This window comes from Nothobranchius furzeri, chromosome 1 (assembly GCF_043380555.1).
Source record: "Nothobranchius furzeri strain GRZ-AD chromosome 1, NfurGRZ-RIMD1, whole genome shotgun sequence".
Taxonomy (NCBI): domain Eukaryota; kingdom Metazoa; phylum Chordata; class Actinopteri; order Cyprinodontiformes; family Nothobranchiidae; genus Nothobranchius; species Nothobranchius furzeri.
Window position 1 is genome coordinate 56,292,583 of NC_091741.1, and position 144,179 is coordinate 56,436,761.

Consider the following 144,179-nt stretch of genomic DNA (forward strand, 5'->3'; position numbering starts at 1 on the left):
ACTGCTCTCAGATCTGTCACATTAAGGCCGTCGCTCAAACACCCGGGTAGCTTTTGTTCCTGTTTGATGAGTTTAATCACAGAAACTGAGCTTCAGATGATGTTTAAACCTCACAGCCTCGTCGGCAACGTCGGAGAAATGTTGACTCGGATCCTTTCCTGCGAGAGAAGCAGAGGAAATTTTTCATCCAAAGTCTGAAACTCGCTTTTAATGCAAAGTAAATAAAGTCACTTGTGGCCATTTGTCAGAACGATTAAAAATGTTTACAAAATCTATACGTGACTTTGCACGTCATCTTATGCTTTGAATACAGGATTATTTTATGAACTCTTAATACAGAAACCCCATATTATTATTAATGGACACACACACACACACACACACACACACACACACACACACACACAGCAGCTGGTTTTAGCTAACCCTAACCAAAATAAATAACTGATAACATTTTAGAAACAGAAATAAATCTGCGGTACTTGCTCACATCTTTTTTCTGATACTCTGGTGATTTCCTCTTTCGGTTTTAGTGATGCTGCAGTTTGTGTATACATCAGTGTGTTAGACTGAGGATTAGCGCAGCTGCCAGAATCGAAAAGATGAAAGAAAAGAGAAACGGTGCTCGCAGATAAACACACATTTGTACTAATATCTGGGTTTGAGGCTAGAATAAATTTATTTGAAATGTTTTCGCAACTCTTGTTTGCGGCGGCTGTATGCTGGAGAATTCTCCTAAAGTCTGTTTAAAATCAAGAATCTGGAAAAGTGATTTTATTTAAGAAAGAAATAGTTGATTTGATATTTGTTCTGCAGACCTTCACTTTAATTTATTAAGCATTTATTATGCATTATGTCTGCAGATGCAGCTCCTTGCGGTTTCTAAAAGAACGCTTTATCAACAAGAAATAATAGATTATATATTTTTTACTGCAAATTCACCTACTTCTGCTGTCATGGCTCCTCTGTGAGTTTAATTCCGTAGCACAACCAAACCAGTAAATGTAGTTTATATATTTTTATATAATATCTAGCAGGCCTCTTGGCCCTGACTGCTGTGCTGCACTCAGCTCTCTAGCTGCTCTTGTCTCTGTATAATCCTCCTCCTCATGAATACATTAACGCCAAAGCCTTAAACTCAGTTTAGCTGCCGGCTCAGCATCACAGCACATCCTATTACCGACTTTAAATCATTAATGTGACATCGTTTTCACTCAATTTCCAAACACCCACGGTGGAAAAACTGCACGTTCCACCGAGCCACAAGCCGGGAGAGGGCCACACTCCGGAGAGTTCAGAACTTCGCTGTTGGGTTTGCACAAGCAGGAAAAGTTAGGGGTATTTAAATCACATTTAGAGCACGCTCATTCAGATGGAAATGTGTACCCATTGTGATAGTGGGTGTAAAGTAGTGTGATGCAAGCAGCCACTGGATAAACGTGATTTAAGCTGAGCCGACTCCTACAGCCCACCTGAGGGTGTGTGTACATGTTGCTGACAATAAAAAGAAAAATCTGAACCCATTTTTATTCCCGTTCTTCAGTTATTCACACATAAACCTTTTCTCAGGTTTTTATCCCCAGGCTGCTTCTGAAAAATTCACAATGCCCGGAGAAGTCCTTCACTTACCGCCAGAGTTTGAATTTGCCCCATCTCCCTTTTTTATTGCATCAAAAGGTTTTTGTGTGTGTGTGTGTGTGTGTGTGTGTGTGTGTGTGTGACAGAGAGGGAGAGAGAGAGAGGGAGAGAGGTTATGGTAATTAACAAAGCACATAAAATCATCTCCTCTGAGTGCATTTAGCTGGTTTTTAAGCACGGAGAGCCAGAGTGAGCTGTGGGGACCGATTGGGGAGCATATGGACACAGATGGGGACGGTGCTTTAATGGCCACGCTGAGTGGGATTTTGTGTTTTTAACCTCGTGAAAGTGGAGGCATCCTCAACTTCCACAAGCAAGCATCAATTAAAGATCAAGTTTTTGAACTGGGGAGATAAAAAAAAAACGTTTTTGTAGTCCACAGCCCCGTCTCTGTCCTCTTGTCCCTTGTTGTGCTTAGGCTATCGGGTTGCTAACGGGCAGGGATTCTTCCTGGCGCCTTGCAGCTGGCCGTCTGATTGGAGGTGGGCTCGGTATAATGAACACGTTACGAACATGACTGAATCACTTTACCTCTGCTGTTGTTTTTGTCTCAGAAGGAAAAAAATGAAACATTTAAAACCAAAAATTCAAAGACAGGTGGGAGATATCGTGCTGGCAGCCCTGGACTAAAACTAGAAGGTTTATTAGCATGGTTGTGCAAACGCGCTGGAGCTGTAGCGTGTGTGTGTGTGTGTGTAAGAAGAAAAGAGACCAGGACCTGCAGGAGTTTTACTGAACACATTGCTGTCTTTATTAGAGCCTTGTCTGGCAGTAATACTGAAAAAAAGTGAACTTAGAACAGATGGTGGTGGCAGCCCACAGAATATTTTTCTGGTTTTTCTTTATTTCATTGATATTTTTTTCTTCATTTTTTTGTGTGAGTGCTGCGACTCTTTGCTTTTCTGTGGCATGGATAAACATCAATAAAAGAGACAGTAGGGAGAGCAGGAAAAAAAGGAAATATACAACTTATATTACATTGTGTTATGAACAAAATATAAATCTATAACTCTATGTTATATTTACATAATTATCTTTCTTGATTTTTCAAGTTGAGATGGTAAGATACTTTTACTTGTAATAATTCTGACTTTGCTTTGAGCTCCACTCGTGACTTTGATTGTCTCAAATAAAATCATTTTCATTGTCTTGATATGGGGACAGACCTTGCCAGCAGGAATGATTGATGCCTAAATGCCCCACATCTCCCTCCAGCATCAGTCGGGGTAACGGGGGCGACAGCACAGTTAAGACCCACAAGCTCATTTTTAGCCAACATTTCCAGAGAGAAAGACTGATATCACACCTGAAAGAGAAGTTGTGGCTCACGTAGGATCGTGTGGAGCTAAAACAAAGCGTGGGGGCCACACACACACACACACACACACACACACACACACACACACACACACACACACACACACACACACACACACACACACACACACACACACAGTGGAACAGCTCTGGTAGAAATCGGTACACACAGCGTTCTCATGATTAGGAAAAAAGTCACTGATGTTACAAAAACATATGTGCATGGTTTTAAACAGAACAGCACAGGATTTGTTTGGTTGCCACAATAATCTCTCTTCATGCTTTTAGTGATTGTGTGGATATGTACGACGGTTCATCTGGACTACTGAAAAGAAGAATGAAGACGTGTTGAGACTACCGTTAGGCTGTCTGAGGAGTAGCAGGAAGTGATGCTATAGTGCTCCTGAAACCAGCTGTAACCCTTCTGCTTCATTATTATTATAACCTAGGGTTGTGGGTGTGTTTGGAGACAGATGATTGGCTGTGGCGAACCCTGAAGGGAAGAGCCGAAAAAGAAAGGCATCGTCGTCTTTTGGCTACTTCCATAGAAACGCCTAGAGACCTTCCTTCAATCCTTCACAATAAGAGTCTCAAACACAAACCTCTTTAGATCTAAAGCTTATGCATATTATTTGAAAATATCCCCGGAGAACGATAAAAACAAAAATAAAATTATAAGCTTTTGAGGTTTGTTTATTTCAAACTCTTATTTTGACAGGTTGAAAGAAGTTCTTTGAACTCCACTATGGATGTAGCAAAAAGTTAGCCCAAAAGACAGCACCTCATTTGATATAAAGACCTCTTTTAAATAGTTTACTCAATAAAAAAAAAAAAAAAAACACACACGCAGAACCTCGGTCATGAAAATAACAGCTAGGGGTAGACCGATATATCGGTCGGCCGATATCTACGGTTTTTTATACATCGGCATCAGCCGATATTTGTCCTTATAAAGCCGATTTAAAGAGAGGCATATCCTCGTTGCTGACTTAAATTTAAACGTATTTTTACGTTCACTAATAACATCTGCATAAAAATGCTCTAAATAAACCTTATTTAGGTGTTAGACTTTAACACTGAGCGGTGCATAAAGTCAAGATTTAACAGTTGGTTAAATTCAGAGTTCAGAAACTGATTCAGCTTCAGAAATGTTGTGCATCAACTGATGTCATAAGTGATATTTTAAAATGAAAATAAGGTCGACTTTGTCTAGAAATCAGCCATGAAAATGGGCCCATAAAAATCGGCAGTACATGTCGACCACCAGCTGACCGTGTCTCCTGCTTGCCGACCTCTAATAACAACAGAACAAATACAGTCAAGGTCAGGAGTTCAACAGGGTCACTTCCTCGTCTTCCTCGGACTAGCCTCCCTTTAACATGTTTTTAATCTCAATATTTCCTCCTTGCTTTGTTCTTCTCAGTGGTCCCAACACTCTATGGAAATGCGAGTTTCCGGGTCAAAGATGTTCCACTGTGTGACCTGTGTGAGGTCGCAAAACGGGGTCTCTGTTCACAGAAAAAAAAAAAAAAAAAAAACAGCTTCTCAAAGAAATGAAAGAATTAAAAACAGGAGAACTTTCACATTATATATGGTGATAATACAAATAAATTTATAATAACAACAAAAACATCATGTTCTTCTTTTTCTTTGACTGCAAAGAGTCTGAGTGCTTCGTAGAAATGGGCTTGGATGTTAAAAACAAAGGGCGTTATCAGCTCAGAAGAAGGCTGGCATCGTCAGGCCAGAACACCATCCAGAGGATTAATACAAAACATAAAAAAAGACAAAACAAATAAGTAAAATAACTTCTGTTTAAATCTAAATACCTACCAGCTAAATAGAATAATGTTTCTGTCTCACATAAAACCTGATAAAGAGGAGAAAAAATAAATTATAATGTACATAACTTACTAAACTTAGGAAATGCTGACCATCCTTTTAATCATTGTTAATAATATTATTAGACTAGAGGCAGATTTTGAAGAGGAAATAGTAAAATACAGTATTTAAACAAAAACACTGACTGGCTGACTTCAATCCAGCTCCACCACAGCAGGACGACGTTGATTGGAGGGAGCAGGAAACACTTCAAGACATAGCTCTTTGTGTGTGTGTGTGTGTGTGTGTGTGTGTGTGTGTGTGTGCGTGCGTGTGTGCGTCTTGGTCAGCAGCATCAGAACAAGTTGCTTTCAGAATCTTGTTTTTAGCTTCATGTTTACAAAAAAGAGAAGTGCAAGCCTCTGGTAAATGTGAACACACACCGACACACACACGGGTGAACCTGTATGATAGAGAGACAGGAGGGTCGGAGTGAGAAGAAAACTCGTGGATTGTCTAGTTGCTCCCCGTTTCCTCCTCCCTGAAAAACCCCTCAAAGTGGGACAGTCCGAGCATTTTCCTGCCAGCTCTGCCCGGACCATCCCATCAAACTTCAAACAGGGGGGCGAAACGAAAAGAGAAGAGAGCGATTCAAAGGGGAGGTGTGCTAACAAAAGCACTGCGAGGCCGAAGAAAGGAATTTTGTTTCTTAAAAATAAATGTCTGATCAGGAGCTTTACAACAAAAACGGGGAAAGTCTCTTTTTTCTATTATTATTCAAACTCGTAGCACAAAAACAACAAATCACATTCACAAGCCACTTATTGGCACCGTGTACCTGAGTGAGAATATTATAGAACCAAAGAACAAAAAAAGCTGTTTCTTAAAAGTGTCTCTTGATAATAAACAGGTCCGCCACCCTAAAGTGTCATCTTTTAGCCTTTAACAGGTCCGCTGTTTAGTTTCTCATTTAAAACCTCTTCCTTTGTCTGCAAACAGGACTAGAAGTAAGTTTTTCTGCAGTTCTTCTCACTTTACACTCAGCCTCTTGCAGTAGTACTTGAATATTCCTCAGTTAGCTTTCGACTCCAGTATGTAACAGTCAGTGTGAGTGACAGGTCCTGTGCTTCATTGGTTGATCACTTGCTGGTATCAGGACTTCAGGGGCAGGGGGTTGTCTCAGTAAAACGAGTCCATGTTAGTCAGGAAGGGTTGGGGTTTTCTGATTGGCAAAAAGTCTTCTTCCTGATTGGACGGTTTGGGATCATTTTAGAGTTATACCAGCAATGATTGGCTTAAAAAGTGAGTTCTTGCAATGGCGTCTTATTGGGTGATGTGGTTCTCGTTGTCGCTGGCGTAATCAGCCTCTTCGTCCTCGTAGTCAAAGTCATCGTAAACATCGCCATTGCTATCGTCCAGCCGCAGCTCCTCCTCCTTGATCCTTGGCTCGTCGCCCTTCAGGCCAGACATGTTGGGGATCTGGTGGTGGTTGGCGTTGGGCTCGGGGCTGCTGGACATGCTGGAGTGCTCTGAGGGCATCTGGGGGGAGGGCATTCCCGCCATGGACAGGGCGCTGGGGTAGACCATGCCTGCAGAGTTGAGGGGCAGCTGGCCCTGCTGCCTGGAAACACACACGCAAAAGTGTGTCAGTGGCATATATTGAAGTTGTTATCAACATTTAATAATAACATTAATAATTTACTGCTTTGTTATATTTGAATGATCTCAAAACTTCTAATGTTGTTGCTGTAACCCCCTAAGGCCTGATTCACACGGCAATACAATTATGTTGATTTCTGCTCCGATTCTCCCCGTTAGACAGTCTTAAGAATACCTCCGATCGTTGTAATGACTCTAAAGATAATCTCATCAGTTATTCTTGCCGTGTGTGGTGTGTTACGATTGCTCTGATCTGCTTAGGACTTTTAATTGGGGGTAATAAACATGTTGGATTGTCTTTATCCAATATCATATTTGTTGAATGTCCCAAGAACAAACGAGTGGGCTGTCTGTTTAATGTGACTTATAGACCATCAGAAAGCCTGCTGCGCAGAGCAAGTTTATTTACTATGACGTCACGTTTGATCCCAGAGGTTTTGTCCTGGCAATGTTGGTGAATGGATTTGGATTTTTTTCTTCCCACAATGGGTCTCTCATGTTTTGTTGAGTGAACCAGGCCTCAGAAGGCTCCAGACTGGCAGTTTGGAGCGTCAAATCAACCTGCCTCACCCTACACTGAAGTACTGTCTCATCTCCTGCCTGCGGGATCTCATGATAGCCTTGTACTCGCCGATGCGCAGCTTCTTTCCGTCCACCAGGCAGGTGCGTTTGGGCCGCGGCTTGTACTTGTAGTCGGGGTATTTCTCCAGGTGCTGCTTGCTGAGGCGAGCCTGCTCCTCGTAGTATGGCTGCTTCTCCAGGTTGGTCATGGCTTTCCACCTTGATCCTGCACATAAAGGAGGTTATCATGACTAGTTAGAAGAGCAACAAGCACACTCATCAGTTTCATGGAAGATAAGACGTCTCTTTGAAGCCTCGCATTAAAACTGACATGCTTAACCAACGCTTTCACACACACACACATGCAAGCACGCACGCACACACACATGCACACAGTGTAATGCTGGAAGTGGCGCCTGGTAAGAGAATGCAAAAAAGAGCAAAAGAGGGTTAATGAGGAGCACCGCTGGGACGACAGGTACTCATCTCAACTAATGAGGACTTCACTTAACCTGCTGTCATATCTCAGCTCAGTCGCTGCTCACAGATCTGCTCTATCAGTCCCCTGCATGTGTGTTTGGGGGTGTAATTTTACTCATGTCTTCCCTCCATGCCTGTGTGTGTGTGTGTGTGTGTGTGTGTGTGCGCGTGCGTAATATCTGGTCTGAATTTGCACTTGACTACTGTATGTTTAATGTGTAAAAGCTGTCAGCGCTTGGCTGCTCTCTGCCTCCGTCTCTCCCCCTCGCTCTCTGTGTTCTGCGATCTGTTAGCAATCGAGAGAGAGGCGGCTTATTAAAACCAGATTTCCCTGTGTTATAAAACGCTTAGGAGCTCTTTAAAATGTCAGGGCCGATCCCGGCGGTCTGGGGGAAATGTCAGGGAGCCTTGAGCTGCTTGTTTAATGCATAATGAATTATATCATCATTTGTCGGAGCTGTACTCTCCCCAGCCTTTCATTAACACTCGCTTACACGATGCACCGTTGTAAGGAAATCCCTTAGTCTGTGTGTGTGTGTGTGTGTGTGTGTGTGTGTGTGTGTGCCTTACCGAGGATCTTGCTGATGTTGGAGTTGTGCATGTCTGGGAAGGCCTGGAGAATCTTCCGCCTTTCGTCTTTGGCCCAAACCATGAAGGCGTTCATCGGCCGTTTTATGTGCGGCTCATTGCTGCTTCGACCTCGAGCTTCTCGGAATATTCTGGAGTCTGAAACGCTGGGTGATCCTGAGGAAGAAGACGCATGTTAGAACTGTGCTTCATTTGTCGCCCAGGCACTGAAACAAGGGATTTCCCTGATCTGATTTCAAGTGTCGCATCATTTCCCCTAACTTTCTAAAAATCGCTGTGACAGTCAGTAAGAGAGCTTCAGCGGTTTGCTCCACTGGAAGAAAGAACGACTTAGTCAGGGGCAGGAGGTGTGTGTGTGTGTGTGTGTGTGGGGGGGGGGGGGCGGGGGGGGGGGGACCAACAGCTACCAATAAACCAATGATAGGATCAAGAAATCTCTGAGTTTGTTTCACTTTTACTTTGCATAGAGCTACCTTCACAAGTGTGTGCTCCATTTAATTCATTCACCATTTAAAATGCAGTTCACAAGCATCATCAGCTCTTTTAGAACACCAGCTGCTGAATGTCTAAGTGTTGTTCCCAAATGAATGAAGAGACAAATGCTGGGATCTTTGGGTGTAAACTGTCTCCTCGCTGAGTGATCCTTTACATGAACAGATGAGCACTGACTTTAATACCTTTAATACAGTTATGGTGTTTAGTCTGCAAGTCTGTGCAAAAACAAACAAAAGCACCAACTCTGGCAAGTTTCAGACTGAGATTTGGCATTGGCAGGTACATAAGTGACTCATTTGTATCAAAGACAAAACATCTTGATCTGGACATCCCTGATGTGATTCCGTGTGTCTCCTACCGTCAGAGTCTCCACTCATGGTGAAGTCCAGCATGGCGTGGCTGAACTTGTCCTCGGCCTGCTGTTTCAGCTGCTGACTCAAACTCTCCAAGGCGGCTTTGTCCTAAACAACACAAACAGTTCACAGTCGCAGGCGGTCACTGACCGAGTCACACGCTGGGAATACGTGAATGAACGAAACCACGAAGCTGCAGTGATGAAGAACATCTTCCGTTCATCTCTAGAAAAACATTTCCTTCACCGTTTGTCTTTCTGATTTCAGAGGAAATACAAATGATATTAAAGTTATGATATCAAAGCTAATACGTGTGAAGGAATCTGTTTTAATTTGAGCTGAAATAGATTTTTAATGAACGTGTGAGATTGCATGACTCAAGAAAATGTCAAGTGTGTCTGTCTGCACCCTTGAGCACACATCTGTGAGTGTTAACATGAAATGTTGATTTTATTCTGTTTTGGAGGTTTACTGTGATGTGAGTGTAATGCAAATGAAATGTGAAACGTGTGAGTGTGTGTGTGTGTGTGTGTGTGTGTGTGTGTGTGTGTGTGTGTGTGTGTGTGTGTGCGATCAGCGACTCCTGGCAGCCACCTGCAAGAGCGTAGAGCGGTGGCTTGCCTCTCTCTCTCGCAGAGGCCCTCGAGGGTCGACGCATTAAAGAGAGGGAGCGCGCTAGAGAGCGCAGTGCGGACGAGAGCGAGGCCACGCCGCACGGCCCCCTGGGTATTTATTACAACCAATAAAAAGCTGATTTACTGAGCATTTACATGCCTAATGCAAGCAGCCGGCACACTCTACGCTGGAGCTTGACTGTGGGGACACACACACACACACACACACACACACACACACACACACACACACACACACACACACACACACACACACACACACACACACACACACACACACACACTGCGCTGCACCGGCGCCAACATTTTACAGTTTAATTACACGATTAGGAGCTCAAAACATTGTCGTCTTCTAAAACGAGCTTCCAAAAGTGTCCTCCTCCATTTTCATGTGACCCCAGCGAGCAGGGCGGCTGGATGGAAGGAGGGCAGAATGATAATGAAGAGCACTTTGTCTGTTTTTAGCCCAATAGAGTTAAATTGTTAGAGATAATTTCCCCCATCAGATAGAAATAAATAAACACAGCTGGAAGAGGAAGAATAAAAGCAGCTCTAGATCTCCTTTGCAAACCATTTCAAAAGTATTTTATTTAGTCATTTATGATGCTTTTTGTAAATGCATAATAATGTTCAGTGAGTTATTGAGTGATTTTGAATGTAAATCTGAATGCATTATATCTCGTATTTGCTCCAATCACAGCCTTGTTTAGGCTGCGTTACAGAAAAGGAGCACAAAATGTCCCGCCGACTTTCAGATTTCAAGATTAAATATGTTCTTTCACATGGCTTGGTGTGTGTGTGTGTGTGTGTGTGTGTGAGAGAGAGAGGTACAGATGAACAGGGAGACTGAGTGGATGACAGCCTAGTCTGACATTAAGCCCCGGTACAGTACATGAGAAAAGTGGATTGAATGGCTGACACTGGAGCCAAGACACAAAGTAGTGACAAAATTAATCCTGCGAGTGTGTCAGAGACGACACTGTTGTATTCCAACGCAGCGAGCACACCGGCTTCACACTCGCTCACCACAAAGCCCACCCAAAAAAAGAGTTGGCGTAAGTACGGCTTCAGAAGAGGAAAAAAAAGAGTAAAAAAAAAATTTTTGTTTGATCAAGTTTAAAAGTTAAATCATATCAGTGCAACATGACAAGCATAAATAAACATATTTTGATTTTATTAAAATAAATGTGTTTTCTGATTTAAAAATCACTCTAACCGCAATAAAAAAACTACTTATTCATAAAATTATAAAAATAGATCGTAAAAATGGTTTTTGTTGTTTGTTTTCATTCAGGGCATAAACCATTTTAATATGATGTGAGACAACAACAAAAACAACAAAAATAATAATAATAATAGTAATAATAATAATAATAATAATAATAAAAGTGAGGAAGAATTTAAATGTTGTAATTGTGTGATTTTATTTTATGGGATTACTTAACTTGTTTTAACTTGGTCTAGAAAAAAAAGACTTATAATTTCTTTCTATTTATTTTCACAAAATTTAAAATTATTTATTTTTTAAATTTAAAACATCTTCTTCACTTTTTCTAAAAGGTAAAGGGTAACGCCTTGTGGTTTGAATTGTGTTAAATAATGTGTGTGTGTGTGTGTGTGTGTGTTTTGTGCGCGTGTCGCACCATCCGACTCTAAATGTGTTTAACAAATAACCACAGTTTAGCGATGCTGCTGAGGAGCTGGCGCCGTCATTTCAAATTAGCATCTCCTTGATGCTCCGCTCTGCCACACACACACACACACACACACACACACACACACACACACACACACACACACACACACACACACACACACACACACACACACACACACACACACACACACACACACACACACACACAGAGCCCCACAGTGTGCCTTACAGACACACTCATTACCTCGGAGATGCCTCTGGTTTTACCTTATCTGGCCCTGTTTAGCTCTAACACATTTCAGCGAGTGCATTGTGCACCGATTTACCTCCTACATGGTGCGGCAGCGATGGCATATGGCAAGACAAATTATTACATGCTGACAATGAGACGGTACAGCTTGAGAGGACTTTGGAGACTTGGGAGGATTTGTGCGTTTAGCTCTCAGAAATCACAGGCTGAGATAAAAGACGCTAATTTGTATTCATTCACAGGGAGCTCCATGTAACTGGTGAGTGCAAATCGTTTGAAAAAAAATAAGATAAATGTAAGACAATTACTATTATACCAGGAGGAGGATTTTAAATGATCTCAAAAATGTATTTATAAACACAGCGTGAATACGTTTAGGCAGGTGTAGGCTCAAAGACATTTTAATCTAAAGAAATGACTTGGAGGATCTAACGGTGGCGCTTTCGGGGCAGGGGTTGCCTAAGCATGAAATGATAAAACAAAGGTTACCTTGTCTGAGCGGCCATTGTTGAGGCTGAGGTTGCTAACGGAGGCCAACTTGGCATCCAGGGCCTGCTGTTCCCCCTTCAGCTGCTCCTTCATCTGCCGGGCCTCAGCAAAGGCCTTGCTCACCGCCTCGTGGTCGTTCAGGTAGGCTGTTGATGATAGCGAGGACAACAAGTCTGCTGAAACGCAGACAAAAGGAGACAAAGTCAGCCACTTCGGCATTATTTCCTGCAAGCAAAACACTCATTTATGAACAAGTTAGGATGATGCATGTGTTTATTTTAGAGAAGCAGGAAGGAGGTTTTCACCCAGAATAAATCCTCTTCTGAACCGTGAGCTAAAGATATTAGCATACAGTCGATGAGGGGACGTCGCAGGGGCATTTGTGTGTTTTTGTCTCTCAGACTCACACACTGACCACTTAGCTGGCGATGTTGGAAGGTGAGTCAGAGTATGCCGGTGGCTAGCCTCCCTGCTAGGTCATCCTTCAACCCTCTACCTTCCGTCAGCCATTTACACAGCTCACACACAACCCTTCCCTTCTGAAGACCCACAAAACACTCATGCCTCTGACTGTGTGTGAGTCTGAGTGCAGCGCTATCTCCTCTCTCCATCACTTAGTTCTTCACAAAGAGTCACTGCTGCTTTATGAGGCCTCCATCTGCGCTAATCCGTGCCGCTAATGCCATCTCAGGCCAGATTACCAGCCTTAGAGTGATAATGACAGAGCCGTGAACTCTTTCAGAAGTCATAACCAGAAAATCTGGATGTTGGTTCAAATGAAAAAGAAAAAAAAATGGTGTGGAGAGTTGAGAGTGAGAGGGTGACAGAATCGGGTGGGAGTCAGTTCTAATCTGCAGTCAGAGGCGGAAGAGTGGGTGGGGGGTGGAGGTGATAGGAATTGCAGCACATGCATGATTGTGATTGCTTAAACTGACAGCATCGACAACCATCCAGATGAGTGGATGTGACCTAGATAGGTGGAGGGGGAGGTTTTGGGCGTTTTGCTCGCTTTCTTCCTCAGACTAATACATTTTTATCAGGGCAGAGAGCTTGGAGGACAAAGACAAGCGTGTGATTGTGGTAGAAGTTACATGCGGTGACAGCCCTTCACTTTGCTCTGAGACGAGTAGATGGATGGATGGAAAATGTGTGTGAGAGAGGACAGTGCCTCTAGGTGGAGAGGAGTCCTCAAAGACCAGAAGGTGGACACGTACCTCCAACATCTGGGTGGATATTTGGATTTAGAGTTAGGGAGATACCATTAGCATTAGCGGCGCTTCATTTAGGACAAAATAATCATGATGGTGATTTTTTTTTGTCAGTGCAGAAGTCATAAATGGTGAATGGCCTGTATTTGTGTAGCACATTGTTAGGGTTCCACAACACCCCAAGGCTCTTCACAATACAATCAGTCATTCACCCATTCACACGCTGGTGGTGATGAGCTACGATGTAGCCACAGCTGCCCTGGGGCGCACTAAAGTGAGACTGCCAAGCACTGCTGCCACTGGTCTTTCTGACCACCACCAGCAGGCAAGGCGGGTCTTGCTCAAGGACACTGCAGCAGCATTCTCTGGTGGGAGCCAAGATTGAACCAACAACCTGACAATTACTGGACAACCCACTCTACCTCCTGAGCTACTGCTGCCCATGATGATTTAGAAGATTTAAGGAAACGATTTATGTCGGCAGGTGGCAGAGTTTTGGTGTTTAGTGGAGATTAAAACTACGTATCTAGCTAAAGCCAGTGATGCTGGTTTAAACCAACACATTCTCACACCCAAAGCATCCAAAACCGACGATGGGTGGCAAAGCGTCGGGAGGCGACACACTGTGCCAGAGTGTCGTTTTTCGACTGCCGCGGGCAAACAAAGATTTCACCGAATTCTGACATTTACTCTTTTGCAAATGCAAAACTTGTTGTTGTAACGTCCCTCTCCAACACGGTTAACGGGAAGTTTAGAATGAGAAACTGGGTTAAGGTTAGGATGTGGGTGAGGGGAAGGTTAAATAGCAAGACGTTACAGGTCGGTGAAATGTGCGTTTTACTGCAGGCATTGGACACCAATGCTCTGGCACTGGCCCTCGCCTCCCGACGCATTAGGTCTCCCAGTGGAAACAAATGCTTGGTCAACCATCATCAATTTTCGATGCTTTTGGTGTGAGAATGTGTTGGTTTAAAACAAGTGAACGCTAACTTACCAACTAGATTATTACATCACGGAGAAGACAGCATTGCTATAAAGCCAGAGAAGTGCTGCTATGCTAACCTGGAAGTCCAAACGGTGAGAATAAAATTTGCGTTTCAGGTAGGGGTGTTGCTTAAAAATAAAGTTGTATGAAAAAATGTTGTTGGACACTGCAACACAGAGTGTGTGGTGGTCCTAACTGATGAAGAAAATGAAAATTTGTTGACATGTGCTGACTGTGTTTTGCCTTCGTTCTGCCATTTACATGCTAATGCCACAAAACTCACAAGTTAAGCCTTGAAAACATAAAACATGACAATATAAGTTAAATGATCATGTTTGTCAGTCGCATTAAAGCTTAATTTAAAATACAATTGCGAGTAATTGCACAGCTCTACATAGGACTTACGAAATGGAAAACTGGTTTGACATAGACGTTAACAGTATTTTCCCAAAACATCTGAAACTAAAATTAACAAGAGGTAAGTACTCAAGTTTGTCTCATAAAAAAAAGCAGAAGAAAATGTGTATCTAAAAAAAACCCATTCATATTCTGCATCATAACACCTCCCCCCCACCCCCACCCCCGACGCACAGATTCCAAATCAAAACAACCACCTTTGGACCTGATTTCCAATTTGTCTGGCCCCACAATCCACTCTGAACTTGTAACATGAACCCTAATACGATGGGATTCTGTAATACCGAGTGACCGGCTAAAACTCCGTGGCAACAGATGGGCCTGTTAGCTTCCAGAGTATCAGAGATACACACACACACACACATTGGTCTCCACACACAAATAATTCAGTGAGGATCACACACAAACTTAAAACACTGTAATCCATTTTTCTGAACAAAAAACATCTGGGACTGAAAATCCACTAATCTGATATTAAATCCGCCGATTTGTTGAAAAACAGTGAGATTAGCCAGGAAGTCAGGGAAAAAATGACTAACTGCCTATTGCATAGGAGGAGGAGGAGGAGGTGGGATTGTGTGTGTGTGTGCTTTTGTGTGCGTTTTGAGTGAGTGTTTGAGTGTGTGTGCTGTCATTGTGTCATTAATGCTGAGTGTTTGCGCTGTCCTGGCTCATGTAAGAGGCTTGTCTAATCTCATTGGTGATACCTCCTGTCTGTCATGCACCCCTCTCTTTATTATTCCCCTGCTTCGTTGCTCTTGGAAGAAAAAAAAAATTAAAAAAGGTGCTAATCCTCATCCCTCTCTCCTCTTCCCTTCTATCCTCAGTCCTATGTCTCTCTCTGTCTCTTTCAGTCACTAATAAACACATAACAATGAAGCAGCCCGCAGGCAAATAGCTGCACGGAGGAAAAAAGACACAAACACACTAATTATAGCCTGTTACATATGTGTAATATTTGAACTATCAGCGATGCATGAAAAATGGATTAAGGAGTACAAAATAGTGATTCATTTATGTCATGTTTTCTGTATGTGTGCATATGGCTGGGTACGATTATGGATCTGGCACACGCAACAGCAGCACCAACGTGAGCAAAACACTATTCTTGTCAAAGCTACTACCAGCAGGACTGTTAATGTTTCCTTGAAGACGCTAATTGTCTTTATGAGAACAATATGCAAACTCTTGTTAGGAAAAGTACATTAGGCTGTAGAAGTAATAAACAATATTATTTAGTTTTACTTTTGCAGTTCTCAACTTGGCCAAAAACTGAATGTATTTAATAAATTAAATGAGTGGGAATGTTATAATTAGAAATGCACGACTTTTACGTTTTTTGCCAACATCTGATATGTAAATATTTAAACTTTTCAGACCAATTGCCAGTGCCAAAAAAGATCGTGTGTACTTTAGAGGAGCTGCTATATTATAAATTCGACACTTATTAAAATGAACAAAACTTCTTCATTTGCATAAAAAAATGTTTATCTGGGAGTAACTTTTTAACACTGAGACTGTGGAGCTCATCCAACGGTCACCGTCTTCTCTCTGAAGGCGGGTTTTGAACTGGATGCCTTTTGAGATTTTCGAAGACATTTCATTTTGAAGCGGGTATCAGTCGATAGCAATGAGATGACGACATCTTCATGAGTCTCTGACATATTAAGGATGTAATCTCAGCTAAATGAGCGCTTAGCTTTCAACAATAATCTAAGTTAATAGTTAAATCTGTCTTTTTTTCTGAAGAGTGTGTGTATTATTTTTGCCTTAAAAAGTTTAGGTAAGTGCTCTCAGCCGGATCTGTGAGAAACCTAACCCAAAGAGCAGACGCCAGGTTTCCTGGAGCACATGTGCAACCTAAACTCGCTTACCTATTGAGCTGACTCTGGCTGGTGGTCCTCCAACGCTTGAGGGCACGGCGCTGTGCTTCATGGAGCCAGTGGGGCCCAGCTTGGTGGCAGCAGCAGCAGCGGGAACCTGTGGGGAAGTTGGGGGGGAGTTGGGTGACTTGCTCTCGGATGCCTTAGGCTTGGCCGATAGGTTCAGTGGCTGTGCACCCTCACTGTCCTGCAAAAACCAAAACAGCACAGTTTCGCCCGCTGTGACCACCGTAGGAATTTGGAGGCGGGAGGCAGGGGGGACACCCTTGCCACTCCCTGACCAAGTACTAATTAAACGGAAGTCCATGCACAGCAATCTGAGGCAAGCCTGGCAGGATGACAAAGTGACAGGGTGCATGCCACTGCCTGTCTGAAAACAGCTCAGAAAGCATCAGGTAACAAACTTCAACACGTTTCGGTGCAAATCTCTGACAATCACATGCAGAATAATGGCCCTCCTGCAACAGTCATGCACATGCATGTGCACGTGCACACTCCACATGCAGGCTCCAGTAAACATGCAAGCAAAACACTTTCGTCCTCAAAACTACAGAGAACGCCCCGTTCAAGTCATGTCTCAGTGTATCAAAGAGTGAGCGCAACAGAGGACAGTCTGTCACTTCAAACTGCTCTGAGTCCATCAGAAACAAGGGAACTACGTGAACATCCGAGTGTGTGTGGAGAACAGCAGGGAACAAATCCACACACACTCCCAACATCTGTAAACAATCAATACAACTCCTGCTGAAGCACTCTTCTCCAGTTGAGTTAGCAGCACTTATACCTATTGGTCTTCATGTGGCCCACCACGCACATTATTTTGTAAACTGTCATGGCAACGTCACCCCTGCTGATGACCTAATCCAATCAGGGGCAACCTTGGACGATCACATGGCAGGAAGGGAGGAATTAGATCAGAGTGGGAGCAGATGTACAGAAACTACTCTGTGTAATTAAAACTCAACAATTAAAAGGAATGCAGGATTGGGAAAGGGGTAATGTTAGAGGAAGTTAAAGACGCACAACAATAGTGTTGAAATTGTGATTTAGAAATACACTTTGTTGCTTCAGATGCATTTGTCATTCAGCATAACGAAGGAGAACTTTGAGCATTGCTGGCAAAATTGAAAACCTAATAAGATGATAGAATAGAGACGTTATTTGGCTTTATTTTCTGGTCATTAGCCTAATTGCTGCTTAGGCGGTATAGTAACCGCCATATAGTAGGATTCAAAAGGAGCTAAAGTATTGTCTCTGTGTGTGTGTGTGTGTGTGTGTGTGTGTGTGTGTGTGGTATATTCACTCATTAAGGCCGACTTTCCCTGAGTCTCGCTAAGCCTTACGAGCCCCTCACAACTCAATTAAGCCCTTCCAATTAAGTCCTTTTGTGTGTGTATGCCCTTGCATGTTTGTGCGCGTGAGCCATCTTCGGTTAGTGCGTGCGCACATGCATGTGCAGGGAGGCCTAAATGGATTGTCCTTCATTAAGGGGGTCTTTCTTAATAGACGAGGACCCCCAAAGATGCCTTCGGCTAGACAATGCGCCGAAAAAGAAGAGAAGAGAAAAGGAGCAAAAACCGAGCGAGATCTTCTCAATCCTGACCCATATTATGGTGGGCTTTGGCTGTAAAGGCGTTTGAATATTTATTACAAATAGATAATGCCTCTGCCTCTTGTACAGTGGATGGGGGGGAGTTTCCTCTTTGCGCCGAGCCAAATCCTGCAGTGGGAAGGTGGCCAACCTGCATTATGCCAGTGTAGAGGAATTAGTTTAGAGAGTAGAGCTGAGATGCTTGGACAGACTTGCTTATGTGTGTGTGTGTGTGATTGTTCAACGAGCTCTAAATCTTATGAAAATGTCTGTGTGTGAGAAAGAGAGAGAGAGAGAGAGAGAGAGAGAGAGAGAGAGAGAGAGAGAGAGAGAGAGAGAGAGAGAGAGAGAGAGAGAGAGAGAGAGAGAGAGAGACAGAAAGGGAACTCTAAAGCCTCTCAAAGGCTTGGAATCTTGAATTAATACAATTGCTTTTGTGTCTCTCTTGGCTGATGAAACAGTCTCCAGCTTTGAGACAGAAAACACGCAGAGTGACAGCGAGAGCCAAAGGGATATGGAGAGATGGAGAGGAAGCAGAAGGGGGAGAGATAATGCCTGTGTGGGCTGCGTTTCACTTCTGCCGTCGCCGACATGTGCGAGTGACATCAGCGCTCTGCATCTTATCACGGGAGCTGACGGTTCAATTAAAACGACGGGCGAGCTTTGGCGGTTCGTCCCCGTCAGGTCCACGCAAGCCTGTGTGGAGGTGTAGTCATGTCAGGACCCTGAGATGGACAGTTTCTTCCTTTAGTGCCTCCTCCACTTATCCTTTCCTCCCAGCTTAAAGGGACAATTAGCTATGATATCATATCAGACTTTCTATTAGATAAGCAGACACTCAGCTGGCAGATATGACACCAGTATTTGAGTCAGATTCAACACACATTCATCTATTTTGTGCTGAGATAGAAGTAATTATTGATCGTTTCCCTCAGGAATAAAACCCCTTTTATGTAAAAAAATAAAAGTGTCCAGAATATTGATGTTATTGATGAACCACTCTGATCCACTAGGGCTACTTATGGAGTTCCTCATGGTGTGGTGCTCGGACCAATTCTCTTTACTTTACATATGCTTCCACTGGGGAATTTTTCTTGACAGTCCTTTTACATTTTTGTGGTGGAAATTTCTTATAAAACCTTAAATGCCCAAAATTACGTGCAGTAATATGACATCACCATCAGTCTAGGCATATAGTAATACCTTAAACCCCATATATTTAGAAGAAAGCTTCAACGGTCAAAAAAAAAAGAATAACTCTTCTACGTTCCAACTCAGTGGGACTCCAGCTGATATTTTACATTTTCTTTTTTAATTTACTGTCAAACTAGTCACCAATAGTGAGAAACTGAGGTACATATGACTGCAAAAGCCACTTTTAAGCCACTGTTATAGTTAATTCTTGATCAAAAGAATAAACGATTTGATGTGTGTGTGTGTGTGTATGGTGTTTGTGAACTTTCTTGTTTTGAGAAGTTTAAGGCTACATAACTGAAACTCATCAGCACCTTCTATAAATGCCTGGCCCTATTTAAACAGTCATAACAGCCTGTTACAAAAGTCTAGGCTGAAAATTAAAAAAGAGAAAAAAATCTGCTGGCAGAAGCGTGTGTGTGTGTGTGTGTGTGTGTGTGTGTGTGTGTGTGTGTGTGTGTGTGTGTGTGTGTGTGTGTGTGACAGCATATTGCCATTATCTTCCAGATGTTGGGATTGATGCTGCTCGGCAGTTTGACTGAATACTAATCTATAAAGACAAATTCAGATTCCTAACTAATTATAAAATGTGAAATAACTTTCAGCTGCCGTGTGGCCGTGATGCGTGTGCTGCAGAATTCTGGTTTGCATGCATGCCTGCTTACATCTGATGATCCACTCTTGCATACAAGAAATCTGCAGTGATTTGAGTGTGTCTGTGTGTGCTGGTGTTTTAACCTGTGTATGTGTGTGCATTTTCGAGTGTGCGTATGCGTCCGTGTCTCACCCGAGGGTAAAGCACTTAAGCTGTGTGTGCCTGAGTCCAAACAGCTGTGAGCGGAGCCGGGTGCTGTGTTTCTAAATGACTGGAGACCTGAGATAGAGCCCACATGGGGAGCACACCACTGAAATATACATGTGTCTCCACCAGAGAGAGAGAGGGATAGTTTGGTCGGAATGAGCGAGAGCGCTTCAGTGGTCAGTCTGAGCATCAAGGATGTCTTCAAAAGTTTTATGGACGTCAATGGCTCTCCAGTTGAGCTGCCATTTGGGCCCCATGGGGACGGTCAGGGTCCACGTTGGTCCACTCCCGAGTCAGCCACTTCCTGCTGGACGGAGGAGGCCATTATGACTCCCCTCTGTCCTTCCACCACAGGCCGTGGCACTTGCCTGTCAGCAGAACTCCATATATATGGAAATAGGATGTGTGTGACAGCAGGGCATGATGGTACGGTGTGTGTGATGGAGATGTTGGGAGGAGCTGACAGAAAAGGTTGCAAAGGTACAAACTCAGGGGTCATGTCCGACCTTTCACTGGTAGAGTAGAACGGGGAGGAATGGAAATAAGAGCAAAATAAAAGAAACTGGAAAGTCTCTTTTTTTAGGGTCAAGAGTGAAAAATGTTCTTGTGTGCGTTTAGTTCTGATTGGCCACATCTTGTGTGAATACCGTCACCGCATGGCAGGAATCATGGGTGTGTTTGTAGTTTAGAGCGTGAGGCGGTCGGGGTGGACAAAAGCCAACGAAGTATTCATAGAATTCCACCTGGATGGACACAAGGCTTCTTCCCATCTCCCCCATCGAGCAGAAAAACGACAAAACCGCCAACAGATCTGCAAATCGGCCACGAGCAGACACCAGCTGGAGTTCTGAGATAAAGTTGGACTTGTTCGATTTAAGGCAGGAAGTAACTTCTGCAAGGTAACACGTTTTATCCAGGTGAGCGTTTGTGTGAGGAGCGGTTTGCTGCTCGGAGCACTTGTTTGTTCGAGACGGAAAAAAAACACACACACAAAAAAACACACTGAGGTATGGTGCCAAACTCAATTAAGCACATTCTGCTCAGAAACACAGGCGGTCATTCTCGTACTGTACGTCTGTGATATTTAAAATGTTCAGTCGGACACTGAGACAGAATTAGGCAGCAAAAGTAAATTTTGCCTTTAGCAGAGTCCAAAGACTTGTTTTTTTTCCTTAGAAACAGGAAGAATTTCAAACTGCTATGTGGACATTATCAAAAATGTTTTCAGAGATGAACTTTCATCAAGAATTCTAAAAAAAAAAGATGTGTTGCCACAAAAAAAGGAAACATAAATCTACTGTAGCAGCCTTTTCTGAACGTAGAAGCATGCAGAGGCACAAACACAGACACGGGCCCTGCATGCTTTATTTCTCTTTACCTTGGTTTTGTTTGTGGGTGGGGGGCTGCGGCCCTTGTCGCTCTGTGGGTGTGTGTTGGTGGGTGGGGAGTGTGTGCCCAGGTTAGCTTGGGGTGGAAGGCTGCCTCCATGCTGCTTGGCTCCTGGGGAAACCTGCATGGCCGCCAGCTGAGCTGCGTACAACTGCTGCTGGGTCAGAGAGACAGGGAGGGGGGAGAGAAAGTGAGGGTAAAAGAGAATAAAAGGAGAAGAAAAGGATGACATGAATGAATAAATGAATACTTGAGAGCATGAAAAAAAAAAGAGCTGAAAAGCCCTAGAGGAAGAGGCCATTAGTGGCCTGGGCTCTGTTTGTGTGACAGAGGGACATTTCTACTGTCACCCCCCCCACTCCCTCACCCCCTGGGAGACACGCTAACAGCTTCTCTGACAGGCCCAGAGACGGCCATGTCCCCTCCAGGTGCATCGTGGGAGAAAGGCAAACATTCCGGCTATCGAGGTCGCACTGGAGAGCCCGGCTTTGGCTGAAGGTGAAGAAAAGTGATGATGGAGGAGCAAAGAGGGGAGATTTGTGAAAATCCACCAACCAGGATTAGCCAGAGGTGTCTTTTGGCTTAGTGATGTTTTTTTTTCATTACAGTAATAATGGGCCAAAAATGCACAAAAACCCAGTAAAATAGTCCAAAATAAAGATAAATCAATTCAAAAACTGCTGTAGGGAAACAAAAAAGCTCCCTCTTTTTGTGTGTTATTTATGTATTTAATTAGTTTCCAATTAAATTAAAGCATTATGGTGCAAGCTGCTGTGCTGTGACTATACCCTGGTATATTTGTGCAACAGACACACAATAATGCCTACAACTTGGACAGAGCTGCAGTATTTCTAAACACTTCTTTCAGAATCATCCTGCAAAGCTCAATTACTTTCATGTCAGCTAATACAAATCTGCAAGATGCTGTTTTGTGTTTCTCTGAATTGTTATTCCCTCTTCTGAAGAGCAACAGAATGGCTGGTTCAGTGAGAAATAACTGATGTGTTTTCTTTTTTCTTTTTTGAATAGTTATAATTATTATTTATTTCTGGCAGAATAATTTTCTGGATGAGGACCATTTCTTTTTTCTTTTTTTGAGTTTAACTTCTGTCCTTCTGTTGGGAGTTTGGCTGCTGGCCACCGGCGTCAAACAAAGGCCGGTTTATGCAAATGGACAAGTAAGAGATGCTGTCACTGCTATTTCTCTCGTTCTCTCCATCTTGCTCTCTGTCTGTTTGGGCCTCGCTTTATCTCTGTCAACAGCCACATCACCTCCTGCTATCTTAACTAAAATAAAGACATTCATCTCTTTTTTTGTGCAAAATGACACAAAACTGGTGGCAGACAAACTTAAGCAACGACTTAGTTTTGGGAAGAATTTCCGCTTGAGCATCACTCACGTCTTCCTGTCCGCGCTTATATTAACTTCCCCAGTGACCCTGCTAGTTTTACGTCTTTAAGATTTTTTTGGCAAAAGTTCTGATTTAGATTAGGTCGTTCACTCCTCCCAGATTTGTCTCTTCTTTCTTTCGGAGTTAGAGAAACTAAAATGAAAAGAACTAAAGAAAATCTTTTGTACGTAGGACGGTTCCTGGGTTACTCTGGGTTTGGTCGCAACAAGAACAAGGCTCTGCAACTCGTGAGGAAACTCTTTTGAGACAGTTTGGAAACTCCCTCTCGAGTCATCTCCAACAGTCTCAGTCCTGTGAAAAGCTGCGGTTTGTCATGCAGCCGACAGCAGAGACTTATCAGCACCAGACTGCTGTTCTTTAAGCCAGCAGGAGATGGATCAAGACCAGATGAACAGCTATATCAGCTCAGATCAGCTGTTCCTTATTCATTTCTCTTCAATTAGCTGCTCTGTAGCTCCTGAAGAGGAGGTGGAGGAGAGATGGGCAGGGGGTGGGGGTGAGGGTGGGTGGTGGGATGCAGTCAAGCATGAACTCCCCTTTCCACTAGCCAACCCCCTCCAGCCAGTCCACCACAGGCGGTGTGTGTACACATTTTTGCATCCTCACTTGTGTGTGTGCGTGTGTGTGTGTGCTGCCATATTCTGACCAGTGGTTCAAAGGCCTCTTTATTTGCGGACTGAATTGAGTTCCATTACAAGGCCAGGCCGTGTCACTCAAATCCTGCTCAATAGGCCAGCGAGTATTCACGCACACACACGCACGCACGCACACACACACACACCGCACATGCATGCACATTCACTAACAGACACAGTAGAGAGGGCAGCGGCACTGTGGAGCAAGCCCAGAGCATCGCCACAACGACATGCATGTCAACAAACAGGAAATGACAGCAGAGAGCCCCCTGGTGCGGCTGGAGGAGCACGCACACACACACACACACACACACACACACACACACACACACACACACACACACACACACACACACACACACAAACACACACACACACACACACACACACACACACACACACACATGTATATATATACTTGTGAGGACACTGACCCTACCTATCTTTGTGAGGACATCCACTTCCTGCATAGCTGTAGTGTTGGGCCATGAAAATCTGACACTAGATGTGAGTGAAGAGTCAGAATCTCACTTCAAATTGTTGAAAAATCAAAGTTAAAAAAAAATTTATTTGGTGTACTTGTGAGGACCCACAACCGTTGCTAGGCAGATTAGGTGATGTCCTCACAATTCTGTATTTCCTCCCTAACCAATTTTTGATTAAATTTCCACATGAAAAATTTAAAATTCTTAAACTTTCAAAGCAATTTTAACTAATCAAACTGTTTTTACAAATATGTAACACTTGTTTATTATCAAATTGGCAATAGCAAAGTAAAATTTTAACATCTTGAATCACAGAGAAGCTTTTAATGTTTGCCTATAAAATACTCTATCAGTTTAAAATTTTTGTTTAGTTTTTCTTAAGAAAAAATAAAATATATTAGCTTAATTATTTTCTTGTTTGAGTGTGTAAGTTGCTAGATTTTCTTTATACTTTCAAAATGTTTTGCTTCTAATCCAAAGAGCTTTGTAATATTAAAGTGGAATGAGTGGAGCATCAAGCCCAAGTATTGTAGTGTGATTTTGGAGCTTATCCCTCTCCTTATTCTGGTCAGAATTGACAAAGCTCCTCAAATAAGAAGTGAAACATATTCAAATAACAAAAACAACTCAGTTGCCTCAACCCAAATCTACAAGGAATAACACAAACTGCATTTCGGAGAACCTTCACCAGGATTTAGCTTAAATAATATTAGATAAGGATTTTTTCTGTAATTCCCTATTCCAAGTTGTGCGGTGAAGTCTGAGCAGGTAACAGTTCATCGAGGCACCACACAAATGCTGCAAACTAAAAGGACAGACAATCACGAACATTAGGGATGCACAATCTGCATCAATAAGTTATTTTTAACATATTGGTATTGGTCCGATAAATAAAACTTGGTCAATATTAACAACAAATATTTTTTTTCCATTTTGTTTCCATTTGTTTATCTGTTTCAGATGGTTAGGGGGGTGGTGTGTATTTGTTTAGCCATGTGACAGTTATTTTAATATTCTCATAAGCGTAAATGTGTGTGGTGTGTGTACATAACAACGTAAATTCAGCTTTAATAATTTTCAATCAGTACAAAATTTGCTTATTTTAGAAGCATGTCAGTATATCTGTATCAGCAAATATCAGCTATCGGCCATAACAGTGATATCATCCATCCATCCATCCATTGTCGTCCGCTTATCCGGGGTTGGGTCGTGGGGGCAGTAGCCTAAACAAGGGAGCCCAGACTTCCCTCTCCCCAGCCACTTGGGCCGGCTCCTCCGGGGGAATCCCAAAGCGTTCCCTGGCCAGCCATGAGACATAGTATCTCCAGCGTGTCCTGGGTCTTCCTTTAGGCCTTCTCCCGGTTGGACGTGCCCGGAAAACCTCACCAGGGAGGCGTCCAGGAAGCATCCTAACCAGAAGCCCTAGCCACCTCAACTGGCTCCACTCGATGTGGAGGAGCAGCGGGTCTCTAAGGGAGAGCCCAGCCACCCTGCGGAGAAAACTATTTTTGGCCATTTGTATCTGCAATCTCGTTCTTTCAGTCACTACCCTAAACTCATGACCATAGGTGAGGGTAGGAACATAGATCGACCGGTAAATCGAGAGCTTTGCCTTCTGGCTCAGCTCTCTCTTCACCACGACAGATCGGTACAACGTCTGCAGTACTGCAGAAGCAGTGATATTAATATCAAATATTGGTATCGGCTCATCGACTAATAAACATAGAATGATTTTGGATGGTGAAAGGTATCAAATTATCCTGGAGGAACCCAGACATACATAGGAAAAATATGCAACCACCATAAAGACTAAGCTGGATTCAAACTGCATTCAGCCGTGCAGCTCCCTGTAAATCTTAGTTACAGAACATAAATAACAGGAAACATGACAGAAATTACTACAAAGTAGTTATTTTATTGAAGTAAAAAGGATTTCATTAAACTTTGCAATTGTGACTGCAACAGTTGAACTAAAATAAACTTTAGGCACCTTTAAACATTACATACATATATGAACTCAGCTCCTGTTTCTTTTAAAATTGAATATGTTTACTTTTTTCTTTTTTGAGCTAAAATGCAGTTATACATGCAGTTTTTAAAATCTTTCTAATTCATCTGCTGATAAAATATAAATTTTAGATACCAAATAAAGTAAACACGGTGCATAAAATTACATAAATGAACTCAGATCCTTCTGCTTTGAAAAATAAAATTTTCAAATATTGTTTTTATTTTCTTTTTGAGCTGTGATGCTGCTCTACTAGTAGTTCTGACATATTTCTAACTTTTAATAAATTAATACAACTTTAGGTACCATTAAATGCTCTGCATTTAACATTGCATGCATTAACTCAGCTTCTGCTGCTTTTAAAATAAAACATATCAACTACAGTTTTTTTTCTTTTTTGAGCTGTGATGTAGGCTTGCAGAGATTAACCAGTTTGACTATTAACCCCTGATAACCCCCCTTAAAGATGTCTACCACACCAACAATAAAAAAAAGGACTATGGCATGACCCTCATGGACAAAGACAAAAGTGAAACTGAACGTGCTCACGCAGCAGAAGCAGAACCAGTGACAACAACCTTCGGGACTCCTCCATTTCCACCTAAGAAGCGGTTGAAGTCTCCTGTGTGGGATGATATCTAATATATCTAAACTATTCCCACACAGGAGAATTCAACCTCTTCCGAGGTAGAAATGGAGGAGTCCCGATGGTTGTTTTCACTGATCATGCTTCTGCTGCGGGCGCGTGTTCAGTCTCAGTTTTGTTTTTGTACTTACGAGTTATGCTATTGTCTTTTTGTTTTAGTTTGATGGTGTTGAAGATCTATTTACTTGGGGTTAACCAGGGTTAATAGTCAAAACGATTAATCCCTGCAATGCTACTGTGATGCTGTTCTACTTATAGTTTTTAACATCTTTCCAACATGTAATAAAATTTAAATATCTTTAGGTACCATAAAATGCTCTGCTTGTAACATTTTTGATCTGCAATGCTGTTATAATTATAGTTTTTAACATATTTCCAATGTCTCATAAAATAAAAATAACTAGGTATCATTAAATGCTCTGCTTGTAACATTACATGCATTAACTCAGCTCCTGCTGCTTTTAACGCAAAAACTACAGCCTTTTTCTTTTTTGATCAGGGATGTGGTTATAGATGCAGTTTTTTACATCTTTCCAACTTCTGTTCTAAAGTGCTGTCTCTGTACTGAGTGCTTTCACACACAGCATTTTACCAGGAACTCTTTCAAGAGTGATGTACCGACCAAGCTGTTGCCAAACCGCTTCTTTCCCAGATTTGCTCCAAATCTTTCGGTTGAATTTCTTAGAGGTTAAATCCTGTTGATCCATGTCTGTAACAAAAAAAAAAAAAAAAAGAAACATGCTTTTATTAGTTAAAGTCATGACATCATGTTTAGGTTGTGTATTCAATTCTGACTGTTTGGATTAGGGATGAGCCGGATACTCGTTTCAGAAGAGTATCCGGTACGGATAAAGCATTTTTGACAAGTGAAACGAGTAAAAATCGTAAATATCTGTAATCGTGCTGAAGGAAAATCCTCATTGGGTAACTGACTGTCTTCACGCTCTGTGATTGGCCAGTCAAATAGAGCACCCGCCCCTCCCTACACACAAAACTCAGCAGCCGGGAGCTCACAGCTCAGTCCGTGTCCGGTCCATCCAGAAAACTCCAAATCTTGCAAAAATTCATCTTGCAGTGCAAGGTTACAGACTTGGATCAGTGGGAAAACCCCTTTTCTAACCAGCCCAGTCAATTTCCTAAGATGGCAATATTTGGTTAGCTTTAGCTAGCATTTCATATTAAAACGTGATGAAAAATACTCTGTAAGGATCCTATTTTTTGGTGACCTCAATAATCACAGCCTGCAAATGAAATAACAGGAAGGAATACAGGAGTTATTTTAGACCGGGGACTACATTACGACAACAAACTGCTGCATGGCGCTGCTGCAATGCACAAGAACATCACGCAGCAACCCCAAAAAGACACCTACATTTATAAACATAAATACATAGCTACTGGGCTTATATCTGGGCTTAGATTCCAGTTCCTGAAGGACCTTGGTTCAGCGTGGTTGGACCTACAGAAATATTTGAAATTAAATTACTTACTACAAGTTTTTCAAACGTCTGTAACCCCCAAATTCCACTACCTCCGCTCCGCTCCGCTGCGGTCCGCCCCCGCCTTCCGCAGCCGCTCGCTTCCGAACTCAATTTTTACCGGTATGCGCTCTACAACGGCTCCGCTCCGGTGCGGAGACCTGAGGTGGGCAAACAAGCATGCGCGGGATTTTCAAGATCTTGCGATACAGTCCGAGCAATAAACGCGGAAGTTAGATCCAAACACCCGTTGTGTTGGAGAAGCATCGGCATGAACTGTTTAATCTGCCCATCATTTGTGTAGAGATCAGCAGTGTTTGGATCAACAAAGTGTGACTACTTTGATAGTGAAAACTGTATTTATGGCTAACTTTTGTGCATTTAAACTTCAGCCGCCACTGATAGTTGTTAAAAGTTGTTAAACCTGTGCATATGAAACAAAAAACGCCTTTTGTTTATCGATTTATTGTGAAAAACGGAAGTTGTGCTTGCTCCTTTTCCTGTTGGGCGATGGTGATTTCTGTCCATTGACTGCGGAGGTGCTCCGGCGTCCGGCGAAAATAGGATCGATTCTATTTTTGCCGGACGCCGGAACAGAGGACGGCGCACGGCGCCGCACTGCCGGAGCACAGCCGCAGTAGTGGAATTGCTCTGATTGACTACAACGGGACCGATTTTGCTCCGGCGTTCGTGTCGGAGCGGAGGTAGTGGAATTTGGGGGTTAGACAATGTTTCCCATCCCAAGCGTGAAGCTGACAACGGAGCTGGAGAGTTCCTTCAGTAGCAGACTTACGCATTCTAGGTGTATGAAGGCATTTTGTCATTAATCCTTCCTTTCTGCAGCTGTTAAACTTTATAACTACCAAGATCACCACAAACCAAGTAAACAGCTTTTTTATCCCTGCTGACTTTTGTTATTTGCACAGTTTCTGTGTTTATTATATAATATTAAATGCACTATCTTGGGCAGGATAACACAGAGCAGTGCTACGCCCTGTTGTCCTGGCGGGGAACTGCTTTACAACACTCCCCAGGAGACTGAGAAGTCCAAAAGCAAAACATCTCTGTCCGTGTGTGTGAATGTGGAAACCACGCACCTGTTTTGTCCTTTCCATTTGACTCCTTAGACCACTCAGCTCCTGAAGGTTCTTGGCTCATCATATCTGGATGATCTACAAAAACATTTTAGATTATATGGCTTAATACAAGTTTTTTTTAGACTCTGAACTGTAGCTAGGAAATGTATCAACAGATCTATAATTGTTGTTGATAAACAGAAAAAGTTTAGCATCTAACTGAAGGAAAACTGAAGTCAAGTATCTTTGTGCCTAAAATGTTAATATGGTAATGATTTGATGAACTTCCATCTTTCTATAAAGGTTTATGTGAACTCAAACATCCCAAATACATTTCTGTATTTATAATAAGGACAACAATGTGAAATTAATGGGAATAAATGGCCTGTATAGGTATAGCGCCTTCTAAGGCCCCCAAGGCGCTTCACAACACAATCTGCTGCTGTTGTTTCCTTGGGCAAGGCACTTAACTCGCTTTGCCTGCTGGTGGTGGTCAGAGGGACCGGTGGCGCCAGTGTTCAGCAGGCCACGACAGCAGCACTCTCTGGTTGGAGCTGGGATCAAACCTGCAACCTTCCGGTTTCTGGACAATCCTCTCTACCTCCTGAGCTACTGCTGCCCCTAAGTAGTTAAGTTGTTCATACTTGTTGTAAAATGTCAAACCTCAGTTTCTTTTTTTAAGGTAATCTCTTTCAGTCTTTTATGGGGAGAATGAATTGCATGTTAGCCATTTTCAGTTACTTAAATATTTGAAAATCTGAACCAAACCTTGAGTAAAACCATGGACAGTGAGCAGGGAAGGGGAATGGGTGGGTGTTCCTTTGTTGGTCTGCTTCTTCTTTGATTTCCCTGTAGGCCTTTGGGTGCACAAGGTGGGTTCATCTAGAGTGATATGAAATTTATGAAAAAAAAATCCACTTAAAGCATTATAAAAAGAAACGGAGGCACGCCAATCTCAGTAAGCCATTGATCATTGACTGACCTTCAGAACTTTGGTCGAGCCCATTGCTTTTGTTTCTCAGCTTTTATCTTTTGAAAGATGCTGCAAAGAAAAGAAAAATAGATCTAATGTCAAGCTATAGACATAACAGTAATAATTTCCTTAAAGAGCAAGTCACCCCAGAGTATAACTTCACCCACACTTCCCATTTTAAAAATGCAACAAAAGGAGGAGTTGCAAGCTTCCCCATACTCTGATTTTTTCCATCATCTGTGTGTATTTTTAAATCCACTGAGTCATACTGTTTTCGCATTCTGATTCAGGTGTCTCAACCCACAATCATTACTAGGGGTGTAATGGTACGTTGAACTCGTATTCAGTTTAGTTCAATGTTTAATATTCCGTATATTATTATTATTATTATTATTATTATATTTATTTATTTAATATCTGAAGTGACTCGTTACAACCGAGGAATGCAGCAAAGCATTTGTGAAGCCACAACATGCACAACCTTGAGGTGGATGGGCTACAGCAGCAGAAGACCCCACGGGGCACCACTCATCTCCACTACAAATAGGAAAAAGAGGCTACAATTTGCACAAGATCACCAAAATATGATGGTTGAAGACTGGAAAAATGTTGCTGGTCTGATGAGTCTGGATTTCTGGTGGTGGTGTCATGGTGTGGGGGATGTTTTCTTGGTACACTTTAGGCCCCTTAGTGCCCATTGGGCATGGTTTAAATGCCACAGGCTACCTGAGCATTGTTTCTGACCATGTCCATACCTTCATGACCACCATGTACCCATCCTCTGATGGCTACTTCCAGCAGGATAATGCACCATGTCATAAAGCTCCAATCTTTTGAAATTGGTTTCTTGAACATGGCAATGAGTTCACTGTACTACAATGGCCCCCACAGTCAGCAGATCTAAACCCGATAGAGCATCTGTGGGATGTGGTGGAACGGGAGCTTCGTGCCCTGGATGTGCATCCCACACATCTCCATCAACTGCAAGATGCTATCCTATAAATATGAGCAAACATTTCTAAAGAATGCTTTCAGCAACTTGTTGACTCAGTAGCCATGTTTACATGCACCAAATTTCCTCAATCCAATTCAAATCTTGGTTGATCGGAATTTCTGAATCACTGTTCACATGGACACAAACTGAAATGATCTGATCATGCCGTGCTTATAAATGCATCAAGCATTTAATCCGATTAAATAGGTTGAGCATGCGCAGAAAGTTGCCTTTCCCGGAAGAAAAATTGTAAACAAACACCATGAAACGAAATGAAAAATGTAAAAACAGAAATAACAATTCTTCCTGCTTTCCCGATTCATTTATTCACTTCAATATTTTTATTTTGCTCATAGAAGTTACGTTTTCTTCAGTGAATAACTGCAGATCTATGCTTTGCTGCATTTTTATTGTTGATTAAAATAAGGGAGGGTTATGTTTCTGCCTCTTGATCAGCTGGTCCGTGGGTCTGAAGTGACAGATATGCCGTTGCGCTGCACTGTGGCGCAGAGTGGGGATGGGGGCGTTTAGACTCATGTTTTATTACTGAGCTCTGTTGTGGCTTATTATTCTTAACATGTGACAATCAGCTGAAACTGTTGAGAAAAATCTGTTTAAAATAAAACAACAGAAGACGTTCAGAAAGTTTAGAAGCCTGTGTTCATCATTAACGAACCGCATCTCAGGTCATCTACGTTAATGTGCTTTTAACACGGACTTTACTGTTGTCCAGAATATTTAACCGAGGATGTTTTCCTACCCAACATCAGCCTCCAATCAGGTCTGTAAAACTGATATTATCCTGTCTTCTTTACAAGCGTCTCTGGCGTCTCCATCACCTGCTGCAGAAGTTGCTGCGTTCAAAGCTGACAGAAACGGGGATCTGTGCGCTGCAACCTCCGCAATAAACTTGGGTATTTCCAGTACAGATTTGAAAATGTTTGTCGAGTGATTTGTGCAATAATCAGATTTTTATTTTACTTCTACAAAATGCAAGTTCTGAATTAAATATTACTGAAACGGGACGGCTTGTTATCAAATTTAAAAGCCTCTGCTCATTGATTACGCTGTCATTTTTGAAGTCAGGCAGTCCAAATGACAGCGGAGAGGCCCGCTCGCTGTTGCACACATGCGCAGTGGGCATTATTTTACCCCAACAATCCGAATAGCTGTGTACATGCACGTCAATCAGAATGATGATCGGACAAAACCACCTCCCTCAATCGAATTGAAATTTCAATCCGATCGGGCCAAATCGGATCAGAATATTTGATTGACATGTTTACATGCAGAATTTTTTATCTGATTGGGCGTTCAATCTGATGAAATATGCGCATGTAAATGTGGCTACTGCCACGTCGAATTAAGACGGTTCTGAAGGCAAAAGGGGGTCAAACACCGTATTAGTATGGTGTTCCTAATAATCCTTTAGGAAGAATAGAATAGAATACACTTTATTGATCCCACAGTGGGGAAATTCACTTGTTACAGCAGCACCAACACTTAAGGGGATAATCAGAAGAAAATTATGATATAGGTACATGTATATACACATAGGCAGTAATCTAGTAATGTAACCTTCGACCACTAAAAAAACACGAATAAAAATGAAAAAAACTTGGGTTCCAACACTATGCAGCATGCTGTGACAACCTGGGCCGCATTCCGCTTGGCCTGCCGGTACCCATCAGCTGCCTCTGGAGTCCCACAGGCCAAACAGACCCTATAGGACTCTTTATCTTCAGCTTGACGGCATCCCTAACCGTTGGTGTCCACCAGTGGGTTTGGGGGTTGCCACCACGACAGACACCAACAACCCTGCGGCCGTAGCTCCGGTCAGCCACCTCGACAATGAAAGCACGGAAAATGGCTCACTCGGACTCCATGTCCCCCGCCTCCCCCAGAACATTTTGGAAGTTCTGTCCGAGGTGAGAATTTAAACTTCTTCTGACAGGAGACTCTGCCAGACGTTCCCAGAAGACCCTCACAATACCTTTGGGCCTGCCAGGTCTGACCGGCATCTTCCCCCACCATCAAAGCCAACTCACCACCAGGTAGTGGTCAGTTGACAGCTCCGCCTCTCTCTTTACCCGAGTGTCCAAGACATGCGGTTGCAGATTAGATGAAATGTCAACAAAGTCGATCATCGAGCTGCGGCCTAAGGTATCCTGGTGCCAAGAGCACATATGGACACCTTTATGTCTGAAAATTGTGTTAGTTATAGACAAGCCATGACGAGCACAGATATCCAACAACAAACACCACTCAAATTCAGATCAGGGGGGCCGTTCCTCCCCACCACACCTCTCCAGGTCTCACTGTCGTTGCCCACGTGAGCGTTAAAGTCCCCCAGCGGAATGAGGGAGTCACCAGAAGGAGTGCTTTCCAGCACCTCCTCCAAGGACTCCAAAAAGGGTGGGTAGTCTGAACTGTAGTTTGGTGCATAAGCACAGACCACAGTCAGAACCCGTCCCCCCACACGTAGGCAGAGGGAGGCTACCCTCTCGTCCACCAAGGTAAACCCCAATGTACAGGCACCAAGATGGGGGGCAACTAGTATGCCCACCCCGCTCGGCGCCTCTCAGTGGGGGCAACTCCAGAGTGGTAGAGTGTCCAGCCCCTCTCAAGGAATCTGGTTCCAGAGCCAGACCCATGTATTGATGTGAGTCCGACTATATCTAGTCGAGGTGACATTCCACGTACCGAGAGCCAGCTTCTGTAGCCAAGGATCAGACAGCATCTGAGCCTTCGGCTTCCACCCATCACACATTGCACCTGACCCCTTTGGCTCTTCCCACAAGTGGTGAGCCCATTGGAAGGGGGACCCACCTTTTCTCTTTGGGCTGTGCCCGGCCAGGCTGGGTGAAAGCCCAGCCACCAGGCGCTCGCCGACGTGCCCCACCTCCAGACCTGGCTCCAGAGTGGGGCCCCGGTGACCCACATCCGGGTGAGTGAACACTGTGTCAATTTATATTATTCATCATAATGGGTCATTGGGCTGCTTTTTGTCTGATCCCTCACCTAGGACCTGTTTGCCATGAGTGACCCTACCAGAGGCATAAGCCTCAGACAATATAGCTCCTAGGATCATTGGGACACACAAACCCTCTCACCGCGGTAAGGTGGCAACCCAGGGAGGGGCGTCTGGCGCAATTACATGTGAAAACTCTCTCGGGATGTAATGGGCTGGAGACCAACAGCCAGTAACTCAATGTCATTTGTGCAGAGTTTATTTTTAATGGTCACATACGCTGGGTTGCACCATTTCTCATTATTAAACACAACCAGACCCCCACTCTTGCGCTTCACACTCCACGCTCCTGTCGGCCCACGTGAGTTTAAATTCTCCCAGTGAAACCTCAGTCAGCTATGAGCTCATCCGTCCACGTTTCCTTAAAAAATAACAGACTACACTGTCTGTAGTCTTGCTGCAACCTGGTCAGTGCTGTGAGCTTGTCCATCTTATTGAGAAGAGAACGGACATTTCCCATAATCACGGAGGGAAAGGGTGAGTGTAGGTTTCCGACAGAGAACCCAGCTTGCTGACTGGTGGACTGTCTTAGGCTGAATTTTTAAACTCTAAATAAGATGCACTAAAAAGCCATAATAAAGACCACACATTTCTACAGCACTATTAGACACTCATTGATACAGTTTATCAGCAAAAAATAAGTTGATTTGGGGGTGACTTGCTCTTTAAGTGATGTCTGCCAATATAGTTAGTGGATAGACCAGGAGTCACAACAACTCATACAATCACGTGAATGTGGAAGTCACTCACCTGTTTTCTCTTTCTCATTGAAATCCTCTGGAATCCCAGCTCCTGAGGGGCATTGGCTCTGCATGTCTGGAAAGATGTCAGATTAGATGATTTAACACAAGTTTATCAATAATTTGAACTATGGCTATGACTATTTAGCAGAGTTATTAATAAAGTTAGCAAAGTTTGAAATATGAAGGGCAGTCTAAGGCACTCCTTTACATTATTCAAGCTGTCTAATCAGCCCCTTGATTTGCCACACCTTTGAGGTGGGATGGATTATCTTGGTAAAGAAAAAGTGCTCGAGAACACACATGTAGACAGATTTCAGAATAATATTTGAGGGTCATGGGTGTTTGGTGTATGTAGAAAAAGTTTCAACTGTTTGAGTTCAGCCTATGAAAAATGGGAGCAAAGACAAAAGTGTTGCGTTTATATTTTTGTTCAGTGTAGATAACCAATCTAGCAAAAAAGCCATGTTTGGTGTGTTACAGCTGGCCGTAAGAACTGGTTCTCTTAAAAGATCCAGGGTTCCCATCACTAGTTAAAAGCGTCCGGCATCCGGCCCAAAATGGGTCAATCCAATTGTGTGTCAGCACTTTGCTGTAGGGTGGGAGTTCGTTTTGACGATCGTATCAAGAGCCCTATCCTGGCAGCAGCCAGCTAGTGCCAGCCGGGCACTACCTTGCGCGTCCTTCAGTCAGTTCAAAATATTCTACCACACAGCCCTCCCTCTTTCAGCCGGTTTCTGCTGCAGAGAGTCCAGATCTAAATGTGTAGACTCTACACGAGGCTACACATAGAGATCTGGCTGCTGCTAGGTTAGGGTCTTACAGCTCGGCTCACTAAAATGAACCGGCTCTTTCGGCTCTTAAACAGCTCCTCATATTTTTCGTTTCCTAAATGAATTTATCACCAGAAATTATATAAAACTGTATGTAAACTGAATTACTAATCTACAATATACATTTTATCAAGTGTTTATTGTTTAAATAACTTATTTTATTCAACATGAAGCAGAGAGCTACATAAACACATTTTAAATGACAAAAACAAACTCTGCAAGTAACATTTGTATTAGTTTTGAACTATTATAGCCTTTTGGATATATTTACCCTTTGCACAATCTACACTCTGTCTTTTAATTGTCACTGTAGTTAAAATTTGTCCAAACCTTGGTGCCTGTCCTGTTTTCACTCATGTCCTCACCTTTCTGAAGCTTTGTTTGATTTTCCTTTCTCCTCTTACAGATTTGTCCCCACCAATATTTACAGGTCTTATCAGTTAATGTAATTTGTCTCACAGGCATTTTGTGCATGCCACCCCTCTCCCTGCCTTCACAGCATCGGAGCTCAGTGAAGCTGATCTCCCCCACTTGAAAAGTAAAAGCAAATAGGTTTGTGCCACTGTCGCCCCAATTTTAACTGCACAAACGAAGAACTAAAATGTAGACTATTTTGGAATGTTTTGGAGCATCACACAACAATAAAACTTGTTATATCTCAGAAACCATAGCAACACAAATTATATTTCAACAGCACAAACCAGCACAAACATAGCACTAAAAAGTAGACTACTTTGAACTGTTTTGGTGCAGTCTGGGTTAGGGTTAAGAATAACCTATAAAATAAAGTGTAATATCTCAGAAACTAACCGCACAGCCTATTTGCTTTTACTGGAGGTCAGCTTCACTGAGGCCCGCTGCACATGTGCGCTCAAGTTTTGCTGTGTTCTAGTGGCTCCAGGGCCTGCGGGTACGGTCTATGTAACTCACTTTGACTTCTCCAAGAGGGAGCCAGTTCCTGCAGAAGGGACCTTTCTCCTAACGGTCACATAAACAAGTCGGCTCTGAGAGCCGTTTCGTTCGTGGCCAACACGTCACTAGTGGGTTTTTTTAAATGTCAAAAACTGATTATTGTATCCACATTGCCTATGAAAGATTAGATTTCCCAACAAAATAATATTTCTCTCTTTTTAGATTTCATTGTACACCTTCCATCACACTGAATCCTTTTTATAATGTTAATGAACCCTATCACAAAATAGAATAACACTGCTCTGGTTGAAATGTACAGCATTATTAATGTTACATAAGACAAAACCATGTCCCTGATACAAAATTACTGAAAACTACACTTTGAGTCCTCACAAATACAGCTCACTTCAGGCCCCGTAGCTTTACCATGCAGACAGCCACTTTGTTTTAATTTAAAAATAAGTTTTAAAAATGTAAGTAGGTAAAGCGTGTCTTTATTTCTTTAAACATACCTTAAAGTTGAAAGAAAACAATAGTCTCTGATAGAAAATTACCTAAAACTCACAAGCACAGCTCAATTCAGTTCAAATTGTTTTAGCATGATAAGAGCTGTAATTGTCTTATTAAAAAAAGTGTAAATGATTTCATGGAATATTTTAAATTATATGTTACCTTTTTGGGCTGTGGAGTTATTCCTCTTTTCCTCTGTAGAATTAGTCAAAGACTGACAAAGTTGGAGAGATCCAGGGCAGCTCCGGTACTTTCCATCTACAATGCACATGCTGCTTTCACGAACAATGAGACTGAAAACTTGATACATTAAAAATTTAGGGTTTTCCAGCTGATAATGTCTTAACAGACTTCAGGCATGAGCTAATTTCATGTGCAATATTTAAGCAATAATCATTTTACAGAAAACTCATAGCATTCACAAATAAACCTCTTTAGATGTTTTTATTTCAGTTAAGTTGGACACACCAATTTTCCCTGAATGCATCATGAACTTTTGCTCCCCTGTCCAGTGCAGGTGCAGAGCCACTCCCCACCCCCACTCCCAAAAAAGTCTGTTTCTGCTGAAAACTAAAATCACACTTGACCATGTGAGTCTCATATGTATATATTAGATATTAATAAATATATGAGCATATATTTCAACAGCTTACACACACATACATACATACACACACATTATATATATAATATTTATCCTGTTCATTTAATTTATTTTTTATGTATTGGGGCTCAACCAATGAATCAACTGTGATGGTGCAGAGAACAAGAACGTTCATACCTACAAACTCTGAAGGGGTAAAAACTGTGACAAATAAAATCAACCCCTGTAAATGGTCCTTGCATGCTGCAGATGTACATCAGTAAGTTTTATAGTGGCCTGGGGTGTCATTTATAAAGCTTGCTTACCCACAAAATGGGGTTGCAAAACTGCAAAAGTAACTTGCCATTCAAACTTTGGGATTTATAAAGGAAAAAGTAGTGGGAAAATGTGGGCAACTTTGAGTTGACCTAAGGAGCTGGCTTACGCACATTTTGGACATGGAGAGTTTTTGGATTTTGGACAATGTTAAACGTATAGGAGCTTTTTTGGGGACATTTGAGGGGGCTCTTTAGACTAAGAATGACATATCAGAATGCAGACACTACCGCCTTAAAGGGAGGGTTATGACGATGAAGTGACCTGATTTCTGACCATTTACATCACTCCTGTGACCCACACCGTGACCTCAAAATTAGTGGAAAAGGCCATGTTAAAGTATGGGATCTTTTTGAAGAACATTTGGGGGGGCTTTTTTGCGTATGAATGACATATCAGAATAAAGACATGACCGCCTCGAAGGGAGGGTTATGATGATGAAGTGACCTGATTTAAGACCCTTTACATCCCTCCTGTGACCCACACCTTGACCTCAAAATTAGTGGAAAAGGCAATGTTAAAGTATAGGAGCTTTTTGAAGTACGGGGGTGGGGGAATTTTTTGCGCATGAATGACATATCAGAATGTAGAAATGACCGCCTCAAAGGGAGGGTTATGATGATGAAGTGACCTGATTTAAGACCATTTACATCCCTCCTGTGACCCACACCGTGACCTCAAAATTTGTGGAAAAGGCAATGTTAAAGTATAGGAGCTTTTTGAAGTACGGGGGTGGGGGAATTTTTTGCGCATGAATGACGTATCAGAATGCAGACACTACCGCCTTAAAGGGAGGGTTATGACGATGAAGTGACCTGATTTCTGACCATTTACATCACTCCTGTGACTCACACACTGACCTCAAAATTAGTGGAAAAGGCAATGTTAAAGTATAGGATATTTTTGAAGAACGTTTGGGGGGGCTTTTTTGCGTATGAATGACATATCAGAATAAAGACATGACCGCCTCGAAGGGAGGGTTATGATGATGAAGTGACTTGATTTAAGACCCTTTACATCATTCCTGTGACCCACGCCGTGACCTCAAAACTTGTGGAAAAGGCAATGTTAAAGTATAGGAGCTTTTTGAAGTATAGGGTGGGGTCTTTTTTGCGCATGAATGACGTATCAGAATGCAGATATGACCGCCTCAAAGGGAGGGTTATGATGATGAAGTGACCTGATTTAAGACCCTTTACATTGCTCCTGTGACCCACACCGTGACCTCAAAATTAGTGGAAAAGGCAATGTTAAAGTATGGGATCTTTTTGATCTCATGACACATCTGCGTGACCATCACCCACAACTCTACAGTAAACGCAAGGCAAGTTAACGTTAGCGTTTTAACTAAAATGCGTGATCCGAGGATTTGGGTTGAGGGAGAATGCAACGAGTTGCTATATAAAGCAGCCGAAACACTGCAACCTGCATGTAAACCGTGTCGCAGACACCCCCATATTGAAATGACGCTATGCATTACGGGGCTCCCAGGGACAGTTAAGAGTTGGTCTCTCTCCGAGAATAATTATGAATTTAACAATGATTACTGCCTGATGACATTTTCCCAAATTTGCAAAGCTCACCGGAAGGACACAAACCGTGGACAATTTTTTCCTGATATTCAGGGTTTATGTAGTTGTCTGAAAATGTAACACGTTTAAAAAAATACCACGATAATACCGAAAACCGTGATAATTTTGGTCACAATAACCGTGAGGTTAAATTTTCACACCGTGACAATGCTAGACATGACCACCTCGAAGGGAGGGTTATGATGATGAAGTGACCTGATTTAAGACCCTTTACATCCCTCCTGTGACCCACACCGTGACCTCAAAATTGGTGGAAAAGGCAATGTTAAAGTATGGGATCTTTTTGAAGTACGGGGAAGGGGGAATTTTTTGCGCATGAATGACTATATAAAGCAGCTGCAGCACCGCTACCTGCATGTAAACCGTGTCGCGGACATCCCCATTTTGAAATGACGCTATGCATTACGGGGCTCCCAGGGACAGTTAAGAGTTGGTCTCTCTCCGAGAATAATTATGAATTTAACAATGATTACTGCCTGATGACATTTTCCCAAATTTGAAAAGCTCACCGGAAGGACACAAACCGAGGACAATTTTTTCCTGATATTCAGGGTTTATGTAGTTGTCTGAAAATGTAACACGTTTAAAAAAATACCACGATAATACCGAAAACCGTGATAATTTACGTCACAATAACCGTGAGGTTAAATTTTCACACCGTGACAATGCTAGACATGACCACCTCGAAGGGAGGGTTATGATGATGAAGTGACCTGATTTAAGACCCTTTACATCCCTCCTGTGACCCACACCGTGCCCTCAAAATTAGTGGAAAAGGCAATGTTAAAGTATGGGATCTTTTTGAAGTACGAGGAAGGGGGAATTTTTTGCGCATGAATGACTATATAAAGCAGCTGCAGCACCGCTACCTGCATGTAAACCGTGTCGCGGACATCCCCATTTTGAAATGACGCTATACATTACGGGGCTCCCAGGGACAGTTAAGAGTTGGTCTCTCTCCGAGAATAATTATGAATTTAACAATGATTACTGCATGATGACATTTTCCCAAATCTGCAAAGCTCACCGGAAGGACACAAACCGAGGACAATTTTTTCCTGATATAGGGTTTATGACTCAAGTAAGGGTAAAAAAAAGTATCTGATTAGAAGGCTACTTGAGTACCGAGTATCATCTGATCTAATATTTTTAAAATGATGACATCAAACAGACAAAAAATAAGAAGTTATGGGCAAATATGCTAGAAATGACCGCCTCGAAGGGAGGGTTATGAAGATGAAGTGACTTGATTTAAGACCCTTTACATCCCTCCTGTGACCCACACCGTGACCTCAAAATTAGTGGAAAAGGCAATGTTAAAATGTGGGATCTTTTTGAAGAACATTTCGGGGGCTTTTTTTGTGTATGAATGACTTATAAGAATAAAGACATGTCCGCCTCGAAGGGAGGGTTATGATGATGAAGTGACCTGATTTAAGACCATTTACATCCCTCCTGTGACCCACACCGTGCCCTCAAAATTAGTGGGAAAGGCAATGTTAAAGTATAGGAGCTTTTTGAAGTACGGGGGTGGGGGAATTTTTTGCGCATGAATGACATATCAGAATGTAGAAATGACCGCCTCAAATGGAGGGTTATGATGATGAAGTTACCTGATTTAAGACCATTTACATCCCTCCTGTGACCCACACCGTGCCCTCAAAATTAGTGGAAAAGGCAATGTTAAAGTATGGGATCTTTTTGAAGTACGAGGAAGGGGGAATTTTTTGCGCATGAATGACTATACAAAGCAGCTGCAGCACCGCTACCTGCATGTAAACCGTGTCGCGGACATCCCCATTTTAAAATGACGCTATACATTACGGGGCTCCCAGGGACAGTTAAGAGTTGGTCTCTCTCCGAGAATAATTATGAATTTAACAATGATTACTGCCTGATGACATTTTCCCAAATCTGCAAAGCTCACCGGAAGGACACAAACCGAGGACAATTTTTTCCTGATATAGGGTTTATGACTCAAGTAAGGGTAAAAAAAAGTATCTGATTAGAAGGCTACGTGAGTACCCAGTATCATCTGATCTATTATTTTTAAAATGATGACATCAAACAGACAAAAAATAAGAAGTTATGGGCAAATATGCTAGAAATGACCGCCTCGAAGGGAGGGTTATGATGATGAAGTGACCTGATTTAAGACCCTTTACATCCCTCCTGTGACCCACACTGTGACCTCAAAATTAGTGGAAAAGGCAATGTTAAAATATGGGATCTTTTTGAAGAACATTTCGGGTTTTTTTTTGTGTATGAATGACTTATAAGAATAAAGACATGACCGCCTCGAAGGGAGGGTTATGATGATGAAGTGACCTGATTTAAGACCCTCTACATCCCTCCTGTGACCCACACCGTGACCTCAAAATTAGTAGAAAAGGCAATGTTAAAGTATAGGAGCTTTTTTGAGTACATTTGAGGGGGCTCTTTAGACTAAGAATGACGTATCAGAATGCAGACAATACCGCCTTAAAGGGAGGGTTATGACGATGAAGTGACCTGATTTCTGACCATTTACATCACTCCTGTGACCCACACCGTGACCTCAAAATTAGTGGAAAAGGCAATGTTAAAGTATAGGAGCTTTTTGAAGTACGGGGGTGGGGGAATTTTTTGCGCATGAATGATGTATCAGAATGCAGACACTACCGCCTTAAAGGGAGGGTTATGACGATGAAGTGACCTGATTTCTGACCAGTTACATGACTCCTGTGACCCACACCGTAACCTCAAATTTAGTGGAAAAGGCCATGTTAAAGTATGGGATCTTTTTGAAGAACATTTGGGGGGGCTTTTTTTCCTTTTGAATGACATATCAGAATAAAGACATGTCCGCCTCGAAGGGAGGGTTATGATGATGAAGTGACCTGATTTAAGACCATTTACATCCCTCCTGTGACCCACACCGTGCCCTCAAAATTAGTGGGAAAGGCAATGTTAAAGTATAGGAGCTTTTTGAAGTACGGGGGTGGGGGAATTTTTTGCGCATGAATGACATATCAGAATGTAGAAATGACCGCCTCAAATGGAGGGTTATGATGATGAAGTTACCTGATTTAAGACCATTTACATCCCTCCTGTGACCCACACCGTGCCCTCAAAATTAGTGGAAAAGGCAATGTTAAAGTATGGGATCTTTTTGAAGTACGAGGAAGGGGGAATTTTTTGCGCATGAATGACTATACAAAGCAGCTGCAGCACCGCTACCTGCATGTAAACCGTGTCGCGGACATCCCCATTTTAAAATGACGCTATACATTACGGGGCTCCCAGGGACAGTTAAGAGTTGGTCTCTCTCCGAGAATAATTATGAATTTAACAATGATTACTGCCTGATGACATTTTCCCAAATCTGCAAAGCTCACCGGAAGGACACAAACCGAGGACAATTTTTTCCTGATATAGGGTTTATGACTCAAGTAAGGGTAAAAAAAAGTATCTGATTAGAAGGCTACTTGAGTACCCAGTATCATCTGATCTATTATTTTTAAAATGATGACATCAAACAGACAAAAAATAAGAAGTTATGGGCAAATATGCTAGAAATGACCGCCTCGAAGGGAGGGTTATGATGATGAAGTGACCTGATTTAAGACCCTTTACATCCCTCCTGTGACCCACACTGTGACCTCAAAATTAGTGGAAAAGGCAATGTTAAAATATGGGATCTTTTTGAAGAACATTTCGGGTTTTTTTTTTGTGTATGAATGACTTATAAGAATAAAGACATGACCGCCTCGAAGGGAGGGTTATGATGATGAAGTGACCTGATTTAAGACCCTCTACATCCCTCCTGTGACCCACACCGTGACCTCAAAATTAGTAGAAAAGGCAATGTTAAAGTATAGGAGCTTTTTTGAGTACATTTGAGGGGGCTCTTTAGACTAAGAATGACGTATCAGAATGCAGACAATACCGCCTTAAAGGGAGGGTTATGACGATGAAGTGACCTGATTTCTGACCATTTACATCACTCCTGTGACCCACACCGTGACCTCAAAATTAGTGGAAAAGGCAATGTTAAAGTATAGGAGCTTTTTGAAGTACGGGGGTGGGGGAATTTTTTGCGCATGAATGATGTATCAGAATGCAGACACTACCGCCTTAAAGGGAGGGTTATGACGATGAAGTGACCTGATTTCTGACCAGTTACATGACTCCTGTGACCCACACCGTAACCTCAAATTTAGTGGAAAAGGCCATGTTAAAGTATGGGATCTTTTTGAAGAACATTTGGGGGGGCTTTTTTTCCTTTTGAATGACATATCAGAATAAAGACATGACCGCCTCGAAGGGAGGGTTATGACGATGAAGTGACCTGATTTAAGACCCTTTACATCCCTCCTGTGACCCACACCGTGACCTCAAAAATAGTGGAAAAGGCCATGTTAAAGTATGGGATCTTTTTGAAGTACGAGGAAGGGGGAATTTTTTGCGCATGAATGACTATATAAAGCAGCTGCAGCACCGCTACCTGCATGTAAACCGTGTCGCGGACATCCCCATTTTGAAATGACGCTATGCATTACGGGGCTCCCAGGGACAGTTAAGAGTTGGTCTCTCTCCGAGAATAATTATGAATTTAACAATGATTACTGCATGATGACATTTCCCAAATTTGCAAAGCTCACCGGAAGGACACAAACCGAGGACAATTTTTTCCTGATATAGGGTTTATTACTCAAGTAAGGGTAAAAAAAAGTATCTGATTAGAAGGCTACTTGAGTACCGAGTATCATCTGATCTAATATTTTTAAAATGATGACATCAAACAGACAAAAAATAAGAAGTTATGGGCAAATATTGTATTTTAAATACTAAAGGGGAAAAATGTAAACAAATAAATAACATAATTACAAAATAACAAATTTTAGGCAAAATTTAGACACAAACTGAGGACAATATTTTCCTGATATACAGGGTTTATGTAGTTGTCTGAAAATGTAACACGTTTAAAAAAAATACCACGATAATACCGAAAACAGTGATAATTTTGGTCACAATAACCGTGAGGTTAAATTTTCACACCGTGACAATGCTAGACATGACCACCTCGAAGGGAGGGTTATGATGATGAAGTGACCTGATTTAAGACCCTTTACATCCTTCCTGTGACCCACACCGTGACCTCAAAATTAGTGGAAAAGGCCATGTTAAAGTATGGGATCTTTTTGAAGTACGGGGATGGTGGAATTTTTTGTGCATGAATGACTATATAAAGCAGCTGCAGCACCGCTACCTGCATGTAAACCGTGTCGCAGACACCTCCATATTGAAATGACGCTATGCATTACGGGGCTCCCAGGGACAGTTAAGAGTTGGTCTCTCTCCGAGAATAATTATGAATTTAACAATGATTACTGCCTGATGACATTTTCCCAAATTTGCAAAGCTCACCGGAAGGACAAAAACCGAGGACAATTTTTTCCTGATATACAGGGTTTATGTAGTTGTCTGAAAATGTAACACGTTTAAAAAAAATACCATGATAATACCGAAAACCGTGATAATTTTGGTCACAATAACCGTGAGGTTAAATTTTCACACCGTGACAATGCTAGACATGACCACCTCGAAGGGAGGGTATATGATGATGAAGTGACCTGATTTAAGACCCTTTACATCCCTCCTGTGACCCACACTGTGACCTCAAAATTAGTGGAGAAGGCAATGTTAAAGTATGGGATCTTTTTGAAGTACGGGGATGGGGGAATTTTTTGCGCATGAATGACTATATAAAGCAGCTGCAGCACCGCTACCTGCATGTAAACCGTGTCACGGACATCCCCATTTTGAAATGACGCTATGCATTACGGGGCTCCCAGGGACAGTTAAGAGTTGGTCTCTCTGCGAGAATAATTATGAATTTAACAATGATTACTGCCTGATGACATTTTCCCAAATCTGCAAAGCTCACCGAAAGGACCCAAACCGAGGACAATTTTTTCCTGATATAGGGTTTATTACTCAAGAAAGGGTAAAAAAAAGTATCTGATTAGAAGGCTACTTGAGTACCGAGTATCATCTGATCTGATATTTTTAAATTGATGACATCAAACAGACAAAAAATAAGAAGTTGTGGGCAAATAATGTATTTTAAATACTAAAGGGGAAAAATGTAAACAAATAAACAACATAATTACAAAATAACAAATTTTAGGCAAAATTTAGACACAAACTGAGGACAATATTTTCCTGACATACAGGGTTTATGTAGTTGTCTGAAAATGTAACACGTTTAAAAAAATTCCGCGATAATACCGAAAACCGTGATAATTTTGGTCACAATAACCGTGAGGTTAAATTTTCACACCGTGACAATGCTAGACATGACCACCTCGAAGGGAGGGTTATGATGATGAAGTGACCTGATTTAAGACCCTTTACATCCCTCCTGTGACCCACACCGTGACCTCAAAATTAGTGGAAAAGGCAATGTTAAAGTATAGGAGCTTTTTAGAGTACATTTGAGGGGGCTCTTTAGACTAGGAATGACATATCAGAATGCAGACACTAATGCCTTAAAGGGAGGGTTATGACAATGAAGTGACCTGATTTCTGACCAGTTACATCACTCCTGTGACCCACACCGTGACCTTAAAATTAGTGGAAAAGGCAATGTTAAAGTATAGGAGCTTTTTGAAGTACGGGACTTGGGGGGGCTTTTTAGACTAGGAGAGACATACCAGAACGCAAACACTATCGTCTTAAAGGGAGGGTCAGAACACTATTACTAAAACAATAATTTCATCCAACCATTCATCCATTTTCATCCGCTTATCCTGAGTTGAGGCAGCAGCCTAAGCCATGAGGCCCAGCTGTCCTGAGAGAGAGTTTGGAGAAAATCACAATTTCCCATTGAAAGTGGGGATTTTTGGTTAGGGTTAGGGTTTACAACATATGTGAATTTCGTGTCCCTATGTAGAATATAACTATTTTTAATAATTTAAAAGCAACTGGACGTTTGGGCCAAACCCTAGGCCCCAAACGAAGCCTGACCTATATTTGTGCCCCTTTTTGGCCGCCGTTCGGCCCACGTTGGTTTGATGCACACAAAAGTTGTTTTGGTGCATCCCGATGCTGGCGCGACCCACAGGTTTTGAATTTGTGCCGGTCGCATTGTTGTAAAGGTTTGTTTGGGCCCAGAGGGCAGTTTCCCCGCCATTTTTGCCATGTGCTCGCAAATGTGTTATTTTTCAACCGATTTTCACCAAACAAACACCGATTCGGCATGCCACCGGCACCCCGAGCTAGCCCAGGCGGATTGGTAGCCATTGCATCGTTCTGGTGGTGTTCTGGGTCAGAGGTCACAACGTTTTGGTACATGCAGAAAAAAGGAAGGTTTTGGTTTGAAAAACAATGTTCTCTTCAACCTAGAGACTTGAACCTTTTACTGTGTCTTTACATAGCTGGCAACTCCAAAATATTCAAGTGTCAAGTTGCTGTCTCATTCAAAAGGGTCATATATGCAGAAAAAAGGAATGATTTGGGCTGAAAAACATGGTTCTCTTCAACCTAGAGAATTGAAACTTTAACTATATCTTTACATAGCTGACAGCTCCAATATATTCAAGTTTCAAGTTGCTGTCTCATTCAGAAGGGCCAGAGTTTACAGCCTATATTGGCTATAGTGTATTATTTAATATGATTTAACAATGAATTTGAATTTATTATTATTGTAATTATTTTTATTTTATATGAATATAAGGAGCAGAATTAGTCATTAGAATTAAATGTTAACCGAGAATTAATTTAAAATATTTTGTCTAAACTTATAAATCCATGTAGTTTTTAAGTTTCATTTCATTTCACTTACTTGTCAAGCAGGTCACATAACTACAAAAGCCAATCAGAAAAATCCATGGCCTCAGCCAATCAGAAAATTGGAGCAAAAAATTCAAGTCCAGAGCTGCAGTACTAGTGTGTGTCCACTAGGTGAGCTCAAGAGTTGATTCCAAAACACACATGTCAGTAATTACTATTTTTCTGAGGTATTTTTCTGAAACTTTGCCAGAACACGTTTGAGTGTAATTAAAGAAGATTTAAGGCAAATTTTTGTGAGGACATGGCAAAATGTCCTCACAAAGGAAAATGTCCTCACAGTACAGGTCGTTTGTCAAGGGTACGTCCTCACAAGTATAGTCACACACACACACACACACACACACATACAATGAGTGCGGGGAAGGGGTGCAATTGCTGGATGAGACTGAGGAATCTAAAATGTCACTCACTAGCCAGACAGACTGCTGAGCTGTCTGTGTGTGTGTGTGTGTTTGGGCATCCATTAAGACCAGCTTCTCACTCCTTCTGTCCCTAATCCCCTAAAGTGAGACCAGCAACATCTGCATAATGTTTGTGTGAGCACATGTTAGCATGTCGAGTGGTCAGTGGGTGCAGGAAGCCATCAGACACTCAACTATCGGTCTCTGTGTGTGTGTGTGCGTGTGTGTGTGTGCGTGTGTGTGTGTGTGTGTGTATTGATTGGAGGTGAAAAGGTGATGTGATCTGAAGTCTGAGGGTGATTGTTTGGTGTTGGGACTATTGACACCCTGTGTGTTTCTAAGTGTGCAGGTTCATTGGAAAACAATAAGCTCCATGTGTCCATTCTCTTGTTTTGCTGTTTTCCCCTGTGTGTGTGTGTGTGTGTGTGTGTGTGTGTGTGTGTGTGGTATCAGTCAATAATCTGCAGCTTTAGTCAGATTAAAAACTTCACTGATCGTTGTTGTCCGAGTCAGAGGAGCTTCTGAGCTATTGTTTACACGGACACGGGGACTTATTGTATGGATTTGAATGGATTGCCCTCGGTCATCTTTTGTTCTTTCACATGCGAGGAGTTCTGTGACTTAAGGAAAAAGGAAAACACGTATCTGTGGACTGATTGTGAGTCAGACAGGACAGAGACTAAACATTTCTGGCTGTGTACGGATCTTTGTTTTTGTAAATCAAAAGTCATCGTCGTCTTCTTCCGCTTATCCTGGTCCGGGTCGCGGAGGCAGCATCCCAACTAGGGAGCTCCAGACCGTCCTCAAATCAAAAGCTTTTAGTAAATCGAAACAAAACAAAAATGATAATTTAAAGAGAACAACTCTATATTTAATATAAACTTCTTATTTAATCAGAATCAAGAAACAAAAGCTACCAAAGAAGCACATCTTCCATGTTCTGGAGGCAGTATTTGCTCTCACACAGCCACCTCTCTCCTATTGATTCCTCATTAATCCCTACAGAATATTCCAAGGTTTCATTTATACCTCGCTGCAGATACCAATCCTGAAGGATCCACACATCTAAGAAAACTGCTTTGCCGTTATCCTTCCTCTCTTTTCCAGATAAGGTTTTGTTGAGTTGCTCCATTGATTTCGCTTTTACCTCCCCTCATCTGTTCCTTCCTCTCTCCTCCCTCCCCCCTCTGAGCGCCAGTCCGTTGTTCTCCCAGCTACATCTCCGGTGTACAGTGTAATAATCCACGACAATATGTTCCAACATCTGCCTCTCCATATGATGCCTGACCCTCACTATTGACCCTCTTTATAACACGCATCTCCTTTCCCTCACATACACACTCCTCTCCTCAGTCCTCCTCCATTTCTCTCCCCTTCTTTCCATCTATCCTTTTAACTTTATCCTCCTCTGGAACTTTCCGTTTTTATCATCAAGCTCCATCTGTTTCACTGTTTTCTGGATAAGTGCATGTTTCAGCCCATATCCGAGCTCTCTGCCTGTTTTCTTGATGCACTTGTGTGATGTGGATGCTGTATCAATGATATCAAGAGTCAATAGGGAGCCAGATTAACATGCTCCGAGGCACAATGTCACACTCATCCGTCAGATTAAGATGCTAAATGCCAACCTCGTACACTCCAAAGTCTCCATGGCCATAAAAAACCTTCTGGAGAGGATTCAGTGTTAAGCTACCATTGACTAGAAGAGCTACTCTAACAGATTTCTATGGAGGCTGTTAGAAAAGAAGATGACAGAAAGAGCTTTAAATCACAGAGATTAATACATTTTTTTCCTGCAGACTGCACTTATCGCTGTGTTTTTGAGAGACTTCCTCTTAGTCTCCTTTCATTCCGTGTATTCACTTGTTATAAAGTGTAAGCAGGTCAAAAAGTCACGATTCCTTAGCATGATTTCTTGTCTCGTATCTACGGCGTACCAGCTGAAGAAGAGGAAGCTTTCAAACGGTCAACAGCTGTGAAGAGCATTTCTGCTAAAGTACAATATACCCTTACATCTGGGCTCAAGTGTGTAGGACACTGAATGTAAAAGTAATGTGTGTAACTGGTAATATAACTGGTAACACCAACTTTAACCTCAGATAATGTTAGAAAAATGTTTCTGAGTCTAATTTAATACTAGAGTGGAAGGAGTCACCGCTCTTCTGGGTGAGGTGCTGGATCAAAAGTGGAATGAACAAGACAAGAATCTGACCAAAAGCTTGACTAATAAAGTTCTCACATCGCAGATTGAAGTGTGTGGTTTCTTATCTTGTTCAAATTTAATAATAAAAAGTAAGACTTAAATATTCACAATCACATCCCGACATATGGAAATCCCAGAAATGAAGAATTGATTCAATAGAAATGAAATTTAAATAAATATTTGTGGTTTTAAACTATTTTCAACTGACATGTAAATTCAGACACCCATAAAACGGAAAAAGCTTAGCAAAGCAGATGTGCATCCCTTCCACCATTTATCTGCTTGCAGAAAGAAACCAGACAGGAATGTAGGGAAAGTCTGAGCTGGAAGGAACTCTGAGGAAATCTTCTCACCCTGCTTCTTCCTTTTAAAGTGGCAGTGTGCAGTTTCTTGGCACTAGGGGGCAGTACACACATTTCAGGGTAGTTTTACACCATGTCGCTAGTTTAGAAAACATTACGGTAAGTGTTGTTATGTGTGGAGCAGAAAGCATGAAACCTTGGCATGACTTCTGAGACTTTGATGGTCCTTCAGTTAATTCCATCGAGAGCTGCTGATTGTAGTTTTCTGGGGCTGGTTTGCAGATCTGCTCATGGTCCTGCGCCTGCTGATGATGTCATCATACAACGGCAATACCGCTCGGCCAAAATTAATACCATCTCTTTTTTTTTAGTCTGTTCTTTCACATATGTAGATTTTGGAAAGAGTTTAGCAGTTTTGTTATTAAATTTGTGTTTCTTACTGCCTAAACACTTTTGAACTTCCTTCCGTAAGTCGTACATCCGGCCAATCATCTAGTGTGATGTCATCGACAGGCGCAGGACCTCGAGCTGGCCAGAAGGACGCTAGACCCATGCTCTATGTACTTAGACCCTATTTTTATGGTTATATGCCGCAAAGCCGCCAATATTTTTGAACAACTGAACATCATTTTATTATTTTCCAACAACATTTCGATGGATATTTCCAGAGATAAACAGTAAAAATACCCATTGTCTCTTTAATGGCGCAAAATGTTCCTGTTGGTAAAATATTTAGTAGCAAATTGATCATTTACATTTAGATTTCAACATTTGGATGTAGCTTTGTATATTTAGTTAAACAAACCTATGTAAAGTGTAAATCTAAAATGTAGCCTTTAAAATCAGAAAAAAGATCTCCAAATATTTAGGATAATAAAATCGATTAACTAAGTTTAGCATAATAAAATGAGAGCTGGTTATTTGAGGTGAAAATGTTTAAACACTCTAAATCCTAAAGGATGAGTCTTCCTTGTTTGTGTTTCATCCTCTTCTTCTCTACCTAAAGGTTAATCAAGTATTACTGAAGATTTAAGCAGTTAGTGGTCCTTTGTGATCAACAGCAGGGTGCTTTAGATCTTATATTATGTCAGTGGGAGTCTAGGAGAGTGCGTGGGGATTCGATATGTGTGCGCGTGTGTGTGCACAGGGGTACCATTACACCATTTTTATATTCGATTAGCAACAAGAGTGCTGAAATTATAGATGACAGCATACAAATAATGCCAATAGTTGTGAAAATAATGACACAATCAACTATAGCGCCTAAGTCTGTGAATGTTAACATTTCGTGGGGAAGCTTCAATGCTCTTGTATCTGCAGAGAAGCTGAGAAGGGAAGCCTTGGCTTTTTTCAAGTCTCTTTTTCTCGCTTGTCTCCTCTCGGCCAAACCACAGTGTTACCGTGGCGACCCAAGGCCTGAGCTAACTGTCACGTCTTTTCTCGGTGACAGAAACACCTCCTTATCAAATGAGGTCGCTGAGACAATCCCAAAGGAAATCCATCCACATTGAGACATCTGCACTCGTGTTAGACGGGGCAAATCTCTCCCACAAAGCCTTAATCTCAATGGGCAACAGTGTTTGTGTGAGGATTGTACGCAGGAAATCTGTCATTGAGATGATTCTTTTTTTGTAAAGTGATTTGCATTTTTGTTCTTTCACCCCTCTTTGCTGGTGTCAAAAATAAAAACCCAAGGTGGACGGAGCTGGAGATTTGGGCCGAGTCTGAACACGGATGAACAGATGGACAGCTAGATTGAGGAAGCAACAACAGACAGAGAACATTATTCTTGGGCGCACATAAACACACGGGAGTAATAATGAAATCAGTGTCGACAGCGGGGCTCGTTCTACATGACAGAGTAACACAGTTATTCCACTCTGCCTGTAGTGGCTAGCATAAGGGACGAGGCGTTGGGCTGACAGGTGCAAATGCGATACACGCTCTCTGTGTCTAACCTTTAACTTGTGTTTCCCATCATCCTGTCTGCGTGCGAGTGGTCAGAGATAAGACACGTTAATGTATACGGGGACTTGCTTGTCAACGCAGCTGTTGCACCCAGATGTCAGTGCGTGTTTTACTTGATAATTACGCACATGGAGGAGGAAGTGAGGACGAGCCCACTCATGAGCTTGGCTGCCCCAGAGTGTTATGTAGATCATGGTGAAGGTGTGAGAGCTCGGTCGGATGTCAGTGGAAGAGAATTTTTACCGGGAATCTAAATTAACACGGTGCTGTGAAAAAGTACCGAACCCTTCAGAATTGTCTTATTTTACTGCTTTTCTATCATATCTTGAAACAAAGCTGCTTTCAAATTCTGATTTGATTTATTTTTATTAACTCAAAAACAACCAGTGATTGGCGTGGAGGAATTCTGTACCACTTTACAATGAAGACCTGTTTATTTCAGCCATATTTTATTTTATTTTATTTTTTTTTTACCAGCATTAAAGACCTATTAGTTCACTTGTTTTTTTTTCCAATACATTTTTAGTAAACTCTAGCATAAACAAATGCCTTGTGAGTTGATTTCTGAGGGGGAAAAACTCTTGTGCTCCTGTTTCAGGAAGCAGAAGAAGGCCCGAAGAAAGGTGAGCTGAAGATGACAGGACTTGGAGTCTTATTTCCTTATATTGGGAGATCTCGCCTCTGATTGTCTAACAGCAATGTGACTCTACCACTGACTCAGTTTGCTCTGCAACATTGATGTTTTATCTCCACAAATAACTCCTGCCTGAAGGAGTTCTGCTGTCTTCTGGTGTTTAGACGAGACATTCTCTGCTCTCTCCTCTTGAAAATTGCCACGGGTGATAGTTTCTAGCCATTAGCCTTGCAATAAAGAACTACAGCACAGGATAACGTCTAGTTCCCTGTCATGCATATAGATACCGTACTGGTCCCTGTTTTCCCAACAGTATGGTTAACGGGGATGTCAAAGGTGATGGGGAACTCGTCCATGTTGGCGATGTGCTCTGGCCAGATCTTCTTTTCAATGATCTTGTTCTTGCATTGGGTGCAGAAAATGGCCAGCTTTTCATCATAATCCTTGGACAGCTGCTGGGAGATGGTATGCGGATGGATAGAGGATGTCTTTTCATGAAACGGAAGCACCAAGAGGGACCTTCTTGGAAGTCATTGATCTTCATGTCACAGGCTTTCGCTGTTGCCTTGAGTTGAATAGACTACAGATTCATCTACCTGCTTTTCTCTGCTCAATAACCCACTGTTTACCTTTGTCCTCCATCTTCTTTTCATCCTGCGGAAACTGTCCTTGGTCTCCTTTACTTGGCAGAAGTCATCTTCTTGCTTCCTCCACGTCCGTACCATTGATTCTGTAATGTTGAATTCTCTCAAAGCTGCTCTATTCCCATGTTCTACTGCGTGACTGGAAGCCTTAGTTTGAAACCTGCTTCATCAGCATGTCTCTTTTGGGGTCCTTATTCACATAACATAATACTACCGGAATGTTGAAGCCCAGCACATATCACTCCGCGAGGCTCCTGACTAGGGTAGCCGTAACGCTCCGCCAAACCATCAGGCGGTGCAGCTTCGTAGCTTAACAAAGTTGCGATAAATTTTAGAGTTTGCGTACCACATAAAATTGCTTTGATGTCAGTAAACACAAACAGAAATAATACGTAACGCACTCTGTCAATTTTTGAAAACATTCAGGGTTTTAAGTGCGCCTTATAGTCTGAAAAGTACGGTTAACATAATCTGACAGGTTTGTTTGCCTGTATCTTTTAGGAGTGTGTGTGTGTTTGTGTGTGTGTGAATAAGGAACCCTGTTGAAAAAGAGATATAAATGCAGATTATTTATATTATTGTTAATGAACTTCATAATAAAACATGCCATGACCTCACCTCTGAAGTGAGATCTTTGCTCCAAAAAGAGATTAAAACTTCTTTAGCATCACTTTTAAAATATTCTTGACATATCTGAGTCTTTCTGTCCTCCTGTCTAACCTGTCACATCATCAGTTCACCAGGGCAACACTGGTTCTGTGTGATTTTAGCTCTGATCATGAAGCACATATTTTGGTTTCATCAGTTCACTGTCCACCAGCCCTGCACCCCCTCCTGACCTGTTCGTGGTAGATTAACAGCATGCTGTGCAAACAGACTTGTGATTTTTCAATTTAATTCCTGATTTTGGCCCCTCCTGAGCTTCCCAGACGCAGCAGCCTTACCTGTAGCTGTAGGGGTCCGAGTCCAGGAGTGGCGGCTGCAGCGGCAGCCATTGTTGTGGGGATGAGCTGGAGAGGGTAGGGGTCACCTGAAACAAACAGGAAATATCTGTTTTATCATCCACAACCTTCTTCCATCCTTTCATTTCAGTGTCTCCCTCTTCATTCCTCTCATCCTACCTTCATCCCACTCTCCTCTTGAATCACCCCCACCACCCGCCACCTGAGTCCATGGCTCTATTAAATACCCGCTCTGTTAACAATAAGTCCTTCCTGCTCAATGATTTAATTCTCTCTAAAAATCTGGATTTTCTGTTTCTGACAAGTTTGGCAGCAAACATCTGATTATTCTGGTCTGATTGAACTCTGCCCGAGTGGTTATTCTTTTCTTAGCCAGCCCCGGGGTTCTGGTCGTTGCGGAGGCCTAGCTGTTGTTTTCAGAGACCATCTTCCATGTAGCTCTACAACCTCTGTTCACTTTGCTTCCTTTGAACTGCAGCTGATTAAAGTCGGGCGTAAGAACCCGTTCTACTGTGCTGTGGTCCACCTGGTCCAAACAGTTCTTTCCTTCAGGAGTTTAGTGACTTTCTATCCTCCACTGTGAAGCTGTCCGGACTGGTGATTGTTGGTGACTTTAACATCCACGTTGATGATCCCTCTGATCTCTTTGCCATGAATTTCTCCAGCCTTATGGACACCTTCGGCGTTACCCAGCATGTTTCTGGCCCCACACACACCAGGGGGCACAATCTAGACCTTGTTTTTACTCTGAGTCTAAATGCTGACAGTGTTTGTCCTGAGGACGTTTATATTTCAGATCACCATTGCATTTTCTTTAACTTGTCGGTTTCTGCGTCCCCACCTCCTGCTCGCCGTATGGTTAGTTCTCGGTTTCTTAATGAGAGCACAGCTAGCAATTTTTCTGCTGCTTTTGATCCACCCTGTTCTTCTGATAACGACCCAGATTCCTTAACTTCTCAGTTTAATGAGCACTGCCTCTCCATTCTGGACAACATCTGTCCTGTCAGAACCAGATCAGTTCCTGCAGTGAACCCTACTCCCTGGTTTAATGACAGCCTTCGCAGCCTGAATCGCCAATGCAGAAAAATTGAGCGTTTGTGGAAGAAAACCCATCTCCACGTCCATCTGCTGCACCTAAAGGATCTTCTGACATCCTTTAACTCTGCAGTCAGAGACGCGAGGGTTGCCTATTTCTCCAACCTGGTGTTCCAGAGCAAAGGGAACCCCAAGGTGCTGTTTAACACCATCAGCAGCATCGTCTCTCCTGCCTCTCCTACAGCCTCCATCCACTCTGTTGCAGACTGTGAGAACTTTCTGTCTTTCTTTGTGGACAAAGTTAATAAGGTTAGATCTAGCATCTCTCCTTCAGCCTTATCGCTGCCTCTCCCGACTCCAACCAGACCCATCATCCTAGATAGCTTTGCTCCTGTTTCTTTGCCTGAGTTAACCAAACTAGTTCACTCCATGAAGACCTCTGCATGCCCCCTCGACATCTTACCCTCATCTTTGTTTAAAAGTGCTTTTCAGTCCATCGGTCCCAGCGTGCTCTCTATAATTAATGCTTCTCTGGTTTCTGGTCAGGTCCCTGCTTACTTTAAGAACGCTGTAATCCACCCACTTCTTAACAAACCGAGTCTCGACCCCTCTCTCCATAGCAGCTTCAGACCCATCTCTAAACTTCCGTTCATCTCCAAGATCTTGGAAAAGGTTGTGGCTAAACAACTCACAGCTGCTCTTGATGAACATAACATCTATGATTGCTTCCAGTCAGGTTTTCGTAGAGCTCATTCTACTGAAACAGCTCTTCTTAGGGTCTCTAATGACCTTCTGACTCACAGTGATGCAGGGGACTGTTCTGTCCTGGTCCTGCTGGACCTGACTGCAGCCTTTGACACTGTTGACCATCACCTGCTACTGGAGAGGCTGAGAGACTGGGTAGGCCCATCAGGAACTGCTCTGGAGTGGTTCTCCTCTTATCTTTCTGAGCGCTCCTTTTCTGTGGCCGTCTCCAAGTTTAGGTCTTCCGCCACCTCCCTTACCCATGGTGTCCCACAAGGTTCTGTGCTGGGGCCTCTGCTCTTCCTCCCCTCTCTGCTTCCTCTTCAGCACATCCTGAGCTTCTTCAAAGGAATCTCCTACCACCTTTATGCTGATGACATCCAACTGCACATCTCCTTTAAGCCCCATGAGATGTCTAAGCTGCAGCTGTTACACACCTGCTTAGACTCCATTAAAACCTGGATGGCTGGGAGCTTTCTACAGCTGAATGAAGATAAGACTGAGATCCTCATCTGTGCCCCAAACAAGCTGGTTCCCAAAGTCAGAGACTCTCTTGGTCAGCTTGCTTCTCACACCAAACCTTCTGTAAGGAATCTTAGCGTGACCTTTGACCCAGCTCTCACCCTGGATTCTCATGTCAGTTCTCTTGTTCGCTCTTTCTTCTTCCATCTCAGGAACGTTGCTAAGCTGAGTCCCATTCTGTCCCGCTCTGAACTTGAGACAGTTATCCACACCTTCATCTCCTCACGCTTAGACTACTGTATGTCTCTTTTCACGTGTCTGAGCAAAAACCTCCCTGAACCGTCTACAGGTGGTTCAGAATGCCTGTGCTCGGCTTCTGACCAAGTCCTCCAAACACACCCACATCACCCCGCTTCTCCTCCAGCTTCACTGGCTCCCAGTCAACTTCAGGGTTCATTTCAAGATCCTGGTTCTGGTCTATAGGGCCTTACATGGACAAGCACCATCTTACATTGGTGATCTTCTTAGTCCCTACACCCCCAGCAGGTCCCGGAGGTCCAGTGATCAGAGCCTACTGGTTGTGCAGCGCACCAGGCTAAAGACCAAAGGTGACAGATCATTTGCTGCTGTGGCCCCCAGACTCTGGAACTCTCTCCCCCTGAGTCTGAGATCAGTGGTCTCAGTGGTCTCCTTTAAAAAGCAGCTGAAGACTCACTTGTTCAAGCTGGCTTTTGTATGACCTTCTTCAACCCCTCTCTCCTTGTTCTGCTCTCCTTACCTATTCCACCTTCCTCAGGATCCACTGATTTCCCTCTTTCCTATTCACTCTCTCTCTCTCTTTTAACATTTTGTTTATCACAATTGTCTATTTTTTGCTCATTTTGAATAAATTTTAACCATTTTCTAAATTCTTTTTTAAATTTTTACATTTTTTGTTTTTGTGAAGCGCCTCGTGATTTCTATCTTGAGAGGCGCTATAGAAATTATTTTTTTCTTCTTCTTCTTCTTTTTGCAGCTGTTAAAGCTATCCTTTGTGTACCTTGTCGGCAGGGCCCTAATGAAAAGCCTGATTGTGTGTCCTCCTCCTTAATACCCCCTGACAAAGAGCAGCGAGGTGAGGGGATTCTGATAAAGCTGGCCCCAGTGCCGAAATTAAGAGCTGCGACAAGCGATTGCTGCTCTCTCAGGTCTGCCTGCTTTTTTTAAAACCTCAGCTGAATGTTCTCTTGCCTCATGGGGAGAGCATCGCTTCAGGTGCTTGTTTTCTCTTTCGTTTTACTTGTTTTGTTGTCATCTTTAACTCCTTTCCACTTCTGCTTCTTGTCTCTCTCGCTGCCAGGAATAATAAATGAAGAGATAGATAAATGAACGCGATGGAGGAGATAATGGAGGTTCAGGGAGAAGCCAGAGAAGAAAAACGACGAGTTTGGCTTATTAGTTGGTAGGTGCAGAAAGGATGTGCTGTAATTACTCTGAGAGCCAGAAAAGGGAAACAAAGAGGTCAGAGATGAAGAGGCAGAGGAAACGGAGGGCAGGCAGATGAACTGCATGAGGAGCTTGTGTTTAATTATGGCCGTATTGTATAAACACATTGGTTCCCAGTTCAGGAGTTCTGGCTTCAACGTCATTTAGGAATATATTAACTTTGTACATAAAACTGGAGAATGTTCTCAAGGGTTAAACTTGCATTTTTGTGATCTGAACCCCTCAGAACCAGGGTCAGATTCTGGTACATCAGATACTTCTGTATGAACTAAAGCTCGGTATAAACCAGACGTTCCTTCCAACATGTTCCCATAAAACTTTGGGAGAAAATAAAGACTAAACTACTAAAAGCAAAGCTGTGACTTTGTTTTTCAGTGAGGGAGCGAAGCAGGTGGGATTAAAGAATTATTTCAGGACTGTGTATTCTACGAGATTGGTCTTTTCTCTGTGCTTCCTAGACAAACATGAGTCCAGTGGATATTTATGCTCCTCCTGGGGGTCGCTGTGACAAAAGGGAGCGGGACAGAGAAAAGCAAACATGTTGCTTTTGGCTCGGGGGCAGAGACCTAAAGGAGGAGATCTCAACAACAAACAGACAAAAGAGGGAGAACAGTCGAGAAAAGACTCATAAGAGAAATCTAGTCAGTGAAGTTTGGTGCCACGACAATCAGTTTTTCACAAGATCATGAAAAATAAAGTAAAATATGGTTTTGATGCCCATCATAAAACATGCAGAGAAAAATAAAAAAGTATGTTTCTAGTTTAACGACCAACTGTCACAAAACCATTGAAAGAAGAAGCCGTGGATGCCACAGAGGTTGAATCAGTGCGTATAAATTCTGTCCATGCCTGCGATGAAGTGCCGTGAGAATATGTCAGAGCACAGCGCTACATGCAGCCTATTTCGAGCCGCAGCACCAAACTGCATCAACTTTGAAAGTTGCCAGAGAGTTTTCTCAGGGGCGGCTTGGCCCGCTCTGGCGTGCCAGTCCAGTTGGAGTTGGCTGAGGCAGCGAAAAGACAAGCCCACTACTTGACGGGGTATTTACGTGGGCAGTGGGTGTGGGGGAAGATGGCACTAATTAAAATGGAATGGACTTGTTTGGGAAGCTGTGAAACTCTAATCGGGCTGTGGGGGGGTTGGGTGGGACTGAACGAGTCTATGTCCCTAAACATTATGACATATCGTTGGTGATGGTTTAGGCTTTTTTTTTAATACATTTTTTGTCTGCCACATCACAAAGCAGTCCCTGTCTGTTTGGACGTCCGTGTGTGCGTTAGTGCATGTGGGCTGAGTTGGAAACATGTTCTGGCTGCGTCCCGTGTTAATGTGAGGAGAACCTGGGGCAGGTCACATTACCAGCCCCCCACCACCCCCTTCTGCTAGCCCCCTAGTGTGCATTTATTCCCAGCATCCCCTGGCAAGCACCAGTCTGCTTCCTCTGTCTATCTCTCTCTTTCTCTCTATCATGGTAAACAACACATTGCCACACAGCCGGAGCGTGATAGCCAAAAAAAAAAAAAAAAAAAAAAAAAAAAAAAAAAGCAGAACGCCTTCATTTTGTTGCTTTTATATGTCAAAAAATAGACAAGACAAAAGGAAGGAGCCAAAAGGACCGAGTGGAAGAGGGAGAGATATTGAGACTGTAAACAGGAAGGCTGTATTTGGACTGATTTTTCTATTAAGAGGGAGTTGTTGTTGTTGTAGGGGCAAGCTTGCCTTTTGGGAAGTAATCAGACCCTTCATGTGGGAGGGGGTCAGCTTCCACCTATCTTAATGAAAGAGTTTTGAAAATTCACATGAAAGCTAATTTTCTCTCTTGAGGTTGCAACTACAGTGATTTGAAAAAGCCTCCTTACAAATTTCTTCTGTTTTTGTTTTGGTCAAACTTTTATGTTTCAGACCAGGCAACACCTTTCAATTTTGACCAAAGATAACCCGAGGGAATCTACAGGATTTTTGGCTGCTGCATTTCACGGTAGGGTTAGTGTGACGTCTGGGGCTGCTTTGCTGTTCCCAAAAGACTCCAGGATCTTAAAGATGTTTAAAGCAACACTAAAGAGTTTTTAACACTTAAAGCTATTGCTTTCAAACTGGTTTCAGTGATTCTTGAGCCATAAACTTGAGCAACTTCACGCTGGACAGCATTCTGCCTCCCTCTGCTGACCAGAAACCACACTTAACAGTTTTGTGGTTTGGGTGGGAAGTCTCACGCTACAGACGTTTGCAGGTCATATAAAGGCTAGCAGTTAGCTTTTTCAGTATGCCAGCTATCAATAAAAGGCGCAAATAAAGAAAAATAATTTAGCTCTTTCTTGTTTACATTACAGCGGAACCTTGAGTTAAAAGTAAAAGAGGTGAAGCAAATGGCTAAAATTAGAGTTGACTACACTCGTTTGAGCGAGCTGAAGGACGATATGAAATCCTGGACTGATGGTGACCTGGCTTTGTTGCTACTGGACTTATAAAAAGTAAAGTTGTTGTGTCAAAAACTGTGGATCTTTTAACTTTGTGGCTTCTTTTGAATCAGTTGACTTGTGTTGGCGTTAGCTTGTTGTTAGCGCTAGCTATAGCAGGTTGTGGCAGGGCCATTTACAACAGTTGTAATTCAAATTTTAACCAGCAGGAGGACAGAGCAGGACAAATTTTAAGCCTGTGGTACACCGGAGGCGGCGGTGGCGTGGCTGTTTACAACATTGTGGGTACTTTACAACAGACATTACGACACGGAACTGCTTTACAGCACAAACCCAGCCGCAGTTTTGATAACTTTAAACTATTATTTATCTTAAACTATTTTATTAAATTGTGTACTTACACACTGTTAATGAATTAGAAGTCACGTGTAAACAGTAGAGTCACTTCCCGTTTCCTGTTCTCAAATCCCACGTGATGTTGTGACTACCGCTGCACGGCGCGTTCGCCTCTGGTGTGCCCCAGGCTTTAGTGTTAATTTACAGCAGGGTTAGTCAAATGTAATGGTCCGAGGGCCACTCAACAAAATGACCTTGATGTGCGAGGTCCGGCTCGGGGTCACACAAGCCTACAATATAGTGAAACACCTTCGCAGTCCCTTCCCCCCGAGGTCGTGTGTCGGGGGAGGGGGTAATTGGCGGTTTATTGTACAAGTCTACAACATAACAGAACAATGCATGCAAACAAGCACCGGTCCTACCCCTCCCGCTTGAGACCAGGGGGGTGGTTTGGAGGCCACAGAGAAGAGGCCCACGGGCCGCCTATAGAGTACCGCTGCTTTAAGGTTTTAATTGCTAATGGTCAGCTGAGGTTCTGGCTATGGGATTTTCCCATGGCTGCCATATTTGTCTCTTTCCCAATGTTGTCTTTTTTAACCTGTTTGCTGCTGTCAGGTTCCACTGAAGGGATTTCCTAATTAATGGAGAAGCTGAACTCAGCTGTCCAAATGACGCGGTTAATCACAAAACACACAAGAAAACAGAAGAAATTGTAAAGAAGGTACTGTAAATCATATTCAGTCGTGCATGGGTGTGTGTGTGAATGTGTGTTTCTTACTGCAGCCAGGTTTGTAGTTGAAGCCAGGGGGCACCAGGAAGCCCTGCTGGGCTGCGGCTGCCGCCAGAGTCCGCTGGTCAGGAGGAAAGACGGGAATCATCAGTGGAGGAAGCTGGCCCTGGACCTGCTGATGAAGGAGGGAGGAGGGGTGTGCAGGTAGAAAGAAGAAAAGGAACTCAAAAACTATACCATCTTGTTGTTGCAAATACAAAAATCAAGCCACAAGGACAGTTCTCTATACTGTAACAACAGCTGGCCTTTTACTTTTACTTGGACGATAATATCTTCTCCCTCAACCGAAAACACACACAAACCTCTCTGTCGGCAGAGAGCCATACGACTTCATAAGGTTTCCAGGATTTTAAAAGAAGATGCAGAAAGAAGGAGGAAAAAAAAGCTCCTCCAATGGGTGACTTTGGCAAGAATGACAGGAGAGAGAGAGAGAGAGAGAGAGAGAGAGAGAGAGAGAGAGAGAGAGAGAGAGAGAGAGAGAGAGAGAGAGAGAGAGAGAGAGAGAAGTAGGAGACAGATGGTTGCACTAAACAGCGATCTGCCAAAAACAACACACAAAGACTCGCATGTGATGGACTGACTGACAGTTAGCATGAGGAGTGGAAGTGAGGAGGAGAGTAGAGAAAAGGTGAGAGAAGGAGACATGGATCTGACGGAGATGAGGGTTGAAGTGATGCAGGAATAGCTGAATCCGACTGTTAGATTAACAAAAAGTCACAATAAGAGTCGTTCCTGCAACACCTCTGAACTTTCGTTATTATTCTGAAGGCATCGCTCCTTCGGTTCATTTCATTCAAACACACAATGCGTTGCTTTCATTGGCAACCAGATTTGCTTTTGAATCTTTTGGAATGGCAGCAATACAGTGATAGTCGCCCACACTGTACTGAAATAAAATGAGAAGATGCAGGTCCTATAATGTAACCACTTATCTAACATGTGACGTCTCTGCTTCGCTCAGGCGTATCGATGCACTTTTCAAAAAACAGATTAAAAAACTTTACAGAAGTTTTTAAACGCGTCTGGATGTAAAGCTCTTTGCTCCGTCTTGGAGACTCCTCTCCCTCCCTCTCCCTTTCTGTCACTGTTGTTTTGACAGGAGATCCAGAGGGGTAATGGCTGAATAGGATAATAAGCAGGTAAAAGCCGTCTGATGTGGAAAATTGATCTGAAATGATAGAAATGGCGGTACAATCACAAGGGACGGTGGTGCCACAGTACAGTCAGGTAATAATTCAGCACTTGAAGTGGTTAGTGTTTGAGACGGTGTCGCTCTGTGCTAACAGAGCTGTTACAGTAAGTACCTATGTGTGTGTGTGTGTGTGTTTCTGGTAGTGTGTCTCCTCCTCCTGCTCCTACGTGTTGGCATGCCAGCAGCACTGTAATCAAGCTATCACAGCACAGGGGAATAGCGCTCTCTTCAAGCAAATTCACCCCCCCCTCTTTTTTCTATCTTTCACCGACAACAATAATTACTCCAGCATTTTTTTTTTTTTGGTTAACCGTAAACTCTCGTACTGCCTGCACGATCAGAAAGAACGCTCGGACAGGACCCCCGCGGGGACGAATCACAGACAGAACAGTTCTACTTTGCCTTTCAGGCCTAATTGGACATATGCTGGAGTTGAGCTGGCTACCAAAACTGCAAAGGGAGGAGAGAGGAAAAAGGGGAGAAGAGGAAAGGAAGTTTGAGGCCGATGAAATGCATCTGTGCTGCAAGACACCAGCGAGCACAAACGGCTTTTCTTCCTTTTGCAGTGGAACTATCATAGAAAACCCTTCAAAGCAGCCTAGGATTCACCCTCTGTCTTCGCTTGTCTTTTGATCTCATAACAAAAAGCCTGCACACAATGGGCAGACATTAATCAGCCTACAGAACTGTTGCATAACATGCACAAGTCTCCACAACGCCGCTGCACAGACAAATCCACAAAAAGGACGAGCAAAGAAGAGAGAGACGGACACAGGTTTGTGGATGCGACTGCATCAGAGAAGACGCTGGAAACATGGACTCCCATCTCCATCTGCATTCCTTCACATCTCTAAGCATCCCTACTCATAATGAATTATACCTCCAAGTACATTTTTATCTCAGCTTTGTGATCACAACAGTAACAAAGAGAGTAACAGAAACAAAGAGATGAATTGACAGAGAGATGGAAGGATGAGAGCAAGACCAGATCTATCAGATGATCTCCAGATCCCACATAAAGGAAGAAGGAGATCTGAAACAGTGGGTACTTTGGGGAATAATGCACTCCTCGGCTTTTCTGTCTCATCAGGCCTAAAGCGAACATGAAAACCTACAAAACACAGAAGGCAAAGCTTCACAGTGGTGCTGCTGTAGTCTGCTGACGTGGAGAGTAAGAGGAGATGCTTTTTATCCACACAAACCCCTACTCCTAGGCCAAAACCTGAAACAGGGCTCATCCCAAATGTTCCTCTAATCATCGATAACAAAACGAGAGACAAATAGTATAAAACAGAAACTATAAATGATGATAACTTCCTCAGGTCAAAGGGGAACTGACGGCTCTAGCTGGTGAGACGGCATCTCAGAAGAGAAGCAGCTGATAGAGACGACGGAATAAACAGGAGAGGGAGAAGAAGGAAGACACGGAGACGGGAGCAGAAGAGTTGGATAATTGGCAGCGAGTCGAGGCTGCGTTCACCACGCGCCAGGCGGCACAGCTTGAACTTAAAGCGCCGCTGCGGCATAATGAAGATGTGGCCGCTAATTAGCATATGGGGTGCGAAACAGGTTGGTTGGCACGCGGCGTGCTTTAAAACTCCAAGGTAAAGTTATTATTGGGGAGTAATTAGCTCTATGAAGTTAATGCGCCGAACAATAGCTGCCAGCGTCGCACAATATGGCTCGCGTTAGAGCTCGCGAAAAAATAGCCCCCGCTAAAGTCCCACAGCTAAAATCTGTTGGCGACCATATGTTGTGGCAATTAATGCAAGACCTGGGCGACCTATTGCTGAAGAGGTGACGCGCAAGCAATAGAACCAATAATTAAATTTTAGCAGAGAGAGAAAAAGAGAAGCAGAGATATGGCTGCCTTTTATTATTAGCCCATTTAGTTCCTGTGGGGGGCAACATTAGGCTGGATAGAGATGCAATTGGGATCAGAAGGACGAGAATGTGATGAGAAGATGGTGTTTGGGCGTGTGAGAAGGTGGCTGGTTGGTTGTAGTCCAGGTTTTAGGAGCTTGGGAGAAAATGACTGGAGCTGTTGTGTTTAAACAGATGATGGGTCTAGGACGCTGACTTCAGATGTGATCCAAAACTAATTTTTATTACTAATCTTTTCAGAAAGTGCCCAAAAAGTGTAATTGTGTGAGACGTCAACAACATTTTGCGGCATTAATAGGAATCTTCTTAGACCTCTTCTCTCGCATATCTCCTATACCGTGATGGCTTCTGACCTATAGCGGCTGTGCTTCTTGATGAGATGAAAGACACATCGCGACACACCCTTTCGACTGGGCCAGGGTGTTTTGGTTGAGTAGGTTTGGATTCATTAGGCCGGACACGCTCTGTGCTCGCTCATCCATCTGTTTCAGCATACACTGTGCGTATGCCGCTCTCTGAACATGTGCGCTTGCTCTCAAGGTAAGCCCTGAGCCGCTCGGCAGGTGAGCTCCTTTCATCCCTGTCACGCTTCCCCGCGTGGCAGCTCCAGTCGTCCCCGGCAGCACCGGGGGGAGCCTCATAGACAAGACGTTTAATTAGAATAAGACGAGACGAGGGGGAGAGTAAAGGGAACTCGAAGGAAATGCGCTCACCTCTTTGAGCTTAACAAGAAGGCCCCTAGCAGGGGGTTTGTGCTCGAGAGTGTCTGCACGGGAGTGTGTGTGTGCGCGCTTGCGTGTGTGTGTATTTTCTGTACCCACTCGCTTCTGTGTAGGAATTCTTCAGCAAGGTTTGATGAAGATTGAGGCAATTATTCTTAGTTTTGTGTTACTGAGAGTGGTTAGATTCTGCATCAGGCTTGTTTAATAATGATTTCAGGTCAGAAAATAACACATTTGATTTAAAATAGCAGATCAAGAAGGATAAAGAGAGAAGCAGAGACTGTGGGATCATCGGAAGTGATTCTCCCTCAAAATCCCTGAATCAGACCAGCGGCTATCAGACTTCTGAACTCCGTGAGTGTGTTTTAAAGCTTTATTTTGACCGTGTGCTGCTCTGATGCTCCTCCCTTTTATTAAACACCACATATGGCCTAAATAGCGAGTGCAAACTTCTCTAGCTTGATGTTTTTTGGGCGGGTTTGGGGGCGAGTAAAACAGCAAACCAAAGATGGGGACAATAAATAATTTGCCCGTTTTTCATTAAGGATGTGTGTCACTCTCTGCCCGTTTTTCATTAAGGATGTGTGTCACTCTCCTCTCTTTTTCACGAGCTTCATCATTTCATCACCTCTTCCAAGTGGACGGTTGAAAGCATTCTTTGCAGGCCTTTGGGGGTTTGAGTCTAACAAAGCCAAGGACAAGACGCACACTCACGGAGGGACAGCTGAACTCAGCCTCGTTAGGGAGAAACGCAATCACAAGGGGCTTATCGTACTGACACAAAACACATATACACACACACACATGTATCTACACACACCCCAACACACTGAACCTGGTGCCCTTGCTCTGGCAGGCCATTGTATTGAGGGATTGTGCAGACAATCTCTTCATGAATGATTAAGCAGCGCATTTCTCGACCAAGTCTTTGATGATGAGTGTGTGTTTGATCATCTTTGTGAATGTTTGTGATATGCCAGCGAGTGAAGGATGCGCGTTGTGTACGCATGCCCATTCATGTGACGAGCATACATATTTATATGCATATATATACATTTGTCTATACCTCCACACATGTTTGTGTTTTTCTGCTGGTGCTCCTGTGATGAGTCCCCGTTGATTGTGTCCCTCCCCTAACGAGCCAGCCTACAGCTGCCCCTGCTTGTGAGAAACTATTGTTGGGCCTGCTCAATGGAGAGACGCTTGTTTGGGAAAAGGTTGCAAAGTCATGGGAAAAGAGAGCTTTGTCTCGGTGGGGTTGCAAGGGAGTGAATCATGAGCGGACGTGTTTATAGCTTAACACACACAGCTGCTGCGCACGCACGCACGCACACACACACACACACACACACACACACACACACACACACACACACACACACACACACACACACACGCACATGAACAAATGAAAGCATCAAGATGGGCACAGAGAACCCCTAAGACACACAAACATGCTCTCCCTCTCATATCTTCTTCGGGTTTTTTTTTGTTTGTTTGTTTGTTTGTTTTTGGTGTCAAAAACAACAAGACAATGCCGAATCTGACTCGCACAAAGAACATAAACCGCCTTACACAGAATCATGAACACAAACATCCAACTCACACGCCATCACAAGGTCTCTTATCACGCAAACTGTGTATGGCTGAACTCTAGGGAGAAATAGAATGTGTGTGTGTGTGTGTTCCTCCTTGGACAGGGTGTCTCTTTGTGGTACAAAGCCCAGCTTTCTCAGCTTAAAATTCAGTGTCATCTGCCTTTACAAAGGCCTGGGCTCTTCGTTCCAAGCCACCTGGAACCAAAATAGAGGCTCCAGTGTAGCCCCTGAAAGTACAATACGTCTATTTTTAAGAGGAACGTGTACACCCGCCCATCTTCTCCAGACGGAGACAAAGAGTCTCATTCAAAATGACTCCAGGTTGGATTTTTATCATCCTTAAAATCAAATTTCGTCTCTGAAAAGAGAAAATTGATTTAGCATTTCTGACAGTTTAGTTGCGAAGGAGCGTCTACCTGAATGTCTGATGACAACGCTTAAGAAAAAAACTCTAAAAGGACCTCTGACAGCGACGACACGGCCTGAAAAACGTAAAACAAACATGAGAGTCTGCCTGCATGAATTAGTTGGTTTGCTTGAAAACAAAACAATTCATTTAGTTAAGAATCTGCTTGCTAACCAATAAATCAGGTAATGATGTAAAAGGAAAGGAATTTTTCAGATAATCAGATAACTGTTTTATTAATGTATAAAATCAGATAACTTTGTTTAAATCAATATAATTTAACACATAATATGATGCTTCAAATCCCATTTGATGACACTGCCAACAAACTGACAGACCAGTAAATTTCCTTATCAGAGAATGTCTCAATTATGTCTCACTTTGTGCTTGATGCACTTTTGCTCCAAATCTGGTCACTAACTCCTCCCGGAGTTATCTTATTCATCACCCTTCTGACTCACAGATTGTGAGCTGAGAAGGTTCAACGATGAGAAATTCATCTTACAAGCATCTGAACTAGATCAATGTCCGAGCAGCACGAGAAAAAGGCTCAGTGAGTCAAATTCTAACTCTCACAAACATGTTGAGACATTTCTGAAGCGTCGTTGTAAGGCCAGCTCTGATTGGGACTTTTATGTATGACATGGCACTTTTTCAAACATTCATTCTTCCCTCTAAACCGAGTTACATTATAATAAAACCAGGAAGGATTCTGCATGTGTGTCCATGACGCGTCAGTGCTCAGGAACGTAGGATAGAAGAATAGCTAAAATGTGGACAACATTAGACTTGCTAAAACAATTCTTACGATTCATCAACTGACCAGTTCTCAGTGACGGCACAAGCTGATTCATGTCTGCTGAGCAAAGAAAAGCTGCAACAATCGCAATCACAGAACCACCCTTTTGTGTGTCAAACTCACACACAACATTTGCACAAACACACACACTCGTGGACGCACAAAGACACAAGCGGGCCTCACCTGGATTTGTTGCTGCAGGAGGTTGATTTTGTGTTGCTGCTGCAGAAGCTGCTGCTGTTGCCGGGCAATCTGTGAACAGAGCACACCACGCGTGTTTAGAGCGAACGTTCGGCAGGTGTGTGGTGCCGTGCATGCATGTGTGTGTTTGTGTGTGTGTGCTGTAGGGAGAGGCGACACATCTGCCGGTCTCTGAGGCCCCCGCTGCACAACAGAAGGTCGATGCCCCTCAATGAAATATTAAAGAGCTCGCCTCATCTGGAGTCAGCAGTAAAACAGCGATGCACACGCTGACAGAAGCTATGCTGACTCTGCTGCGAGTACAAAACAGCGTTTGGGCTTCATACACGAACAGATCTTCACTTTTAGCTTTTCTTTTAAGTTTACTGTATGCGTTAAATGGTTCTGAGTCCTAAAAATCTCCTGGACTGTGCCCACGCTGATCCGGCTTCTGTCTCGCTCACTCTGTGCACCGCTGTGAGGTGCAGCCAGCAGCTCTGTAATGCGCTGTGTTTGTCACAGGTGATTTGTCCCTACAGCTGTACTTCTCTGTGTCTCTTTGTAAGCCCCGGCTCTCCCAAAGCAAAAAAAAAAAAAAAAGAGCCAAAACATAAAGGGAAACCCTTCACCATGCAAGTACCTGGCAGAACTCTTGCCTGGGAGCGTGAAGTGTGTGTAAGTGCTGCAGTGTGTGTGTGTGTGTGTGTGTGTGCGGGCGTGTGTGTGTGTGTGTGTGTGTGCGCGTGCGCGTGTGTGTTTGTGTGTGTGCGTGTTTGTGCCTCTGCTACATCCGCTCTACCACCACACACCCTCAGCTGATTCCTGTGTGAAATGTGAAACTGAGACAACAAAGTAGAAAAATTCAGTGATTTTTAAAATCAGATTTTCTTACTAAATCAGACTCAGAGGGTTTTCAGACGAGGAACTCATCCAGGTAAAACACCCACTCTGACCTGCAGGCTTCAGTAATTTAATTAGTTCTCTGGTTGGAATCCAGAGTCTTCCTCTGGGCTTCTGGTGTCCATTTCTGCTGTTTATGTCTGCACTGTCAGACTTTAAATTCTGCTTCTGCACACTAGCTAACCAGATTGTGTGTAGGAGCACAAAATCTGCTTCCAATCACTTTTCTTGATCTAGCTAATAAATTAGAGCAGATTAGAATCTGAATCTTAAACCTTTTCAGCTAAAAATCCAAAACGAAGTAAATCAAATCACCACATATGTGGATTTTTTCCCCCCTTTACATTGTAAATTGGACCGAATGGCTCGTTAGGATGGACTTTTTGGCAACATGTATATATGAGAGTGTATGGGCCTTTCCAAATGAGGCCCTTCTCATGCAGCGTGCTCCTGTACCTGGTCCTGCTGCTGCTTGGCCAGCTCCATCTGCTGCCTCTGCTTCTCCATCTGTGAGGCGGCCAGCTTCTTCTGCTCCTCGTGGGCCGCCAGGAGCTGCTCCCTCAGGCTGCTCAACTGGCCAATCATGCCCATGAGCTGGCGCTCTTTCTCCGCCAGGCTGTCTGGGGTACCTAAAGGGGGGAGGCAAAACAGGAAGGGGGTAGAAAGGTCAAAGGTGAAATGGTAGCACTTTGAAGACGAATACACGACTCAGCTAAGGTTACGCTATAAAGCACTGCTGAAAGGATAACTGCCTGTACCTAAGATTTAAATAAATATAGCTTTCTATAATCTGAACCTAAACTTCAGATTGCAATGCACGAGGACAGGAGAGGTTGTTGGGGTGAGTTCAGAGGTCAGCCTCTGAGGGACGGATACCAGAACAGGAGGAACAATAAGTAAAGACATCAGCGACTTAATATACGACTGCTTAGAAGGTTTGAGCAGCAGGAGGGGTCACGGCAGCAGAAGATTTGCTTGGATAGCGTTCATTTGTGCGCAGTAGAGTTCTACCACCAGATGTTGACTGCTTTCCCTGTACGGAGGGGGCCAGCACCAATTAATCACGTCCCATCCATCAGCGGCTTTTACTGCCTTATTGAAGGAAGGAAAAAATAAATCTGTCTGAGGAAATATTTGTAAACAGGCAAAATGTGGTGGGGAGCAGGAGAAAAGCAAACGCAAAATCCTCGCCAGATTCATACATCTCGCAAACAAAAAACAATCCTCAGCCAGGTTTGGGAATTTACATTCCTCACAAAAACCTGGAAGTGGAATAAAAATGTATTTGATTTGAGCTGGATTGTGTGGGCATTTGGAAACGGCGCTATCAAGCGGTATTTTTCTGTGATTGAGCTTGTGTGAATGAAAGAAGCAGGAAAAAAAGGGCAAATGAGAGTGTGTCTGGTCTGTGTTTACTCTGCAGTCAGCCAACCTCCTTCTCACATTTAGCATGGCCTGACCTCTGACTCCTTAGATCCTGACATACCAGCTCCATTACACACACACACACACACACACACACACACACACACACACACACACACACACACACACACACACACACACACACACTTGCACACGAGGCCTAAATCATTCAACAGGATGTAGTTATAGGGAGGTACACTGAGGCCCAATCAGCGCAAGTGTGTGAGTGCTCAACTGGTCATATGTACTGATGTTTGCTTACGTGCCTTTATCGTGTATGTGTGTGTGTGTGTGTGAGTGTGTGTGTGTGTGTGCGTGTGTGCATGTGTGGGTTAGCACAGTCGTTCATTGTTCCTCAGCTGCTACCTTTAACAGAGCCACATTCCTGCACTCGTCCAATCAGATGAGAAAGGGGGCGAAACGATGGTGGAAGGAAAAAAGGAGAAGAAAGTAAAAGACGGCAGGAGATAAAAACAACAGAGATGTGGAGAGGGAGTGAAGCAAGCAGCCGCCCTTTGACCACTCAGGAAGGTGAGAGCCATCCATTTGCCCTCCAATGCCCAGCGCAACCCTTCTCTTCCCTCATTTCCCCCTCTGCTCCATCCATCCATCCATCCATCCATCCGCCAACAATGAACAATAAAGGCAACTGTCGGGAGCGCTGGCTGCTGGAAAAATAAACACAGCGCTGTCCTAACGCACAGACCCACCTTTGTGAAGCCTGAGTAAGTGTGTGTGTGTGTGTGTGTGTGTGCGCGTGCGCACGTGTGTGTGCTTGTGTGTGTGTCTGTAGCCGAAGCTGATCGAGACAAGAAAGAGCCTTGTGTTAAAAACGTTAGCCTGTTCAAACGTGGGGTGGAGTGGTGTAGAGGGAAAGGGCAAAACGAAGGCCAACGAAGGGAGAAGGGGGGTGCAAAGGTGAAATGATGGATCAAAGGAGTCTTTTTAGTCTTGTAGGGGGTTACCTCCCTTTACACACACACACACACACACACACACACACACACACACACACACACACACACACACACACACACACACAAGCAGAAATGATGTAAAATGTGTGAAAATGTGCGTTCAGGTGGGAAAAAGAACATGTTTTTCTGTTTTTGCACTTATAGGGACGTTCATCAGAAGGCTAAATCCTCAAAAGAAGAAAATTAGAAGTGAAACATGTCTGAAGAACTCTGACTTTAAGGAGTTCTCCTCATAAATCAGCCGAGTGGGCTTGTTTCCTCAGCTGCTGCGAAGCAGGCAGGTGGATCGATAACTGGTTTCCTACGCTGGTTCACACACATTCCTCCTTTAGGCAGATTACTGCATCCTGTGATTATCAGAACCAAGACAAACTTTCTCCCTTTTCTGTCTCTGTGCACAGAACAAGGGTAATTAACCAATTTCTAACAATGTAATGCTTGTCACCGTGCTCACTCAGCTAATTAATGACCCTGGCTGTGCTGATAGCTCCTATGGGTAAAAAGGGAGGGAAGGGGAGTGAGGAGGAGCAGGAGAAGCATAACAGACGGGAGGTAGAAGGCTGTAAAGGAAGGACTAAGTGAAGAGTAGAAAGACACGTAAGCGTGGAAACAAACCTGTTTTTGTTTATTTGGACATAAAAATAAGTTTCAAACATTAAGTAGTAATTAAAAAGTAGGTAGTGATGGTGTTGTTTATAAAATTGTTTAACATACTTGACAGCTGCACTGTTAAATACGTGCAGCCTTTAAGAACATTTTCACTTCTCAGCATTGATTAATCTGAATCCATGTTGCACATTTGGTCCAGTTACTTTGGTATTTGGACCCAAGTTGCTCGTCTTGATCTGAATGGTCAGACTTGAGACGTAGTTGTGACTTGCAAAACAATGACCTGATCCATTCTCTATGCTTAAACCATCTTTGAAGGTTGATTAAAGTAATTCTTTCATGTAAAGCTAAGTAGCTAAAACAGTTTCTATGGTTTAACCAAAATGTAATAATTAGATTTGTTTTGCGTTCTATTATAAAGGTCTAATAATATAAACACGTTCTTGTTTTGTGTCCCGAATTAGCTGCTGTCTTGTTAGAAGTTGCTCAATGACAGTTTGTAAATGATCCATCAGTGAAAATGTCATCACAAGCCATGAGCAACTGGGTCAGGTTACAAAAACACCACACAGCAGATAAAACGCTGAGTAATAGAACGGTTAGCTGGCCAGTTAACAATGTGCACAATCGTGTTGTAAAATCTTCCATAAACTCTGGGAGTTCAGTCTTCTGGTGTAATCTAAAGCTAACAGTCTTGGTTCCAATAGAATCAAGACCATTCTCTTTTATTGCAAAAAAATAAAATAATTAAGAGGAACTATCAAGGTGACGCCTTTACCCTAGTTATCTGAGTTATGGTTTAAAGCAATCACGTTTCTATAGTTGTCAGCCTCTAGCCTGTTTGTCATTACTTTCTCGGCATACCTCCTAGTTTGGCTTTTATATATATGGAAATTTTTTCTGTTCATCCTCTAGCTTTGAGTAGAAATTAGAGAATAATCCATCTGTCTGTTAATATTTGTGTCTTAATACCACAATGTGTTGTTGAGATACTTTAGCTTAAAGAGTGTCCAAAAAACTGTAACAACATGGTTTTTCAGACTTGCTGGTAGCAACTTATCATGCTAATATGTAAAGGGAAAGGCAAAAGCTGAACTCAAACAACTCAAGAAACTTTTTCTGTATGCACAAAACACCCATGACTCTCAAATGTTCTGAAATCTGTCTACCTGTGTTTTAGTGAGCACTTTTCCTTTACCAAGATAATCCATCCCACCTCACAGGTGTGGCATATCAAAGGGTTGATTAGACAGTATGCATAATGTACAGGTGTGCCTTAGACTGCCCACAATAAAAGGCCACCCTGAAATGTGCAGTTTGATCAAACAGCCCCATGCCACAGATGTCGCAACCTTTGACGGAGCGTGCATTTGGCATGTTGACTGCAGGAATGTCTACCAGAGCTGTTGCCTGTGAAATTAATGTTTATTTCTCTACCATAAGCCATCTCCAAAGGCGTTTCAGAGAATTTGGCAGTACATCCAACCGGCCTCACAACCGCAGACCACGTGTGACCCCACCAGCCCAGGACCTTGACATCCAGCATGTTCACCTCCAGGATCACCAGAGACCAGCCACCCGGACAGCTGCAGCAACAATCGGTTGGCATAGCCAGATAATTTCTGCACAAACTGTCAGAAACCATCTCAGGGAAGCTCATCTGCATGCTCGTCGTCCTCATCGGGGACTCGACCTGACTGCAGTCCATCGTCGTAACCGACTTGAGTGGGCAAACACTCACATTCGATGGCGTTTGGCACGTCGGAGAGGCATTCTGTTCACAGATGAGTCCCGGTTTTCACTGTTTAGGGCAGATGGCAGATTGCATGTGTGGCGTTGTGTGGGTGAGTGGTTTGCTGATGTCAACGTTGACAGGTGGGGTACTTGTTTGGGCAGGCATAAGTTATAAACAACGAACACAGGTGCATTTTATTGATGGCATTTTGTATGCACAGAAGTACCGTGACGAGATCCTGAGGCCCATTGTTGTGCCATTCATCCACGACCATCACCTCATGTTGCAGCATGATAACGCACGGCCCCATACTGCAAGGATCTGTACACAACTCCTGGAAGCTGAAAACATCCCAGTTCTTGCATGGCCAGCATACTCACCAGACACGTCACCTATTGAGCACGTTTGGGATCCTCTGGATTGGCGTATACGACAGCGTGTTCCACTTCCTGCCAATATTCAGCAACTTCGCACAGATATTGAAGAGGAGTGGACCAACATTCCACAGCCCACTATCAACAACCTGATCTACTCTATGCGACGGAGATGTGTTATCATGCGTGAGGCAAATGGTGGCAACACCAGATACTGACTGGTTTTCTGCCCCACCACTCCCATGAAGCAAAACTGTGCACATTTCAGGGTGGCCTTTTATTGTGGGCAGTCTAAGGCACACCTGTACATTATTCATGCTGTCTAATCAGCCCCTCGATATGCCACACCTGTGAGGTGGAATGGATTATGTTGGTAAAGGATTTCAGACATTGTATACAATGTAGACAGATTTCAGAACAAAATATGAGAGTCAGTGTATGTGTATGTAGACACATTCTCCAACACATTCTCACACCTGAAGCGTTGAAAAATGACGATGGTTGACCAAGCATTGGGAGCCACGTTGGGTGCACCAGCACGTCGGGAGGCAACGCGCTGAGCCAGAGCGTTGGTTTCCAATGCCCATGGTAAAACGCACATTTAGCCAACATTTAACTTCTAAATTGTTTGTATTTAACCTTCCCTTCACCCACATCAAGGTTAGGATGGGGTGAGGGGAAGGTTAAATAGCAAGAGGGTAAAAGCCACAATTCAGTGAAATCTCTATTTTACCGCGGCAGTAGGAAAACAACGCTCTGGCCCGTGTTTGAGTTCAGCTCATGAAAAATGGGAGCAAAAACAAAAGTGTTGCGTTTATATTTTCGTTCCGTGTACGTGAGAAGATACCAGATATTTAAGTAGAAAATTACAAAAAGAGTTTATGATTTTGGTTTTTTCTAGCTGTTGACAGGAAAAATGCAAACCCTGGTCCACACAATGGCCATAAATCAGACGTTTGCAGCTCTTGAGCTAAATATTGAGCTGAGAGTCATTTCCTACAAGAACCAGATACATGTGTGTGATCTATTCCTATTGAAACTTTCAGGAACTCCTAATTGGATAATCATCTACAAAAAAGTCAGCACAACTGATTTGCCATGAGTTCAACTCAGTCCATTTAACAGATATTTAACCAACATTTGGAGGCATAGTAGCTAAATGTCATTCTCATCACATACTCTGAACAGTACACATTGTCTGAGGTCGTTGAGGTCAGTCATTCAAAGATGGCCATGACTGCAAATATCTTTTGAGGATAAACAAAAACGTTAGTAGTGACTGAACATCATCCCCAGTTGGTACTCTTTGTTTCTTAAATGCCATCATTTCACAACACAAGATGGCCTTAGATTAAAACTCCAACGTAAAAAGCAGTGGGCGATATGAAGTGCTTCAAGGATTTCTCTGGAATTTTATCAATTAAAAATAATTAAGCTTTAAAAAAGATCATTTTAAACATTTCCCTAATGTAAACATATTAGACAAAGCATTTATATCAGTATGCCCTTAAACAGCTTCTTGATGCATGTAAGTGTGTGTGAAGGGTGGTCAAGTGTATTTAAAATTAAAACAAATGTCTTCCGTCAGACCTCATGTCCTACTGGAGCGCATATGATGTTAATGACACCACACATGAGTTTCATAGCAGTGAGTGTACGTGCTCCGCAATGGGAATCGCATGGGGCCTTTTAGCATCGCTTCTTCTCAACAAGGCCAAAAGAGCAGGAGGTGGTGGCCAAGCAGCATTTTGTTCCCTGCAAAAAGCTCTTCAATGGAATTCAATGGAGGATAAAAAAAAGTCAGGAGATGCACTGACCGTGTGAGAACAACATGTTCAAATACCTACGCACTGTTAAAGCAAGCCTTCTGCACGTTTCCAGACCTGGTGTGATGTAAGTACAAAGACGCACACACACACAAGTTAAACAGGCACGAACTGGGATATGTGTGGCTGGGCTGCACACACATTGGGCTCCCCAGCTGTTGGTGTGCGGGGCTCTAAGCGGGACGCCCCTACATAGAAATGTCAGCGCGGCAGGGAACTGGGAAAAGGGGGTTTGATCAATGGAGCTCCCCTCTCGATGGCCACGCCGCTCTCCAAGGCTCTTTGATTACATATTGCTTTGCTTCCTAATGAAGCTCAATTACAGAAAGAGAACGACGGCTTTGCCCTGGAGTTACAGTGAATAATAGCTGGTCTCCTCTACACCTCTCAGTCTCTCTCATATTTTCCTCTTTGCTTTTTCTTTTTCTCTGGTTGACTTCTGCTCTGACGAGTCATAACACCTGTTCTGCTCTGTTGCTTCCCGCTCAAGTGTTCAGGCCTGATGTGGATTAAAGCTACAAATATTGTGGAGATAAAAAAAATCTGGGTGGTTGTCTAAAAAAACATCAGCCAATAACACGGCTAGGTCCGAAACCAACGATTGGACCATCTAGTTGTGTATCTCACCAAACCACCACACTTCCTCATTTACCTGGGTCCTCCACTCACTCACACACATTTTGCAACAGAACACCACTGACATGAGAGGTTCTCCAATTAATTATATCCAAGAAGAAGAAGGAGGAGGAACAGAAGGAGGAGAAGGAGAAGAAGCTGGCTGCTACCACTTCAAATTTAGGACAAACTACTGGAGTCCCAAAAAGAAAAACAAGGAAGATGCAGAAAATAAAAGACATTTGGGTCTAAAAACAGCAACTGGTGTTCAGCGCTCTCACGTTTACCATGGCAAAGTGGGTTTCCATATCAGAGGGGCGTGGCCTAGGTATAAATGCCAATGGGAGATCTGTGACTATGCTTGTTTTTTAAAAGCTAGCTTGTTTTGCAGATTTTCTATTGCAGCTTTACATGACAGATTAACAGAGAGCTAAAGTACTTGTGGAGAAATTATTTTTACTTGTTGCTCAAAAACAAGAGAAAGTACACAGCTTAGTTTATTTAACTTTTGATTTTAGAGGTATATATTCAGTGGAACTTCCTTTTATCCCTCGGGTTATTTTTAAAAATAGATTCACAACAAGAAGGTTAATTCCTTGCATTTCTACTTTTACCACTCGGTAATTAAAAACAACTAAATGACTTAGATGAATGTGTAGCATTAAAAGAAACAGAGAAAACCCACATAGCAACAGAATGTGTATAACATTGGTGTATGAATGAAGTCTGAACCACTGACCTGTATATTACCAAGAAATTTGATGCAAGTAATGCAGGAAATGTATCTTCAAAGCCCCCTAGTGGCTGGTTCCAGCAGAGGATTTAAGTCCAGCCCCATATGTGTAAACAAACGGGAAACTAAACAGACTAAAATACTTTGGATCATTTTTGCAGGCGTTTAATATGTTGCATTTGTACAGTCCAATGTTCATTTTTCCTAATCATTTAGCTTTACTTAAATATTTGAAGCTTGAAAACACAATGTTTGGGATTTTCAGCACAGCTTCCCGAGTGTGCAGAACAAAATAAAAGGTGGAATATGGAACACGAACACCAAAGCAACATCTAGTGTGTGGAGGGCGAAGTTGCAATGACAGAACCAGGTTTCCAGCCATCAGGGTACCAGGTTCACTGACGATATGTGACATTTTTTATTTGGGTCCATCTGTTGTAGGCTTCACTAAACTCACTCTGCTTTAAGATGTTTTATGGTCGCTCCTCTTCTGAGAAAGATAACAACATCTTCTGGGCTTAGATACAGCTGCTTGACTTGCCGAGTTCGCCATTTACCACAGTGCCAGCTTTACTGTGCTGAGCGGACTGTTTGGCATCTCGCAACGGTGCCCTCTACTGGCTGCTAGATGTAAACATGATTCCAGTGTCGCATAAAAATAAATATTTAGTTGTTTTTTTTAATGAAAACATAACTTTTAAAGGAAATACTGTACCTTCATTCTGCACCCACCTCTAAATGCCCCGTAAAGGTATAATTATTTTTTTAAATATAGTTTTTATTAAGTAGTTGCATATTTAACCTTTGACCATATTTGTTTAACAAAAGGCTGGAATATGCAAGCTGAGGCTTCAGAAGCCAAAGTACAACACCTGGCTAGGCCCCACTCCCTCTGCATAAATTAACGGTACTGTGCTAGAGTTCAACACTTACAGAACTAAATTCAATGTTTACTCCTGTTGAATCAGATAGTTATTACCTCACTGCTGTTAAACTTCTCTAAATATGTTTAACTGTAATTCATCTTTTGATCCTTTACATCACCACTTTACATCCTGAAAGCTCAAACTCTTGTGCCCAAAGAAGCAACAAGGCCAGGTTAACATGCTTCGTCCATTTTTATTTATGATCTTCAAACAAATCAGACCTTTATTTTAGATTTAAAGCAACACAATGCGAGGTAGAAATATAACTTTCATAATTTTAAGTAACTATGAGTGTTTTAAAGTTGTTTAGTACCTTTAATTTCTCCGATGTGCCCTGAGCCCATGGCCAAAAGTTTATCCTTCCAGTCCTTTGACAAGAGTCTCTCAATGCTGGGGGCCTCTGGAGGGAGGAGGAGGGGTGGGGGTACAGAGAACAGGGAGAGAGCGAGAGAAAGAGAGAGAGCGAGAGAGAGAGAGAGGGATTCAGATGGCTGGCCAACATGACAATAAAGCTCATTTAAAGTCCATTTGCTGTAATAAAGGCAGCGGCGGCTCAGCCTAATGGCCGCATCAGCAGGAGAGACGAGGAGAGCACAGCGGAAGGAGAGAAGCTGATAATCGAAAAGAGAGCAAATCCGAAAAACAAAAACAAGTGAGCAAAAGGGAAAGAGTGACAGAGAGAGAGGGAGAGAGACAAGTGGAGGACGGAGGGAGACAGAGGCTTTTTTCCCCTCTCACCTGCTGCTAGAGAATCATTAGCCCTGTGGGCCCTGAGACAAAGAGGGCCTTAATGCACCGCCACAATGGACACATTATCAGCTAGTGCTTTGTTTTCAACACACACTTCACATAGTTACACACACACACACAAACACACACACACACACACACGCACATGCACGCACGAACGCACGCACGCACGCACGCACGCACACACACACACACACACACACACACACACACACACACACACACAAACACACACAGTAGCGGGAATTAAACAGGCAACAAAATTAAAACTCATTCTTATGTTTTAAAGATCTTTACTCAGATGTTTTATTGTTTATTAATGAATCGAAAGTTGTTTTTTAAATCTCCAACAGCAAAATTAAACCTTATATTCCTTGTTAAAACTGTCAGTTCTCAAACTACAAATGAATTAGTAAAATACTTTTTATTGAAGTTTTTCCAATTCTCTGCTACCATCAGCATTCTGATTATTAATTATTAATAGTTAACTAAGAGTAGCCAATAAAAATCTTGAACATTTTGCTGGTTTTCTTTTATTTACCTACCTTTATGGGATTTTTATGCTACAAAGTGCTGGACTTCCTATACAACTATGCTGCCGTGCGCTCTCAGCAGTCACCCTGTTTGACAATGACGCAAACAATAGAAATGTTTACAACTTCAGTGGCTGAATGAACTCCATCAGCCCCACACAGCACGCCATGATGCACAGGGACATCTACAAACAGATGCATGCATTGAAAATGTTTCTTTAATCACAAATTATTAAAATAAATAAATACTAAATCTGGCACCTGCACTTTTCCAGTAAATCACACACATATCACTCTACAAATCACTCACACACACTTTTAATTTAATTTTCTCTGTATGCAGTGGAGCACAGTGACAAGGATGCAAAAATAATTAAAACTTTTTTTTAAATCTTGATTTAAAATGACCTTCAGAACACATGAATAAGCATGTGGGAGAGAAGAAATACACACTTAATAAACTGTAGCTGATGTGTGTGTGTGTCTGTATGTGTGTGTGTGTGTGTGTAGGGGGGGGGGGCATGTGTGTGCGTGTGTGCCTCCAGCATCTCCTGATGTTTGAATCTGCTCCTTCCCTCTGCCTTTCAGACAAGAGCATCACGCCCCACTGATCACAATGGACACACACACACACACACACACACACACACACACACACACACACACACACACACACACACACACACACACACACACACACACACACACACACACACTTAAAGATCAATGCAAAAGTTCAAGATAGGCTATTTCCTCTCACCGGTCTGCGATGCAGAATCTGAGTTTCAGCACCAAGTTCCTGGCGCATGAAAAGCCACCACCGCCCTCTCTGGGAGTTAAGTGATGAAGAGGAGGAAGAGGATGGGCGCAGCTGGGATAGATGGGAATGTTCGGGACAGAATGTGGAAAAAGCGAACGAAGGAGAGCGCTCCTGTGACAGCTGTTTTACCATCACCCCAACAGGTGCTATTAGCTCCTGGCACTCCCTCTCGCTCACAATTCACACACACACACACACACACACACATACACACACACACACACGCACACACACACACACACACACACACACACACACACACACACACACACACACACACACACACACACACACACACACACACACACACACACAGCACCTCTTTCCCTCAACAATGACAGAGGCTTTTAAGCCAAAGAGCTTTGACAAGCGAGAGGGAACAACAAATGGCAGTGTCGCCCGTTCTCCCTCCACTGCACTCTCTCTCTGCCTCCATCTTTAGTTATTATTTTTATTTATTAACAGGGCTGCAGCCATTGTCCCCAGTGACAGGCCGGGGCCACTTTAACTATTAATAAAAGCCAAGAGGCTCTTTCATTGTGTGGTGGATGGCAGAAATGGGAAGAAAGGGTCTGAGATGGAGAGGAGACAGGAGAGGAAAGAGGCTGCTCCTGGTAACTTGAAGGTAGATGATGAATTAACCTCCACTAGTGCAAGCCACAGCAGACATGGACACATTTAAATGTCTTCTAAATATGTTTCAAAATCGAATTCATGTCTCTTTTAAAACAACAACTTGGCCGTTTCAAATCATTCCTTCTTCATTCTGACATTGACTAGCTCAGCACATGGAAAAGCACCTGATTCACATGTTGAAAGGTTGATCATTGAGCATCTTCTGCTACAGATTTAGACCTCAGATAAGAAACAAAAAAGTTATAAATGAGGGAATCACCGGACTTTCCATAGAAGTCCCAGAATCTACTCCCTGTTCTGACGCATGGAGTGGATGTACGACAGTAGTGTGTCTGCTGTGTGAGGTGAGCGTGCCCACTCAGGGTGGGAGACACATATTCAGAGGGTGGGGTGTCCTGGGAAATGAAATAAATCATCAAAACACACTTTCACACCTTCTTTATCCCAATTTGCTGCAAATGTGTTTTTAAAAAATTACATCTCATATATATATGTAATCTTTATGATCCAGGTCCAGCTCCATATTAAAGCTGCATGATGTTGACTCTGAATAAAATATCAAAACCAAAGATGTCTAGATGGTTTGTGAATAATTTCTTCTCCACATTCCCTCGATTTCATGTTTGGCTTCATCTGGCCTCCGAGTGATCGTCGAGGCTCAAGCAGTTGTGGAAAAACCTCCCGCTCCTTGTTGTGACTGTACGAGATGTCTAACTGGGACTCCTGCTGCTTTTCCTCTTCTCATGTGCGATTGCACAAAGTCATCGGAGGGTGACGTTTCTGAAACAGATCCCACACGATTGGGGAGGATTCTGGGAAAAGCAGAGGGGGGAAAAACGCTGACAATAACCCTGGAATCGTTGGCTATTATTTTGGCTCATTGGCTCAAAAGGAGTCAAGCTGCTGCCCTGCAGCCGAGCCAAAACAACCCTGTCCACCTGCCGCGAGAGGGAGAGACAAACTGCATGCACGCACGTGTGTGTGTGTGTGTGTGTGTGAGAGAGAGAGAGTGAACCTCCGTCTGGGTTTTGTATCCACAGCGAGCTTTTGGTTCAGAAGCTGCTGGAGAGGTTAAGGAGAGATGGGAGGAGATTGGGTCCAGCTCGCTCCGATCTACCTCACAAACAATACCATCCCTCGTCCTCTCTCACTTTCTATTTTTCACTCAGACGTTTTGCCCTGAGTCACCACAAGCAGCCAGCTCTGTTTTTCCTATTATCTCATATTTGTGAAGACTGGAGACCTTTAAGGGGGAATAGGAGGTGGTGGACGTGGAGCGTGTGGAAAGAGAGGGGAGGTAAAGGGAGTGAGAAAAAGCGAGGGCTCGGGCTTTCTGGTACACAACAAAGGGACCTCTGTGCCAGCGCCAGGCCCGGCCCAGCCCAGCTCAGGAGGAGGACGAAGACAAGGAGGAGGAGGAGGGCCCACAGGAAAGGGTTGGGACCCATAGCTGCTGCTTCTAACACCAAAAAACAGGCTCCACATTGAATTGAGCTTTGGCAGCAGTGGGGAGACTTCTGCCTCCCCCCCGGCTTCCTCCTCCATTCACCCTCCTTCCCAAACAGAGCAGGGGTCGGAGTTGAATGAGTAATTATGTGAGCACTGGTGGAGTTTGTCTAAAACCCTGAACACTGCAGGTATTGAGCTGGCGGGACAGAAAGGATGGACCTGATAGGTGAAGTGAAACACAGAAACAGATAAATCAGTTCAGACGGTTAAACGAGGTTATCTAAACCCAGTTAGAGTAGAATCACACACACATGACACACCTAAACCACTCATCGCTTTCAGTTGATGCCTTAAACTACATTTTTTCTGATTCTGACTCTCATTTCTATAAAGCATCAAAGCCCCATTTAAACTTGACCTCTCTTTAGCTATTTTTAAAGACGTGCCAGGAAACACACCTGCAGTTGGAATAATATTTGGAAAAACTGCTTTATGTTTTCATCTCTAACAGCTAAATAAATCCTTCAGAGAATCCGTTTAGAAATAAGCGAAGAACAAATGTGAAGAAGAGTTGTAAAAGAAAAAAAAAACGGATCCAGACTTCTTTCCACCCTGATGATGCGCCTGTCATCCCCCTCACGGCATCCTCCATTACAAAATGATGATGTGATATTTTGATGATCAATTCATGTCTGGTTGAGATGGGCCGTGTGTCTGGACACACTTTCATAGATTCCTTCTAAGGATGTTCCAATCGTTTCAGAGAGAGGCGATCCGAGCCAGGATTATGGGTTGTGTTTTGTAAAAATAAATTACAAAAAAAAAGAGAGAGAAACAGGGGCTCTATATGGTGGTTCGAGGAGAAGATGGAGACGAAGATGTATCAAAAAGCTTTTTGTACAACTTGCACCACCACCTCCACAAGGTTAGCTGCTAAAAGTGCCAATTACTGGCTTGTTGTTGGGGAGAACGGCGCTTGGCAACAGTTGCCGCGGTGGCCAGACCTCTGTGTAAACATTAAAACCCCTCCTCCTTCTCTTCCTTACTTTCTAACCCCCTTCTAGTGCATCCAGAAACAGACAGAAAATGTGTGTGTGACTCAGTCCCCGGTGGGTCCTACTGTCCACTGTGACTTTTCATTCAGAAGCAGCTCCAACTTCAGTTATTAATAAACACCCAGACCACTAGGCAGGATGGGGGGGGGGGGGGGGGGGGCACCGGCATGCATACTAATTCATGCACGGACACAAAATGAAAGAATCTGGCTCACGCATACACAGCAAGCGACATGACATCAACTTCTGAGAGTTATTCACCTTGTGGAGAGAGTTTTTGGGTGAGGTGACGGGGGACATATGGTCCCTCCCGAACATTTGCCGTGTTCAAAACACATTTGTGGGGATGGGGGTGTGTGACACACCTGTTAGCAGAAAACTGCAAACATTCACACATAAAATCTCGTGCCAAAACACCTGAAGTGTGTCTGGGGAAAAGATTTTATTTCAGCCAATTTAAAAAAAATATAGAAAGAGGACCCCCCTCTCGCTTCTTCCCCGCATCACGTTGATATGAGGTGGTGGTGCTGTTAAAAAGAATATATATATAAAAAGAAGAGATTTGACAAAACAACAGATGCAGTGGGATAATTTTTCCACCCTAATATTAGAGACTGTATGGAAGTATAGCAACATGTTTCTATGAAATCCGACGCTCTAAGAATAGGCCACAACACATAAAGCGAACATTTACAAGGGTGTCAGTCAACAATTTAATAAATTGAAAATTCATTTATCTGAATACAGAGTTCTGCCCTTCACTCCGCTGCCTTTCCCTAACAGATGGTGTTGTGGGTGCTTATGTCCAATTTGATTTGAACCAAACCCTCAGCCAATTTTTACACTGGCATGAAATCTCAGCGAGCCAGATCCACACACTGGCAGTCAGAAATAGCAGCGGAGAGGGCGCGACATTGTGAAAGAACGATGAAGGGCAAAATCTGGAGCGACATTTGAGAAAGTCGCTGAAAAACTTTCCTTGTTGTTTCATTTTGCTTGTTTGCGTGTTGTTGTATTTTTTTTACCCCTCTCGCTCTGTCCCCTCCCCTTCTGTGTTGTCGTTTCTCTTTTTTCGTGCCCCGTTGGTGAAATTAGCGATGTTATCTTAATGCTTTTTGAAGGAGACAGAGAAATGTTCCTTTCACACACACTGACCCACACAAACGAACAATTTTCCCAATTGCCTCTATGACCTCCATTATCATTAAATGGTGTTTGATAGCATCTAGACATTTGAATCCGCTGTGGACTAATCCTGTTCGGCCCTTGATAGCCACTGCCACAGCACCTTATTAGGGACAAGTTATGGGACCAAAAACAGAGCCCATTTTCATTTTACTGCCTCACATTTTACATGCTGAAGTGTCAGCCGTGGTACTGATAACCACCAAATACTGCCCGCTAATTACCTGGTTAACAAACACAGCCTCATGAGGGAAATTTGGATAGATAATAGAGACTCACATGCAACAATAGGTAGTGTTGTGTTTAAAACTAAATGTAGTCAAATGCTGCTCTCACGAGTGTATTGTATCCTGTTGCTGCCGGAAACCCGGAATCTCCTAAGTGTGAGCTCATGAACGTTTTATGTTCTGGTTTTATAAAGGTGTGGTTCACTAGTTTAACCGATAAATTTGCTTTGGTCTCTGGTGGGAATGAATGCCTTATGAAGTTGTACTCTAGGTTCTAAAAGCCCAGGTATGTCTGTTTCAGGACCTAGAAGATTTCCAGATCAGAGTTGAGCTTCAGACAACTGGATTTGGAGTCTTACTTCCTGATATTTGGACATTGCACTTCTGATTGGCCAACAGAAACATGACTCTACCACTGAATCCGTTTACTTTGCAACATTGATGTCCACAAATAACACAAGCCTGGAGAAGTTTTGCCGTGTGGTGGAGGTGCTAATGCTAACAGTTAGCTTCTACTAGTCTAGACCAGTGTTTCCCAACCCCGGAACTCAGGGCAAACTGTCCTGCATGATTTGCATGTCCTCTTTTAAACACCATTTTTTTCCTGCTGCCACACACCTGACTTGAAGGTATGAGTGATTAACAGGCATCTGCAGCACTTGATGTCCTCCCAAGGAGCCAATGTAAATCATGTGCTGAAGCAGAGAAATGGAAAACATGTAGGACAGTGTACACTGAGGACCAGGGTTGGAAAACACTGGTATAGACGTTCTCTGCTGTTCCTAAACCAACAATGACCTTTGTTGTGATGAGCCAAGATGGGTGAGTCCATGAATGTTAAGTGACAGTGTGATGTCACACTGTCAGGTTTTTCAAATCCTAGGTTTTCAACATCTATTTTCTAACAGAAGTTAATACAGGAGTTTCAGTTATTTAATCTTCAATTTTTACAAAAGTTTTATTTAGAGGTTTTATTTACTTTGTTGCAAAACAAAAATCAATTAGCAGTGCGCTGAAATTGTACTTTTCCTGGGATCTTTTTATCTATATCAATGAACCTTTTGTATTGTTTGGTGGGAATTGTTTTGAGGAGGTGCGGAAAAGAGGTGTACTGTGGGTAAATTGTACATTAAACTCTAAAAGCAAATTTTATAACAGAAAAATGTCTAAACAGCAACTTTGAGTGTGAAAAGGAAGGTTTTGTTTCTAGATTTTCTTCCATGAAAAGTGATGCTTGTTCAGGTGAAGCATTGGCATAAAATAACATTCTCCTGAGGCCGACCTTACTGTGTTGGAGAGGCTGCAAGCTTCTAAATGAACTTCAGGGGAAATATCAGTTCAACAGGACACAGTCATGGTCTAAAGCACCAGTATTACACTATATTTAATGCAATAAATACAGTTCACATGAGACGTGCTTTCTGCTTCTTTCTTCTAACATGAAACACAGTATGTGAGGTGCTTTACAAAGGCTGGAATACTGACGAGTTAATATATTACAGATGTTTTTACGACACTATTAGCACTATTCTTCTATAAATCTGGTTTGACATTTTAGGTACTTTTTGGAACTTGTATTCTTCTACAGAAAAATTGGACACTTTTCCAGTATGTAAAATGTTTTTAAATTATAAAAACTGGGATGAAACAAAAAAATACAAATTGAATCATATTTTAAAAAGTAATCAAATAAAACAGATTTCACAGTGATGAGATGGTTAACTAGTAGAGGGCCAGCACTGTGTTTTTAATGCACGCACATCTCTTCCTGTCAAAAGCATCCTGTTAAAGTCGGCCAAGGCGTGTGTACCGGTGTGTAAGTGTGTGTGTGTGTGTGTGTGTGTGTGTGTGTGTGTGTGTGTGTGTGTGTCGTACACAGTGGGCTCAGGCTGCTGTAATGGAAAATGACACTTGCAATCTGTCTCGTGGCAATAACCCCTCTTCACTGCTCTTGTCTCCTCTCTGAAAACACACACACACACACACACACACACACACACACACACACACACACACACACACACACACACACACACACACACACACACACACACGCACACACACACGTGCATACGTGCACACTGAATGGCTCCGTCAATGCAGCAGCCCTCGGGCCGTCCTTGTCACTGCACAGCATTATTGCATCATTTTAAAGTGACAACAAAGGAACACATCGTGTATTGGGCCTGTTGCGTTGAGAAGGGGAATGGACCCACGCATTAACTACACTCAAGATGGAGAAAGAGCCCCCCCCCCCCCCCCACACACACACACAAACGGCAGAGCTTTTGCTTGCGAGTCATGACATTTTTCGTCTGCCTGTCAAAGCAATGACAGAGAGACAGGCAGAACAGCAAGACACTCCTGACACACTAATGCTGTTTTGCATGAAGTCTATTACAAGCTCATCTGAATGTGTGTGTGTGTGTGTGTGTGTGTGTGTGTGTGTGTGTGTGTGTGTGTGTGTGTGTGTGTGTGTGTGTGTGTGTGTGTGTGTGTGTGTGTGTGTGTGTGTGTGTGTGTGTGTGCATTTGAGACTGATGGGTGAAGACTGTTATTTCTGATACTATCATAGTTTTGGCCCTGTCTTGGCTGTTTGATTGACAGTTGGCTTGGTTTTAGAGTGGCTTTGCTTTGCTGGACGGCGGAGGCGGGACCCGCCTATTTCAGTTAAAGCGAACACTGTTGACAAGCGCAAACAGACGCGCTTGCACACACACTTCTCCCTCTGTTTATATGTCTGTTTGAGTCTTGATATCCCTCTCTGTCTCTTTTCTGTCTTTTCTCTGTGTGTGAATGTTTGTTCCATCTGCGCGTTGATCGGATGGAAGACAGAGCGTGTTGTAAAGTCTTAATAATAGCCCACATTGTCCTGTGTGCTGCTCAAAGACAGGAGGACAGACATGTGAGAGCCATTAGACCAATGGCTACAACAGTGCAAACAGCAGCGGAATGCTGTGATGACTAACGTGTGTGTTTGTATTTGTGTGTGTTTGTGTATTTACGCGCCTGGACGATTTGGAGCCCTACGAGTCACTGTGCTCCAATTATTCACTCACGTCAATGTCCCTTCTTGAAAATCTTTTCCTACTCCCAAGTTTTCCTGGCAAGATCTCTCCGCTTTTAGGCAAGAGGAAAAAAAAAGAAGGAAAGTTTGATTGGTTGACGAGATCTGCCTCGTCAATATCGGGTGATGCTGCTGGTTAGGTCACATTTAGATCACTTAGCCATCTGTGGCTAACAAATTGGAATAGAACTCGGACAAATTAAATGACAATATCAGACTTTCTGTACTTTATCAGTATTTTTCTAAAACTTTTTTGGCATGCTTGCCTTCATTTGACAGGAGAAAGATTGATAAAACATGATGGAGAAAATGTTCTGCCCACAAACAACAGACTGATGAAAAGTTAGACGTGACATTTTAACTATTTCACATTTTATCATTCAGAAAAGCCAAAGTAACCTTGTTGAGTTTGTCTCGAACTTCAGCTTGACTTTAAATCTTAAAGGATTCAGTTTATGACATGGCACCTGGGAACACAGTTCACAGCAGAGGAGTGACCAAGTCACTGCTTTGCAAGTCACAAGTAAGTCACAAGTCTTTCCAGCCAAGTCTCAAGTCAAGTCCAAGTCAAAGAACAACCAATTCCAAGTCGAGTCTAAAGTCAATTATGTAAAAGTTCAAGTCAATTCCAAGTCCTTAACTTTGAATTTTCAAGTCATAATCAAGTCTTCTGTCCAACTTCAATTTAATGACAATGATAATAAATAAATTCCAGAAATAATGCTTCTATTCAATTCAATTCAGTTCAAGACAAGAGTCGTCTCAAGGCACTTCACATAATAAACATTCCAATACAGTTCAGTTCATTAAGCCAATCAGTAAAAAGTTTCCTATATAAGGAACCCAGCAAATTGCATCAAGTCACTGACTAGTGTCAGAGTCTTTACAGCGATCCTCATACTAAGCAAGCATATAGCGACAGTGGAGAGAAAAACTCCCTTTTAACAGGAAGAAACCTCCAGAGAATCCTGGCTCAGTATAAGCAGCCATCCTCCACGACTCACTGGGGATCGAGGAGACAGAGCAGACACACGCATACACCAACACCAGCCCACTCACACACACACACGCACACCCACACCCACACCCACACACACACACACACACACACACACCCACCCACCCACCCACACAGCATATATACCAAGTAGTGTTTCTATGGTTACATTGTGATTTCTTAGTATTCTATTTGGTGAGAGATAAACTTTATTGTATTTAGCTGCATCAAGTTGTTAGCACTGTTGCCTCGCAGTACGAAGGTTGCAAGTTCGAAACTCGGCTGTGACCTTTCTGCGTGGAGTTGCGTGTTCTCCCCATGCATGCGTGAGTTTCCTCCAGGTACTCCGGTTTCCCCCACAGATCACAACATGCCCTATAAGTTATAAATTGTAAGTCACTTTGGATAAAAGCATCTGCTAAATAAATAAACATAAATAAATAAACATAAACATTTATCCTAGTGAATCTATAATTAAACAGGTAAACTAGTAGTAGCACATTCAGTGTCAAAGAAAGTTAAATGTTATTATCAGGAGAGGAAGAATGTTTAAGTGGTTAGCAACAGTGTTCAAGCCGATGGCCCCCTCCATGAGGGCACCGCAGCTCAGCAGAACATCATTGTAGCTTCTTCTGGGGAGAAAAACACTTAAAGCTTCATTTATTTGCTCAGACAAGCAGAAAGTGAAACTGAAACTGATTATAAACAAAGTGCTGCTGCATTTAGCCATACAAGATCAAACCCAGAACGAAGAATGAGTTATGATTTTTGTCCTTGTCGTGCCACTTTTGTGCTAAAATATCAAATACGCTTAAGTCACCATCAAGCCAACAGATGCAAGTCGATTCAAGTCACAAGTCATTGGCGTTCATGTCCGAGTCAAGTTGTATGTCGTTATAGATTTCATCAAGTCAAGTCAGAAGTCATTAAAATAATGACTCGAGTCACACCTCTGGTTCACAGACTGCATCTTAATAAATACCACACTCTTCAAGCAAATATTCCAATGTATGGAAAACTGCATTGGCCATATAAAGTTTACAAAAGGCTTCTAGGTAGGCAGCTTCTCCATTATGAGCTATAGTAACATAGACAAGATTTCCTTTGCATTTGTTGTGCAGCCATGTGGGTCTCTACTGCCTCTATAAACACTTCAAGCATAAAATATCATCCATTCGTTTGGTTTTAGGATTTATGTGACTAAAATATGCTGTTTCAAAAAGTTCCCATTTGTGATGTCACAAACGTGGAAAGTAAAAAATAACCACCTGTCATGTGCAAGAGAGAGCAACTGCTGGAAAAGCAGTGGCTCTATTCCAAGCCCTTTCTGGGTATTGGAGCTTCTCAGCTTATAGCAGACAATATGGAGGGGTGTGGACTCTAGCTTGTTGTCCTTAAAGGGACTTTACAGAGTTTTGAATTTTTATGCTCGCGATTGCCCCCTCAGGCCAAAAGCGTAACGGCAGCTTCAATAGTAGGCTCGTGCACGAGGCACGCATGCTGTACGTGCACACTCCTTAACGAAAATAAGAGCTGAGACAGTCGTGTGTGTGTGTGTGTGTGTGTGTGTGTGTGTGTGTGTGTGTGTGTGTGTGTGTGTGTGTGTGTGTGTGTGTGTGTGTGTGTGTGTGTGGCCCAGAGGACAGAGGACAGGAGAACGTGCAGCTAATTAATTAAATAATTTGGTTCTGTACCTTTCTCTTCAGCACAGCCGACAAAGGTTTATGATGAGTCGGTCTTCCTGCATGCTCAGATCATGCCCTTCCCTTGCTTGAAAAATTGTTCCAAAATGAAAGTTGAACCCACATCTTTTTTATCTGTGATTTCAATGCCGTTCGGTGAGTCTCAAATAAAAATTTGGGCATCTTACTGTAAAAAAATATACCATTAATGTAAAAAAAAAAAAATAATCAAATAAATAATAATCAACTATGTTCACATCCAGAATCGAAACCAGAATTTCTGCACGAGAGTGCGACGTCTTACTAGGTGAGCTAAAGCACCAGTGACGTCCTTTGTATCTGTAACTTTATATCCTTGATGACAGCTGAAACAACATTCAAAGAACGGTTCGGAGCAAAACTGGCTATTTTGTTGCTAATTTGCAGGAAATATCTAGAAGAAAGTAGCTAAGGGTCCTCAGAAATGTAGCTAGGTTCATCACTAGGCATTAGGAACAGCGACAAAGTCGCTGAGTTGGCACTACCTCACTCTCTGCTGCTAAAGCTACAGATATCAAATGCTATGGGCTATGCCTGAGCGTGAACACGCATGAAGCAGCCTGCTGGACCCGAGCACCTCAGCTCAACTCTCTTTTTCTGTGATTTTACACAAAAACAGGCAATCACAGTAAAAATGCCAGGGCTCATTCTACAGGACCAGGGCATTGCAGGAGAATGTATGAAGAAGAAATTTATTATTTCTATACATGTTTTGGCTGTTAAACTTCCATAATGCCCCTTTAAGTGAAAGAGCCCTGAAACAGCTCATTCTGGAAGGTACTGAAAATAGCAAGAATAAAACTGCATAAATCACTTGATGTGAGCGATTTTGTGCAAAGAATGTTTTGAGCCAACCACAGAACTGATTTAACTTTAAAAAAATCATATATCCCCTTTAATAAAGGGATCTTTGACCAACGTTTGGGAATCTGTTGATGTGGACCAATGTAATTTCCTCTTATTCCAAGTCTCCCGTTAAAAGCTTGATGCCAATAGACATCTCAAGAGGAAGATTACAGCTTGGTCACAGACATTTAAACAGATGAAAATTTACCATCATTATCTTGCAATTTAGGCCAAAAGCAGGCTGGTTATTGGTGGTTTTATTTCCCCTTTTCCCTTTAAGACAAATCTTTTTTTTTAATTCCTGCAGAGACTGAACTCTTCGTCTTCCCAAAATCATGCCACTGACAAGACACCCATGACTCACTGAATAGGCTAATTGTATACAACAGCATTTGTCTCAGTGGAGACTAAACCCTGCGGAGTAATAAGATAACCTTGGACATAACCAAGTTAGAGTAATTCAACAAACCAACAGAATGAAGGAGGAGAGATGTGATCTTCAGTAGAAATTTAGTTCAAGAGATGGGTTTAAAGGACCCGTGAGTCCTGATTTTGCCCGTGTTTTCACAAAGTAAACCAACACGGCTGGGTGGTAGGGCGGCGCACAGTGGGCTTAGTGTTGGAACGTGTGCTGGGTTTGTGTGCATTTGGGTGTAGGAGTTTCACATGAACCACTGCTCCCCAGCTCACAAGCATCCAGTGTTTTAGTTTGGATGACTCCCTTCACTACCATCACAAAACTGCCCAGTGTGAAGCTTGCAAACAAACACAAGCACATAAGTTCAGTTTCAGAGTGTTAGGAAAAAAGTAGGAGTAACTAACACTAAGGAGGCGGGAGATGAAGATAGACACGATCTAATCTGGCAGAATCCAAATGTGGAACAGAAGAATGTCTCCCTTGCGATTGTCACGTGTTATTTACAAAATCGGTTGAGACACCAGCATGACCACTTCCAAGCCCACCACCTACCATCTGACACACACATTCACACAAACACACACACAGGCTGGAAGCCTGCAGACTCTACCCACATCTGAAGGAGACATAATTAGTACACCACTTATACATCCCAGGTCGTTTACATTCATATTTAATTATAATTTTACTCACTACACATTTCAACCACAGATACACACTCTATATGTAAATCACTGTCAGGAAAGGGTAGACTGCCTTCTCCAGGTCAGGAATGAGGACCTGCCCCAAGTGAAGAGTTCAAGTATCTTGGGGTCTTGTTCACGTGTGAGGGAAAAGTGGAGCGTGAGATCGACAGGCGGATTGGTGCTGCGTCTGCAGTGGTGCGGGCGTTGTACCAATCTGTCGTGGTTTAAGACAGAGCTGAGCCGGAAGGCGAAGCTCTCGATTTACTGGTTGATCTACTATCCCCTCCCCTATGATCATAAGCTTTGTGTAGTGATTGAAAGAACAAGATTGTGGATATAAGCGGCTGAACTGAGTTTTCTCTGCAGGGTTTCTAGGTTCTCCCTTAGAGATAGGGTGAGAAGCTAGGCCATCCGGATGGGGCTCGGGGTAGATCCGCTGCTCCTCCAAATCGAGAGGGGCCAGTTGAGGTGGCTCGGGCATCTAGTCAGGATGCCTCCAGGACACCTCCCTGGTAAGGGTTTCCAGTAGAAGGCCGAAAGGAAAACCCACAACATGCTGGAGGGACTACGTCGCTCAGCTGGCCAGGGAATGCCTTAGGATTTCCCTGGAGCTGCTGGTCAAAGTGGCTGGGGAGAGGGAAGTCTAGGCCTCCCTGCTTAGGCCGCCGCCCCCGCGACCCGAATCCAGATAAGCGGCCAAAAGTGCATGGAAGGATGCATGAAGGTAAAAAGGGAAAGAGAAGGTAGAAGGAAAGGTTTGTGTCACACTGCTTTTAAGAGCTGTATTACATCCTGTTGCATAGTGCTGTGGCATGGTGTTCCACTGAATCAAATCATATTGTGCTTTATTGTATTAAAGGAGACTAAGGGTACAAGCAAATCAAAACAATCGCAGCAAAAACAAACTAGTAAGAGAACTTATGAGCAGTGAGTTCATCAAAACAATCAATCCCACCTAAATTCCAACTTTTTAAAACTTTGTCACTCACAAAATATTTGTGGCATTTCCCAATTATTTTGTAAAGTTTGTATTTATTTACTTTATGATTGTTCAGCTCAAGTTAAAAGAAAGCAGCTAAAATGGGACACTCACAAGTATGCAAGAACTGAAACCTCAGTTCGGAATCTTTTGCAACAATTTTACATACAAGAAAGTATTTATCAAATTATTTTGTCAAACAAAATGTCCAATTTGAAAACCTGAACGTGTCTATCATGAATCCAACCCGATTACCAAAGTTACTAACTTGAAGAATTTTTGCTGTTAGTTTTGAGAATTCACGACGCCGTGAAACTTTTTAGGGAGGGGGCGTCGCCTCTTGTTTGAAAAGTGTCCTTGTGCTTAAAAACGATCAGTGTTGTTAAATTATTAGTTTGTCAGGAAAATTTAAAACCTTCAATAATTATCACCAAATATTTTAAACTCCAATAAAGAAAGAACCTTTAATATCCTTCAACAGTTAATATTACTGAGATTTTTATAAAGGGTATCATGTCACACACACACATGCATGCATGGACACACACAAACAGACTTCTACAGGAACACACACCTGAGTGTCTGACAAACAGCTGATTTGCTTCCTCAGTATTACCAAGAGCCCCGAGGCCAGATCTGGAGGATGTGTGCACGCTATTCTGCACGCTTAAATCTGAGCATGTTTCGGTGTTAAAATGTGTGTGTGGATGTGTGACTTTGTGTGTAGGTGACAACTCCAGCCCCAAACTGACTGGCATCTGGCGGTGGCAGTTGTTTTAACAGCTGAGCTGACAGCATTAATCCGAACGCACCCAAATCAAAAGGAAGCAACACCTGTTCGCTGCTCCTGAGCCCAGCTGAGGAGGAGACGTGGGAGGGAAGGAGGGAGGCTGAGGGGGAGAGGGAAGTATGAATGAGTACAAGAGATGGAGGGGGAGTGATTGGGAGCAGGTGGAGGGAGTGAGGTGGACAAAGGGAGGTGAGGGAAAGGGGTCGGAAAAAAGAAATGCGGGCTAAAGATGGAAAACGAGGAAACAGAGGGAGTAAAAACTGAAAATAGAGGGAAAAAAGAGGAGAGTAGGGAAAAGACAATGAGAGCGGGCATGCTGCCAGGCAACACACACACTAGGCTTTCTCCCCTGAGTGAAACAGAAAGGGGCAGTGGGCCAAATGAGAAGAGAGGGGGAGACTAGAGGGAAGGGAGGGTGAGGTGAATGGATAGATGCCATCCAAAAAAAGAAAAGGATGGCTAAAAGAAGGAAATATGAATCAGAGGGGCATCTAAAGTTGCTGGCCAAGCAGCGAGGGAAAGAAAAGAATGCAGCTGGGGGTGTGGTGTGTGTGTGTGTGTGTGTGGGGCGGGGGGGGGGGGGGAGCTCTGGAGCTCCTGTCTCCAGACATCTGGCTCAAATAAAGCCGGGTCACGCTGCGGGCTCTGGTTGTGACCCCCGAGGCTGACAACACAGACACCACCACTTCATCTGCAGCGCCCGCCCTCTGACCAGCCAGCCAGAGGTTAATTAATAAAGACCGTGTGGCTTCAAAGACCAACACACTAACTGGCTGACGGAGCAGATGAGTGACCAGATCGCTGGCTGACTGAAAGCACGTCTCACCAGCAGGGTGGTGCGCCGTCATTCTGGCTAATGCAGGAATAGCTGCCTGACACACTGATGGACTTGTTGCTGTCCAGATGTTTAAAGCCCTCTAACTAGGAAATGAACCTTTTTGCCTTGTTAGTTGGTTCAGACACACCGCGGCATTTAGGTTTCTTAAGCTTTGAAGTGACTCACACTGATCCGGCTCCTCCGATCAGACCATTTAAGACCCTCTCCATCCCCTGTCAGACCCTAAATCCTGCACTGGACATTATAAAAATCTCACATGTGTTAAAGCTGAGATGTAAAATTACACTAAGAGCTTACACTTGAGCTACTTTATGCACAAGCTGGCATGGATTAGGCCTCACAGGGCTGTTGGTGACAAGACAATGTGCAAATTTTAGTAGGAATGTTACTGCCCTGACTCAAACGTGCAGATATGTTTTCTATAGTGTTTTGTCGTGTGGGGCATAGACATTTCAGTCCTACAGTTTAGTCATAGAGGGTCTTAATTTTCTCTTCATTTATCTGCCAGTTCCTTTAATTTAATTCTACATTTTGTCATCGTTCCTTCTCCTTCGTTCTCCCATTTCTGAAACTATTATGGAAACTACATCGAGGATTCGAGAAAAGTTTGAGATTTCTTAGATGACGATGCCACTGTGTTCAAGGGACATCTGAGACACAAAAGCAGAGTCGACCTTGTTAACGGTTTGAGACCAAACTCTGAATTTCAGATTTTTATAGTATTTTGTATGAAAAAAAAACAAAATAAAACATTTAAAACATTCATATAAAGACAACATTACATTTTAACTTACAGTTGAGAGTCGTTTTGAGCATTTGAAGCTTCATAAGACAACACACTTATATCAGTGTGCTTGTTTTTATAAATGTTCTTTGTGAATCTTGTTCACTAAGTTGAGTTAAGTCAGTCAGACACATTGAATCATGCACTAAAAAGTAGATTATAAACTATGACTCACCACATAAAGAGTTGGAGCACTTCTAGGTATTTCTCCCAACAAGCAGCCAACCAAAGTCTAATTCCAAAACTTAAAAATAATCTGCATTTTATTTAAGGTTTACTCATAACCGGGGCTCATGAACACTTAGCCAAAAATCATCTTAAGGTGTCTTGAAACCTTGCAACAGATATGTTTTTTTTTTAAGTTTGTCGTGGCAGCGTGTCAAGACGGAAAGTCAAACATTTTATTTCAAAATGTGATTTCCACCTACTCACAAAGTAACTGCTGGTATGTTTTCTTAATGGAAGATAGTTGCTGGCTGACTTGATCATTCTTCTCGCTAAATAAAAAGCGTTTCAGGGTGCAGTCATCTGGCCTTTTGAAAAACTGCTTGAACTTCAAACAGCAATTGCTTTCCACAATGCACCTCGGAGTGTTTTTGTTGCTTAAGTGCTTCGGTGAAAAGTTTTGAGATTTTTTTTTTCCTCACATTTCATATCCTTTTGATAGAGTAATTGAGGGACAAATGAAAGTCAACGCACTCTGTACAAAACTCATTAATCTTGCGGGCATTTCACAGCATAAAAACATTCCTCTGACTCGCCATGGGAATGGGAGAGAAGAGAGAGAATGGAAAATAACAGCAAAAAGAGAAGAGAAACGGCAACCCGATGTGCAAATGAAGAAAGTTTATGAGGACGTCGGACAGCAGATACATTATGGGCTCCGCCGCTTTGGGCATGGACAATTAAGCTGAATGGACGTAAGGGGGAGGGCGCCAAAATTGTGAGGTTCATCTAAAATTTGGGGATCTGTGACAGCAGCTGTTTGTCAAATGACAACTCACTAAGTCGTTTCACACTACTGTATGTATAGGAAGCAATCTGTGGAAATCCAGCGTGATTCATGAGCTCGAGCTTTTTGCTGCTAGCTTAATGCAATGCCGGGGGGGGCTAAAACACACACACACACACACACACGCACCTTCAGAAACACCACAGGACCCTCTTTCCTCATCTTTGAGCCTCTCTATGCTCAAAGTCTGGACAAAAGCTGGGATTGTGGTTTTCTACCTCCTCTCCCCCACCGAAAAAAAAAAAAAAACACTCAAACATGCATCCCATTCATCTCCTTAATATTGCTCATCTAGACTGGGAAGAATGGTAGAAAGGAGTTTCATCCCCACCAATTGTCTCGTGCAAGCCCGGCCAGAGAATGCCACGTTGAAAAGCAGACACAAAGCAATTCAATAAGAAAAGTGACTTGAATGTGCCTTTCATCAAACCAACAATGAACTGGCCCACAACAAGCCTCAGGTTCGCCCCATGACGTTGCCCGTTTCTCATGCCACAAAGCCAATAGGGACAAAAAGGAGGAGGGGGGGAGGGGGGGACTGGATTTGAATTGTGAGCCATGTCTGTGATGATCCCCTGGTCTATAACAAATCCTGTGAAGTTAACTGGCACAGTGACAACCCAATAGCCACAGACGGTGATTATTAAAGAAGATTTTAGAAGCATGACATCTTTACAGCCTCAGAAGTACGTTTTGAGCAAAGGATGACGTTTCAGTTAAAAAATATGTAATTTTTCAAACACCAAAGGTGTCCTCTTTCTGTGGTGAACAGGGGGTAAGGCGTATGACCTTTTCATCGATGTCGGATGACCTCAGAAAGCAGGTCAAGAAACAGTCAAGTCTCATTAACAGGACGTCAAACTTCTTTTATGTCGACAGTGATTTTTAGCTCTTTAATCCGTCTTCTTTTGGTCGAATGTTCCCCTTTAACAGGAAAAATCTGTCTTTTAACTTTCCCCTGTGATTCATTTCACTCACTTTCTTTTTCCCAGTGCATGAATGCTAATTGCGTCAAACAATGGCACAGAGAGTCCTGCTGCACTTCATGTTAATTTATACAACTAACTAATTACCAACAAAGGGTTGAAATCACATAAAGACGTCCCCATGCTCCCATGGTGGGGCTGCGAACCTGCTGCTGTGTGTTTGTGTAGAATGTGCATTAACCGTTGAATCTGCCTGTGGTGGAAATGGGTCTGAAATCCTGCGTGATGATTTAGAGGGGCTGCTTATGTCATGGTGGATGTTCAGGGAGTGTGTGTTTGACATAACCCCCCAGACGGCAGAGAAGGAGGAGGATTAAAGCGGAGGGGGGTGTTGAGCAGACTGATGGATGGATGAACGAGAGACCGCCTGGATCCCTTCACTTCTCTGGCTCTTTTTTCTCCTCCCTTTATATTCTCTCTCCCCTTCTTCTTGGCAGGACATGTACGCCCTTCCCATTGTTGCCCATTGGAGTGTATGGAGGCGTGAGGGAGCTCCGGTCACCGTGTGTTTGTGTGGCACAATGGTCTCGCCTAAGTGCTGTCCTATAAAATGCCTCAGTGCTCTCTAAAACCCAACGCAGGGTTCCCTTCGTTCCTTGAGAATGGATGAAGAGGCGTGGTGTAAGTGTGTGTGAGTGTGGGTGTGTGCAGGTGGACATCTGTCACTGAGATGACACTTTAGTGCTGGAAATAATACTGGGGAGCAACCTGGATGTAATGAGGCCACGTAGCTATTTGGTAGGGCTCACGTTATTGCCAAAAGTATAGGGACGCCTTGCTTTACACCCCGTTTGTAATCTGTAGGTTCTAATGTGGAACCTTTGCAACTATAAACTCTTCTGAGAAGGTTTTTCACCAGGTTTAGGAGTGTGGTTATGGGAATCGTAGACCATTTATCTGGTTTTGTGAGGTCAGACACTGAAAAAGGTCTGACTTAGGGTCTCTTCACTAAATCCTGCCAAAGGTCTCGCTGCAGGCCAGTCAGGTTACTCCGCACCACACCTGCCCATCCATGTTTTATTGGAACTCCCAACATCACTGATTTGGTACTTTTGGTAATATTGAGTAGATAATGTGGCTTGTATATGTATGTGCAGGATTAGTTTATTTTTGTGAGTCCAAATCGAAGCTATGTGAAGATGTGAACCCAGCCATGCACCTGGATGGATAGAGCCTACACCAAAGCAGTTTGGAGAATAGATGTTGATGAACATCTTCAAACAGCTTTTTTTATTCTTAAGGCATCTTCTCTAAAAAGTAGAAGAAAGTCCAGAAGGTGTAAACATGTTTATGTATGACAAGTGGATCTTCTATAGATACTTCTATTACTGTACCAATCGTCTGTAACTCTATGTAGACCAAAATCAGACTGAATGACATCACATCATGACTAAGGGCCGAGTCCTTCTGAATGGGTTTCCACTGCAGAAGCAGCTTTAAAGAATCAGATCGCCGACAGCATATCTAGAAATGTACCAGCCACCAATCCAAGTGGAAGGCAATCATTTATTTTAGTTGTTTTTTAAAAGATTTTGCAGGAAATGTGTCAGACAAGTGGTTTAAATTTAGAAGGTTGCGTCAAGAGAAGCATCCGCCAGATAAACATGGCCAGCAGTTTCCCTAAACGTGCACACACGTTCTTGTTGACAACCTTTGTTTATCCCCATTTCCAGCTGAGGCTACACTAAAAGGAGGTAAACAGAAGAAGTCCCAGCGGCCGTGGAGCCCCAGTGACGGGTAGCTGTAGCTGGGTAGCAGAGGGTCAACAGACGGGTCCAGAGATGGAGCTCAGCTGGCACTTAATGTGTGAGCCACTTACAGTCAGCGCTGCTATGCAGGCGACACGAGGAGAGGAGGAACGAGGCTGAGAGTCTGGTGAAAGTCCAGGGCAGTGGAGGCACCACTCCAGGGGCCGAGGAGAACATCTGCGCCCCATTTAGCAATGCTGCTCTTCCCCTTAATACCCCTCGTCTTGCTTTGCTACATCTATGAAGCAGCTTTTGCATTTACCTTGTCTGTCGGTCCATTCTTTCCCGCTGTTGGGTTACCAGATGATTACCGGGCCATGCTCTGTGCCACGGAGGCCACCGGAGGCTAAACAAAGAGCCCAGTGGAACTGACCAGGTGTGTGTGACTGCACTCCTTTAGCCACCTCTCTTGGGCTTAAGCACTGACTCTCCTCTCGACCCTGCGCCTCCTGTGATGCTCTGCTCTCTGCTCTCATAATTCCCTGTAATCACACACACACGCACTTCAGCATGAGCAGCTCAGCCACCCAGCGGCCACGAGTCCGGACTCAGCCTCAGCCAGTGTCACGGCATCCTCACCCTCTCCCTGTTGCTTCTGGACAATTTATTAAAGACGACAAATTATGCTGTGTGCGTTTGAGGGAACGTGCGCAAGTGGGCTCTCTCGGGTAGCAGGTGGCCGGTGGACTAAGACAGAAGATGGATGGAGGGAGCAGGAGAGCAGTGGAGCCTGGTTGGGCCAGGCCATGGGGGACAGGATGCCTAGTCATTTATTAGAGGCCAACACACACACATACACACACACACACACATGCATGCACACACGCCTACCTATCTTACCTTTCGTGAATGCAAGCAAATGCATTTTTTTGCCCCAACAAGCACACATGGTCTGTCATAAATACATATGCAAATACACACACACACTCTTGTATTTGTGCTCCCAAAGGCTTTAACAGCACACACACATACAGATACAATGACCCAGTATCTAGCACTCACCATTCATCTAGCCAAAGTAGAGCAGCGCTAGCCACAGACTAAATCTTTCAAACTTGGTGACTTTATGTGCATGTGTGATGTTTAGCTCAAGGCCTGCCTTCCACGTCTCTTCTGTTTCAAGATGTTTATCGCTTTCTGACCCATTTTGTCTCTTTGTCCCCTTGCTTGCATCCCTCCTGGTGCTAATGCTCCCAAAATATGTGTGTGTGTCATTGATCCAGCTGGAAGCAGTGTGTGTGCGTGTGTGTGTGTGTGTGTGTGTGTGTGTGTGTGTGTGCGCGTGTGTGTGTGTGTGTGTGTGTGTGCGTGTGTGTGTGTGTGTGTGTGTGTGTGTGTGTGCGTGTGTGTGTGTGTGTGTGTGTGTGTGTGTGTGTGTGTGTGTGTGTGTGCGCGCGCGTGTGTGTGTGTGTGTGTGTGTGTGTGTGTGTGTGTGTGTGTGTGTGTGTGTGTGTGTGTGTGTGTGTGTGTGTGTGTGACAGAGGGAGCAGTAATATTCCAGGCCTTTCATAATGATTAAAGCATTCATTAAATTTTCATCCCAACCTGCTGTTTGCTGCTAATGGCCTTTGTGAGCCACACAGACAAACAATAGGCAGCCGGGCACAGAAAAAGGATTTCTATCTCCCATTCTATAGCCCCCCCTCCACTCGTCCATTTCCCCTCTGCCTCTCTTCATCTTTTCTCGGCTTTCCTTTACCCTCTTCTCATTCTTCCTTTCTCTCCTGCTTGGCCTGAGTCCTTTTCCTGTGTGTTTGTTGGGTCTGGAGGGCCTTTTATTAGTGTGTTTCATTTAAACCCCCAACAGATAATGCTCCGGTTGGTTTTGATGCCACGCCACCGTGGCACTGTGCTAATGGGGTCTGCGAAGACACTGCTCTTTCTCTCTATCGCTTTCCTTCGCATCACCTTCTGTCTTTTCCTTCTCACTCGTCCTACCGCCCTCTTTTTTCTCACTCTGCCCTGGCTGACTCATAAAGATCCATTATTGTTGTTTTCTCTCTCCCCCCTCTCGTTTTTTCCTGTGCAGCCAGTTCATGAGGTCCAGCGAAGCAGTGAACAACCCAAAACACACCTCAATTACAGCTCAGCTCGACAAACAGTCCAGTTTTTCTTTTCTTTCCTTTTTTTTTTATAAAATGTACCACAACAGGCCTCTTTATCGACTGGAATAAAAACAACCAGACGGCAAGAGCTCACCAGCCGTCGCGGCCGCTTTTAAAGCTCGACAAAAAGCCTGGAAAACAAGGTTAGCACATCACAGCTTGAAATGAAAGCCTGTTGATGTGGCAGGGGGAACGTAACACGCACACAACGCATCTGTGCTTAAGGCAAACACACATTTCACCTTTTGGGCTCCGGGCTCCATGTCCAGGGATGTTTGAGTGCAAACCTTAGTGCTCAGCAGACACAGATTTAAACTTAAAGGGGGGTAAACCACCAAATAGTTCCCTAGCGAGGCCGTGCCTGCAGCTCACCGTTCCCCCAGTGGATGGGTCAAATGCGGAGAAGGAATTTCACACACCAGTGTGACAACAAGTGGGACATTATTGAACATTATAATCACAACATCAGTAGTGGTTTAGTCTGGGTTTTTCCTTTTCTACCCTTTATTCTATTTATCCTGGTCCGGGTCATGGGGGAAGCAGCCCTAGCAGGGAAGCTCATTGTCCTTTTTCCTGCACCCTCAACGGGATTCCCAAGGCATTTCCAATCTAGACTACAGATATAATCCCTCCAGCCCTAAACCTGTAGGATCTAACCCTGACGCTTCGCCGTGAAGGTGGCTGTTATCCATACATCCCTCAGCCCTGAGATCCTTTTCCTGTCCTCATCTTAGCTGCTCCATCCTTGGCTGTGAAGCTCTCCAATGAGAGCTAAAGGCCGTAGTCAGATGAAGCTTATAAAACCACCTTATCCACCTGAAGCAGAGATAAGATAATGTGCTCGTTGACTCTGCAATAGAAATAGTTTTACATAGATATTGCGCACCTTGTCTTTTGTTTTCATTATCTTGTTTTCAAAGCAACAATAAAAGATCCTGTTTTCATGCGTCTCTGTGTCTCTAAAGGAGACAAACACCTGTTGGTGAGATCCACATCACATCATGACTATTACATGCATTAGAGTGATCTAAGCTTCATTTATCTGCTCAGTAGAGATTAGCGTTGGCTATGGGCTACATTTTTCTCTTTGCTGGACTCCAGCTGGTAGCCTGAGGACATTTTTCAGAATGAATAGCCGAGGAGCTAAGCTATGCAAGCCCCGGCCAAAACTCTGGTTCAGCTTCCCCATTAGCGTGTGAAATCTTTGTCTGAGGACTCAAAATGAATTATCACAGAGGCTAGAAAAAGAATAGAAAGGTGCTAAGGTGCATTTATTCCTGTGTGACTACTCGGCTCAAGTGAATGTTCCTTGGAATTAAAGCCAGGAGCCATTTGGAGAGTTGTTAATACATTCAAATATATTTTCAAGATTTTTTTTTCTCACAGCACACTCAAGCATACACCACTCACACATACATGTGCGCACACGTCTTTCTTGTCAGGTTGTGATAAATATGCAAAGCAAAGTGGACAATAGGCCTGAGCAGCTGATGCTGTCACTCTGCATGCAGGAAAAACAAAGGCTCTGCTCTTGTCTGTGTGTGTGTGGGTTCAGTGCAGCACAAGAGTGAAAGAAACAGGAAAAACAAGACAGATACTCAGACGAAGAAGAAATAACGGACAGCAGATAGGGATGAAAGTGTGGCACCTGGCCACAGAGACTGGAGATCACACATTTAGACTTCATCACTGACCTTCTGGCTCGTTTTTGATCAGCTCCTCCATCTTGCGTTGTTTCAGTGTGTCCACAACGTCCGCCAGGCTGCCCTTGCGCCTCTCAGGGGTCCCGAGGGTACCCGTCGCCAAGCCGCCATCGCTGCAGGGTCGTCCCCCGCCTCCACCCTCCTCTTTGCCTGGTGAGGTAGCATTGTGAAGCGGGTAAGGACTCAATGAACTCCCCTTGGTGCCGTCATGCTCCTGCAGGGAAAAGTAAAAGAGAGGATTAGCAAAGAAAAGTGGATTTATTAGTAAAAAATGATGAAAACTTGTAGAAATAAACAGGGTAACTTCAGATGAAGAAAATTAGGAGGAGACAGGGGAGGAGCTGGCACAATCCTACTCATTATCTCTAGCCTCATTTCCAACTCTTGCACACTTTATTCTCTCCATCTCCCCATTCTTATATCCCAGTGCTGCAACTTTTATCCCCGGCCAGTTATCTCAAGTTAGGGCACACTTCTTCTGTCTCCCTCGCATCCTCTGGAATCTGCATTTGACTGACTTGGAGGTACTTAACAGAAAGAGCACATGAAACAACAGTAAGACGCTCCGCACGCTTAAAAGTGTCACGCTAACTCTTCATCACAAAGCCTTCAGCAGCTCGCTTTGAGAAACGTCCAATGCTACAGTATGGAAGCCCAACTTTCAGAGCCGCTGTACTTTTGTCTCAAGATTCATGATAGTCAATGCTGAGGGTGCAACTCCAGCAAACGCACAAATCAAAGCATAATGCATTTCTTTATGAAGAAAAAAGCTTTGGAGGCATCCCAAATAGTTTCCGTGAAAACAACAAACTCAATGTCAGCAGCAGTCTTGAGCTAAAGGAAAGATCTCTGTTTGTTTGAAGTTGTCACGATAATTAATCCGCCGCTTCATGTTAAAAGTTTGAACAAACTTTTGGAAACTGGTTTCAGCAGATTTACCGTTTGCTGCTTCAAACAAAACTTGGTGTTTTCTTTTCAAACTTAAACTTTGTTTAACTCTGCAACAACGAAGCTCAGGGCTAGCACCGACGTAGTCCAGGTCAAGGTCTTGTACATTCTGGACTTTGGTTATTTTCTTTCATCCCGACCAGTCACAACTGCAGCAACATCTTTTATTCATGCAGCTCCGTGTCAAACTTCTGGCTCCCTTCAAATGTTTCCAATATCTTTACTATGAAAGTTTGAATGACTGGCAACAAAACAGTCATTTTTAACATTTCTATTGAACATTTTTACTTAATTTCAACTCATATTTTCATATTTTGTAATGTTTTGACTCTTTAAAGTCTCTGACTTGCTTGGGTCTTGGATTGGTCTTGGTCCTGGCTTGGATTTGGGTCTGAATTGGTCCTGCCTTGGACCTGGATTGGGTCTGGAATCTGGATTTGTTCTAGCTTGGTTCTGGCTTGGTCCTGGATTGGTTCTGACTTGGTCCTGGTATGGTTTTGGCTTGGTTCTGACTATGCTACTACTAAAGATGGCAGGTGAATGCTACAGTAAGTAACTTTAAGCGCATTAATCTTTGGCCTCGTAAAACCTGTGTTTGTTTCTACAGAGAGCATTACGGACTTAACGCTGACTCCGGCCAATTAACAGAGACACGGAGATTGCCAATGCCATCATCTGAGAATGTTTTTAGGTACCGTATTTTCCAGACTATGAGCCGCTACTTTTTTCCCACGCTTTGAACCATGCAGCTTATAATGAGGTTCAGCTTTACTGAAGATTTTCCTTCACCTGCAGGGGGCGCTTTAGCAGAAAGTGAAACAGGTGGAAGTCAAAAGTTGAAATCGAAGAAAGTGCTCATTTTAATTTAGCGCATGCAAGCAGCCGGATGAAGAATTTTTTTCAAATCCATACCCCTCATCATGGTAACTACACGTATGAGTTCATATGATGCACCATTTAAGTTGAAGGCCATCGATCTGGCAGTAAAAGAGGGAAACAGTGCTGCCGCACGTAAGCTTGGCATGAATGAATCCATGGTTCGGCGCTGGAGACGGCAGCGGGAGGAACTCATTCAAGCCAGCTTCACCCGGGGATGATGACAGCAACACGGACAGCGACACTGACATCGCCACAGAAAAGGTACGTGACGAAGCTCTTCTGAGGCTGTTCAACTCCGACACTGAAGAAGATGACTTCAGTGGTTTCAGTGCGCAGGAGGACGATGAATAAACTAATCAATAACTTTTCTGTTTTGTTTGATACTGATCAGTTCAGTTGCGTTTAGTTAAACTACGTTTTCAATTCAGTCGATATCCAGTAGATATATGCGGCTTTTAGCCCGGTGCGGCTTATAAAAGTACAGTTCCATGTTTTTTTTTTTAAACTTAGTAGGTGCGGCTTATATTGAGGTGTGCTCTATAGTCCGGAAATTACAGTACATATAATTTATCACACTGTGCATCCTGACAGTGATATAACCTCAGATTCGGCAAATTACCTACCAAAGTCTGAGTGTCAAAATCCCGTTACAGTACGGTGAAGTGTAAATGCAGTGAGAAACGAGTGAGTAAGTCAATCAGCCAGCCTGTCTGTCAACTCAGCGCCTTGTGAACACGAGGGTCAATGGTCCACGGGGTTAATCTTTGGCTAATCTTACTGCAGTATAGGGCACACCACCTGAGACAGCAGCACACACACACACACACACACACACACACACACACACACACACACACACACACACACACACACACACACACACACACACACACACACACACACACACACACACACACACACACACACACACACACACACACACTGGTTTTTGTGCAGGTGGAGGAGACTGAAGTGTACTCCAGGTATATTAAATACATAGTGGTGTTATTAACATGGCGATTTAATCATTAACTCAATGGATCACAGTCCACTATGACATCATCAAAACAACAAATAACTCCAGAGTTTATTCTTTTCTCTTTCAAAGAAATAAAATATATTTCTGTGGAAATGTTGATCCAGAGGAGAGCGTTTTCAGATTTGACAATACTTTCATTGTGAGTGGCCAAACTCCAAACGAGAGGTATTGCAGACCATTATCACTTGGCTTTCTCAACACCTCCCTGACTCTCTCACTTCAGCTCTTTGTCTCCACACTCTGAATAAGTCAGCACGCTCAATAATTCACTAATTCTCTCCTTCTTGCACATGCAACGTAGCAGGCGGACAGATCGTGACAGCGACGATCGAGCAGCAGCAGTCCTGTATGAGGAGGTTTAAGCAACGGTTACAGCTCGGGCCTGTGCTGTGCTTGGAAAGTGTCAGACCGTCACTCACTCGGTCCTGATATTACTCTCTCCTCTCCAGATTCTGGAGAGTCAGATATGGAACTTTATGATCGTGAGTTGCGTCAGCTCCGCCATGACAAGTAAATGGAATGAAACTGAAGGAGAAAAGCGTGTCAAGGGAGAATGAAAAAAGAGCAAAACATGAAATTAAGAAAGCAGGAGAAGTGGTGTTATTAGAGGAAATGACAGAAGTGCATGAGAAAGAGAGAGAGAGAGAGAGAGAGAGACTGAGAGAAACAGAGAGAAAGAGTGAGAGAGAAGGCAGGCATCTTGGAGGCAACGGTCACACCTGTCACATCCCATTTATCTAATCCAGTGCCTGCTTAAAAGAGCCGCGCTCTTTCTTTCGAGAAAGATGTCGCACAAACAAAACAAACAGAACAAGAATATGGATGGGAGTTGGAAGAGGGGTGGGATGGGGGGGAGGCTGTGGGCTGAAGAGATGTCGGATCTCTTTGCTCTGTCAGAAAGCTGCCAGGGAGATGTCATCTGCCTACGACCAACAATGAAGGTCATTTCCCAATCAAACGGAATTAGCAGGGAGCCGTGGCTTCTTCAAAGGCTGGGTACATTAGGGCCGACGGCGTTATTTCTGTGTGAACTCCGACAGACAGCCCCTGATCCTGCACTTAAATGGCTTATGTTTTCTTCCTATCAACCTCCGAGCATATAATCCACGCGCCTCGCGGAGACCAAAACAGAGGGATCAAAAAAAAAAAGGAAGACAAGACACGAGGCAGATTTTCTGATGTAAATAGGTGTCACTCAGCTGGTGTGTGCTCACCGACACACTCCTCTCCTCACGCCCGATACACCGGTCCCAAAACTTTTCTCATCAACATGCATTTATTCATGAACAGAAATTCCAAGCACTGTAAATGATCGTGCCCTCGTCTCGTGTGCCTTGCCATGTCTCTGCATGTATGTGTGACACTGTCAGTGCACATAGCCGGTAGGTGTGTGTGTGTGTGTCTGCATATATGTATTTATATGCACTGGATGCGGCAGCCTGGCAATGTGGGCGGTTCTGCCTTTAGTTTGCAGATGTCAATTCTCTTCCAAATGACTGGAACAAAGTAAAAATTGCGCCTCACTCTCTTTATCCTTTTACTGCCTCTGCAATGGAACCGAATTAAACAACTTTTGTCTTCTTAAGCTCATCTGTGAGGGGAGGTTGGTTAAAAAACACTTAACTCTTGCCAAAAAAAGGGAAGGGAAAAAAATCAAAACGCTATTTTTTCCTGCAGCCAGCACAGATGCTGCTGTTTGTGTTTCTTTCTAACTCTGTCGTTTTACTTCCCTTCCTCCTTCTCAAGAAAAACTCCCTCCTGTCTTCTGCCCGTGTGCTGCCTGACACGTCTAGAGCTGTGAAAGGTGTACGCGTGAAGAAACGATATTTAATGCTCGGCGCGTCGCTCTGGATCAAGGCGTGGACAATGTGGTAAGTAGGAGAAGCTGGAAACAGCTGCTTGTTTGAGAGAGAGCACACACACATAAACACACACCAGGAGGATAGCGCTGATTGTCCCCTGCAGCGGGGTTCTACTCAGGTCTATGCCAGGGCTGCCAATCTCTATGATATACTACTTAACAAACCTCCGAAATACTGCAAAACACACGCAAATGCAGCAAATCCCTTTACATGCCACGGCTAAACGCAGACTACCAGTTTTGACCCTCGGGCAGAGGCAAACGCACGCTTTACCGGCCTTAAATCAGAAAAAAATAACACTTCATGGGTGAGTATTTAAACAGGAGAAACTGTCATTAACTATTCTATTTGTCTATTAATATTGTTGTTTTTATCTGACAGCATGCAGCTGTATTTGCTGTGTTTTAAATAGCAGTTTGGCTAAAATGTGTGCCAGTATATTTTACCACGACCCCTCGCTGTTGACAGGCAAGCGTGTGTTGATTCATTAGTGCATCGCTGGCACGAGAAATTAAGTGTGACCACTGCGTCTCAAGACTGCTCAATGGCTGTGTTAAATCTGTCACATTCACATGAACGCACGAGGACGCAGTCACACATTTAAATTGTAGGAAAAAATCAGAAAAAGAAAAGGGGGGAAGAAGAAAATGAATACGAGAAAAGAGCGCCTGATGAAATATCATTGTAGTTGTCCGCCGCGTACGCGGGCATCTCGACGGTTAATGAAATAATTAGTGTTTGTCCATTAGCACGTCGACGGAAGAAGATGCTCGCCTCTGCCTGATGTGAAAACAGTTTTTCGCAGGGATTTGCGAACATAAACATTAAAGAATAAAAATCAGGCAAGCAGGAGAAAAGATGCTGCAGAACGCACTCGTCTAGTTACATAAGTACAGTCACTTCCTGCTTGATCACTTCTGGGGTTTTTTAGGACTGATTGATGTCCTTGAACCGAGTTCCACTGAGGAGGAAACTAGGTGTCAGCAAGGCGTGTGTGTGTGTGTGTGTGTGTGTGTGTGTGTGTGTGTGTGTGTGTGTGTGTGTGTGTGTGTGTGTGTGTGTGTGTGTGTGTGTGTGTGTGGTAATGTAGCAGCAGAGGAGCAGGTAAAGCCGAACAGGCAGGCGAGGGGAAGGAATGAAGAGGTCAGTGTGTAGCCGAGCGCCTCCCCGCCGCTGTGCTAATTCACTACGACAAGATAAAGCTGTAATCCCCCCCCGCACTCACACACACACACACACACTCTGCTCTAACTGTCCCCTGCTGACTCACTTCCAAGTCGACCAGTCGTGGTTCAGCCTTTTACTTTCCCCGTATCGCTTTCTGACAACGAGACCCCGTCCTGACCCCCCCGGGGTCCCACCCACACCCCCGGCTTGTGGTTAATCTCCCACTCCCTATTTAGTCCACCTCACTCTTCATCTGGTGACAGTCAGCGGTGAAGAGGATTGGCACCATTAGCCCCATCCTTCCAAAAAAACCTCATAAGTGGGCAGTTGGATAAGCCCCACAAACATCCAGGAAATAACAACAAATCAGTTGGACACTGAAGAGTTTTCTCCTCTCACAGCGATAAGACCGACTGCTCCAGATCTAAACGAACCAAGATTAATCTAATCACTGTCCACAACAACAGCAGATAAAACCCGGCGCGTGTGCGGTGTCCCTCCTCCGTCCCAGGACTTTGGTTTACAGTCAGCACCTGCCACACAGGCAGAGTCCAGCCTGGGAGGGGCCTTAATCAGATGGCTAATTACAGAATTAGCTTTCCATTACAACTGCTAAGAGCTGTTTATTGTTTTATAGCATGTGATCGTTTATCATAGGCGTGGGAGGAAAGGGCGACAGTTGTCTCAAAGTAACTTTGGTGGTGTTTTTTTTTTTTTTGGGGATGCTCAACCAGAGAGGCTAAACAAACACACACACAAAGGTCTTTAAACCCAAAGTAGTGCTAAAGAAACCAGAGTTCCACTAGCTTAGGCCGGTCGTTCACAGAAAAGCTGCAGAAACACATCTCCTGATTCGGAGCCATGCATCCAGCAGAAACACTCAGTGTCACACATCCTCTCAAGAAAATGACTCATTCCAGCTCTTCAGAATGTGCAGTCACGCAACTGTGCATGGATCGGACTCGAGGGAACCACACACACACACACACACACACACACACACACACACACACACACACACACACACACACACACACACACACACACACACACACACACACACACACACACACACAGGGACTTTTTTAAATGCATATTTAAATGCCACTTTTCCTCCTCTGCCAATTAAAAGAAATATTCATGCATGTCAAATAAAAATATATACAAAGAACAAAACCGCTGTTTGAAACTGCTTTAGTATTTGCAACAAATAAAAAGTTTTAGGAAATTTTTCAGAATTCAAAGACATGACCCGCGTCCCGGTGTGTCACCCGACTCAAGAGACAGGAGAGGGGCTGAACGCTTACCATGACCAGGGGGCTGTCCAAGTTGCGGTTGGGGGGCGAGCGAGGGGACACCTTGCCACAGTAGGAGGCCAGGGGGAGGTGGATGACACCGCCCAGTCCCTCGCTCTCATCGTCCTCCACTCGCTGTCTGCTGGTTGCCATGGTTACCTCTCCATCTGTCCCCCCATATGGAGAGGCTGGTCGCTTGGAAGACATCCTGGAAAGGAATAGGAGATAGAAAAACAAGAGAGGGGAAAAAAACAGGAGGAAGAATGAGCAATATTCACAAGATGATATGCGAGGTGCTGAGGTGACGGTGAATGCTTCCAAAAAACTCCCGGATGCTCTGATAAAAAGTTCAAACTCCAGATCCATCAACCTGCTCTAACTCGTTTTCCTCCGTTTTCCTCAGTAAGTTCCCTTTCTCTCCACCTTTGGCCGGTTTACGATCACACACACACTCTTACAGCATGTTTACCACGGGGGCCATTCAACACTCTTCCAAAAGCCGGGGCCATTACTGCAAATGGAGCCAGCTTGCTCAGGCATTGTGGAGGAAATGACTACGTCTTGACAATAGGCTTTTCACAGAGGTACCCCGAGAGAGGGCAGTGTGTGCGGTGACAATAATATGTATTTATAAAAACCTGCGGACAATAGAGGAACTGGAGGGAAATAGCCAACGACATGACAACCCCGCTGTTTGCATTTGTTACTGCGGCTTTGTTCCCTTGAAAAGAGGGAAAGGATATAAAGCCACGTCTATTAGATGAACTCTGTCTCTGGCAAGGTAAATTTGCCTCCCTGTACTTCAGCTGAATAAGGATGAAGTGACTACGCAGCAATAATAGAATTTAATGTGGTTCTCAGCGTCGCCTGAGTGCTTTCAGATGCACTTGTCAGCCTTGAAGCCACTGCGACTATGACCCTGGGTAATAGGCTGCTAACGCTCAACCGCACTGAGGCGACACATGACAGACACGGAGGGGAAAACTGGAGAGGATGGCTGATCCTGACGGGATGCGCTAGAAATAAGCAACAGGCATCTCAAACTTCTCTAATTCTCTTTCCCTCTGAGCTGTTCCTTCACACATCTGCACACGTCTCTTTCCTGCATCCTGACTCTAATTGACTCTGTCTCTCCCCTCTGCCTCGCACACTCGCATTCTTCCCTTTGCTCCCCGCTTGTCTCCGTTAAACTGATTACACTCTTGACTCTATTGGATTTCCTCCGGACTGTACATCTGGCATTCTTCCTAGGAGCAGCCCTACCCCCCAATTCATTGCTTATTTACCTCATGACAGTGGCAACGATACTGAGCGCAGCTCTCTGGAGGTAATGGGGAAAGCAACGCTCCCGGACACGTGAGGAGTCACACAAGTGAAAGTTAAAGTCAAATTGTGGAAATACTGTAAAATTACCTAAAGTAAGGATGTAATTGAATTACTTTTAATCTTTCCAGGGAGATTCTACCTGCTGTATTCACAGATCAGTCAGATAATCGAATCATTTCAGCTAAATTATGGATTCCATTACTCTAATGTGCATTTTGCCGAGAGTTTTGAATGAGGGGGAGAACCAGCAGGAAGAAAATGTTTTCTTTTAACCACTTTGGAACTTAAAATGAACACAAACACACACATAAATCACATCTGAAACCGGTTTAGGTTGTGTCGTACGTGATTTATTTTACCATCATCTCTCTCTCTCTCTCTCTCTCTCTCTCTCTCTCTCTCTCTCTCTCTCTCTCTCTCTCTCTCTCTCTCTCTCTCTCTCTCTCTCTCTCTCTCTCTCTCTCTCTCTCTCTCTCTCTCTCTCTCTCTCTCTCTCTCTCTCTCTCTCTCTCTCTCTCTCTCTCTCTCTCTCTCTCTCTCTCTCTCTCTCTCTCTCTCTCTCTCTCTCTCTCTCTCTCTCTCTCTCTCTCATATGTGGAAGTTAAATAAGGAAACTCAGACTTTTCATTGGAGAGGACCCAAACAACTATATCAACCAATATTCAACACCACTGCTCAGAAATCTGATTTCATGTGTACTTTGATCTGTGAACTTTAACGGCGAAGCGCTGATTCCAGCTAGCAACAACAGATCTTCCTTAAGAGACATTTTTACTTTAGGAATCATCATCCTCAACTTCATCAGACTTGATTTCTTTACTAAAAGTGTGTTTTCTTATTTATAATTCTTTGAGATAAATTCTGACACAATATCAGAAAATTGTTATTATCCAGAATCGAAACCAGAACTGGTGTGTTTCTGGTTTCAGTGATTTTTAAACAATTTCAACAGTTTGACTTATTGAATTTTGTCATCCTTTTGACTACAAATATTGCTGAAGTAGATATATTTCCTGTAGAAAAAGCACAAAGAGCATGAAAACTCATCAACGTGAACAGCTGATTTCCTTATCTCCGCTAACTCAGCAAAAAGCAACAGCAGAAATTACTTTAGCTTTAGTTTTAGACTCACAACAAAAAACATCAACAGATAAAAGTGCAACCAGTGAACCCTGTTAAAGCTGCAATATAAAATTTGGAACACAAACTAACGTAAAACATTTTTTTCATGCTCTTAACAACGTTCTAACATCGTATGGCTATAAATATGTTGTCTAAAAACCTGCTGGTTTTCAGCCCCACCAAACCACCGCTCTTCTCTTGTTCCTCCATTCATTACACACTCGCGTGTTTAGCAACAGAACACCACTGGTGTGACAGGTTCTCCACTCAATAACATCAGAGAAGAAACAGCCGGCTGCTACCACTTCAACTTTAGAAATAGGTTTAGGACAAACTACCAGAGTCCCAAAAACAAAAACACCATTTGAAATGACGGACAACAAAAATGTTTGGACCTAGAAAACGGTGTTTAGCTCTCTCTCGTTACCTCTGGCAATGTGGGTTTCCAGTTCTGGTGGAAGCGGATCCAGGCAAGAACCCAAGGGGAGGGGTGAGTGTACCAGTTCAGTGTTTTAAAACCTGGCTTGTTCTTTAGATTCGCTATAACAGCTTTAACATGAAAACTAGAACAGACTCTTGAAAAAGTTATGAAGGTCGAGTTGAGGTGTGTGTGTGTGGTTTCAAATCACATCCAATGCAAGCGACAGCCCCAGCTGTACAAACTCACACACACACACACACACACACGGAACAGAGGCCCTAACACTGCTGGTCTGTCTTTATCGCTCACACAGTAAGGCTTTTTGTATCACACACACACACACACACACACACACACACACACACACACACACACACACAATCCACTCAGACTCAACTCTTTTTGGTGCACAAATCATTTTGAAAACATACTTTCAATGTGTTTCTTTTATAATTTTACCATCCATCATTTGCTGCCCACAGTAGCTGCTTTGCCCTATCCAAAGCCAGTTACACATTAACACAGACAGCAACACACTGCAGGACAGATGACTTTGCTCTCATGTGTCAAACAGCTTCTATAAATCTAAATATCAGCCTTCTTCTTCTTCAGCTCTGCTACAACTTCCTCAGAGGTGAGTGTCTTTTAAATAAAGGTGGCGGTGACGTTCACAGCTCCTCACTGGCTATAAAATCCCCCACTCTCCTCTATTTGGCTTTGAAGTGGAATTACAACACAAATGGGCACAGCGGGTGTGCAGGCTACGCCAGCTACTTCATTTAAAGTTAGGCAAGGCCACCATAGTGAAGGAGACCCCAAAAAGCTGACTGAATACCCAAAATGATGTCTGGATTCTAAAAAAAAAATGATTTAAAAAAAATGTCATTTCAGGTATTATTTTTTGCTTAACCAAAGCATCAATTCCTCATTTTTAATAACAAAAACAAACTTTTGATGCTTTATTTCAGGATTTTTGAAAACTTTATAAATTCTGATTCCCAAAAAGACCCATACACACATACACACACACACACACACACACACACACACAACAACAACACACACGGTGAGAGTGCTAAGCTGAGATTAGACCGCCACTTCCCCTTGGCTTTTTGACGATTAGCGACTCCTCAGCTAAGTCCCTCTCATATCACATATGTCCACCGCCGCTAAGTCACTAATCGGAAAGCGGCGGACGTCCATTAACGGGGCTGAATAATCGCCATCAGCGGTGGTTAACCATCTCCTGGCCGCCGCACACTGTAATCAACGCGCTTATTTCATATTGGCAGAGCTGCAGCTGCAGGTCTAATGTACACACACACACACACACACACACACACACACACACACACACACACACACACACACGTGTTGCTAAGTGCAGGCTCACGAGCATGCAACTGAGAGCGCTCTCAAAAAGACGTGTGGCAAAAAAAACACGTTTCACATGAAGGAGAACGGGGCAAAGATTTATTTAAGGCAAAGCGATCATCGCAGAAATGTCTCACACACACACACACACACACACACACACACACACACACACACACACACACACACACACACACGGCTTGGTGTGTTTGGCTGCTAACATAATCATGGTGCTAACTGCTCTTATTAACTCCTCTACTCAGAACAAGCTTTCAGGGAGCGTGGGAGCTTCCTCTGGAGAATTCCTCGGCAGAAAGGCAGTGTGTGTGTGTGTGTGTGTGTGTGTTGCCTTTTACAATTACAGCCTATTGTTTAAATGAGCACACACATGCAGCACATGATCATTTATTGAAACCTAAAATAGAGGGAGAGAGGTAAGAAGTGTCTTTTTGTCTCTCAGGTGTGTTTCCTCTGAAAGCGCGCTCTGAGAGAACGGATCCCTGAATAGCTGCATGAAATGTGTCTTTTTAGATAAATCTCAAGGTGTTTGAGCCTCTTCAGAGCAAACTACAACATTTGCATCCATATGACACCTCAGGCAGGAATTTAAACAAATATTTCCCCTCTGTGACAAGCGCTCACTTTCTTTGATGCCATCCTTTTCCTCATCCTTTACAGCCTCAAAAATAAAAAATCTCCATCGTTTCCATCCTCTAATCTCCCTGTCACACACGGTTGGACTTATTTTAACATCTGTCATCCTGATCGACCCCTCTCCCCATATTCCTGTCTCTCTCTCTCTCTCTGCCCTGGTGTTGTCTTACTCTTTTACACAGTCAGCTGTTTGTAAGAGCATCTCTCCATCGTTTTTTCCCCCTCTTGGGCAGACTCTTAAGGATATTGTTTAATATCTATTTATAGACCGTGTTTGGAACAGTGGGGAGTGCAGGGCAGCAGGGGAAAGTAAACGTTCACATGAGGGGACCAAACCCTTGAGTCCTTTAACCTTTTACAGGAGCATTTACACGATGAAAACACTCACAACCTTCAGGTAAAACACCCGTTTGAAAACTGACTGGTAAATGTCCCGTTCTGTAAAGCGCTGGCTAAATTGTGAACTTTTTCTGTTTTAACAGAAAGTGAAAAGGGGGAGAACACACCTCACGCTGGTATATGCACACAGAGACACCCTTACACACACTTTCAAACACAAAGCGTTCCCTGTGAGGTGCCTTAAATTGCCGGCCGGCAGCCCAGAACGTGTTTCCTGTCCAGCACACACAGCTTAATGCTGTTGCACACACATGATGGAGGGGGGGAAGTAGTGTGTTTTGTGTGCAAACTCATACAGCCTCTGGGCCGAACACGCTCCCCTTTCCTGTCCGTCTGCGTTGTTCGTCCACCCAAAGATTTAGTCGCCACTGAGGCATCGCTCCTAATACTTTCTCTGTCATGCCGTTTCTCTCTCTTCAGGACCCGATTTGTGTCCCAACACTGAGTCACCAGACAGCACGGCTGTCTTTGGCCAAAAAAGGGTGAGGAAAAAATTGGGGGAAACGGGAGGAAAGTTTGAAACGCTCATTTGTCTCAGAGCAGAGACAGCTCGTGGGAAAATCTTGGTTCAGAAAAGGGAATAGAAGAAGCAGAAAGACAAGGCTGGGGGAGGGCTGGAGGGAGAGAGGGGGATGAAAACAGGCAGACGGAGAGAGTAGAAGTGCATCCGGTGGATGGCGACCCGATCCCCTGGTGTTTTTTGCAGGGGGGGGGGGGGGGGTAATGTTTATTGAGCGGGGGACAGTATTTTGCTATTGTTGTGCCAGCCTTCTATTTGTTAAGCAATCCATAAAGGAGTCACAACATTTGTCTCACTGTCAGCGCCTTGGCTTACTCACACACACACGCACGCACGCACGCACGCACGCACGCACACACACACACATACACACACACACACACACACACACACACACACACACACACACACACACACACACACACACACACAGGCCAGGCTTATTCTCACATAAATGACAACACATCCACACAGAGCCCCAGCTGGCCTCTTTCTTTTGTCCTGCACTTTGAAGGTCTCCCACCTCGTCCCAAATGGTCCCCCCTACCCCACCCCCACCACCTCTCTGTCCCCCCCCCCCCCCCCCTACCTGGGAAGACAGAGGTTTCATTGTAAACTCTGGAAGGGTGCTCCTGACACTGCCTCCTGCTGTAGAATGAATGGGATGGGGAGAAGGGTGTGTGTTTATAGAGCGAGAGAGAGAGAGAGAGAGAGAGAGAGAGAGAGAGAGAGAGAGAGAGAGAGAGAGAGAGAGAGAGAGCACTGGGATGAGTGTAAGACAAACTGCCTGGATTGATGGATGAATATAGCAATAGAAGGTGAAGGAGATGACGAGTTGGGACTGAATGGATCTACAGTACCTGCTGCTGTTTCTCTGCTCTATTGTTATTGGAATGTCTCCAGCTGACCTTTGACACGCCCTCTCCACCCAACGTCTCTGGGTCATATGACCTGACTCTAGTTAGTCCTTTTTTTGGGGGGGCTTCTGTCCGAACACACTTTCTTTCTCCTTCCCAGTCACTTTTGACACTTGAAAACACTTCTCATCACTCTTGCTTTCTTTCATCCCTCTTCCACCCCCCATCTCCTTAACTAACTAAATCAGCCATCGGAGGGGGTCAGCTGATCAATCCAAAGTGGGAGGTCAGAGTGAGGGGAGAGACATAAAGGAAAAAGAAGGAATTCTTTGGTGTTTTGTCAGTCTGCCGTTCCTTTTTCTTTATTTTGGTGCCTGCCCCCCGGTTTCGTGGATGAAGACACGGTTATCAAGGCTCTCTGGGGGCAGACAATATGGCCGAGACAATGGACTCCAGTTCAAGGTGGCGGGGGGCGAGGAGGGTGGGAGGGGGAGGAATAGAAGGAGAGGGAGGCCGAGACGTGAGGCCACAGGGGAAGAAGAGGGCAGAACGGCGCATTAGTTTGCAGAGCACGGACATTCTGCTCAATTACTCTACTCCCCTCTCATTCACACACACACACACATTTTGTATTTCTCCCCCCAACACACACACTTTAATCTCACCCCTTTAAATGGACTGCGACTCTGACACCGGGAGCTGCGCAGCGCGGCGCTCAGACTGGAAACAAGTTGTTTTCTGCTGCTGCAAACCTTTCACTCCAGAATCCGGGACTCCAAAATAAAATCCAGCGAGAAAACAGGAGGAAGGTTTGCACACGAGTCACGCCGTTCTTCATCAAGTAAGAGAAGCTGCACAGGATGTTGTTGCATTAAATCAAGTATTACACATGCAAACATGTTTTGGTTAATTTTTCTAAAGTAAACGTTGAATATAGAACTTTTATCAAAAGTTTGAAAAACAACAAACAAACTTTAAAACTTAAAGTTCAACTCTAAAAAGACTGATTTTTGTCTTTCTCCACACACACACACACACACACACACACACACACACACACACACACACACACACACACAGGGGACAAATGGAGGGGTGTGAAAATCCACCACCACCTTTACACCACACAGACAGACCCCCCCCCCCCCCCCCCCATCTCTGGCACTCTCACTGGTCTGTAAACCTGCTTCTTCTGTCTGCTGGTGAGGAATGTGTCAGTTTGACCACACTGCTTCTCTCCGTTCATCTCTCCATCCTCCAACTCCCTGAAATCTCTAAATTTTTTGTTCCATCTGCATTTTGATTGCTTTGGCTCGCTCCAATTTTGTTATTTATTTATTTTTAATCTGTTTGTGCAAATAAATAAGCCGATGTTTGGTTTCACTAATTTCCCTTCTTGCCTTTAAGTTCAAACATGCATTTGGAGAAGCCGAGCGTGAGGAAAAGAGTGTTTGGAGTATGAATACAAAATGTTTAAATCACAGAATATTAGAAGCAAATAAAACAACGTATAATATGACATTTAAAAAAAAATCCCAAGACTTTTAAAGTTGAAAATGAATAATTGTAAAACCAAAATTCTGTCTTATCTCAACTATAAAAAAGCAGCTTTTCAAACATGCTTTACCACCCGTCTCTACAAACTAGTTTAAATAAAAAAACGAGTCAGTGGTTAATTTTAGAAGAAGAAAAAGGAACAAAAGAAAAAGAAAAGTAAAAGAGAAGGAAGTGAAGGAGGCAGCGTGGTGTGAAGCAGGCGAGCGGACACTTACAGTAGCGCAGGAACCGAGAGCATCATCGCAAACCTCTGGGGCTGGAGTACACTCTGGTGACTCGCGCACCACCAAGGGACCCCCCCCCCCCCCCCCACACACCCCCCCACACACACACACGGCCGTAGTGATGGAGTGCATTACTGGAAAGCAAGAATTTTAAGCACTCTCCTCCTAAGTCATTGTAATCCCTGCATTTATCTCCATACATTCTGCTTTTTGGTGTAATCCCTTAAATTTTTAATTCCTCCAAGCTGTTGTTATCACCCCCCCCCCAAACACTTTGCAGTTTAATAAAAACACATTTTTTAAATCACCCCAATGAAGTTAGCTTACCTCAGAACAAAGGGCGTGAGACGCAAAAGCCCAAACTCAGAGAGCTACTTTAATGTGTGAGTTTGAATGAAACAATATTAGAACATAATCTGCCTCTCGCTGCGTTAGGATCAAACAGCCTTTATTCTGAAAGCCACTTGTGTTGACAGTGCAGGGTTAGAGGGTTCACACCTCTAAACGAAGCAGGCCTGCACAAACACCGTCAGATTAATATTAGCATAAGGCACGAAAACAACAACAAGTCCAGAGAGGGATTACCCAGGGGCTTTTATTGAATTTGGATTAAAACGAAAAGAATGTTTTAAATAAATACAGAACCCAACATTTCAAATTCAGCTGATTTTAGATGTCTGTTCAGATTCATTAGAGTTTTCTTCTCCTGCAGCTGAACGCTGACGGGGTGCAGAAGTAAATAAAGTGATGGCGTGAAAAGGAGATGATGAGAGATGATCACACGCACACATCTCTCTGTTATACACACATGCACCAGCACTCTTTGGAAGTAATGATTTGAATGAACACAACTTTTTATGAACACAACTTTTTGTCAGGACAAACAGAGAGGAGCAGGAGGAGAGACGGAGGGAGGGTTTCTGTCACACACTGTATATTACTTGATCTGCTCTGAAGTGAATCATCAACTCTATTTTTGTCTCTCTCAAACACACACACACACACGCATGCACACACTTGCGCGCACACACACACACACACACACACACACACACACACACACACACACACACACACACACACACACACACACACACACACACACACACACACACACACTCAAAGTTAACTCGCCTGACTGCTTCACACATTTTTACTTCTTCATCCTTTCTGTGTTTCTGTTTTGTCTTCTGTCATCTTTCTGTGTGTTTGCATGTTTGTTTTTGTGTGTGTTTGTTTGTGTGTGCGTGCATGCGCGCGTGTGTGTGTGTGTGTGTGTGTGTGTGTGTGTGTGTGTGTGTGTGAGTGAGAGAGAGAGGGAAAGCGTCACATACCTGTTACACTCCTGAGGTAGCTCAGGCTCAGTGAGCATGCTGGAGTAAGGGTCCGTCTCTCTCGACAACAACAACATAAAACAGTCCAACAATGCTCAGATGAACAAGGTTAGTCTCCCAAAACAAGACCGGATTGAAGTGATCCTTCAACCTCTCGCTCACACACACTGCTGTTTCTCTCTCTCTTGGTGCGCGTGTGTGTGTCCCTCTCTCTCTTTACTCACACACTTCCAAGCTTACACCCTCCCTCTCTGTCTTTCTCTCTGCCTCCGTCCCTCCTATTCTCCCTCCCTCACTGTATGCTGTGAGAGCCGGGCTCAGCTCTTAAAGGGCCAGCGGCGGCGGAGCCCCCTCTCCTCCCCTCTCCTACTCCCCCACCTCTCTCTTTCTCTCTGTGTTCAGTAAGAGAGTGTGTGTACAAGGGAAGAGGAGGGGCTTCTTGACCAGAGTTCATCAGTGCTGTCCACTTCCTCAAGTCGCTCCTTTTTTCCTCTCTCTCTCTCTCTCTCTCTCTCTCTCTCTCTCTCTCTCTCTCTCTCTCTCTCTCTCTCTCTCTCTCCACACACACACGCACGCACGCACATGCACGTACGCACGCACACACACTTCATTATGCAACATGAAAAGAATTATTTAATTTCAGAAATAATTTTCCTCCTTTATAAAAGATTCAGACAACTTTTTCATTATTTCCAAACTAGTTTATATAAAAATGTCAAAGCTGTTATGTGCAATGATCAGGAATCATTCCTGAGCCTAATTCAGTCACGCGATGTGGTCACTCAAAAAAAAGTTTTTTTTTTTACTCTTTCATATGTTTATATAATGATATATTAAAATAAAAAACATTACGTGTTGCTAAATTAAAATTACCGTAATTTCCGGACTATAGAGCGCACCTCAATATAAGCCGCACCGGGCTAAATGCCGCAGATATCTACTGAATTGAAAACGTAGTTTAACTGAACGTAACTGAACTGATCAGTATCAAACAAAAAAGTTATTGATTAGTTTATTCATCATCCTCCTGCGCACTGAAACCACTGAAGTCTTCTTCTTCTGTGTTGGAGTTGAACAGCATCAGAAGAGCTTCGTCACATACCTTTTCTGTGGCGATGTCAGTGTCGCTCTCCGTGTTGCTGTCATCATCCCGGGGTGAAGCTGGGAAAACAAGCAGCGCCGTTTTACTGTGAAAAAAATCCTCCTGGGCGCTTTCCGTAGCACTCCTTTAACCATTCCTTTATTACTTTCCAGCATCCATCCTTTCTGGTTGACTAAAGCCGCACCTCATTATAAGCCGCGTGGTTCAAAGCGTGGGAAAAAAGTAGCAGCTTATAGTCCGGAAAAAACGGTAACCCTTACATTGTTCCATTTGATAGAGACAATGTGTCGTTTTTAAGAATAATCTCTGGAATTATCCATCAAAATGTTGTTGAAAATGACTTAAATGATGGCCAATTGTTGAAACATATTGGTGACTTTGTAACACATAATCATGTAATACACGAGAGCGGGTGTAAAGCTGTGTCCAAATCCAGGGGTAGGATGCTTGTGAGAATGCATTTTCAAGTCGATGAGGTCACAGCGCAGCGACGAGTACTGTCTGAATTTAAAGGATACTCATTCACGCATCCTCAAATGCGTCCTCGCTTCTACCAAAATTCAAGGATGGGTCTGGTGTGTCTTCACCAGACAAGGCTTTCCCAGCATGCTTTGTGCGCCTGTCGTTGGGTTTTCAACAGGAAGGAGAAAGAGGAGAGCAGCAAAGTTTTAAACATACGCTTGTTAAAAATAGCTGTAGAAAACTAAAACGCCTAAAGCAGTTCTGTTTATAGGCATTTTTCTGTTTGAATATTTGTTTTTTAGATGACAATTTAGGCAAAAATCACCCAAAATAAGCTTGCATGTACCGTAGTTATTCCTGTTTATGTGTGTTTCTTCAGCAAATTAAGCTTCTTGTCATTTCTTTTAGGGACAGCAGAGCAAAGAAGCATTGACATGTTTTACAGAATTAAAAATAATGTGTGAAGAATATAATTTTTATCTTCTCGTGTAGATAAATATGAAAATGTGTTTGTTGCCTTTTTATCACCTGTGATCTCTGATTTTCTCTGTTTAGGACTGCAAGTGTCCAGGGTCAGCAGAGGCTCGCTGCTGCTGCTTTCCCCTTGTGGTCCTCCTGGGAGAGAGCATTAGATACATTCATTAAAACAAATAACTGATAACTCATTTGATCATTCATTTTCATATGTATTAAGGTGTTTCATAATAGTTTATAATAACTACATGATGAATTTTAATAACTTCCTGACACATTCTGTGGGTTTGTTTTCTAAGCAGAGGGACCGTCTAATCCTCATTTTCTAAAATTTCAGAAAATCACACTGATGGTTCTTTTTTTAAATTATTTCAGCAAATAAATGTCACAATAAAAGTACATATAAAATGTAAAGGTCAGAGGTCACTACAATACCCACTGTTAAACAGTTACAAATCTGAAGCCCGTGAGGATATTGTCCTACGTTGTTCAAAACATGTCACGTGACCAGGAAGCAGAAAATCCATGTCTATATATTAACTGTATGTAGGCAGTCTTAGGAGTAATGTATTACAAAAGTAACTAATTACTGTAATGCATTGCTTTTTGATGAGGTAACACGGTAATGTAAGGCATTACAGAAAAGAATAGTAATATTTAATTCAGTACAAATGCATTACTTTAAGCATTAAAATGCATTTTATCCCCGAACAAAGTGGTGGGTTTTCTTCAGGGTTTCAACTGGCCATGGGGAGCCCGACCAAAGATCCAGTTTCTACCTATACTATATTATTAGATGGACTCTCAGCGTATACCGGGATTCTTTTGGGCGGAGAGGACTGAGACTGCTGATAGTTCATACACTCCAGGTAGCTGCATCCACAATAACATTCTCAAAGTGGCGCCACCAAAAGAAAAAAAAAAAAACTAACACATGATCATTTCTGTCCACTCATATTCTCTGGTACTTTCTGCCTCAGCGGAGCTCAAACCTGTGCACCTGTCTGCTGCGTCACGCCACTTCTTTTACGGTCGATAAGTCCCTTTGATCTGCTTAGTTCAAAAGTGACTCGTGAGGTGAAACAGAAATCCAGGAAGCAGTTTTTCTGGAGGATTGAGAGGAGATGCAGGAAGACCATGGACAGTGCAGGAAAATGGTCAGATAAAAAGCAAGAAAACAAAACAAAGCGCTTGAAAAGGAGGGATAACGATGGGGTAGATTTACCCCATCTACACCCATTTAATTGTTTAATGCAACAATTTATAAGTATTTAAAATGTATACGTTTAATATAATTCAGATCAACTTCAAAACAGTCCCACACTTGGGCTTTTTTAAGGCATTTGGTAGCCAAGGCTAAATAGAAACCTTCCAATGCACGTGTAACGAGCTAATTGAGCATCACAAGCTACATTTAGATAGCTAAATTCATATCTGCTGTTATTTTTTGTGAGAGCAACTTCTATTGTTTTTGTTTGGAACCGTTCTTTGTTGTATTATTTTTTAATAGATTTTATGACTCGACTATTTAATGCTTTTGTTGTTTTGTTGTGTACAGAACTTTGGTTGGTTGTAATGCCAGGTTGAAAGCGCTTTTATAAACAAAATGGTATGGTAAGTATTGCACTATGCCTTAGCTTTTAAACGCAGTAGTATTGTAATGTAACTAATTACTCTGAAAATGATACATTACATTTTTGAAGTTACTTGCCCAGCACTGTCTATAAGATGGCTTGCAAGGAAGTCTCTCAACATTTCACTGCCATTCCGTGGAATAAAAGGGTTCATTTCTGTGTTTAGACATTTATTAAAATCTTGATTTCTATTTGTTATCCAGCAATTCAGTTTTTTAAGGCAGATTTTATAAAGCACAGGGTTCAAGTGACTGGTTGGATAATGTTTCAATGTTTCTATATTTTTTTAGCTAATTCTGCTCAAATTGACTTTTTTGCCTTTCAGACATGGGTTATATAAATGCCTTCAACCAGAGAAACTTGACAGCCACGCAAACAGCATCAGCGTGTTAAACATCAGTCATTTTCAGCCTACTACACATATCAGACATGTAAAAGGCAAGGGGATGTAGTTTTCTTACTAAAACTGGTCTTGTTGTCATAAAAAAAATCAAGGTAACCTAAAGGCTACCAGAGAATCAAAAAAAACTTTTGAAAAAGTTGATTGAAAAACCTTCAGCATGCCAAGAATAGCAGAAAGCAAAGATGTAAATACTATATTTAATCTCATTGGAGTCTCCACTGCTTTTCTGCTGTTTAATGTGTCCAACAGAGGAAAGAAAACAACTTGCATGTTTTTTTTTCTTTAAACTTAACATTAAGGTAAATTCCAATAAAAAAAATCTAATTGATCAATTTAATGTTATTTAATTACAGAAACAATCTGTCAGATTGAACTGTAAAGTTGAGTAAAATGACTAAAAATGGTGCATTTATGTCTAACAAAAGGCCTGAAACAAATTTTTCTAGTCTGCGAGATTATATTTAATATGTATGATGACCAGCCCACTGGTATACAAGACAAAAACTACTAAACTCCAAGTTCCAAAATGCATTGAGACAGGCTGTCAGAAGCCCATTGGCCCCTTCCCTCAGCAGTAGGAGCTCTGGTATAAAGCTCTGGAATGGAATTAGATCCCTAAGTCCTGGGAGATCCAAAAAAGACCTTGCGGGAGTGGGTGGTTTTGAGGGTGCTTTGGGCAGTAGCGGGCGGCTGACAAAAGACAGTGGGTCCTGCAATTGATTAAGTGCCGAGATAGCTAAATATAATTAAGGCTAAAAAAACATGGATCTAAATACAAGAAAAGAACATTAGATGTATTGGAAAACTTCAAAATTGTCGGGAACAACAAAGGTTGGTGTGGAGCGGGTAATGGTCATACGTTCAGCGGGAGTGAGATTTAAAAAGTAGTCCTGTGGAGGATTACTCCACAGTCTGAGAACCCACAGCCTCCCCTGATCCCATACTGAATAAAGCTACAATGGTAAATCTGCAAAACAAGTTAGCTTAAACACTTTTATGCCTCGTATACTATAGCTATAAGTATTTAGAAAATAAATAAAAAGAAAAATAATATAATGAAGTGGTTCGCTCGCATTTGTGTAACAACCTCTGCTAATAACACGGCTCGGACTGAAACAACGTTTGGACCATGTTGTTAGACCATGTTGCTCACTCAGTCGCAGCACTTCCGCATTTCTCTGGGTCCTCCATTCATTATGCTCCCAAGCAGTTTTCTATTCTATTCAAGTTTATTTATATAGCGCCAAATCACGACAAGAGTCGTCTCAAGGCACTTCACATAGTAAACATTCCAATCCAGGTCAGTTCATTAAGACAATCAGTACAAAGTTTCCTATATAAGGAACCGAGCAAATTGCATCAAGTCACTGACTAGTGTCAGTGACTTTACAGCGATCCTCATACTAAGCAAGTATTTAGCGACAGTGGAGAGGAAAACTCCCTTTTAACAGGATGACACCTCCAGAGAATCCTTGCTTAGTATAAGCAGCCATCCGCCACGACTCACTGGGAATGGAGAAGACAGAGCACACACACCAACACCCACACCAACCCACCCACACACACACACATCCACACACAGCATATATACCAAGTAATGTTTCTATTTTTACATAGTGATTTCTTAGCAAATATTCTATTTGGTAGAGATAAACTTTATTGTAATTATCCTAGTGAATCTATAATTAAACAGACAAACAACATAACACATTTGGACCTAACGGTGAACTGGTGTTCAGTGCTCTCTCATTTACTCTGGAAACGTGGCTTCGGGTATCCAGTGAACGTGGTCTAGGGCAGTGGTTCCCAAAATGATTTCTTTGAGGACCCCTTTTTCCGTGTCCAAGACAAACCAGGACCCCCAACTCCTGCATGCATAAACACATTAAATGTGATAATTTACAAACTTTATACAGACATGCAGTATTACAACTTTTAAATGGAATTCTGATTATACTGTGTAGTGTGTTATTGAGATTTTATAAATTTTGTAATTTTTTCAAAAAAATTTTAAAAACTTGCTACCTCACAACCTCAGCAAAGTCAAAATTGTTGGAACCCCTGTAATCTTGTGGAGACCGTCTTGGGGGTCCCCAACCCTAATATTGTCACAAGCGTGCTGGTGAGTGAAACGGAGGTGAGGATCCACACGCGGCTGAGGAAGGAGGCAGGCAGGCAGACAGGAACATTTAAAACAAGGATTTAATCAGGAGCATGTAGGACAATGAAACAATGAGCCAACAAGAGACACAGAACTGAAGGGGTTTAAATACATGAGGGCTGGGAGCTTGGGTGATTGGAAAACGAGAGGCAGGTGGGAGCAACAAAAACACATGACTGAACAGAATGGGGAGACAGGACAGGGTGTGACAGTACCCCCCCCCCCCCCCCCCCAAAAAAAAGGGCAGATCTCAAACGCCCATAGGAACACAGAGCAGGGCGGGAGGAGGGGGACCCGAAGGGAGGGCCGAGAGGGGCCGATGGAGAGGAGGCAGAGACCAGTAGAGTCCGGGGGCCTGCGTCTGGGGCAGAGGAGGAGGCGACGATGGGCTCTTCGGGGCCTGCATCTGTGGCAGAGGAGGAGGCGACGGCGGGCTCTTGGGGGTCTGCGTCTGTGGCAGAGGAGGAGGCGACGACGGGCTCTTGGGGGCCTTTGTCTGTGGCAGAGGAGGAGGCGACGACGGGCTCTTGGGGGCCTGCATCTGTGGCAGAGGAGGAGGTGACGACGGGCTCTTGGGGGCCTGCGTCTGTGGCAGAGGAGGAGGTGACGACGGGCTCTTGGGGGCCTGTGTCTGTGGCAGAGGAGGAGACGTTGACGGGCTTTTGGGGGCCCGCGCCTGGTGAGGGCAGGATTGGCGGTGACTGGAGGCAGAAAGGCCAGAGGAGACGTCCTTGACTTCTGGACTGGAGGCGGCGGCGGCGGCGGCCTCTGGACTGGAGGCGTCTGCCTCTGGACTGGAGACGGCTGCATCGACCACTGGACTGGAGACGGCGTCGACCACTGGACTGGGGACGGCGTCGACCACTGGACTGGGGACGGTGTCGACCACTGGACTGGAGACGGCGTCGACCACTGGACTGGAGACGGCGTCGACCACTGGACTAGAGGAGACGTCGACCACTGGAGTGGAGGAGGAGACGTCGACCACTGGAGTGGAAGAGGAGATGTCGACCACTGGAGTGGAGGAGGAGACGTCGACCACTGGAGTGGAAGAGGAGATGTCGACCACTGGAGTGGAGGAGGAGACGTCGGCCACTGGAGTGGAAGAGGAGATGTCGACCACTGGAGTGGAGGAGGAGACGTCGACCACTGGAGTGGAGGGGGAGACGTCGACCACTGGAGTGGAGGAGACGTCGACCACTGGAGTGGAGGGGGAGACGTCGACTACTGGAGTGGAGGGGGAGACGTCGACCACTGGAGTGGAGGGGGAGACGTCGACCACTGGAGTGGAGGGGGAGACGTGGACCACTGGAGTGGAGGAGACGTCGACCGCTGGAGTGGAGGGGGAGACGTCGACCACTGGAGTGGAGGGGGAGACGTCGACCACTGGAGTGGAGGAGACGTCGACCGCTGGAGTGGAGGAGACGTCGACCGCTGGAGTGGAGGAGACGTCGACCACTGAACTGGGGACGGCGTCGACCACTGGACTGGAGACGGCGTTGACCACTGGACTGGGGACGGCGTCGACCACTGGACTGGAGACGGCGTCGACCACTGGACTGGATACGGCGTCGACCACTGGACTGGAGACGGCGTCGACCACTGGACTAGAGGAGACGTCGACCACTGGAGAGGAGGAGGAGACGTCGACCACTGGAGTGGAGGAGGAGACGTCGACCACTGGAGTGGAGGAGGAGACGTCAACCACTGGAGTGGTGGAGGAGACGTCGACCACTGGATTGGAGGGGGAGACGTTGGACTGGAGGGGACGTCAACTTCAGGGCCGGAGGGGACGTTGACTTCAGGGCTGGAAGGGGCGTCGACCACAGGACTGGAAGCGGCGTCGACCTCTGGAATGGAGGCGGCGTCGAACTCTGGAGAGGAGGCGTCGACTTCTGGACACGAGGAGGCGTCGACTTCTGGACACGAGGAGGCATCGACTTCTGGACACAAGGAGGCGTCTACCTCTGTACACGAGGAGGCGTCAACCTCTGGACTGGAAGGAGCGTCGACCTCTGGACTGGAAGGAGCGTCGACCTCTGTTGGCTTCTGGTCCGGAGGCACCGACTTCTGGACCGGAGGCGCCGGCTTCTGGACCGCCGACTTCTGGACATGGACTGCCGGCTTCTGGTCCGGAGGCGCCGGCTTCTGGACCGCCGACTTCTGGACCAGAACCGTCGACTTCTGGAGTGGAGGCGGAGCCGCTGCAGGAGGAGCTGCCGACTTCTGGACTGGCCGGCCCGGGGGGAAGAGCCTCTCGGGTCACCGCTGGGACTGGAGCGGACTGAACTGGTGGTGCCGGAAACTGGGAGAGCAGGGAGGATAGATTGTCCAGCTGGAGCTCCTGGAGACTGAGGCTCTGATGGAGTTGGGCCAGTTCAGCTCGGAGACCGGCGAGCTCTGCTGGGTGGATTGCGGGCTCGAACCTTTGGCCCTGAGAGGAGGGAGCTGCTGATTGGACCAAAACCTTCTCCTGGTGATTCGGGGAGGATAGGGTGTCCAGCTGGAACTCCTGGAGGATGACGAGCTGACGGATCCGGCCAAGCTCTTCCTGGAAACCGGTGAGCTCTGTCAGCTGGGCTGTAGGCATGGTTCCTCCGCCTGCAGATGACGGAGGTGCTGATTGGACCGGAGACAGGACTGCTGGTCTGACTGGGGGCGGGTCCAAGCTGGCGCGCCGAGCCGGGGCAGCGGCGAACTCGCGGCTCCGCCCTGGGACAAGGGGTGACAGTGGAGCCCGGCATCCTTCCCAACGCCGTGGGCCAACTCCAGCCAGTCTGGTGCCCACATAGCAGGAGCGATCCATCTGCGCCTCCCCGTCCAAGTCTCCATCCGGCTCCGGGAGGGTGGAGAGGATCGCTGAGGCTGAAGTTCGGCGGCGACGTCTGCGGCGAGGCGACGCCGGAGGACGAGAAGCCGGCCGGTGGTTGGAGGTAAGGAATTGCAGGTTGGTTCATTCTGTCACAAGCGTGCCGGTGAGTGAAACGGAGGTGAGGATCCACACGCGGGTGAGGAAGGAGGCAGGCAGGCAGACAGGAACATTTAAAACAAGGATTTAATCAGGAGCATGTAGGACAATAAAACAATGAGCCAACAAGAGACACATAACTGAAGGGGTTTAAATACATCAGGGCTGGGAGTTTGGGTGATTGGAAAATGAGAGGCAGGTGGGAGCAATAAACAAAGACACATGACTGAACAGAATGGGGAGACACGACAGGGTGTGACAAATATGGGAACCTCTGGTTTAGGGGATGATGGCCGACGGGAAAGGTGAGAGTTCCGTAACTGTTAGTGTTTAAAAGTTAGCTTGTTTTTGCACATTTGCCATTGCAGCTTTCACTTGAGCTGAAAATCAGAGTTGACCTTTGAACACAGCTACACAGTGCCTTCCTGGAATATTTATTGATCCCTTTTTTGGTTTTAAATCATAAGAAGGAATGTTTTTAGTTGTTCATTCAGCTGGATTTGCATGTAGGTTTTTCTAATGCCTGTAGGAAGTAAGGCATGGAACAGATTTTGTTTTATCCCAAGTATTGTAACACCTAGTCTTTTGCAACTAATCATAAATGATGACTGTTCGGATATCAAAAACATATATTTTTCAACAAGAGACAAATTTCTCTTTAAATATGTTGACTTAGGGCAGGGGTCTTCAAATAAATGTGTTCAAGGGTCAGAGCTTTTCCAGCAGGCACCATGAGGGCCAGATACTTTTCTCGAACAAAGTTCAAGTGTTATTGTATCTTAATTTATTAATATTAAAATGGCATTATTTTCCATCTGGACTGTTCTGATTGTAGTTTAAGTTGTGTTTGGAGAACGTAAACAATATTTGGGACATGAAAGGTTGGCGGGCTGGGAGTAAAGATCTGGCAGGCCGGATGTGGCCCGCAGGCCACCAGTTGAGGTTTGCTGACATAGGCTATCTGAAAAACATCAAAAACTACCTTTTAAAAAAATAAAGAAATAGTTTTGTTTTTTGTTTTCTGGGGGGGGGCAACGACCTGTGACACAGAGGGCCGGTGTGCAGCATTTTTATCACCTGCTGATTGAAATCAGGTGTGTTGAAGCAGGGTTAAAACTCAAACGTCCTAGATACCCCTGCCACAAAGTTTCCGCTTTCATGCACATATGACCTATTTTAAACACAGTAGTGGCAGATACACTGAGTGAGCACTTACAAAAGTCTATCTGAGCGAACGCGCCAGACTCACCCATGCTTAATTTGTTAAAATTGTGTTGTTCCTTCCTCTTTCACTGTCCCTTTGGTTCCACCGTGTTAGTACAGTGAAGCTGCTTTGATACACATAATGCTCTTCACATGGTTGGCTATGCTAACAGAATAAAGCAGCAGAACAGTGGATGTGAAACAAGCCTTGAAACGAGATTAATATAAGGTATCCTGAGGTTGGAGTCTTTGAAAACTTTCAAGGGCTGTTAAATTCTCTATAATCATGTCCCAAAAGGTCAATTGCATCGCTTGTAAATGATTTCTTTGATGCTGGGCTTTTATATCTTTGTTAAAAGAGAAAGAGGACATTATAACTGTAAAGCAAGGGGAGAAAAACAGTTTTCTACGCCTGGAAATCCAACCCTATATGTTTTAGCTCTATGGTGCTAAGAACACTTTAACCATTGAAATCTCCTAAATGGCATTTCTAATGCATTTAACAATACTAATAATGGACCTCTGCATGCTATTACGTTGCTGTCATTACAATTTAACACTGATGTGAATGTGAGGGGAAATCCCTCGTACACCGTTGCCACTTTGCCAAATATCAAATCTAATGAACCTGAATTCATGTTCAATGAGACAATCTTGAGATAAATGTAATGTTATTACAGCACAGCTATTAATGTCAAACATGTCTGAGTAATCCATCTCTATCAATTTACAGTCACACTCTCTTAGCACTTATTCTTTATAACCAAATGATTTTGTAGTTCAGTTTGTTTTCTTGGTGCAAAATTAGGAACATTGTTCAACCCAGAAGAAAAAAAAACTTTTATGTTAAATGAGACTGAAGACAATTTTAACACCTTTTGCACGGAAAATATTCTGACGCTCATAACAGTGTGTGCACTGATATGTGCACACACAGCTGCTCAGTGAGCACATGCAACCTGTCTAAAACACTCCACCACACCCTTTGTGTTCTCAGGTGTGTGTGCTCTGTGGATGTGTGTGTGTGTGTGTGTGTGTGTGTGTTTCAAGTGGTGCATGTTGCTCTCAGCCCTTAGTGCTGTCAGTCACTATTAAGGGTGTGTGGTCTGCATGTCACACATATGGCCAATCCAGCCATTGTTGTGGAGTGCTCGGAGAAAAGCGGAGCTGACAGACTGCCACTTCTGTGATACTTTAACACACACACACACACACACACACACACACACACACACACACACACACACACACACACACACACACACACACACACACACACACACACACACACACACACACACACACACACACACACAGAGAGAGAGAGAGAGAGAGAGAGAGAGAGAGAGAGAGAGAGAGCTAACAATATGTGAGTATTTACTGTGGACTAGCAGACACTGAACACATGTCCAGTGTGCACGCTCTGTCAAGTAACACACGTTATATCTATAACATTCTAAATTTACCCATGATTAGAAACCTGCCTCACCAAAAGTGCTTCCAATGGAACCAAAATCAAGGTAGTGGTTGACGTGTTTTGCCTGGTCAGAAGGGCTAAAGGAAGTTGGTAACGTTTTTCTTGTGTCTGTGTGATATTCTGTTGGTACTTTTAGCTAAATTGCTTGTTAGCAGTTTGATAAATTTAAATGAAACTTTCAGAAAGTCTTCTCTGGGTATAGGGAGCGTAAGTCAGACCCATCTACTGGCGGACCATGGGTAGCTGGAAAAGAGAGAAAAATGAACGCAAGTCAATGGGGCTATAAAAGCTATTTTCTAATCCCGTTTGTTACGTGCTATGGATTTCACATATGACGTCCATGAATTTTAAGAAAGTAATTTAAGGTTTTGTGTGAAAACACTTCCAGGACTACATATGCGTCTCACCAAAATGATGTAATTAAAACTAGACACAAAGCAAAACAAAGGAAAAATGGCTGTAAGTTTAGCAAACTTCAAATAGTTCCATCCATCCATCCATTTTCTGAACCCGCTTTGTCCATGCAGGATCGCGGGGGGGGCTGGTGCCTATCTCCAGCGGTCAATGGGCAATCAGGCGGGCTACACCCTGGACAGAGAGCCAGTCCATCGCAGGGCAACACAGAGACACACAGGACAAACAATCATGCACACATACACTCACACCTAAGCACAATTTAGACAGACCATTTAACCTAACAGTCATGTTTTTGGACTGTGGGAGGAAGCCGGAGTACCCGGAGAGAACCCACGCACGCACAGGGAGAACATGCAAACTCCATGCAGAAAGATCCCAGGCTGGGAATCGAACCCAGGACCTTCTTGCTACAAGGCAACAGCTCTAACCACTGCGCAGCCCCAAATAGTTCCTTCAAGAGTAAAGAACCATAAATCTGGTCTTTTGGTAAGTAGCAGCTACACTAGGGGGGAGGAGCTTCACTGGTGACATCATTTATGCGACGTGCCGGCGTTTGATTTGTAGTTATAGTAATTATACATTTATACAAGGAGATAAATCCTAAAGTACAGGGCAGGCATGATTGAAACACACATCAGTACTTTTCATTTAACCCTCCCACTGTCTTCATGGGTGACCCTGCAAAGAAAGTTGACCATTGAGCAGGATGGATGGTTTATCGCTTGAGGTCCATGTGGCAGGGGTGAGGAGTGAGCACCAACTCACCCCTGCCACATGGACCTCAAGGGATAAACCATCCATCCTGCTCAATGGTCAACTTTCTTTGCAGAGTCACCCATGAAGACAGTGGGAGGGTTAAACTGAAAAACAACATACGTGTAACTCAGAACATAAGGCAAAGTGGATTAGAAAATATCCCCATTGTCTTGCACTCATTTTGTAGTTCTTCTGGGGAGCCATGAGCCGACAGAAAGGGAGGAGACTTAGGCTATACAAATACTACTGATTCAGTTTTGGAGCCAACCTGATTCAAGATGGTTGCCACAGCTCATGTGCCACAGAACATACATGAGTAATTAGTTAATTTTACATATAGTGGAACTATGAAAACCAAAATAAGAAAAAGACCACATGCAATCAACCAGCTACATCCATAGCACAGTAGCATCACATTCCATAGATCTGAAGAGTCAGATCCAAAGTAGGCTTCCTATTTAACTTACTGTCATAAAGTTCAATCGCAAAATAATAATAATAATAATAATAATAATAATAATAATAATTTCACATTTACTTGATAAAAATATGCATGATTTAAATTCACCACGTTTTAGTGTCTGGTCAAACATAGCATATAGTCATACATGTTCCCAATTTCCCATAAATTACTGACTACAGTGGATAATGGCTTAGAGGGAAGATATCATGAAAAGGTTGACCTTATGCAAACATGTCATACCTTTCTGATTTAGTCCTGTACATCATCTGTCCTAAATGTGGCCAAAGTGGATGAACAAATTTCTGAGTTGTGGGCGTAAATGTGCTAAGTGAGGGCACAATGACATTTGAGCATCAAAATCTAATTAAGTCATCTATGAGTCCACTATTTCTAAAATAAAAAACAATTTAAAAATCAAGTGATCCCTTGTTAACAAGGCTGGCAAAGTCCATCAGTCATGGACAAGCTGGTGCAGTCAGTGCCAGTTTCTCCTAAAGGAAAACGTCATATAGCATCTAATGGAATTACACAGTGCTACCATTAATTAATAGCACTTTAGTTGACCTAACCAATTATTTTCCAGAACGTAGGGATGTGCTGTACTGTTTTAGTCATTTTTGATGGAATACAACAGACAATGTAGTTAAAATTACAGACAAGAAAGCAATAGGTAATTGCAAATTTCATGTGACCCCATCGTAATGGCAACGGTACAAAAACATATCTGGTACACACACAGTCACACGAAAACAGATTCACTCAAAGCCATTAGGCACAGTCCAACAAAGTTATAATGCCTCTGTGTGAACACAGTTTATGTAGCAACCACATCAATTCTATATGACTCTAGAAAGACATCAGAAGTAGCTACCAGTATCCACAATGCCTTTCTGCAATATGAGCATTTCAACATCAACCACAATCAGTGGCATTAGTTTTCTATTTACCTAATCTAATTCATGGTCAAATGGAAATAATACACTAGAAGGGCTAAATCTAATCGCATTCCTGACTAAATTGAGCCCCGGTTGAACGCAGCATCTCTCCTTGACCCTGTAAACAGCTGCAAAACCCAATGATAACCTCATTTGTGCATTACAGAAACTTAATTTCACCATTATGCGGCTGAGACGGCGGCAATGGGTCAACATAACAGAGCAGGAATGACCTGGATGCACCCCGTGTCCTGCTCCTCTCCTGACTGAAGGCAGCTGGAAGAATAGGCATGAGGTTTGAAAAAGATTTTTATGAAATTATCATTTGCACAATGGGAACAGCTAATGGTGTTTTGGAGAGTTTATTTACCATGAACGTGGCCATAATTAATACTGGTTTTTCAATGGATGCTAATGCAGAAGATGATGCAAATACACATAGAGGTTTTATTTGGACCATGGGGCCATGCAGAAATTAAGGTAGATATTATTTTACATGATTAGGATAGGTGATTTGAACAAAAATATTGTCTTGGAGTAAACAAGTCTTCTTGTGTAAGCTGTCATCTGCAATGCCAAGAAGTACACAAGTTTTATGGCATCCCAAAAGTTGCTCATACTAGGCCAAGACAGGAGAAAGCAAATTATACCCAGTAGGGCCTGCACGACTTTATTTTTTTTAAAGTCGACAGTCAAGTAATGAAAGTCGAGTCGACTTCGACTAGTCGTTGATGACGTCATACGCCGGAAGCGCGGGGGGGTGGGTGGGTGTGGGGGTCGGTCGGTAGGTTCGCTGGAGTTTTTGACAATTAAAATTGCACCCAAATTTTCTAAGTTAACACATCTCTTTTAACAACGGTAGTTTCTGCATCCTACTTCAGCCCTCTCCCCCCTCCCCCTGCGCAGCGGCCGCAAACTCACTGATGCGCCTGCAGCCTCTCGGAGTTCCTGCTGATCTAAACATTAAAATAATTATTTCATTTTCTGTTCCTCACTTCTGATGACCTTCAATGATGTCTGTTTGTTGCAACCACCAGGTACAAAAACTAACTTGTTTTTATTTGACTATTTTTCTGTCCTGTCTGTTTATTATCTTCCTGCATCTCCTCTCAATCCTAAAGAAAAACTGCTACCTGGGTTCATATATATTCACCTCATGAGTTACCTTTGAACTGCATTTCTAAAAGATCTACCGACCGCAAAAACAGCGGAGTGCCGCTGCTCGCCGGCCGACTACAACGGGACCGTTTTTGCTGCGGAGTTCATGCCGGAGCGGAGCGGAGATAGTGGAATCTTGGGGGTGCGTCACCGGAGGACAACAGGTGATGTGCCTCGCTCCGCAGCAGCAAAATGCATCAGGCACAAATAACAGACAGAAAACATGAAAGGAAATGAGCCGACATGAACGATTGCGTGTTTAATTTGTTTTTGAGGTGGTGACACCTGATTTGGCGGTGCTCAGGACGCAATGTCTGGAGCGCACGTCAACGATCAGAGCTTTGCATGCACAGACTGGTTAAGATTAGGATGGGGGTGAGGGGAATGTTAAATTGCAAGAGGGAAAAGGTCACAGTTTGGTTAAATGTCCGTTTTACCGCCGGTGTCAGTACCGCACAGCGCGTCGCCTCCGCCTCGATCCAGACGCGCAGGGGCTCATCACCTGCTGTCTTTTCCGAGGACTGCATCTTGTCAGTCATTATCACGTGACAGCGACTAGTTGATGACAGGCATAAAAAGTCACTACAGAGCCGTGAAGTCGACTAGTCGACTAGTCGACTATTTCGTACAACCCCTAATACCCAGGAGGACCAGCAAAAATGTGCAAACACACCTTTTCACAAGAACTGGAATAAAACACACAATATCTGTTACAATGAAGCTGTTGATGGGAGGCTTCACTGTATTAAGAGTCGACCATAAGCAAGGGCATGCAGAGACCAGCCGTGAACAATCCCAAGGCCAGAAGTCTCTCTCTCTCTCTCTCTCTCTCTCTCTCTCTCTCTCTCTCTCTCTCTCTCTCTCTCTCTCTCACACACACACACACACGCACATACATACATACATACATACACAGTTTCCCAAACATTCATGCTATTATTATTATGCAAATTAAGAGACAGACATCAGACAAGATGTGGCAAATCAGTGTTTAGGAGCCTACTTGGGTTTTCTGTGCAAGAGAAAGATTACCTCACAGAAATAGCACAGTTTGCATTTAAATTGGTGAGAAATGAGGATGCTAGCATTTGTTGAACATTATTTTGCGGTGATGCTGAAGAATATCCAGAAGGGAGAAGATCAAAATTTAGATTTTTTTCTTTGAATCACAGGTACTTGTTGCAAAGCAGAAAGGATCAATCATTAAATGACAAACAAGTGACTGCTAGTGATGACCTTTTAACCCAGAAAGACTTTCAGTCCAAGAAAGTTGGTTCACTGAATAATTCAGTTGTCCATAATTTATGAAACAAATCTTCACTGTGAAGTTATTCTTATTTGTTGTATTAATGCTTTATAGGGCCAACGTCTATATTTAGACACTTCCTCTGACATCATAAATGATGTTAATGAGCCTTTTTCACAAACTCTTAGAATTAAGATATTTCACCCAAATAATTATCAGAAATCAAGCTAGTCACGGTTTGCGCCATGGCACCATTCTGCCAATCAGTGTGGGGCTATAACTAAACCAAATACCGATGTGTCTGCACCTAAGATTTCTCTGGAAAATGGAGGACAGTTATTATGCCAACCATTCTCGCCATCAGTGATGATGATGAACAGGAGGAAGATGACATTGAGGTAGATCCTAAAATATAAAATATTCTACAATTTTCTAATATCTATACTTGATCAGAAATAGAAGTTATACACTACAATAACACCATGGGGTTGACATTTAAAAAATCAAACTACTTGAAGGAATGTCCTATAAAGGGTTAAAGTGACAATGTGTAGTTTTTTTCTCGTCTCTCGTCTCGTCTTCCTCCGCTTATCCGGGTCCGGGTCGCGGGGGCAGCATCCCAACTAGGGAGCTCCAGGCCGTCCTCTCCCCGGCCTTGTCCACCAGCTCCTCCGGCAGGACCCCAAGGCGTTCCCGGACCAGATTGGAGATGTAACCTCTCCAACGTGTCCTGGGTTGACCCGGGGGCCTTCTGCCGGCAGGACATGCCCGAAACACCTCCCCGGGGAGGCGTCCAGGAGGCATCCTGACCAGATGCCCAAACCACCTCAACTGGCTCCTTTCGATCCGGAGGAGCAGCGGTTCTACTCCGAGTCCCTCCCGAATGTCCGAGCTCCTCACCCTATCTCTAAGGCTGAGCCCGGCCACCCTACGGAGGAAACTCATTTCAGCCGCTTGTATCCGCGATCTCGTTCTTTCGGTCATTACCCAAAGCTCATGACCATAGGTGAGGATTGGGACGTAGGAGGACCACATCATCCGCAAAAAGCAGAGACGAGATTCTCCTGCCACCAAAGTCGACACACTCCACACCACGGCTGCGTCTAGAAATTCTGTCCATAAAAGTGATGAACAGAACCGGTGACAAAGGGCAGCCCTGGCGGAGTCCAACCCTCACTGGGAACAGGTCCGACTTACTACCGGCTATGCGGACCAAACTCACGCTCCTCTGGTAAAGGGCCTGAATGGCCCTTAACAGAAAGCCACCCACCCCATACTCCTGGAGCGTCCCCCACAGGGTGCCCCTGGGGACACGGTCATAAGCCTTCTCCAAATCCACAAAGCACATGTGGATTGGTTGGGCAAACTCCCATGCCCCCTCCATCACCCTTGCAAGGGTATAGAGCTGGTCCACAGTTCCACGGCCAGGACGAAAACCACATTGCTCCTCCTCTATCTGAGATTCAACTATCGATCGGACCCTCCTCTCCAGTACCTTGGAGTAGACCTTTCCAGGGAGGCTGAGGAGTGTGATCCCCCTATAGTTGGAACACACCCTCAGGTCACCCTTCTTAAAGATGGGGACCACCACCCCGGTCTGCCACTCCCTAGGAACTGCCCCCGATGACCACGCAATGTTGTAGAGACGTGTCAACCATGACAGCCCTACAACATCCATTGCCTTGAGATACCCAGGACGAACCTCATCCGCCCCCGGGGCTCCGCCGCTGTGTAGTTGTTTGACTACCTCAGCAACTTCTGCCCCCGAGATCGGACAGTCCATCCCCAGGCCTCCCAGCTCTGGTTCCTCCTCGGAATGCGCATTGGTGGGATTGAGGAGCTCCTCAAAGTATTCCTTCCACCGTCCGACTATAGCCTCAGTTGACGTCAGCAGCTCCCCATCCCCACTGTAAACAGTGTGAGCGAGTTGCTGCCTTCCTCTCCTGAGGCGCCGGACAGTTTGCCAGAACCTCTTTGGAGCCGATCGATAGTCTTTCTCCATGGCCTCACCAAACTCCTCCCACGCCCGAGATTTTGCCTCGGCAACTGCCACTGCTGCACCCCGCTTGGCTATCCGGTACCTGTCTGCTGCCTCCGGAGACCCACAGACCAGCCACGCCCTGTAGGCCTCCTTCTTCAGCCTGACGGCTCCCCGAACCTCTGGTGTCCACCAGCGGGTACGGGGGTTGCCACCACGACTGGCACCGGCCACCTTACGACCACAGCTAGCAACAGCCGCCTCGACAATCGCAGAGTGGAACAAGGCCCACTCGGACTCAATGTCCCCCACTGCTCTCGGGACGTGGTCAAAGCTCTGCCGGAGGTGGGAGTTGAAGACCGTCTTGACAGGTTCTTCTGCCAGGCGTTCCCAGCAGACCCTCACTATGCGTTTGGGTCTGCCAGGTCTACGGGGCATGTTCCCTTGCCATCTGATCCAACTCACCACCAGGTGGTGATCAGTTGACAGCTCCGCCCCTCTCTTCACTCGGGTGTCCAAAACATACGGCCGCAGGTCAGATGATACGACTACAAAATCTATCATCGACCTGTGACCTAGGCTGCCCTGGTACCAAGTGTACCGGTGGGCATCCTTATGTTCGAACATGGTGTTCGTTATGGCCAAACTGCGGCTTGCACAGAAGTCCAATAACAAAACACCGCTCGAGTTCAGATTAGGTGGGCCGTTCCTCCCAATCACACCCCTCCAGGTCAAGCTGTCATTGCCCACGTGAGCATTGAAGTCCCCCAGCAGGACAATGGAGTCCCCTGATGGAGCACTATCTAGCACTCGTCCCAGGGACTCCAAAAAGGGTGGGTACTCTGAACTGATATTTGGCCCATAAGCACAAACAACAGTCAGGACCCATTCCCCGACCCGAAGGCGCAAGGAAGCTACCCTCTTGTCCCCCGGGGTAAACCCCAACACACAGGCAGAGAGTCTCGGGGCTAACAAAAAGCCAACCCCAGCCCTCCGCCTCTCACCCAGAGCAACTCTATAAAGGGTTAAAGTGACAATGTGTAGTTTTTTTCTTTAACCTATTAAAATATCCATCAAGATGTCGTCGAAAATGAATACAGTGATGCCCAGTTGTTGAAAAATAATGGCGGCTTAGTAACACATAACCATAAAAATTGTGTCTAAAATACCAAGTCTCTCCAAAGCCCCCTTCAGACAGGCCATGAAAAACGGAAATGTTCCGGACTCTGTCTGTAAGACCTTTGTGTCTGAATACAAACATCCGGATAACGTGTTCTGGAATTTAACCGGACGAAGCCCCTAGTAACAGGTCCGGACTTGTTACGGACAGGGTGGCTGCTTCAAACTGGTGAGGTAGAGTTCCGGACAAGGGGGAGGGGGAGGGGACCGGGGGACGCTGTGTGCACCTAGATATCCAGCTGCTGTAGCTTGCGGCGAACCACGGCAGCTCGCCTCCTACGGCACCGCCTAGACCTCTGTCGGTGTTGCGCAGCTTTTTTTTTTTTTTTTTGGAAACTGAATTTCCTGAAGGAAATCACCCGAGGGATTAATAAAGTTTTATCGTATCTTATCTTATCTTAGACGCGCAACGGAGCGCTTCACACCGCTTCAGTGATTCCTTTATCCATTGAGCTTCATCATCCAGGTCTCTTATGCATCTTCGTGTGCGCAGAATTATGCTTAAGCGCCTTGTGATTTTTATCTTGAGAGGCGCTATAGAAATGATATTTTCTTCTTCTTCTTAACATAAGTCCGATTCCACCCCCCGCTGCCGTCAGACATCTGGAACTTTTTCGGGAAAAGTTCCAGATGTCTGAAAAGTTCTCCCTGCTGTGTGAACGCAGCCGAAAGGACAAGTTCCGGTACAAAAGTGGTGTGTCTGAAAACACAGTTCCGGTTAAAAACCGGATTGAATTGTCCGCAAATGTTCCAGAATGTCTATCTGAAAAGGGCTCAAGTCTCTTGAGTGACACCATATTAGACGCCATGACTCCATGTTTTACGTTAGCTGACTCAACCTTAAAACGAGCAGCTACATTTATGTCCCTTTGGCTCATAACGTCATAATCAAATATACTTTGAGCCATAGCTCATGATGTTTATTTATTAATTCTTATTCAAATTTCTGAACATATAAGTTAAAAATAAAATGTTCTGACTTATTTTCCTCTTGGAAAGATTGAGGATTTCTGATTAGCTATTTGGGATAAAAAAAATAGCAAAAATAAATAAATAATTTGCATACATTTTCCTTCTGGAATCACAATGACACGCTTCTTCTGAGTGTTTTACTGAGTTTTGTGTCTGGCTGGATTACGTGGGACACACGCCTTAGTTACAAACTAAATGTAGCAATTGTGCAAATTTTTCAGATTTTCATGTTGCATTTAATTAGCTGTCTCATAATCTTGACTGGATTTATTTGTAATATGTTTGCCAACTAATCCCAGTGACAAATGTTTTTCCCCTCAGATGCATTAAACTAAATTGTAAAGTGTTGCTGATGGGTTCCAGATTCCAACAGTGATTTTGTCATTATTTTAAAAGACACAATTTTTGCTAGAACAGAGTAAAACCCTTAGCCTGGCAAGCTATCCTATACATGTGAGTATAGACTGGCCATGGCCCATAGAGAAGCTCAGTCAAAGGGATGGAATCTAATGTTGTTTTTCAAACTGTCTCTGCATGCTATTGGACATTGAACAGCATGACTTAATCTTCCGCTATGGATGTCAGTCAACGAAGCCGTCAGCAAAATACAAGAAGACCCAAACACATAACTTTTCTTAGTAAACTTAAGTACCTCTATCTGTTTATGCCACCGCCATCTTAGTTATTCTGCTCAGTCGCAGTGACATCTCGCCCACAGGTCCTGCAGAGGCTGCAACGGCGCGTGGCTAGACCAACCTGCGGAGCAAATTTTTGGGAGTTTTATGAAATGCCCTTGCAATAAATGCCTATTTAAAGGGACTATAAGGAGTTTGAAAATGTTATGCTCGTGATTGCCCCCTCAGGCCAAATGCGTAACTGCAGCTTCAATATTAAGCTCATGCATGAGGCACGCATGCTGTACGTGCACACTCCTGAATGAAAACAACAGCTGAGTCAGCCCACGGCTTGCTTTGAAAGCATCAACCCTTTTCCTCCTATTACTATTTTATTAGTTAAAATGATTAATTAGTATGATTAAAACGGCCCAAATTAATTCTAAAAGTATAAATACAGGTGCTGGCCAGTAAATTAGAATATCATCAAAAGGTTGAAAATATTTCAGTAATTCCATTCAAAACGTGAAACTTGTACATTATATTCATGCAATGCACACAGACCAATGTATTTCCGATGTTTATTACGTTTAATTTTGATATTTATAGGTGACAACCAATGAAAACATCAAATCTGGTATCTCAGAAAATTAGAATATTCTAAAGGCCAATGAAAAAATGTTTGTTTCTCTAATGTTGGCCAACTGAAAAGAATGAACATGAAAAGAATGTGCATGTATAGCACTCAATACTTAGTCGGGGCTCCTTTTGCCTCAATAACTGCAGTAATGCGGCGTGGCATGGACTCGATCAGTCTGTGGCACTGCTCAGGTGTTATGAGAGCCCAGGTTGCTCTGATAGTCGTCTTCAGCTCCTCTGCATTGTTGGGTCTAGCGTATTGCATCCTCCGCTTCACAATACCCCATAGATTTTCTATGGGGTTAAGGTCAGGCGAGTTTGCTGGCCAATCAAGGACAGGGATACCATGGTCCTTGAACCAGGTGCTGGTGGTTTTGGCACTGTGTGCAGGTGCCAAGTCCTGTTGAAAGGTGAAGTCTGCATCCCCATAAAGTTGGTCAGCAGCAGGAAGCATGAAGTGCTCTAAAACTTCCTGGTAGACGGCTGCATTGACCCTGGACCTCAGGAAACAGAGTGGGCCAACACCGGCAGATGACATGGCACCCCACACCATCACTGACGGTGGAAACTTTACACTGGACCTCATGCAACGTGGATTCTGTGCTTCTCCGCTCTTCCTCCAGACTCTGGGTCCTTGATTTCCAAAGGAAATGCAGAACTTGCTTTCATCAGAAAACATAACTTTGGACCACTCAGCATCAGTCCAGTCCTTTTTGTCCTTGGCCCAGGCGAGACGCTTCTTGCGCTGTTTCTTGTTCAAGAGTGGCTTGACACACGGAATGCGACACCTGAATCCCATGTCTTTCATGAGTCTCCTCGTGGTGGTTCTTGAAGCGCTGACTCCAGCT

General features: G+C 43.7%; 1 protein-coding gene across 9 annotated transcripts; it reads right to left on the reverse strand.

Annotated features, from left to right (window-relative positions):
* Positions 1-5,899: 5,899 nt before the first annotated feature.
* Positions 5,900-121,363, reverse strand: sox5 (SRY-box transcription factor 5). Of its 9 annotated transcripts, none has more exons than XM_070549071.1 (15): positions 121,091-121,363; positions 111,315-111,510; positions 104,104-104,326; positions 79,091-79,177; positions 70,014-70,186; positions 68,661-68,729; positions 61,865-61,988; positions 54,589-54,674; positions 21,402-21,566; positions 16,428-16,623; positions 11,944-12,119; positions 8,918-9,020; positions 8,047-8,220; positions 7,006-7,222; positions 5,900-6,397 (listed from the first exon to the last, which is right to left on the reverse strand). In XM_070549071.1, exons 1-15 carry the CDS (start codon positions 121,165-121,167, stop codon positions 6,100-6,102), a joined length of 2,364 nt encoding a protein of 787 aa, XP_070405172.1. In that variant the 5' UTR covers positions 121,168-121,363; the 3' UTR covers positions 5,900-6,099. The 9 variants fall into 9 exon arrangements, with proteins under 9 accessions (XP_070405172.1, XP_070405185.1, XP_070405184.1 ...); XM_070549084.1 differs by having other exon boundaries at positions 11,944-12,116; positions 16,428-16,533; positions 61,865-61,991; XM_070549083.1 differs by having other exon boundaries at positions 16,428-16,533; positions 61,865-61,991.
* Positions 121,364-144,179: the final 22,816 nt, after the last annotated feature.

Coding starts and splice junctions, on each gene's coding strand:
- sox5 (XM_070549060.1), bottom strand. CDS start 121,167: ATGTTGTTGTTGTCGAGAGAGACGGACCCTTACTCCAGCATGCTCACT. Junction 70,187..79,090: donor GCACATCGGAGAAATTAAAG/GTACTAAACAAC, acceptor TCCCCCCTTTAG/GTACCCCAGACAGCCTGGCG. Junction 54,675..61,864: donor CAACTACAAACCTGGCTGCA/GTAAGAAACACA, acceptor TGTTTGTTTCAG/GTGACCCCTACCCTCTCCAG.